Consider the following 111,526-nt stretch of genomic DNA (forward strand, 5'->3'; position numbering starts at 1 on the left):
TTTTTTTTTTTTTTTGGCAGGCTAAAACTTGTACTTTTATTTGAATCTTACATGTTAGACTTGTTTTTGACACAATGATTAGGTTACTTAATTTAGTTTAATAAAATAACATGTTCATAAGTTTTTTCTTTTTCTTTTTCTTTTTCTCCTACAAAATTTGGACCGTAAACTTACACTTCACTTTCATTTTTACAAATTTCCTTCATATACTATGAATAAGGTATTAACTGACAATATAATTATTTTTTGTTTTTGTCATTTTGTTATAAGTCTAAGAAACTAGAGTGTCAAGAAGAAATATTTAAAAAAAAAATTATTAAAATAAAAGAACAAAAAGAGATAGTAAATGTTGATGATGATAAGAAAATTTCAAGAAGAAATATGTTTTATAAAAAAATTTATTAATATAAAAGAATAAGAAGAGATAGTAAATGTTTATAATGATGAAGAAAATTTCAAGAAGAAATATTTGCTTAAAAAATTATTAAAATAAAAGAAGAAGAAATAGTAAATGTTGAAGATGATGATGAAGAAAATTTCAATGAATAAATAATTAAGAGGGTGTTTGGTAAATGTATTTAAATAACGGTTTTCGTTGTTTAAATAACATAATATGTATTTTTACAACACTTTTTCATTTAAATGTATTTCTAAAAAACTTAAACAACGTTACTAGAACAATACTACTAAACGGGTTTAAAGTTTGCAAAATGATGAATATAATGATAATATTAACTTAGATGGAGTTAATTAGGTAAGATGATGAATATGATAAAAAGAAATTATTATTTTGTGTCATTTGTAATGTATTATAACTTTTAATTGAGTTTAATCATTTCATTTTATTTTATTTTATTTTTTGGAGAAAGTAATCAATTTGAATATGTATGCTATAACCACATGCTGTTTGATTTATTTAGTTAGTTTATTATATATTATTATATAAGTGATGAATAAATTAGTCATTAATTGAATATATTCAAAATTTATAATAAATATACCATTTATATTTGTATATCTTTTTTTTATAAGTGATGAATAAATTAGTCATTAATTGAATATATTCAAAATTTATAATAAATATACCATTTATATTTGTATATCTTTTTTTTTTTAATTTTCTTAAGTATTTATAAATTTTATGATATACGATACGAAACAGAAAAATTAAAAATCAATTCACGATACAATTCATGTTTTAACAACTAGGCCTATTGAGCTAAGTTGTGAGCTAACCTAATCATGGATTTGGGACAAAACCAAAAAAAAAAAATCTAAGTGTTGGAGCAAGGATCAAGTATCTTTTACAATTGAGTGAAAATCTCAATCAATTCTCAAGTCTGGTTGTTAATTGAATCAATGAAAATTTTGGCATCTCCTTCAAATTAGACGTACTTGAGACATTGGTTTATGGTTAAGGTGCTGGTAACGTGAGTGGCCTTTGCTTCTACCGGAGCCGGTGAGTGGGCAATGCCCTTTTCAGTTGAAATAGAAAGGATGGTACAGTATCAATGTCCTTGTTATGGCAGCATCAAAGTTGAACTTTGTCCATCCAATCAATTGAGGGGGTGTTGGCTCTTTCGAGATTTTGGAGTTCCATGCTTCCATTTGGTTTGCAAAGAGATTCCCATGCATTGAGGTAGAGGTAATTCTTTTAATTGTGTTAAGTGGTAACCCCCAAAAATAATCTTTGAGTTCAACATCGATTTGTTGACAAGAATGTTTTGCTACTTGGAAGGATGACATCTAGTATGATGGAATGGTTTGTAAGGATGACTTGATTAGTGTGGCCTGGGCATTTTGGTATAAAATTTTTGCTTTCCATCCCGTGATGTGAATTTTGATTTTGTCAATTATGCCAAGGAAATGGGAGTTTTGTCATCCTTGATGTGCAGGCCTTCAAGTTAAAAATTCTTAACCTAATTTTGTTATAGAGTTGTGACATTGTGGATTTAGAGATGGCCGAACCCACTGGGCAGTGGGAACTTAGCCCGACCTGAGTCAGTTGGTGCGGGTATTACCTAACCCATTAGGGTATTCAGGTATTGGGTGCAGGTATCCTTGTTTATCCGAATTTTTTTGAATTGGATACAAGTAGATTGTCTTACATTATTACTTAATGAACTTGTTGATTTTCTTTTGTTGATGGTAAGACCTAGCCGGTTTTGGAACTAGATTAGATAGGAATAAATGACTTTTTAAGTCTTCCATTTTTTGCTTGAGATAACGCACTTAAGTCATCAATGAACATCTATTGTAGTACCTTTGAGTAGGCATTATGAATACAAAATTGAGAGATAAGAGACAACTTGTTCGTTGATTAGGATGGAGTATGAAGGTGTTGTTATGCATTAGCTTATCAAAAGTTTTTTTCCATGTCCAATTAGAGTGCTGGCATGAAAAATCATAGGGACTAAAGCTATTTTTTTGATAAAGCACACTTGCAAAAATGAGAGTTTGGCATTTTATATGGCGGCGGTAACTATTGTGAACAACGTAGACAACAGAGTTTTCTCCTCTCTTTTTTTTCTTCTGTTTTTTTAAAAATTTCTTTTAGCTCCCTCCATTATTTTGAGTCCAATATATAGAGAGTGGGAGTGCTTCTTAGCCAAGACAATCATTTTCTCCTCTCCCTCATTTTTAGTTCTTGATCTTGCTTTTACACTCCATTGATTAACCAAGATCATAGTCTCATAGAACCCATTTATTTACTCCAACTATATATTAATCCCATTGTGAGCAAAGTGTTGAAACTGCATAGCCAGATGCTAGTAAGGTTTATTGAGAAATTCTTCAAGACATTCTTGGAGTACTAGAGGTTTTAGTTTAGAGGAGATTGCTATACAAGGATTTGGGAGTTCTTAATATTGCAACAGGAAGGTGATGAGGCTGTTTTGTAGAGGTTGCATAGGTTCAGGCTAGACAAAGGTTTTATGACTCGTTGACTAAGAATGTTCACCAAACCACATAAACTACACAAACTGCAAAAACCTCACCAAAATTGCCGGTAAAATGGCATAACCGCAAGTAACAATGCACTGCACCGCACCGCACCACACCGCATGGTGCAGTGTAGTTTGCAGTTTTATAATAAAAAAACCGCATAAACCACATCGCACCGCACCCTCTCTATATATTAATATATTTATTTATTTTTAATATTAAATATATTAATAATAGTTTAATAACCCTAGTTTTCCCAAAAAAAAAATTGATAGTCCTAGCAAGTGTTGACTAGAAAAGTCAACCTAAACTAAATGAAAACTAGCTCAATAATTTAAAACTTGGCCCAAAAAAAGGAGAAAAAATAGTTTTAGGTTGGGTAGGAAAAGCCCAAAATTTGAAAAATATACTAATTTCAAACCGCATCTTATACATAGCATCGCACATGTGACCGCAAAAATGAGGTGCAGTATGGTTATGGTTTTGGCTAAACTCTAAACTGCACCACACACCATATTGCACCGCACATGTGACCACAAAAATGAGGTGCGGTGCGGTTATGGTTTTGGCTAAACTCTAAACCGCACCACACTGTGCCGCACCGCACATGAAACTGCAAAAATAAGGTGCGGTGCGGTTATGGTTTTAGCTAAACCGCACCACAAAGTGCGGTGCTAAAAATGGCCCAAAATCGCACCGCGAACACCCTTAAACGTTGACTATGTAATTGTTCATATTATATTGATTTTCGATGGGACTGTGTTTGTTCCCATAACTGGTTTCCCTTTGATTTTCTACTTTGTGATCATTCTCTATGTCTCAATATTTTAACTGCTTACCATATTGTTAATTAGCAAGGCGTCTAAACTAAATTTGTTTAGGATTTTTCAAAAACCTCCATTGATGTCTTAGCCATTTAGTAAGTATCTAATGTGCTTGCTCTATGGAGCAAGACTCTCATAGCCTGAGAAGCCAATAGGTTGTACATGGTCGACTCCTCGTGGCCTATTTGGATGAAGGGGGGAAGGAGGGGGAGTAGAGTAGAGTTAACTAAAAATAAGGTAATTTTGTGTTAAATCTACTCTACTCTACTCTCTCTCCCTCCCCCTCAATCTAAACGGACCATTAAAGTGGGCAAGAGGCACCCCCTTCTAGTCATTTTGCTTGTGTGTGTGTGACGGTGTGTGAGAGATGGAGAGAGAAACGCACAAAAAAAAAAAAAAAAAAAAAAAGATAAAGACATAGTAATAAATTAATAAAAAGGATAACAATTTTCCCGAGGCCATTGGAGGCAAGTTAAAATCCACTTTGTTTTATTTTAATTTTATGGGAAGTTAAAATTCATTTTTTTAAGTAACCATAAAAAGTTTTTAGTGGATATTAACCATATAAATTATTTTTACATATATGATCAAAAAACTATATCCAAATAATTAATGCATAGAAAAGAAGCATTGTAACCGGCCACATACATAAAAAATTAATGCATTTATAATACTAGGGAAGATATAATATTATGCGTATGTAATTTCTTGGGAGAATTTTACATTTTCGTCAAGAGTCTGTAATTAGTAGCGTTGTTTGGTTTTACACTAAAAAAGAAGGTATTTTTCGATGTCTATCTTCTCAATTGGTTTGGAGAAAAAATATCCCACTCAAAATGTATCAAGAAACAAAAATTTCATGCTAAGGGCCTTATAATTCACTGGCATTACCTCATCTCTTTTATGAGCATAATAGGGGCTCATATTTCCCTTTCCTATTGTTGTAATTATCAAATTAAAAAATAAAAATAAATTGATGTTAGAGGTATTACAAATTTTACTACATAAACTTTATAAATTGATGTGTTACGAAGCACATAAAAATTAGTCAAACATGTGTTTATTGTGATGTTAAAATCTCTACTAATCATGTTAATTGCCAAATTTGTTTGTATTTTTTTTTTATAAATTCGATAATTGGAGAAGGAGAAACTGTAACACTTTATTTGTTTTGCAATAAAATGCTTCCACTAGAAATATTCTACATTTGAAACATTTTTAGTTAAACATCTTCAGGTGTTTGGTTTGACATAAAATTTTCTACTCGCAAATTACAAAAAATCGATGCTATCTAGATTCCATTGGTGGCCCATCCATTAGATGAGAAGAGAACTATGATGTTTTTTTGTAAAATCACCGTACACACTTAGTGCAATGGTCACTCCACAAGTATAAGTACTTGTGAGATGTGGGGAGTAATGGTTGGAGTTCAAGTTTCTAGAAAGAAGCTTCACACACATATACACTTAGATTAGGTTAGAGTAGAATTTATATCTTGTATAAAAAAAAATAAATAAATAAACATTTTACCAAAATACTACAAAAGATTTATGGTGAACCAAAAAAAAAAAAAAACATTGCAAATATTTTCAGTGAAATAAATGGAGCATACAATATTTACATTTTTAAAATTTTGGCATTTATATCATATACTATATACTATAAAATAAAAGTTGGGCTTAGAAACTGTGATTGTGCCACGTGGCTGTACTAAATTGCATGAATTTTTTTTAAATTTTAAAAAAATAAATATAATTTTTTTGTACTTATATTTTTTTCCTATAATTTCTAAATTAAAATCTTAATTTGATTACAATCCAAACTCCATCTAATCCTTTTATTGTTATAATTTATAAGTTGATAAAATTTTTTAATTTGATTACAATTCAAACACTTCATCTAATTCTTTTTTTTTTAATTTAAAAAACAAAAAACAGCAACAATCTTCATCTATTCCTTTTTTTAAATTTAAATTTCACACATGACTTTTTTTTTTAGATAATTATTGTTCATACCGATTTACCAAAAATGTTTTTGGATAAAGTTTAAAAAAAAAAAAAAGTTGTAAATAAGGTAATAAGTATTTGAGTTTAAAGTAAACACCTTCTCTTTCTTCTCCAAAAAAAAAAAAAGTATTGATATATAATAAATGTTTGTTCTTCTAAAAAAAAAAAAAAACTTTTTTTTTTTGGTTATAAAAGAAAAGTTTCCATTTTTCCATAAAAAAATGTTTTCTTTTTTCTTTCTATTCATATGACCTTTTTTTATTCCATTTTTTATTGGATTTATGAGATAGCAACAAACAAATTGATTGGAAATCTTAATTCCAATAGGATTTAAATTCTATATCAAATGAAACTCTACTTATATAAATATATATATATATATATATATCTATCTCTGTAAGGACCAAAAGATCTAGCGGCCCAAGCCCCACTTAGAAAAATGAGTTGTACAATTCAACATTTGCCTAAATCAATAAAATTTGTAAAAGAGAGAAACAAACAACAAGAGAGGGCTTTGCCCAATGATGAAAATAAGGAAGAAAGGGCTAAAGTTATAGAATAGATGAGCAAATATCTCCCCACAAGCCTGCCCGAGGAGGTCAATACTATATAGAAAGTTGCACTATTCACTCTCTTCTCTCAATGTTCTTATTGTTTCTTTTTTCTTTCTTTGATACTTGTGTCTGGGATCCCTTTCTTTGAAAACCATCTTTTTCTTATATACTCTCATTTCCTTCACATCCTGACCTTCCATCTTTCCCTCTAAATTTCTCCTCATGACACTTGTCCCTTTAAACATCTGATGAAGGTGGTAGATGAAGTTTTCTTAGCCGTGAATTTTACTGTTTAGGTCACTTTCTCATCAATGCAACTAATAAAGTTGTTGCCCACCATTTAATGCGGAGGCAACAGGCTACTCCCAACTGGAAACTTCCCCAACTCCTTATGATTCTCTTTCCTCTGCCAATCCTTCCCACCTGAAGCTCTTAAAAACCTTTTGCCTCTTCATCTCCCCTCCTTGGGTGAACTCTCTCCTCGGGTGTATGGTGCCTCAAAACCAACACTACAACTCAACAATCCCTTCTTCAGTCTTTGGGCCTCCACAATATCCTTTTTGAAGTGAAGTTTATTCCAATATGTAAATACCTAAATCCCATAACAGGTATGCATTCTTTTTCATTTTGTTTAAGCTATTTTTCTTTAACTTCAAAAAAATTAATAAAAACTTCTCACACACGTTTTAACCCAATTCATAATATTAAACTTTTGTACTCATTTATTCTCTTCTACAATAATTGATTTAGGTTTTAGTTACATACTCACACTTTCATCTCTCAAAGTGATAAAGAAAACAAACAGGATTATTCTTTGTTCTCTTTCTAAATTTATATGAATAAGTTTGATTATATTCTTTATATTGAATGTGAATTGTTGTTTATAGGTTTTTGGTTGTGTTATATTCTTAGGAAAAAAAGAAATAAAATAAAATAAAAGAGTTAATATAAATTTGACAACAAAATTATATAGATAAGCCTAAGAAATGTTTACTAATAATAGTTTTATCAATAACTTTTTATTAACATGATTTAAAAAAAAAAAATTGAATTAAGAGATAATTTATTAACGTGATTTAAACTCTACTAAAACCTTTTTAAGGGATTGGTTTTAAACAAAAAATCAAAGTAATTTTCTAATTGTTAACTACTATGCACTAACTTCTAACTACCAAAACCCACAATTGAAATACTAATCCGTATGGGATACCATTTCCAAAGATTAGTATCTTAGCTATTATATATTATACATTGACTTTTTTTTCCTTTCAAAAGAAGTGTTTTTTTCTCTCCCCACAAAACAAAGGGATTATAACAAGAATTAGCTAGACAGAGGTAAAACTACACCACCTCTTTTCCACAATAAATGATAAATTCAGATAATTTTTCATGCATATACACATGCTACACAAAGGGATTATAACAAGAATTAGCTAGACATGGGTAAGACTACACCACCTCCTTTCTATAATAAATGTTAAATTTAGATCATTTTTCATGCATATACACACACATATCTAGTATGCAACACTCATGATTTGAAATTTAAGTTTAAACTTAAACTTGGTAGGGTGAAACTCACTCAATGTCTTCTTCCATGCTTCCAAGGACAAAAATTAAATTCTCATGTGAGTCTCTCTCTACTTCAAATCTTTAAATGTTTAATAATTTAGATGTTCTTAATCATTGAATTGAGGTTTCACTTAAACATGATTTCAATTATTGTTTTGGATAGTTTTTAACTATTAAATTTAAGGGTTTTCCATTTAAATATATGTGATTAATTGAGTCTTAAAGCTCAATGTATTATTGAAAATAGTTTTATATATACTTTTAGGTACCTTTAGTATCTTCCATTCAATTATATATATATATATATATACACACACACATACACACACGCGCACTAGCCTTTAAGCACACGCGTGGGTGCTTAAAGACTCTTTTATTTTGTTGGGTAAAAGTTAATAATTTGCATCTATTATAATTTAGAAATTTTTTTTTAAAATTTTTTCAAACAAATAAAAATGATAAAATTTAGAAATATATATATATATATATATGCATTTTATGATACCTTATTCTCACGCAACATGCATTCATTATATAATTTAAAAATAAAATATTTATTTATTTTAGGTAAATTAATAATAAAATTATTTACAATCGCGTAGGTATAATGCTAGTTACAAAATTAAAATAAATAAAAAATACCACAAGTAATACATATGTCAGTTAGCTAAGTTGAGGAGCGATACGAGAAGTCACCGCGGGTAACAAAAAACAAATGAGTGAATCCATATTACGAAATGCGGATAACTGAAAAAAAAAGAAATAATGGGTAGCGCTCTCTTTCCTTCTCTCTACTCTCTCTAGGTTTTCATCCCAATACAATACAATATAATACTAGTCCTACAGCAGAGGCACGCACACGGTAACTTCAACTCTGCTCTGCCATTCAACTTCGCCGCCGCCACACTTTCTCGTCCAAAAGGTACAACCCTCTAGTAGCCGCCTCATCTTTTCCCCTTCTTTTTTACTCTTTACGTGCTTATATAATTTGGTCTAGATTACCTTCCTCCATTTAATTTCCCTGAAAACTTGAGGTCCAGAATTTAAGACTAAATTGAAACGTTTCTTCCCCAAAAATAAGATTAAAAAAATATATATATGAAGGTAAAAATAATAGGCTATAGTGAACTAAGACAATGTGATTGAATGGAGGCTTTGGTTTTATTAGTTTTTGACGAAATTATGTAATTCAAATATTTTAATTACGGTTTTTTTGATAAGAAATTAGAGTATTACGTTTTGGACAAAACTTAGGTACAGTACAGTATTATTTTTCGATTATTTCCCAAGGAGAATTAAATGCAATCCAGTTATGTGTGTGAATTTAATTGGAGAACCTAATATATTAACCTAAGGAACTGTACGTGAGTTTTATCCTTACTTTTTGTTCTCCTTTACTATTAATTGGTTTCGTCTTGTGCATCAATTTAAATTGGATTTTTTTTTTTTAATTGTTGGTAGGTGTAGCATAATAAATCAATAATGTAACACGCTACGCCCATCCTTGCTAATCCGGACTTTGGTTGATTGGCCTTGGGTTTGGGGTTTTACGCACTGTACATCCATTTGTGATTTCCAACACACTGTTAGAATTTCTCTTTGATATGCTTTTTTTTTTTTTTTTTGATAAGTAATAAGCTTTATTGATATAAAAAAAAGGATGCCCTAGTACACAGGTAGTGTACAGGGGTCAACAATTAAGAATAAAAATTACAAGAATCAAGAAAAACAAGAAGAGAAGAGAATGATTGGTTTCGCAAAACAGACAACCAATCAAATAAAGTTCTAAAGGAAAAAAAACTTGAGGTCGGGTATGGATCTCTCAACATCTTCAAAACATCTACCATTTCTTTCCTTCCAAAGACACCACATTAAGCAATGGGGAATGATTCTCCATCTACTATTTGATATGCTTGTAATTACTTTAAGTACTATGTGTTCATCATCGTGAACATAGAGTGTATTTTTACTTTATCAATAAAACATCTGTTACTTATAATATATATATATATGTGTGTGTGTGTGTGTGTACACACACACACACACACACCAGTAATAGTGTAGGTGTTGATATCATTCCTAATCCAATTCCTATGTCTTTGATAGGCAACCCTTTGTATAAAGAGAATGAGTGTGAAGTTGTATTGTGTCAAGATATTGATGGGTGAGGGGTTAGTGATATTGGAAATGCAGTGTATTGTATAATAGAGTTGGTGATATTTTATTTATTTTATGTATGGCGATTCTTCTTTTGAAAGATATTTTCCTTGACCTGAAGTGCTCTGTTGGAATCCTTCTATTTTTCCTGTGCTTTTCTGGATTGGGAATTGCAATCCTAATTCCCTTTCTAGTTGAGGTGAAGATAAAATGTCTAGGAAATTATTAGCACGGTCTGGAAAATTTGAGGTTTAGTTGTTTTATGATGTATTGAGAGGGCTTTTCCTTTCATATGGACGATAGCATTGGAAAAGATTTAAACAGTAGAGTAGACAATCTTTGAAAGAAGAACTTGTGCAAAAGTAGTGAGGCGTCAGTTTATCATTTTTTACTACATTGGATGGTGGTAAGATAGTTTTGGTGGTTTGTGTTTTGTCTTTTTGGTGATTCCAAATAACGTGATTTAGTTTTTTGCATGTTGGCAAGGGAATTTGGTAGCTGTAAGAGTAGAAGAATTTGGAATGCTGTTCCCTTGTGGGTAATGTGGACAATCTAGAGAGAGGAGTAGCATAAATTTTGTTGGAATTGGACTTCCTCAGCATTTTTTTTTTAAATTCTTGAATTCATTGTATGATTGGATGACTGCTTGAGGCAGTATACATCCCGTTTCCATTTTTTTTAAAGATCTTTTGAATTTTGACTTGTAGTTTCTTTAAGAATACCTTTTATATTCTCCATGTATTTGATTTCTCTCTCCTTTTTAATAAGGTCATTTTTTTTCTTATAAAAAAGTATTTTTTAAGAAATGAAACCTTTACTATGGAGTGAATATGGAGATTCTAGCCTATTCATACATAGTTATTTCCTACCAGCATTGAAGTGCATGGTGTATACATGTTCCTTGAACAGTTGTGTTTTTTACAAGGACTTCTGCAATGGGTTAAATTTTAACTATAGATAAATTCATCAAGAGGAGAGTTATTTTTGTGGATTATTGTAATATGTGCAAAAATTATAGTGAAATAGTTGATCGTCTTTGCTGTTTGGTGTGAGAGGATTGTAGTCTCTAGCTATTTCCCTATTTGAAGTTTAGTGGGTTATTCCAAGAAAGTTAGTGAGCTGCTTGCTTGTTGGGAAAAAAAAATTTGCTCGTCAAAGAAATTGTGCTATTTAGAATGATACAGTGCATTGACTTATGTGGACTTTTGAAGGGAGTGGAATAGTCTGTTTTCAATGGCATTGATCACCACTTCTCATCGATTAAGTCTTGAATTTCTGAAGTCCCTGTACAATTGAACATCTGCAACAGGCAGTGTCCTTTCCAATTCTTCATCTTCTATTTTCTGAATGCTCCTGATTTTATGAACTTTAGATCGTTATTCATTATTGATACTGTTGTTCATGCTCTGCCTAGTTGAATGTCTCTTTTTTCAACAGCTGTATTTAGGTCTAGGATGAATTTTAGATTATCTATACTTTACATGGCTAGCTGATTGATTCACCAGTGGCTTTAAATTATTTGAGATCTCCTTTGATGATTTCACAGTTTCTTTTACCTCTTTCGATTATTTCATGGTCTAGAACTTGATTGTAATTATTTGAACCACCTTGTTCTGTTACAGTATTTAGAATGGCTGGAGCTTGTTGAAGTTGTGTGGATCAGTAGCTGAAAATAACCTTGACATGGACAATGGGCTGTTTTTTTCTTGGGGTTGCTCTGATTTTCACTTAGAGACGGCCTAAAAGTACTCAAATTTTCAGGACCTGACCTTTAGGTTACCTTTAATATTTGGTTACTGGGCTGAACATACTCCAAACTCTATTAGAGTACTGGAATCTTTTTATCGCAGGAAGATGAACAGATCTAGTCGGAAGAAGAACAGATCTAGTCGGCTAAATGAAAAGCATGATAAAAGTAGTAGGCATTCCCTGTGTGAGTATGATGAAGAAAGTGCTGCTCGGACAAGGCCTTTCAGCTTTGACGAGATTATGCTTAGAAGGGAAAACAAGTTGTTGTCTGAAAATGTGAAAGAGGGAACCTTTGAATCAGGGAACATATTATTAAAGGAAGAAACTGTTGAGAATGTTTCTGATGCTTTTGAATCTGAAAGGGGTTACAAACATAATAATGATTCTTCTCCTGTCATGGAAAAGCATGTATCTGAGAAATTAGTGAAGGCAGGTTCCAGAAAGAAAGAAGAGAATAGTTCTATGAAGGAAGATGCTTTAGTTAAGAGAAAGGACAGAGAAAGTTGTGTGTCAAATACCGAATTGAAGGATAAAGACAACAAAGATATGAGCTATAAGGATAAACTAGGAAGAAACAACCACCAAAAACATGTTAGGAGAAAAAATGATGAGTGGTCAACTGATGATTCTGAAAATGAACCTGAAAAGAAGCACTCTAGAGATTTGGCTGATAGGGATAGACATGCAGAAAGAAGTAGGGAAGACCTTGAAAGAGGAAGCAAGAGAAAATACAGAAATGGAGTTGATGAGACTAATAGAGACCGGAATACTGCAAAGAAACATGACCCAAGGAAACAACATGATTTAGATATTCCAGATAGAAAAGAGAGGAAGGAGTCATCAAAATCACTTTATGAAGAATCAAGGAAAAGGAGACGGTCAAGGAGTAGAGAACGTGAGGACAGAAATAAGAGGTCAATTTCACCATCAACACGTGAAGAGTCAAGGAAAAGGAGATGGTCAAGGAGTAGAGAACGTGAGGACAGAAATAAGAGGTCAATTTCACTATCAACACGTGAAGAGTCAAGGAAAAGGAGACGGTCAAGGAGTAGAGAACGTGAAGACAAAAATAGAAGGTCCATTTCACCATCAACAAGGGCACACAAGCATAATTCTCACCATGGTGGGGAGCACAGAGAGTTGTCCTCACATTCTCTTAGAGATAGGTCCGGACGACAACATTCAGATATTGACAGGAACAGAGTGTCAAGTAATGGCTCGAGTAGCCATTATCGGCGACATAGTGGATACACAAGTGGACTTGGTGGCTATTCACCAAGGAAGAGAAAAACTGAGGCTGCTATTAAGACTCCTTCCCCATATGGTCGTTCACCAGAGAAGAAAAGTGCTGGGTGGGATCTCCCACCAGTTGGAACAGCTGCTGTTGTTTCTGGTTCAGATCCTTCGAATTTTCAGTCATCAAAGCAGGATGTAGCCTCAACTGGAAATGAGATGGTCAATGCTGTTTCTGCTGCTTCCACTACAGTGAAGTCTCTTTCTACGGTGTCTAACTCTTTCTTATCAAAGAAGAATTACTCATTTGACTCTGTTCAACTAACACAAGCTACTCGGCCTATGAGGAGGCTTTATGTAGAAAATATACCAGCTTCTGCCTCGGAGAAAGCTGTAGTGGAATGCTTTAATAAGTTTTTACTGGCTTCTGGTGTTAATCATATCCAAGAACCCCAGCCATGTATCAATTGTATTGTAAGTGTCCATTTTTTGGGGTAATATCACACTTCATTCTTTTCATGCAGGTTGGTATGATTTAAAGAACTTTGAATGCCTTGCCATATTTAATTGCAGATGTATAAAGAGAAGGGCCAGGCGCTTGTAGAATTTCTTACACCTGAGGATGCTTTGGCAGCCCTTTCTTTTGATGGCAGTTCCTTCTCTGGCTCCATTCTCAAAGTCAGACGCCCTAAAGACTTTGTTGAAGTGGCAGTAAGAATGACTATCCTAACCATCTCCTTTTTCATCTTCTTTATTGCCTTATATTGTTTTTAATGTTGCTTTTTTTATTTATTTGTTATTTATATCTTATCTGTTGAATGTTTGAAGTTTATATTCTTTTAGTTTATTATTTTCTTTTAAAAGTAATTGGGAATCTGTTGAATCTTAGAAGCTTGTTAATCATTTCTATTTGCATGTAAGATGTAGGATCTTTGACTTAATATATTGCTTTATGGTTTTGCATGGAAGTGTTTACTTCATTAGTGTGATTTGTCAAATGTTCTGGATAAAGTGTGGTTATTTTGGCCAAAATATGTCTTGTGGCTGGTTATGTGAGCTATATTGGAGTTATCTTATTTGTGAATCTACATTTCCACATCCTCTAATTAAGAGCATGCCAGTTTTTAACTCAATCAAAGTAAGAATGAGGTGTGACCTACTGTTGATGGTTGAAATTTTGAACTTAAATTGGTGCAATGAAAGGCAAGAAAAGCCACTTTAATAGCCAAGTTCATTTCTGATTTTAAAACAGGCATGACCTCAGGATGGCCAAAAGTTTAAAACTGAGCCAAACCCCCAGGTGTTTGGATGTTTGCTGTGGGTTGTTAGGAGGCAATATCTAATCAATCAACCTTGATCTTAACCCAAACTAGCTTGGAGCTTGGTAGAAGGGGCCAAAAGCTAATTGTAAGCCTACAGCCTTGGAAGTGAATACTATGCGTTAGGTTTTTAATCTGGCTTGTCATCCTGAGTCTTTAGTGTGACTGACAATGCTCTCTCAAATAGCTTGGAAAATGGTTGGAATGGGGCTGGATAGGGGCTGAATAGGAATTAATTACAGACATGACTCTTTCATTTTTCAAATAAAAAAACAATTACAGACATGACTCTTTCTTGTTTCTAGCCAAGATTTAGGCTGGAATATTGGGTGGTAAAGAGCCGCTTTTTCCTGCTTGTTACTAATTAAAAGATACATTTATTTAACTTATCATTTGTAAAACAAAGATTTAACTTTCAGAAGCTGAGTGGAAAGCTGTGGAAGTATGTCGGTTATGAAAAATATCTAATAGCAAAGTATTTTTTGTGCATTACATTATGAATATTTGCCATGATGGAAATCAAAGTTTATTCATGAAATAAGTTCTTTAAAAGGAAAATGATTTGGAATCTAGGGCTTGAAAATTTTCATGAGTAGTTTCAATTTTACCCCATATGACATTAATCATCACTTCTATTAGTAGGTTTATTAGATGTACTGCCTTGTTGGAATGGTCTCATTGATGTGGAGCAATTCTACTATTTATTAATTTCCCATATGAATTTGTAACCTTTTCCTTTAAATATATTATATATTATTCATTATGACCCCCATGGGGCATTGACTGGGCCATGCCTAATGAAATGGAGTCACTATGAATCTCCCACTCCCTTTCTCCTTGGGGTTACTTATTATAAAAAAAGAGGGAAAATTGCACTTTTGCCCCTTGAGTATATGGCAAGTGCAATCTCCCCCCATTAATTTAATACGTAAAAATGTCCCCTCTTATCTTTTTGTAATGAGAACTTCACGCCTTATGTTAGTATTTTTCATCAAATTAATGGAATATTATTTATTTATTAATTTTTAAATGAGTATGAACCAACATGTTTGTGACCTTATTACCCTCCAATAACAAACACATCACATGCACAATGATGACCCTTCAAATTGCATATGATATGTTTGCTATTGGAGGGTATTAAGGTCATGAACTTGTAGGTCTAGATACATTCTTAAAAAAAGTATGAATTTTATGTTAATTTGATGGAAAATAGTAATGGGTGTGGGTAAAGTGCTCATTACGAAAAGATATGTGGGGGTGCTTATACCTTATAAACTAAAAAGGGGGACATTGCAACTTCCCTATACTTAAAGGGAGAAAAAGGTGGAATTACTTTCCAAAAATTATGCGTTATTGTTTGCGTGTAGAAGGGTTTTCAACAACTCAACAATGTTCAGTTTGCATACAAAGTAAATAATAGTCTAACCATCTAGTGGTAATGCATTTGCACCACATGTTACATTAAGGCTGTCAATGTTAATTAATAGTGATGAATTGCTTAGGGAAACCATTGACTAGAAATAGTTTTTATCACTGCCTTTTTTTACTATTTTTGTAACTCCATGACCAATTTGCGGTGGTTGGACTTGAGCAGGAATGTGCACTATGTATCTGATTGGAACCATACGCTACTTTGAGGTTCTAGCCTCAAGTGTCAGTAAAATATTTTCTTACAAACAAGCTCAAAATAAGTTTCATTAGATAAAAAACTGTTTAATGCTAATTGTTGTTTATATCATTATGGAATTGTAAGTCCTATACTTACCAAAATTTATCCCCAAAAAAAAGTCCAATACTTACCAAAAAAGAATTCAGTCCTATGAGCTTATTTGTTAGAAAGAGAAAGTTACTTTGACTAAATTTGTTGTGCAAATTCATTTTTGGGCCAGTGGTGTATAAGCTGAAATCCCAGGCCTCACTGCCCTCAACCTCCCTTATAATATAGCCTTTCTTTTGTAACTTCTTTACTGTGGCCTTGGTGTGTCTGGGCAATTAAAGTTCAGGATCAGAATGTCATGTATAGGGTTAGCTTCATTTTCTCTGTATCTTATTCCTTAGGAGACAAAAGGAAAAATTCCAAGAAAGCTTAATTTTGGAACTTTAATGAAACAAAGGTCTCTCCCCATCTCCCTCTCTCCATTCTGAATGAATGTGTAGAAGATGGACACATAGATTACACTAGATGGGCAAGGCCATCCAATGTACATGATGGTACATCAATTGTACGTGAAAATGCTGAAGGCTATTTCAATAGCAATACAATACTGAGTATTGGCCTTTGATGGGGTTGGGGTAATCACTAATCCTTGAAACTATTGAAGGGTCCTGTCATTGTGAATTTCTATGTGATACATCTTTAATTTTGATAGGTTCCTTATTTATGCTTGCACCTTGGAAGCAAATTGCGATTGCTTGTCACACTTAACACCAGGAACTGTTTTGTATCTTCAAGAGTTTTCTATTGCACATCGAATGATCTATTTGTCCCATTACGTGAGTTATTTTCTGACTGCCATGTTGGAATCTCTTAAATAGGGTGTTTATGTTGCGTATGTCGTAATTCACATTCAGGATGGTGATGAAGCTGACTCCTAAATAAGAAGATTTCCAGGTGTAGTGACAAATTTGATGTGCTTGCAGTTTTTTCTTTTCTGGATGGTTGGGGTCATTGATCGAGGCTCTTAGAGTAGTAGATTTTATATGACATGTGATACAACGTTTAACTTATTTGGCGTTCAAATTTTAAGATGCTGTGAGATGTAGTTCTTGTAGGATGTCTGCTCTCATTCTCAGTGGAAGTATCTGCAGTTTGAATTTTCTTATTGCTGTATTTGACCTGGCAATTTTACTTTTTTCTAACACCAGAACTTTTTTTAATAAGTAGATAAGTATTTTATTGTTACAAAATGTTTTTTGAACACCAGTTATTGTTATGCACTAATAAGTTATCATCTTTTTTAACAGTTAGCATATTGCTACATCCCAAGTTATATAAGTTGACCTCCCTCTTGTCTTGTAATTCTCTTTTTTTTTTTTTTTTTTCTTTTTTTTCTTTTTCTTTTTTATATTCCTCTACACATGGCACAAGAAACTTAAAATAAGAAATGATCTCCTTTGTTTGTATAGTTGTGCATATTAATGGGTTGGACTAGTTTTATGATGACACCCTTTTCAGTTTTCATCACATTATGTGTTTAAGATGAAGAGATGGAAAGTGATCGACAGTTTTATGTTTAATGAAGTCTTACACTACCTACATAAGACTGTCTAAATGAACCATTCTGTGTTTAACTTTGTGTAGCTTTGTTTATTATTTATAAATGAATTAATTGCAGGCCTTTCTTTTCTCACAACCCCTGTTTTAATTCTAGGTGGGATTTCTCATGTTTTTGTACTGCTTTCAATTTGAACCAGATCACTTGTCCTTATTAGTTTTATCTTCTGTATTTGTTGTGTGCTTGCATGTGAACAAACTATCTTGACCAAATATCTTTATTTTCCTTATTTGGTTTTTCTTCAATCCTCTCATAAATGCATTGAAGCAACCTTCTTTTATTGACTTTAGCCCTCTATAACCTCTAGCAAGGCCTTTTATAGGGCTGTAAGTCTTCACTTAACAAAGCATATTGTAGCCAATGTGGTTTATATGAGGTGAAGTGCCTCAATATTGTGGATGATGCTTAAACCTAGACCAAGAAATGCGATTCCTTCTTCTGGTAACTTGAGATGCATTGGTGGTCTCTCCAGTCTTATGTTTGTTTTGGACTTTTGGTGTCATTATTTATTCCTTATTCTCACCCTTAACCCATAATCTATTTTCTAACCCAAGTCTAATACTATCTAACCAGAATCTGGGAAGGGATAAAAGATGGATAAAAAAGGAAAAAAAGAGTTTAAAAAGCAGTAAAAGAAAAAAAAGGGGAAAAAAAAAAATTAAAAAGAGATTTCTTAAGTTTGTGATTTTTCAGTTTTAAAAAAAGAAAAAAACCCCACTTGAGTCTCTTCAGATACTCATTTGTACTCCCTCTGTCCTGAAAGCAAAGATATAGTTGGTGCGGGTATGTTTCTCATAGCAGACATATGAAGGTGGCCTTTTATGTTAGAGAAGTCATTCCCATATCTGTAAACTTCAGTGAAGAAGATTCACATCAAAATAATTATATTGCTTATAGACATGTATATGGAGCAAATTGCACTGTTCAGAAAATGTTATGAAAAGGACAGCTTTCCCGTAGTTATGCTCAGACTATGTATTGATTGTGTAGTATATTGACTTGAGTATAGGTATAGAGAAGTAACAGTCATAACTGTATAAGTTAATCTTGGATGTTGTGGGTCATAAATTCATGAACTCACCCTCCATCGCATTATTGTGATGGAGGAAGTGCATTTGACCCTAAGAAACATCAAAAGAGCCCTACATGTCTGTAATACATGAGCATGCCTGGGACATAGTTGCATGCATGCGTTACTGGCAAAAAAATTAAAATTTTGGACATGTTTTAGGCATGTTGGAGACGTTGTAGCAACACGGTCTAGACACAATGGGAGTAAAAAAAAGAAAAAAGAAAAAAGATGACTTTTGACAACTTGCCACAATCAAAGCCATTGATGAAGCTTCAAAAGCCATAATGATTCTCTCTCTCTCTCTCTGGAACAGCCAAATAGTCTTATCTCTTGCTCTTCCTCCCTTGATCTACATTCATCAAAGAATATCTACACACATTGAAGCAGATCGAGGCACATTGACACTACTTTTAGTTCATCAGCCTCACTCTTTGTCTCGACCAATTGGGGCTTTAGTTGTTTGGGTGCTCTCGAAACCTCTCTCTATAAGAAGATAAGAACCTGTTTTCTGAACATTTTTTTTTTCTTTTTTGGTAGAAAGACACGACTTAATAGATTAAATGCAAACCATTCTTTTACAAAAACGCTTGGCATTGTCAAAAGTCAGCAAATTCTCCACCACAATTTTTTTTTTTTGAATGATGTTGTTGATTTTAATTATTATCTTTTTTATTTTATATATATATATATATTGGCTAAAACACTCGGTTATTCTGTTACTCTTAAGGTCAGTAGAGTGCTTAGTTGCATTTTTTAATTATTAACTAAAGAAAATGTAAAACATTCCTAGAATATATACTATATAATAATTACTCCACCATCCCAAATTGTTAGTCCTTTTTTCATTTTGGGACGTCCCAAAATGAAGTCATCTTTGAAAAGTCAATAAATAATTTCCTAACATACCTTTTACGTTATTGAAAAAGTCAATGCCCCTCTTTCACAAAAATTTAAATTAAAGTGGGTGGTTTTGGGAACTTGTACCTTTTTATATAAAAAACAAAGCATTAAATGATATTCCCTTAAAAAGTTGGTTTTTCTAAACATGCCTAACAATATGAGATGGAGGGAGTAATTAATACTGTGTCATGTCTTAATTTTTAAAGAATTACCTTGTTGCTATGTCCTATGTCGTGTTGTGTTTGTGCTTTTTAGGTTCGAACTAAAGCTCGTTGGATTATATGATAATAATTATTGCTTTATTCCCATATTGCTTATTGGTTGGAATATTTCAATGTTCATTTGGTTTTGGATAATGCATTTTGGTGTTTAGCGCATTCATAGTTCAAGTGACAATTGGTCTAAAATATCCACACTTTCAGTTGCCAATAATTAATTTAACCTTGATAACATTTTTGTGGTTTCTATTCTTGTTGGATAAAATCTGAAATACATGGGACAATTAATTCACTCATACTATTGATTCTGTGTTAGGGAGATGGGAGGTCCTAAAATAAAGATTTCAGATTTTAAACTTGGCCTACTGTTACCTTTTACCGTTTCATTTCAAATTTTAGAGTTCATTCATGACATTTTATCATGGAACCCCATGAGATTACCATACTAGTGCCTTTTTTTGTTTATTTTTTATTATTTATTTAATAGTAAATATCCAAAAATTTTGTTGTAGTTTTAGATTCTATGGCTTCCTATTATCTTCTTTTTCTTTTCATTTTTTTTTATATTATTAGCAAGATTTACTGTGATATGATTAAGTTATTCTATGCCATACAAAGATGCTATTATTGGTTCAACTAGCACTTTCTACCACTGCTTTGCAGTTTCTGAGGTATATTGTGGTTACTATCCATGTAGCAGGTTTTCAGACAGTTGCTATTTTCATGCAGACTGGTGATCTGGAGAAATCAGTGGCTGCAGTTGATTCAATAAGTGATATCGTGGAGGATTCACCTAACAAGGTATGTATATGAAGCTTGTAATTTCAATATAACAATGTTTACATTAAGAGTCAACTGTAAAGTTATGCATACATAAGTTACTCTGTATAATTTCAGTGCTTAGTGGTTAATTCACTCTCTTTTAGGGTATCTTTTATTTCATATCCTGGTTGGATGTATCTTTTGGTGTAAACTAGATTCTCATTGGTGAGCTACCCTACTACAAGTGGGCACAAAACAGAATAGGAATTCATTGGAGTCATTCCGTCAAGTGTTATCTGTAGAGTGAATTCCCATAAGCGTATATATTAGTACGAATTACTAGATATCCATACTACTTTACTTCCATTGAATCTTTTAAAACATTGAGCTCAAACTAAATTGAGGATTTTTCTATCATTTTATAACCCTATTGTGGTGAATATTTTCTGGCACATCCGCACGCGTATGCAATGTTGAATTCTATGTATATATGTGATAACTTGATGTATGGGAAGACACCCCTATACATTGTTACCTGCTTTATATCACATAGTCCAGCTTCCATATACCAAGTGGACTAATAGTAAACTTTAGTTTATATGCAATGGAGTTGCAGTACGTAGTTTCATACAGAAGTGATGTAACTTTTAATGTCTTCATTGTATAATAGCAAACTTCCATTTTCCTTCTTGGTTTTACCTTTTTGTGTATTTCTTTTTGTTTTTAATTTACCTATAAAATTTTTTACCATGTTAAATTGTTAACATATTTCCATATATATTCACTTTGAAAAGATTCCTTATTCCTGATTATGTAATGCTTTGAGTTGGATATATATATTCTCTTTGATTATGTATTTCTAGGGTCACATAATTGTTGCAGAATGTTCTTGTGTTTGTTGTAATTGCCCAAGGTGTCATGTATGTTTTACTCGAACAGACTTCTTCCCTGTGATTCAAAGGTTCATGTATTTTCTTTACCTCTCTTTATTCACATATATAATTATACTTTAATGAGGGTCGTCATCAATATCAATAGATGTGGGAAGTGTTTACAGCATTACCAGCTGTCAGAAGTATGCTGAGGTTTTTTGTTGACATGATATAGATATTCTAGAGCTTCAAGAGAGATTGCATATCTGAATCTTTAGGATTTCTCTTTGTATTTTATATAGCTTATTTTTTTTGTTTCATGGTGTTCCCTTATTAACTTTGTGGTTGTGTATGTTATTATCCTCTTTCTATGCTCTGTCTCTGCAGATATTCATTGGTGGAATTTCAAAGTTTATTTCATCAAAAATGGTAATATTTTTCAATTTTATTATTATTATTATTGTTGTTGTTGTTGTTGTTATTATTATTATCCTTTGTAAGTGGATATCTTTAGTGACTAGGCTTTTTATTCTGCTTTCCAGCTTATGGAGATCGTAAGTGTCTTTGGACCTTTGAAGGCCTACCACTTTGAGGTCAACGAAGAGCTCAGCGAGTGCTGTGCTTTTCTTGAGGTAATACAGCAGTCTGTACCTCTATACTTTTGTTGCTAATAAATTCTGTCTAATAAGATGTTAAAGCAGCGATTGCTTTCACAACTTTTTCTTTTTTTCTCATTTTGAATGAGATTTTTATGTCATTGTGGGGTATGGCAGATGTGCTATAGATAATACATTTTTAAACAAGATTCTCATAATCTAAATTTCGATCTTGATGATTGCTTATCTATCTATTTAATACAAAGTCTAGTATTTATTATGATATTGTAACTCTTGTGAGGTACCTGATATTTTCAATAAGCTTGAGAACCTTTCTTCTATTTGTAACATGAACAAGTTACATATATTAAATTACCATCACCCTAGCACCATACAACTTTGTTATAAAAATTGGCTCAATCTCGCCCTTCCATATCTTGAATCCTATCAAATATAGTCTTGCTCCATAAAAATTCTTCCTAATCACAATCAAATCTTTTTTCTCTTCATAAAAATAAAGATTCTCATGATTCAACATTATGTCAATAGAAAATTATTAAAAATCACATCTTTCCAAGTAAAATGATTCAAATCAGCATGTTTATGTAAACCTTCCATTTTTAAAAGAAAACCAGTAAGACTTGCATCGAATACTTGCCAAAAGCCTTTTAGCTCAACTGCCACCTCTTGTTGTTTCCAACAAACACATCCATGTTCAATCCCTCCACTACCAGTTATTGAATCATCAGAGGACTTGCATCGGTTGCTTTATGAAAAAGATTTTGTTCTGATACCACTTGATACAGTGAGGAGAACTTGATATGGTGTAAAAGAAGGGTCTGTGAAGAAATTTCCAGCAATAAAACAAGATTACAGCTAGAGGAAGAAAATGGGATTGAAACACTAAAACATCGATCTCTCAGCTCAAAGAGCCCAAGAAATATTTAAATATGGAATTTTATAAGTTATATAAGAAAATGTGGTCTATAATGACTTAAAAGAGGTTATGAAGTTTCATAGGTTAGATAAGAAAGGCTGTCTATAATGACTCAAAAGAGGTTATTTATAATAGCTTTTAGTAACTCTAGAATCCTAACTCTTCATCTCACATATAACTATTAAATCCTAAGCATCTTCTTCATCAAAAGTCACATATTAGTAACATTTCCTTTTAAAACAGTCAATGTATAATAATTAATTAAACATAACATAGAAAAATAAAAGACAATAAACTAAGGGGCATTTTTTTTTCCCCTTTGGGCTTAAATTCTCTTACATTACACTGTCTGGTTACTATAATAATCACTCCCAAAATAATCATTTTGATCTTATTTGTGTTCTGCCTATGTAACGAGAATACTTCACTTATGTGGTGTTAGACACTGACGTGCATGCTTTTTGGAGACATTTTTAGTTGCATATCCTGCATTCAAGCGTTTTATTTTATTATTATTATTATTTTCTAATCTTTTAAGTTGAGTTGGCTATGGTTTTCACATTGTTGGACACCAATGCCTATATTGACTTAACGTGCTTGGTCTTTACTTTGGTCATTTGTTGGAAAGTCTGATGAAGGAACAATCTAAATTTTATATCATTGTATTTAAGCTTAGTTAGCTCTTATTCAATTGAGTCTATTTTAGTCAAGTCTATAAATATCAATTTTTTTGCAACAGACAAATATTTTGTTGGATTTATCAGGATCACTTAGAAATTTGATGTATGTGTCTAAGTGAAATCTTGAATGTTAGATTCTCTTCAGCTTTCCTTATTTGAGTGAAACTACCTTTTCTTCTGACCTTTTGGGTGTCTTCTAACTTTTGTATACTCTATCAGTATGTAGATCAATCAGTTACTCCCAAAGCTTGTGCTGGTTTGAATGGAATGAAGTTGGGAGGGCGAGTACTTACAGTAGTTCAAGCTATTCCTGATGCATTGTTTCTGGTAATAAACATCACCCTGTTCCTTCTACCAAAAAATTAATTGAGATGCAACACAATCCTAATTATTTTTTGGGTGGGTATGTGGACTATGCAATGGGAGGTAGCCTACTCCCATTTTATTATCTGTTATAACGTTTTTATGGAGATGTACACTGACCTAGAGAATAACATCTGGCAGGAAAATGGTGGGAATTCTATTTGCTATGGGATCCCCGAGCATGCAAAGCCACTTCTCAAACAGCCCACAGAAGTTCTAAAGCTTAAAAATGTGGTAGGGTTTCTGCAGTATGGTTTACTTTTTTTCTACTCTTGGGACGTGGGGGGGGGGGGGGGGGGTTAATTTATTTATTATCATGAATCTTCTAAATATTCTAATAATATTTACTTTGTCAATCTAATCTTCTTTTTTTCCTATGTGAATTAGTTCAATCCTGAGAGTCTGTTATTGCTGCCCGAGCCAGAAGTTGAAGAAGTTCTTGAAGATATACGGTTGGAGTGTACAAGGTCCTGATAAAACTGTTTTCCATTTTTATAAGGCCTGTTTGGTTCCCCCCTCTCCCTCCCCCAGGAAATTTTTTTCCGAGAACTACTTTTCAAAAGCCAATTTTCAGATAACATCTAAATGATGTTGACTTCTGTTTTTTGTTCTCAGTTTATGATAAACAAAGGGTTGAAATTTATTAATTTAAATTAATTTTTTAAATTATTATTATATTATTCTACTAATTTAACAATGTTTCAGAATTTTCTTTACAACCAAACAGGCCCTTACTCTTTTGTGTTTTTAGATAGACTCATATTTACATAAGATAAATCCTGCAGGTTTGGCACTGTGAAATCTGTTAAAGTTGTCAAGCAGAGCAACAGTCACATGAGCACCTCGGGGACATTTGAAGTTATTGACAATGGGGAATCTGATGGGGCTTGGCAAGATTTATCTCATGATGATGAAAAAACAGAAACAGAAACTTCAGGAAAAGATGATGACCATGATACTGGGAAAATTAGTGAGGCAGACTTTCTTGGTGATATCAAAGAACTCAAAGAAGATGAAATAATTTTGAGAAGAACTTGCTTCAATGATGACGGACCTGCCAATGATAATGGAGAGAACAAGTCCTGCCAAATGGGTCTGCTTGATAGTAACGTGGTTGTTGAGGACTATGAGAACATATCAGATGGTGTTCCTGAAGAACTCGCTAACCAGCTGAACAGTCAGAATCAATCGGATTGTCATGATGAAAAGGTTGCTGATATTATTGAAGCGAAGGACATTAGCTTGGAAAACAATTTGATGGTTGAAGATCAGTCAACTTTGGGGGAAGCTGATAATAAGTTACAGGAAGCTTATGTTGGAATGGATGGTATTGTGGCTACTGAATCAGCTGCTGCTGAGAGGGGTGCGAACGAGGAACAGGATTGTGATCTTGGACATGTATTTGAGCTGGGGTGTGTTTTTGTGGAGTATGGAAGAACAGAAGCCTCTTGTGTGGCAGCACATTGTTTGCATGGACGCCTTTTTGATGACCGGATTGTGACAGTGGAGTTTGTTGCTCTTGATCTTTACCGGGTGAGGTTTCCAAAATGAATATGTTTGGACAACTGCAATTGGTGAGACTACTGGGTACAATGTCCTGTCTCTTCAACCAGTGGAAGATGAATCTGACTTCTGGGTCCTCAGCACACATTTGGTATTGATTACTTTATGTGGCAGGGCTCAGTCATTGGTTAATTTCAAAATTTTGGATCCAAATATATATGTTTTAGTTTTTTGCCAATGGTGCACACTGTGTATTGGCGCATGGATGCAGAAATCTTACGAAATTGCTTCATATTGGCTGTGTAGTGAGGAGCTTGGCTTTAGCTAATCACCAAGCACTTCACTGGATACTGCTTGAGCTCTGAGATTATTTGTCTGAATGTCTCTGTTACTGTATACAAAGGATGATGATGGGAAGGGTACGGGCTACTGATCTAAATGGTATTTAGGTGCTGCTTACTCAATGTACTAACTTCATTCCTAGAGCTAATTTTTTTTCCCTTAGATTTGTTTAGCTTGGTTTATGTCCCATGGACAATCTTATGTCAATTTCTTAATGCTCTTGGAAATTTAAAATGGATTCATGCACCGAGTTGAGCCAATGGTCCATTTTGCTTGGTTATAGATTATTTATTTAATTTGTTTTCTAGGTTGCTTCTGGGCAAGTTGAAATTCTCTTCCTCTGATTTACCAATTACCACTTGAGCTGAGAACCAGATGCTGTGGGAGAGATTTGATGGATTGGTCTAGCTTGCTGTTCCTATGTTTAAAATTAAAATTGTATACGCAAAACCTGTGCATTGCCATATACTCTATAGCTCAGATTGAAACCATCCGATCAAATGATGGCGGAAAATCTCTCCATTGATTTGGACCAGAAACCGTCACAGTATCTCATAGCAAATAATTGAGTTTCCCAATTGCAGTGGTTTTACTTCAAATCGGACTTTTAAGTTTTTGTTTATTGCGATACTTGACAACTTCTCGCCACCCTACTTATAATCAATAATTATTGTGGATCATTTAGGGTCTGTTTGGGTATAACTTATTTTTACTAAAAATTGAAGGCACTATAGCAAAATAATTTTTAAATATATGAATAGTGTTGTAAGACTCATTTTTAATAAAAAATTTGTTGAAAAGTGAAGTTTGTAGGTCCTGTGAACAGTGCACGGGACTCACGGGTGTGATGAGAAGGGGCTGAAAAGTCAAATATATATGGTTACTGTTTATGAACAGTAACATGAACAGTGAAATTTGTCCCCTTGAAACGCGTGCAAGGAAAAAAAAAAAAAAAAGAGAGAAAAATGCAAAGCGCAACAAAAGCCGGATCCAAACAGATACTTAGAATCTTAGATAGCATAATGAATATGTATCAATTTCATGATGCATAACCATCTAATTATTTGTTTCACATTGTTAGTGTATGGCTCTTTGGTAGAATGGACAAATGGAAGGATGGACAAGATGCTAATTTTCCTTACTTTATGTTTCATAAGAAGATAGAAAATTGAGAGGATATAAATCATATAATAATTGTTTCTTTCCTTAGTTGGAAAGAAAAATGAGAGGAAAGAAATAGTGATTTGTAGCAATTTATTATTTTATCCTTATTAAATATAGAACAAAATTTTGTTACAAAATTAGTTGTAGTCTAAGACTACAACCTTTCTTAATAAAATAAATATTACTACATATTTTGAAAATCAAACTAATGAATTACATGTTCTTTACACTCTTGATACACATGTCAAATTTTGTGTCAATTAGATATTATTTAATATATGATCTATAAGCTTATATTTAATGCATAATTTTAAATTACAAAAACTTACAATTTAAACAATTTATTGATGATATAGCTATTGATCTTTAATTTTCTAAAAATTTTGCAAGCATGGAGGATATAGGAAAATGAAGATGTAATATAATAGTGGATTTGTCAAAATTCACATCCAATAAAGAAATATTGAGTAAGGTTGTAACCTTAGGTTACAATTAATTTTATAGCTAAATTTTGTCCTTATATATAAGAAACAATTTATTTTATTTTAATTTTTTTTACATTAGTTTTTAAAAGAGGGTTAAAATAATAATTTTTTTTTCTCTTATATTTTGTTCTCACTTTTCTTCTCAATTTGGAGGGATTAAAATTTGTGGGTTAAGAGAGAAAATAGGTCACCCATTTTCCATCTCGTCTTTCCTTTCTTACTAAGAAAGGGGGAAAAATTAATTATGTATCCCGTTTTATCTCATCTCTTTTACATTCTTAAAATCATTCTAAGCAAAGAGCAAGATTGATAGGTGTGATTAAAATCACAAGGGCATGCATGCTGCACTCAAATTAAATAGGCATACACTAACAACAATGTCATCTATTTATCAAGTACAACATGCCATTTTGTTGCCTTCACCAAATGACTTGTCATTTCAAAAGCAAGCTTTGGAATTGATTAGGTATGGGTGGGAGTTTGAATAGGGACCTAGGGATCCTTAAAATGTGATGGTTTCTTGTTAGGACACAATAAATTTTAATGTGAGGAGGGTCAGTGAACACTTCTTTTGAGGATCACTATATTGATCAATCAACTTACATTGTTGATTGAAATTCTAGAAGCTATAGAAAGCCCCTTTCTTATCACTCTATTTTCAAAGAGATCCTAGCAGTTAAACATGGGATTGAAAAATTCTAGTTCCATCTTCTTGAGAAAGGTAGGGCCTGGCTTTGTAAAGTGTCTTCTAGCGGATAAGGATTTGCCAAGGTACTAATGCTCAGGATAAGATTCTGAAAAGTAGAAGCCCTTTTTCCAAAATGTATCATGTACATTGCATGGTCTATACAATTGACTTGGTACACTTTTTTGGGGTGTTTTGAACATCCTCATATTAAATATATATTTAATTGAATTTAGATTCTAAACACTTCATTAAAATCTTGGCATATTATATATAGAGAGAAAAAAAAAATCATATTTTGTTAAATTTTTTGTGCATTATACAGATTATCATATTTTGTCAAATGTGTAGGTGCAATTTTCTTGTCCGGAACTTTGTGGTCAAAACCAATCCTGGGCCGGGCCTCACATGCCAGCTTGGGCAAAGTAGCTAGCAGTAAGTAGCAACCCCTCTGTGAATGTGAAAAAAGAAAAAGAAAAGAAAATAAGAGGCTCTATCTATCTGCCAAACTCGTTTAATTCGTTATCCATTCAAACTTAAGACGACACACAGTGAGAAAGTGAAGCAATGGCAGCATCGGCAGTGTGTTTTGGAAACGCTTCCACTTCCACTCTATGTTTCCGCAGAACAGGAGCACCAGTTTTCAGCCCGACATCTTCTTCACTGAGGACCAAGGTGTCGGTGTCGGAGTTAGGGTTCCTGAGCTCCCAATTGAGCGGAACCAAAATCTCAGACTACAACCTCTCTCACTCTATCACTGCTCCACCTTTCACACCTCCTCTTCAACCTATTGTTGCCCGTAAACTTCTCAACCTCTCAATATTTTCACATGTTTTTTGGAAGGATTAATCACTTGTGTACATATATGTTGTCAACCACGCCGCTGATGAATCATTCATTTTTGTATTCATAGCTAAATTATACATTTTTGTATTCATAGCTAAATTGTACATATATGTTGTCAACCACGCCGCTGATGTTTTATGTAACCCAAATTTCTTGTTTTTTTAGGAATGCATTGCCCACTAATAAAAAATTTCAAGGTTTTATATAATCTCTAGGTTGAATTAGCTTAGAATAGCTAAAGTGGGTATCCAGAGTTCTTCGAGACTACTTTTTTTTTTTTTTTAATTTGAATTTATTGCAATGTGCACGCAATTACGCGCAAACCACGTTGGTGGTCTAGGGAAGTGAAACCTAAAGCAAGTTGCTGTCTAATGTTTATGTGTACTAGGGGAAGGATAATCAAGTTGGAGTGAGCCTTTTCTTCATAAATTATGTGTAGGTACAGAAGTTAACAAAATCTGTATGCTTGAGCATAATAATGTATGGAAAAGCTTATCTTTTTGTGGAATTTAGAAAACCCTTTAGTGACATAAAATCATTGGTTTTCTTTCACTTACTACTTGTGCTAGTACCCTGCTTTGTATACGCAAGGCTTGCTAATAAAAATTGGAGTGAATAAGCCTCAATGAAGCTTGTACTACTAGTTTGACTTGGTTTTGCGATTACTAGTAAGCTTGTACTAGTAATCTTTACTTGTTGGATTGGATTTAGGGGGAGATTTTGAATAAGCCTAGTAAAAGTATGTATGAATTCATGCATAAGCTTATAATTTTATGGCTCAGTGGAATAAATTTGGGGTTGGGTTTGAGCGTTATGCTGAAGCAATTTATGTGAATTGGTGCTGTAATATGTGTTTATGGCTTGCATTGTAACAGTCGCTCACATATTTTATTTGATATATTTTTAAAATGTGAAAGATGTAGTATTTTTTGATAATTTATCCAAAGATGTAGGCGTATGTACTTATATGACTTCCTATGCTTCTAACAGTGATTAGTTTTTACCATTGATGAACATTTTAGTGCCCTTTTTTCAGAACTTATCTCCTAATTTGGTTTATTTTTTCAGGTAGGATCTGTCCCTTCACTGGGAAGAAGGCGAACAGGGCCAATAAAGTTTCCTTCTCAAACCATAAGACAAAGAAGTTGCAGTTTGTGAACCTGCAGTACAAAAGGGTTTGGTGGGAAGCTGGTAAACGTTATGTCAAGCTACGGTTATCAACCAAGGCATTGAAGACCATAGAGAAGAACGGTCTGGATGCTGTTGCTAAGAAGGCGGGAATAGATCTTCGCAAGGAGTAATATGTGGCCCTTATTAATAGACTTGGTCTGTGTTTTCATAAGCTTGTTTAGTTACTTCATTTTTGTAATAATTTTTTAATATAAATTGCATCACTTTTTTGTTGATCTTCTTTTTAAATGAATAGATCTATTCTCACAAGCCTAAAAGTTTTATATGTTTCTTTGTTGCAAGCAATCATGGGACCGTGGATCCATGATTTTATATTGCTTTGAGATCTTTGAATATGATATCATATCATTGGCCATGTGTCCTGGTTTTCCCGTCATTGTTGATGCCAAACCAAGATGGCGCAGAATGGAAATTTTAGAAGCTTTGCAGAATAACAATTGCATTGCACCCTTTAATTTCAGGAGGAATTGTTGTGTTCTGGATGACATTCTTTATGGCTTTCCTCAGTAAATAACAAGAAGACATTGCAGGACGAGCTTTCTCTCTCTTGTTGGAAGAGTTGGTTCCAACTGTTAAAATATTGGAGGTAACGATCATAGGCACGTATCCCCAACTCCCTCAGGAACTGACTGACCCCAGCCCATTTTACAAATTCTTCTTCAATTCTACTACTCCCTTATATGTCATGTTTAATTCTCTATTAACTATTCACCTAATCAGCCGTCAAAATTAAGGGAAATGGTCAAACTCAAGGTTGAGAGATTGCCTTTTAATGTTTGTTGCCAATGACAAAGATCATTGAAAAAAAAATCGCTGCATTCTCTCTGAAGTAGTAATTGGTATCTCTCTACCCGTTAGCAAGGTGAAAGTCATGTACAGCATAAGAGGGAAGGGATTTGAATGGGAGAAGACTGCTTATTGTATAGCCCACTAATAGTTTGATTAAAGATAAGAACAAGTAACTACTAATGCATGTGTTGAAAGGCCAGAACTATTCATAACTACAAGTTCACACTGAAATGAAGTAAGAGAAACAGGGTTAATATTTCATAGAAAAGCAATTAATTACTTCTATTTTAAATGCCATCTCCTTCTCTTGTGGAGTAAGATTGAGGGTGAGACCATGGATTCAAGACCCATAGGTGTGTGCATAACTTTTGTAATCTTTTATTAAAAAAAAAAATTTGAAAAGCAATTGTACTATTACATAAATGACTGAAAATCTCTAGAAAACTTGAATGTATTTGTTACAAATGAATTTGGTCATTAGTTCATGCAGTTTTATCTATGCTTTTAACCTGTAGTTCTTCCCCACTAACAAGGGGCTTCTCTTTGCCCATGAAATTTGGACCTAAAATAAACTTATCATGAATCATAATGGTAGTCAAATTCCTGTTAATTTTCTGTCCGCTAATTAGTATCACCTCCTTGATCTGCACCAGACACAAACAATCAACATATATCAAAATATGACTAACAATAAAAGATTATGTTAAACTAAAAGTTTTTATGTCACTCAACACACCCAAATTAGATCTGTTTGTGAATACTGCCTGAGGATCACAAGCCCCTACTCGCGGCTTTATAAAAAATTGTTAAGCCATACCCCTAGCAATATTGGAGCATGCATAGTGGCGAATTTCTGATGAATCTAGTATACTATCGCTTGTATTCTTAATTAAATACATTAATGGACTACAAGAAATATATATTGGATTGCTACTAATCTTGGCATATTAATTTGAGAATTCAGGTACATGGCATGCAGTGAAGTTTCATAAGAGAAGTATCCTGTGTACAGTTTGTTTTCCATCTTTTTGAGGAATATACATTTTATGGTTGGTGTCTGTAGTATAATCCCATTGAGGTCTGTTGATATCTAGAGTTTTGCAAAGGAAATAAATGGTTAGAATTAATTGACGCTAATACCAAGCTTGCGATCTTTACTGGCATTGACATTAGGTGTATCTCTCATGCACTGACTCAGTAGTCAGTACTGGTATAGCTAAGTCTTGATATACACTTATCAAGTTTGTAAACTATGAGGTTCAACGAATACAGATAAGCAGAAAAGAGCTGCTTTTGGCTTTCCAGTTCTTTAGAAGCGATAATGCCCCCTATCAAATCCAGATTAAATAACACTAGGACTGAAAATTGTGATTACAATCATGAACAGTTTATTATAAGGTACTGGTTTTCACCGTAGACTAACTAAATCACTAAAATCTTAAAGATCTAACTTCTAAGAATACTTGTAATATGTAAATCATTTAGCAAACCGTGGGAAAGTTTTGGTACTTGATATTTGGATTCTTGCTCACAATCATCAAATCTAGATTACAAGAAGAGAGTATTTGATGCAGACTACAACACATAAATAATATATGCAGACTGACATAACCAAAATCTCTTCCAAAATGGTTGAGGCTTCAAGAAAACTTACTTTTAGGAAGCAGGTTTCTGTTGTATAACCACATCATCAGAAGAGTAATAATCAGCAATAAGCCTATACATATATGATGGATAATACCCTCCTCTGCAAAAGAAATTAAGCATAATAAGGCCATTAATGAATACATTTCATACATAGGATGTATCATAGATATTAGAAATAATTTAATAGGATGAGCCTTTTTTTTTAATCATATTTATGAATGGAAAAAGAAGTTAGTTATAGATATATTTGATAATTTCAGAACATGAGTTCTACAGAAAGAAAATTTTCTTTGGTAAGTTAGAAAATAACATTTAGAACAAGAAGGAAATAGGTGTTTGAAATTTTCTCAATATTAGCAGTATGGAAAACAGTCTTACATGTCAGTAATGAAAAGACTAACAAGCTCTGGGGGAACATAATCAAATGCAGGATTGACAACATGAAGTTGAGGAGCACCAGTGCCAATTCTATAATCCATACAATCTGAAAATTCCTCGAAAAGCAATACTTCAGATGGGGATCTCATCTCATTCAGCGAGACTTCTGGGTTGTTTGGATACAATGGACACAACTGTCATAAACAAGGCAGCATTACAGAAATCATAATCAGCAAAGCTTTTTTGTAGAAAACAAAACAATGTACCTTTTGGTATCAATAATTCAAAATATTCCACATCCTATACAAAAATGCTGCATGTGATATTTAGTCCATATCAAAATTTGAATGGGACTTGATACCATATAGTCAGAACAAAAGTTTAAGAAGTTTTGACATAAGTCGACTTGAGCTCTTTAGTGCCAATTGAACACAACACAGCCCAGGTGTTCCTATGAATTCTTGAAACAAGTTGTTGCAACATGATTTGAAATGAAAAGGTAAAAACTGATACTTATATTTAAGGAGGAATTTTATGGATTATGAAAAAATCAGACTATGACTAAAGAAGTAAGATGGAAATTGTAATTTTGTAATACAGAATATTAAGCAATAAGATGTCCGTGTGAGACACATTCTTTCAATAAATGAACAGCGTTTTATCATATCATCGTACCTTGTGAGTACCGGTAACAACAACAAATGGAACGGCATGCTTTCGTGCAGCAAGTGCAACCATATTCAACCCAACAGGTCCGATGACCCCGCCATTGGCCATCACAGCATGAACTCCAACTATTACCTTTTATGACAATTTTTAGTAAAACAATTAAAATGCTTTCCAATAACAGCCATAACGGAATAGAAAAAGCTTCCAGAGTCAATAATTACCATATTCACTCTGGAAATCATGGCAAAAACAGCAGAATCAGTAATCACTGTGGTTTGTAAACCTCTGGCAGCCAACTCTTTTGCAAGAAGATGCCCTTGGTACCTAATCAATGACCAATTTGCAACAAATCATTTCAAAAAGAGTAAAATAAATCGGTCTTAAGCTAAAAAGGGACTAATACAATTGCTTTCTTGTGGTAAAGATAGATAGTGTCTAGTACGAACTTTGGAGCGCCCTCTGCAACAAATAACCCAAATGATCTATTTTTCTCCTTTGCAGCACATAGGAATTCTTTCACTGTTCTTGAACGACCGAAAGTTAATATCACCTCACTGTAATAATCACAAGGCAAAGAATATTTCAATTGAATGAAAAAACTAAAACGCTATAGCCTAAAAACAACAAATACTTGCAACATACATGAAAGATTATCAAATGACTAAACAATTTTAACAAAGAGAGCCATACATGAAAACCAATTAGAGAGACTAAAAATCAAGCAAAGCTCCACTTCAACTAGAAAGATTTCTAGAAATAGAAAAACTACAACTAGCTTTTCAATCTACTCTAGTCAGAAAGCTGAAAGAGGGTATTCTGAAAACAATGAAATATATAGTTTCATTGATGCAGATCATATTGTGATAGATTTGTTGGAGTTTTCTATTTATGGATTGACTAGCTCTCTAAAGAATGAACTTGCCAATGATGATATGGGCACATAAACTTTCCAACCATGGTTGATGCAATTTGAAATTTTAGTGCCACTACATTATCCATATAAAATGCTATCTCCTAAAACTTGGGGATGCATTGTACCACCCAGATTCAAGGGACAGACTTTAAAATGACATGATAGGATATAATTCACGGAATAGAAGAGATCAATCAACAGTCTTAGTGAAGGCTTCCTTCTTAAAGAGGATTCATGAACACCCAACTAGCAAGGTTGCCTAGTTTTGTGCTTTTGTACAAATCCTGTAAACATCCAGACAAAACCTGTTCAGGCATGTAAAAATAGGACAAGCTGCTATCTCATTTGGCCCCTAGAGGGGGCTGGAAATTACTTTTAGCTTATGATTGATGTGCCTCTTTGATATTTTACTTTCCCCCATCATTCCTTCTTGCATATCAATAGCTTCTCTCAAGAGTTTTAGAGAAAAATTATTGGTAGATCGACTCATTGCGGCTATTTATCTAATAAATAAGTACATTGCAGAAATAGTTTTGATGTTAGACATCCATAATATTTTCTGTTCTCGTATAAATAATGTCCAAAGATCTAGGAATAAGGAGATCCATAGCCTAGCCAAGTCTGCTCTGACATCTTATATAAGTTATAGCTCAGTTTTTATTTTATGTGTTGTGCGCGTATTGGGTGAATTAAACCTGTTTACACAAGGTTAAAGAAGAGAGAGAGAAGATAATATGACACAAGGAATTTACGTGGTTCGGCAATATGCCTACGTCCACGGGAGGCGACAGAATAATTTTCACTATAGTTTGGAGATTACAACAATGACTTGTACGCACTCTCACACAAACCCAACCCCAAATACACCCTTGATTCTCTCACAAATGAATAGAGAACACCCTTTTGTATTTAGGCAAAATTGCAAGACCCAACTTCCTAGCTTTGGTGCACACACACAGAAGAAGTTATTTGCTATCTCCCTAGCTCACCCTTGCATACTTTCATTTGCTCCGCACATATTGTATTTATAGCCAAGGTTTAGCCGAAATCTCCACCTCTAGAGCACACTAGAGACTTCTATTGTTAAGGAAGTCAACAATGGTGGCTAAGCAATTCATGAAACATCCAATGCATGAATGTTGTCTTTCTTCAAGCAAGCTTTCATACAATGAATTGTATATCTTTGACTTTGCTAATCAAGTCATACTTTTCGGCTAGCTTGTATCTCCTTGCCTTTTCTAGATAATTCATGAATGCAAGACTTCTATCAACCAAGAAGTCAATAATTTCGGCTATGGAATCTTCTTGCAACTTCTTGCAACTTCTTGATAGTTTGATGCTTAATTGTTAAGCCACCAATCTTGACAATTCAAGCCACATTATTTGACAATTCAAGCCATTCTAACAGAACTCCTATGTCTTTGTAGATGACTACAGAAGGTGCTCAAAATTCTGGAAATAATTAGCTCTAGCTTGCATAGAAGAGCCAGTCTCTATAATTAAAAGTGATGCTTTTGTTTCCTTGAAAAAGAGACATTGGGTTTTTTTTTTTTTTTTTTTTTCTCCTAATAGAAATCCAATCCAATTTTCTTGGTATAGACAAATAGTGTCCCATGAATAGAACCTTTTTAGAGTTGCTATTATACCAAGGATTTTGCTTTGTTAAGCCTTAGTAATATCAAAAGAGAGAAGAAATACGTAATTTTCTCAATGTATGTGGTATTTAAAAATTCAACCCCAAAAAAAAAAATTTCTAAAATTTTGGGTCAGTTATGGATACTCTAGGTTGGTTATATATATTTTCTTTTTCACATTAACATAGCATTTCAATCTATTTCAGTTCATCTCGGTTCACTTTGACATACATTGGTCCATTTGGTCTATTTTAGCCTTTTCGGTCCGCTTCAGTCCAATTTCGGTCCATTTTGAACTAATTGTACTTTAAATTGATTCTTTTTGAGGTCAAATTTTTTTCTTCTTCTTCTTAATTTTTGGATTGAAAAATATGAAATTTTATTCTATTTGGTCAAAACGCTTTAATTTTGAGCTAAAAAATACAAACAAAATAAGTATAAGAAATTAGAGATATGGGCCTCAAAAAGTAATAATAATGATAAACATTCAAAAGATGACTTTAAAATTCTAGTTTCAAACTTTCAATAATAAAAGTATTAAACTTATAAGATAACTTCCTTTCTTTTTTTTCTTTTTTTTTGGAGGAACTATAATAATTTAAAATGTAAAACGTTTCATGGGTTTTATGAAATGAAGAGTGTATTTTTTATATATAATATAATATTATTGGAAATGTTCAAATTAGTGACCGAGGTGTGGGTGTCTATATATATATATATATATATATCACTATGATAATGAGATAATCTAATCTGAAAATTTTCAAAGGTGCTAAAATGAAAACAATATAAACTCTAAGGGTGAAAAGTGCAATTTCGTCTTAGGTTCCTTATCATCTGCTTTTTTATAAGGCGCTTCCCCCGCCAAATATTGTGAAGGACCCAGCTTCATTGGAAGTACCTGTGAGTGCAACTCTTCTAAGCCTCAAAAACCAAAACCATTCAAGCGAGCGTTGGAATTCAATCATAAAGCACCACACTAAGCTCAAAGATGAGCATGCAATCCTCACTACTTATACCCAAATGGCATTTCTCGGTATAGCTCCTGATAATGCCACTTTGCCTCTTGTTCTCAAGGCGTTTGCGAGGTTGAGCGCCGTCGAGAGTGGCAAGAACATACATTCTAGCATTCTGGGTACGAGTTTGATCGGGGATATTCGAGTTGGGACGGCTCTGGTTGACTTCTAGTGTAAATGCGGGTTGATTGAAGAAGCGCGAAAGGTGTTTGATGAAATGCGTGTGAGAGATGTGGTTTCGTGGAATGCATTGATTTCGGGGTATGTGGGGTGTTTTTATCATGAGGAGGCGGTTTTTGGTTTAGGGAGATGGAAAGGGAGGGTTTTAAGGCTAATTTGCGCACTGTGGCGGCATTGCTTTTGGCTTGCGAGGATGGTTTGGAAATTAGACTAGGGAAGGAGATACATGGGTATTGTTTGAGGAATGGATTGTTTGATTTGGATCCCCATGTGGGTACTGCTTTGATTGGGTTTTATTTGAAATTTGATGTGAGAATTTCTCGTCTTGTGTTTGATTTGATGATTGTGAGGAGCATTGGGAGCTGGAATGCAATGATTAATGGTTATGTTGATGTTGGGAATTACTTGGAAGCTTTAAATCTTTTTATGTCAATGCTTGAGAATGGGGTTCATTTTGATTCTGTTTTACAATGTTGGTTGTTATCCAAGCCTGTGCGGAATTTGAGTTCTCCAATTGGGTATGCAAATCCATCAAATGGCTATCAAGTTGAAATATGTTGGTGATTTGTTCATTGTAAATGCATTGCTTAATATGTACAGTGAAAATGGTAGCCTAGCGTCATCCTGTGCATTGTTTGATACCATCCCTACATGTGATCTTGCTTTGTGGAATTCTATGATATCTGCATATATTGACTTTGGCTGTTATGAGGAAGCCCTAAGTTTGTTTATTAGTATGAAAAACGAAGGCATCAAGGAAGATGAAAGAACTATTTCTATCATGCTGTCCACATGTGCCAAGTTTGCTGATGGCTTGAGAAAGGGTAAAAGTTTACATGCTCATCCAATCAAGTGCAGGATGAAGGTGGATGTTTCTCTGGGAAATGCATTGCTAAGCATGTATGCAGAGCTAAATTGTGTTGAAGCTGTACAAAAGGTTTTTGCTGAGTTGAGAAGTTTAAATGTAATATCGTGGAACACTATGATCTTGGCATTGGCTAATAGCAAAATGAGGAGTGAAGCATGGCAACTCTTTGGGGTCATGCAAAAGTCAGAATTCAAACCCAACACATACACAATAATATCTATTCTTGCCACTTGTGAAGATGAAACTTGTCTTAATGTTGGGCGATCAATTCATGGCTTTGTGGTAAAACATGGTATTGAAGTAAACTTATCTTTGAACACCATACTTACAGATATGTACATGAACTGCGGTGATGAAGCATCAGCTAGGACTTTATTTGAGTCCTGTACAAATAGAGATTTGATCTCATGGAATTCTATTATTGCCAACTATATCAATGACAACCAAGTCCATGAAGCTTTGTTATTATTTAATCGCATGATTTCTGAAGTGGAGCCAAACCCTGTGATGATTATAAATGTTCTCTCATTGTGTACAGACCTTGCAAATCTTCCTCAAGGCCAATGCTTGCATGCTTATGTAATTAGAAGGCATTCCTATCTCGGTTTCAATCTGTCTCTTGCAAACGCTTTTATAACAATGTATGCAAGATGCGGTAGCATGCAAAATGCTAAAAAGATCTTTGACACTTTGCCTAGGAGAAATATTATCTCGTGGAATACCATGATTACTGGCTATCGTGTGCACGGTCGGGGATATGATGCTATACTTGCCTTCTTACAAATGTTAGAAGAAGGTTACCAACCAAATGGAGTAACTTTTTTATCTGTTATGTCTGCCTGCAGCCATTCAGGTTTGCTAGAGAAGGGATTGAAGCTTTTTCAATCCATGATTCAGGATTTTAATATAACACCTGAGCTTGCTCACTATGGTTGTGTGGTTGATCTGCTTGGTCGTGGAGGACGTTTAGATGAAGCTAGAGAGTCTATCAAATCAATGCCGATCAAACCAGATGCATCAGTTTGGAGAGCTTTGCTCAGTGCCTGTCGAGTTAATTACAACACAAAGCTAGCTGAAAACATTTTTGAAAAACTTGTTGAATTAGAACCTATGAATCCAGGGAATTATGTATTGCTATCTAACATCTATGCTGCGGCAGGACATTGGTTGGAAGTTAGACAAATAAGAACATGGCTCAAAGAGAAGGGTTTAAATAAGCCTCCCGGAATTAGTTGGATTGTTGTTAGAAGTCAGGTCCACTATTTTACTGCTGGAGACATGTCACACCTTCAATCAGACAAAATTTATGCAAATTTAAATTCTTTGTTGTCCACAATCAAAGAAAATGGATATGTTCCTGATCTTAGTTGGATTTCACATGATGAAGGTGAATATGGTTGAAAGCTGGAGGCAGTTCAGCCATAGTGAGAAGCTTGGTTTTGCATTTGGACTGATCAGTTTGAGGGTTCTGCCCCATATTATGATTACTAACACCTCAAGACTTTTTTTTGATTGCCACAAATTGAGTGAATGTGGAGTATGATTTTAGCTATGAAGATACCGTATCTTATAAGATAGCCTTTTCTTTCCAGACCATTTCCTTTTTAATCCAGATTGTTTTTTTAATTCTCTTTTCTTTTAATTTATTTGCAACTAATCTTTCTTTGACCAGCCAGTCAACAAAGTTGTTATCCTCTAGAAAGCTTAAACATAAATAATGATTTTTTTTTTAATAAAAATAAAACCGGGTGAACATTCAAGAGTCATTTTCCGAAACACCAGGCCAAATTTTGTCCAAAACAACGGTCCACACGCAAAAAACAATGTCCGCTTTTCACACTACCCTCTCGACGCGAAACACTCTAAAAGGAATGAAACACTCTAGGCACTATGATTTTGGCTTGTGATCTGATCTCATTCCACTGAGAAGTGTTTGACAAACCAAGAATGCTACAGTAGTTATAGATGAGACCACAACTTTTGTCATAATTTATCTATGTAAAGAATTGTGAGTGGTGGATTTGTGGACTCATATGGATCTACCACTTTTATTTCACTACTCATAACTCGCCACGAGAGCAAATTGTTACAAAAGTTGTGGCAAAAATTGTAATCTTAGCATTTTTCTTGCGATTGACTAATGATCTTGAGTGATCGTAATACATATACAACTATACAAGTCCTCAACCCGTTAAGCAGGTCACTAAATTTGATTAAATGTCACAAACCTGATTAGTTGTAGGGCTGAATTATATGTCATTCATCATTAACTCATTGTTGGGTTTCTTTGTTCTTTGTTGGACTTGGAACTGGAGTGTGACAAGGGATAGAAAGAGCGAAGACCTTATGCACTACTACTAATCAGGTTTGTGACAAATTACGTAAAGGAAAAGTGGTTAGAAGAAGTTTCTTGATAAGATTGTCACATTTTAAAAGACAAAAAAAAGATATGTATATTTAAAACATGAAAGTAGATGGAAGAGTATTGTTGACCATGGTCTTACAGTGCAAATTACGTAAAGGAAAAGTGATTAGTAGATGTTCTTGATAAGATTGATACATTTTAAAAGACAAAAAGAAGATATGTATATTTAGAACATGAAAGTAGATGGAAGAGTATTGTTGCCCTTCAACGTGGTTTGGCCGGAAGGATAAAGAAATGGGGGGTAGAAAATGATGAGGAGTGAATCACAAACAAATAGAGAACACCCTTTTGTATTTAGGCAAAATTGCAAGACCCAACTTCCTAGCTCTGGTGCACACACACAGAAGAAGTTATTTGCTATCTCCCTAGCTCACCCTTGCATGCTATCATTTGCTCCACACATATTGTATTTATAGCCAAGGTTTAGCCGAAATCTCCACCTCTAGAGCACACTAGAGACTTCTATTGTTAAGGAAGTCAACAATGGTGGCTAAGCAATTTATGAAACATCCAATGCATGAATGTTGTCTTTCTTCAAGCAAGCTTTCATACAATGAATTGTATATCTTTGACTTTGCTAATCAAGTCATACTTTTCGGCTAGCTTGTATCTCCTTGCCTTTTCTAGATAATTCATGAATGCAAGACTTCTATCAACCAAGAAGTCAATAATTTCGGCTATGGAATCTTCTTGCAACTTCTTGCAACTTCTTGATAGTTTGATGCTTAATTGTTAAGCCACCAATCTTGACAATTCAAGCCACATTATTTGACAATTCAAGCCATTCTAACAGAACTCCTATGTCTTTGTAGATGACTACAGAAGGTGCTCAAAATTCTGGAAATAATTAGCTCTAGCTTGCATAGAAGAGCCAGTCTCTATAATTAAAAGTGATGCTTTTGTTTCCTTGAAAAAGAGACATTGGGTTTTTTTTTTTTTTTTTTTTTCTCCTAATAGAAATCCAATCCAATTTTCTTGGTATAGACAAATAGTGTCCCATGAATAGAACCTTTTTATAGTTGCTATTATACCAAGGATTTTGCTTTGTTAAGCCTTAGTAATATCAAAAGAGAGAAGAAATACGTAATTTTCTCAATGTATGTGGTATTTAAAAATTCAACCCCAAAAAAAAAAAAAAATCTAAAATTTTGGGTCAGTTATGGATACTCTAGGTTGGTTATATATATTTTCTTTTTCACATTAACATAGCATTTCAATCTATTTCAGGTCATCTCGGTTCACTTTGACATACATTGGTCCATTTGGTCTATTTTAGTCTTTTCGGTCCGCTTCAGTCCAATTTCGGTCCATTTTGAACTAATTGTACTTTAAATTGATTCTTTTTGAGGTCAAATTTTTTTCTTCTTCTTTTTAATTTTTGGATTGAAAAATATGAAATTTTATTCTATTTGGGCAAAACGCTTTAATTTTGAGGTAAAAAATACAAACAAAATAAGTATTAGAAATTAGAGATATGGGGCTTAAAAAGTAATAATAATGATAAACATTCACAATATGACTTTAAAATTCTAGTTTCAAACTTTCAATAATAAAAGTATTAAACTTATATGATAACTTCCTTTCTTTTTTTTCTTTTTTTTTGGAGGAACTATAATTGTGGGGGGTAAAGACTGAGAGCCACTTAACGGGCCTGGAGTACCGGGTTAAGAAGTATCGTACTTCCGAAGAGATATAGTTGGGTAGGAACGGCCCATTTGAAGGCAAGAAGCCCAGAAGTAGAGGGGGAATACTGTCCGGAGAGACCACCACGTGTCCGAAGACGTCTCACTCCTTGGCCACAAATAGTCTTGATCAAACAAACGTGAGGAAGATCCACACAATCTTCCCAGCGATCCCAATGATAATGATAAGTTCTAGGTAGGTCTGGGGATGATCAGAACAATAAGATACCTAAAGGAAAAGCTGCCACCACCGTATTTAATGCGCTGCAACAGCTTTTCTGGCCGCATTTATGTGGAGAAGACCCCTGAACAGTGCAATCTTAGCTACCGCCACTCACTAAGAACTGAAGCAGACACCTGACATGACGTGCACTTGAGTGGATACGCAGATGAAGAACAGGTGGACGGTGGAGATGATGGGAGAGAATGCTATATAAAGAAGAAGGGTCCCTAACAAAAGGGGGAGAAAAGAGAGAGGGAGAGAAAAGTTTGATTATAGCTCTGAATGTTGTAATCACTGTTCACTCAATAAAACACATCTTCGGACATTCATTCATGGAGTTGTTTGAGCGTTATTTCATGTTATCCTCACCGCAAGTAATCTAGCCCACCACTGTTTACTTCATAATCAGCCCAGCTCTTTTGCCCACTTTCTACAAATTCATTATTCTAGGTTTGTTGGGCCTTTAACCCATATCCTTTGGGCCTGGGCTACAAAAACTGACCCTACAATAATAATTTAAAATATAAAACGTTTCATGGGTTTTATGAAATGAAGAGTGTATTTTTTATATATAATATAATATTATTGGAAATGTTCAAATTAGTGACCGAGGTGTGGGTGTCTATATATATATATATATATATCACTATGATAATGAGATAATCTAATCTGAAAATTTTCAAAGGTGCCAAAATGAAAACAATATAAACTCTAAGGGTGAAAAGTGCAATTTCGTCTTAGGTTCCTTATCATCTGCTTTTTTATAAGGCGCTTCCCCCGCCAAATATTGTGAAGGACCCAGCTTCAATGGAAGTACCTGTGAGTGCAACTCTTCTAAGCCTCAAAAACCAAAACCATTCAAGCGAACGTTGGAATTCAATCATAAAGCACCACACTAAGCTCAAAGATGACCATGCAATCCTCACTACTTATACCCAAATGGCATTTCTCCGTATAGCTCCTGATAATGCCACTTTGCCTCTTGTTCTCAAGGCGTGTGCGAGGTTGAGCGCCGTCGAGAGTGGCAAGAACATACATTCTAGCATTCTGGGTACGAGTTTGATCGGGGATATTCGAGTTGGGACGGCTCTGGTTGACTTCTATTGTAAATGCGGGTTGATTGAAGAAGCGCGAAAGGTGTTGATGAAATGCGTGTGAGAGATGTGGTTTCGTGGAATGCATTGATTTCGGGGTATGTGGGGTGTTTTTATCATGAGGAGGCGGTTTTTTGGTTTAGGGAGATGGAAAGGGAGGGTTTTAAGGCTAATTTGCACACTGTGGCGGCGTTGCTTTTGGCTTGCGGGGATGGTTTGGAAATTAGACTAGGGAAGGAGATACATGGGTATTGTTTGGGGAATGGATTGTTTGATTTGGATCCCCATGTGGGTACTGCTTTGATTGGGTTTTATTTGAAATTTGATGTGAGAATTTCTCGTCTTGTGTTTGATTTGATGATTGTGAGGAGCATAGGGAGCTGGAATGCAATGATTAATGGTTATGTTGATGTTGGGAATTACTTGGAAGCTTTAAATCTTTTTATGTCAATGCTTGAGAATGGGGTTCATTTTGATTCTGTTTTACAATGTTGGTTGTTATCCAAGCCTGTGCGGAATTTGAGTCTCTCCAATTGGGTATGCAAATCCATCAAATGGCTATCAAGTTGAAATATGTTGGTGATTTGTTCATTGTAAATGCATTACTTAATATGTACAGTGAAAATGGTAGCCTAGCGTCATCCTGTGTGTTGTTTGATACCATCCGTACATGTGATGTTGCTTTGTGGAATTCTATGATATCTGCATATATTGACTTTGGCTGTTACGAGGAAGCCCTAAGTTTGTTTATTAGTATGAAAAACAAAGGCCTCAAGGAAGATGAAAGAACTATTTCTATCATGCTGTTCACATGTGCCAAGTTTGCTGATGGCTTGAGAAAGGGTAAAAGTTTACATGCTCATGCAATCAAATGCAGGATGAAGATGGATGTTTCTCTGGGAAATGCATTGCTAAGCATGTATGCAGAACTAAATTGTGTTGAAGCTGTACAAAAGGTTTTTGCTGGTTGAGAAGTTTAAATGTAATATCGTGGAACACTATGATCTTGGCATTGGCTCATAGCAAAATGAGGAGTGAAGCATGGCAACTCTTTGGGGTCATGTGAAAGTCAGAATTCAAACCCAACTCATACACAATAATATCTATTCTTGCCACTTGTGAAGATGAAACTTGTCTTAATGTTGGGCGATCAATTCATGGCTTTGTGGTAAAACATGGTATTGAAGTAAACTTATCTTTGAACACCATACTTACAGATATGTACATGAACTGCGGTGATGAAGCATCAGCTAGGACTTTATTTGAGTCCTGTACAAATAGAGATTTGATCTCATGGAATTCTATTATTGCTAACTATATCAATGACAACCAAGTCCATGAAGCTTTGTTATTATTTAATCGCATGATTTCTGAAGTGGAGCCAAACCCTGTGACGATTATAAGTGTTCTCTCATTGTGTACAGACCTTGCAAATCTTCCTCAAGGCCAATGCTTGCATGCTTATGTAATTAGAAGGCATTCCTATCTCGGTTTCAATCTGTCTCTTGCAAACGCTTTTATAACAACTAGTCGAAGACCCGCGCGTTGCGCGTGATAATTATTTTTATGGTGGTTTTATTATTATTATTTTTACAATTTAAACTAATCTAATAATGAGTAATGCATTTCGTAATTATATTTTTATTTATTATAGGAACAATCATATATGTAACATAGGAACAATCTAAAACACCAAAAAAATGTAAACTAAAAAAAAATTAATAAAACTTAACAATGATTAATTGAACCAATATTAGGATAATATTTTGTTTTTGATAATCTATTAAGGTTATTTTCTTTGTAGAAATTATAATTTCGGCTACTCAAAACATATTATCAAATAAACAATTATTGTATATATACAAATTTTAACTTTTGCAATTTGTCACATATCCAATTATTTTCGTTTGGCTAACCTTTGCTTTTCTTTAAATGAATGGCATTATAGAGTACTTCTAATACAACTATTAAAAGTACTTTGTCCACCACAAAGGATTAGAAAATAAACAAAAATTAGTAAAGTCTCATAGTTTAACATCCTAATTGAGAACTATAAAAAATCGTACTATGTAACAAAATAAATACCAAATTATTCAAATCATGCTATGTAATAGAATAATATTATATTTTTATACGCTATATTTAATTCTTTAGATCGCAATAGGATAACATTTAACAATAAAAGAGAATAAAAAATAAAATAAACAACAACAACAATTTAAAAAACAAAACTAAATTGCATTAACCCAAAATAGAGTTTTAAAGAATATAAAAAATTATCAACCTAAAGTAGAGATGCAATAAAAAATAAAAAAAATCCACCAAAAAATTTAGAGAGAGAGAGAGAGAGAGAGAGAGAGAGAGTACCTTTTTTTTTGTGAGGAAAAACTACGCATAGAATAGAAGAGATAGTGACAAATTTATAGTAAGAGGGTGTGAATAAGAAGAGGCAAAAATAAAGGAAGATGAAGGGAAAAAGGAAGAATGATATTAATGTAGAGGGTAGTGGGGAGATGAAAAGGTAAGGGAGGGAGAAAGATTGAAGAAGTAGTGGGGAGATGAAATGGTAAGGAAGAGAGAAAGGTTGGAGAAATGTGAATATTAAAAAAAAATGTTAAAAACAATTATAGGAAAATTGGAAAAAAAAAAAAAAAAAAAACCTAAAGCTTGAAAGGTTTCAACGTTTTTTTATTTATTTATTTATTTAATTTTATTTTTTCCTTTAAGCTGAAAAAGCTCACACAAAATCCTGAAGCTGAATTGAAAAGGTTTTGGGTTAGACTTGATAATGGAACTAAATAAATAAGAGGTGTGCTAGATTAATTATACAGATTTATTATATGGTGATAGTGGAAGTAAATAAATAAGTAGTGGGTTAGATTTATTATAGAGTGACAGTGGAAGTAAATAAATAAACAGTGGATTGTATTTATAAGACTGAAAATTGTAAAAAAAATTTTAAAATTGTAGGAAAAATTATATATATTTTTTAAAAATGACGTGGCAGCTGATGTGGCGCAACATGAAAGCAGCAACATTAAACACTACGCTTCAGCTTTTAGTAATATATAGATGTATGCAAGATGCGGTAGCATGCAAAATGCTAAAAAGATCTTTGACACTTTGCCTAGGAGAAATATTATCTCGTGGAATACCATGATTACTGGCTATCGTGTGCATGGTCGGGGATATGATGCTATACTTGCCTTCTTACAAATGTTAGAAGAAGGTTACCAACCAAATGGAGTAACTTTTTTATCTGTTATGTCTGCCTGCAGCCATTCAGGTTTGCTAGAGAAGGGATTGGAGCTTTTTCAATCCATGATTCAGGATTTTAATATAACACCTGAGCTTGCTCACTATGGTTGTGTGGTTGATCTGCTTGGTCGTGGAGGACGTTTAGATGAAGCTAGAGAGTTTATCAAATCAATGCCGATCAAACCAGATGCATCAGTTTGGAGAGCTTTGCTCAGCGCCTGTCGAGTTAATTACAACACAAAGCTAGCTGAAAACATTTTTGAAAAACTTGCTGAATTAGAACCTATGAATCCAGGGAATTATGTATTGCTATCTAACATCTATGCTGCGGCAGGACATTGGTTGGAAGTTAGACAAATAAGAACATATATGGCTTAAAGAGAAGGGTTTAAATAAGCCTCCAGGAATTAGTTGGATTGTTGTTAGAAGTCAGGTCCACTATTTTACTGCTGGAGACATGTCACACCTTCAATCAGACAAAATTTATGCAAATTTAAATTCTTTGTTGTCCACAATCAAAGAAAATGGATATGTTCCTGATCTTTGTTGGATTTCACATGATGAAGGTGAATATGGTTGAAAGCTGGAGGCAGTTCAGCTATAGTGAGAAGCTTGGTTTTGCATTTGGACTGATCAGTTTGAGGGTTCTGCCCCATATTATGATTAATTACTAACACCTCAAGACTTTTTTTTGATTGCCACGAATTGAGTGAATGTAGAGTTTGATACTGTTGGGAACTTAGAACATAGAACACTTTCATTTGTTAAGGGTCCCTGATCATGCAAGGAATATCATTGGAACTTGATATTCAATGAACAAGTTTCTGATAAAGGAATCTGATATCTACTGAGAAGCTGTTAAGTAAAAGGTAATCTTGCAAGACTTTTAAGTTCTTATGAGCTTGGATTGATGTTTGAGCGTCAACTTGGGACGTGGAGGAGTGACTAGCCAGAGTCCCTGACTAGATACTATATGAACACTGGTAGTGGTAGACATATGGAATTGTATAGTTGTGTATTTATGATGGTAGTGTATGAAAATCTTGCCTTGATTTTTTTTTTTTTTTTTTTTTTTTCTGATTCGCACATATATTTTCTGTAATCTTTATGTAACCTCTTTTCTTTGAAATTTGTCTATCCACGGACTAATAAAAGACTTAAATGTTACATCAAAACGACCTCATTGGTTCCAACTCTCAAATATTCATTCGTTTTACATATATAATTGTCTAGTAATAACAGCCACATAAGTATCAATTACCTTTATACATTGGATATTAATATTAACTAGCAAATGTTCAGCGCGAGGCACGTGTAGTATTTTGAAAATTTTAATAAAAAATTATTTAAGCTATGTTATAATATTTTGGGAATTAATTTCTACTATATTACACATTAGTGAATATAGAAGAATGTAAATTGTTAAAGACTAAAATATTTTGCAATATGAATGTATTTCTTAAGTGAAATGAAACACATGCACAAAGAAGAGGGAATGAGATTCTAACAAAAAAATTTTAAGTATTAATTGCATATGTTGTATTATGTTTTTCTCCTTTTGGTTTGATTTTATTTCTATTGTTGTTAAAGTAACTAAACTCGAGCAAGAATACCATAATCCTAATCAATTGTTTCTCGTACAAATTTTAGAAAAAATAACTATAAAAATCATTCTACATAATTAATAAGTGGAAATAAATGCATTTAGTTCATTAAACCCTTTCTAAAAACAAAACACCGATTTAGGCAATTACAATTTTGATTAAAATTAAAGCTAGTGTAGCTTTTAACAATCTTAAATAACTTAATATAATTTTCATTGGATATTTATTTTAACATATTCACTGTTAAATTACATTATCCAAAATTTGAAGACAATTAGAGATAAATAGATAGATATATCATCTTTAACATGCTTAAATTTCAAGTTTTTAGAATTATGCATAAAAGTTGAATTTATAGATTGAATAGTAAATAACATCTTATTGATATGAAATTTGGTATGTGAATTAACAAAACAGAAAACATGTAACCTGACAAAATAAAACCACCTAATCAATTTGATTGGAATTATGTTTTGAAAATTATATATAAGCTTGCCTCTTTATGTTCTTTATACTTGCAAAAACTTAAGATTATAATAGATCAATGGTTTTTTTTTTTTTTTGCAAAATAATTAAATATTAAGTTTTTTAATTTTAAATTAAAAAAGAAGAGTTGATTGATTTGGTAGTAAATAACATTTGATCAATATAAAATTTGGCATGTGTGTTAAGCATAATAAAGTGTGCAATCCAACAGTATTTTTTTTTTTATACAGATAATACGATTTTGAATATATTTATATATATATATATATAGAGAGAGAGAGAGAGAGAGAGAGAGAGTAATTAATAACATAAATGCTAAACTTTGATGAGGTTGAGGCCAAAAAAAAAAAAAAAAGGTAAAATACTATTTTGGTTCCTAAACTTTATCAAAAGTTTGTTTTTTTGTACCTAAACTTTAAAAAATTCTTTTTCATCCCTAAACTTTGTAAAGAGTTTTTTCAATAGTTTAGAGACAAAAAAATGGATGAAAATAGAACTTTTTTTTTTTTCAATAGTTTAGAGATGAAAACCAAACTTTTGGTAAAGTTTGAAGACATAAATAAAATATCTTCAATAGTTTAAGGGAAAAAAAATAAACTTCTTAAAATTTAGGGATGAAAAACAAACTTTTAATAAAGTTTAGAGACCAAAATAATATTTTACTCTAAAAAGAATCACATAAAAAATGTTACATTACAGAATCTCAAACCTTTTAAACTAAATTTCTTGCTTTTTTTTTCTCAAAAAAAAAAAAAAAAAACAGAAATTCTTGCTTTTATATGTGCAAAATTGCAAACAAACAAAAAAAATAAAAAACCTCAACTTAATAAAAACGCGTCAACACAAAGACAATAAGAAATAAGCTTCACTGACTACTAAATTACAACAGAAACATCGCCCTTACAATCCAAAACAGTAGACTCCTAGTCCTAAGCAAGTTACTTATGAATTACTACTAGTCAACATTATTTGCTTGACTAAAGTCTTGCAATGCTGGGATATTTGACCATAGATTGCATGCATAACCTGTAAGAAACTTGAAATTTACACCATTTACCTTCTTTGTTGACAACGGTAATTGAAATATTTTGCAAGGACAAAATACTCAGTATGATAAAAGATTCCTACTGCTATAAAGAAGCCAAGTGCATAACCAATTCCCACTCCTTCCCACGAGAGCCATGTTTCCTTACTTTCAACTCTTGGTGGTTTTGTTGGTGACGTGTCTTCTGGACATGGCACCCGAATTTGCATTCCACACAACCCACTATTGTTGGCATAAAAGTTTGGATCATTCATTATATCCATTTGGTTACCCACCGGAATCTTACCTATGAGCTTGTTGTTATTGACATCCAAAATAGTCAATTGTTGTAACTTTGATAATGATTGTGGAATTGAGCCCGATAAATTGTTGTGTGATAAGCCCAAACTCTCTAGATTTTTTAAATCTCCAAGACTTTTGGGTATACTCCCATAAAGGTTGTTAAATGAGACGTTGAGAAGCTTTAGAGCCTTCAAACTTCCCAATGAAGCTGGAATTTCACCAGAAAGTTGATTACTTGACAAGTCTAACAAAGAATAGAGCTTGAGGTTTTTGAATGATAGACCTTGTTTTGACTTCTTCCAATTTAAAATCAAATCCTGAATCTTTAAATCACCCAATCCAAAAGAAATAACAAACGAAAGTACATGGGGTATTTCGATCATACTAGTAAGCTTTCCAAAATTTAGAGGGATTTCTCCAACAAGATGGTTGCTTGAGAGATCAAGAATTTGGAGGCTAGGAAGATTGGAAATACAATCAGGGACTGAACCTTGGATGGAGTTGTTTCGTAAATTTAGGATTTTAAGGGTGGAAATTTGGCAAATAAAATCTGGTAGTTTACCGGTGATTTTGTTGTCATGTATGTCTAGGAATTGAAGTGAGATCATACTTGTAAGGCTTCTAGACAAGCTACCAGAAAACTTATTTTTGCCTAATACAAGAACACCAGTATTTATAAGAGAGTCAGTTTGAACTTCACCTGAGAATTCGTTAGAAGACAAATCAATGATTTCAGGGCATTTGTGCCAAAAAGCTAGAAAAAAGTTGCCAGAAAATCTGTTGTTTGACAAGTCCAATACAGTGAGGTAATCCATGTTGTTGATGGATTCAGGAACCTTTCCTGAAAAATTGTTTCCATCCAACATGAGATCCATGATTGAAGTCGCATTACCAAAGTTGTTTGGCAGTTCTCCATAAAAATTGTTCGGAGACAGAGTAAGAATCCTTAAGTTTGGATTGTCAAAGAGACCAGGTGGGAGAGAACCTGTGAAATTGTTATTTGATAGAATGATACATGGCACTTTCATTTTAACAAGCCATTGTGGGAGCATTCCTTCTAACTTGTTGTCACTCAAGTCCAAAAAGTCGTCTTAAGCATAGAAATCCAGAGTGGAATTCTTCTTGCAAGACCACAAGACTTCATAGACAAGTCGATTAACGTAGACTTTGAACAATCTTTGCTTTAGTATTCCAAATGAGATTATTTCCTCCAAGGAAAAGACTCACCAACCTCGTTATATTGAACAACCAGAATGGAATTTCCCCAATGAACAAGTTGTTTTCCAAGTCAAGTACTTCCAACTTCGGCAATTTCCATATGGATGACAGGATTGTGCCTGTGAGCACATTGTTTCTAAATATCAAAATGATCATGTTAGATAGATTGCCAATATCGATAGGAATTTCCATGGACAATGAATTGGAACTCAAGTCCAATGTTTCCAATCTCTTCAAGTTCAAAATTGAAGATGGAATTTTACCAAAGAAATTGTTGTGTTGAAGAGACAATCCCTGCAACTCTGTTTTGTTCCCTATCTCGTTAGGGATATTTCCACTGAATGAATTATAACTTACATCAAGATTTTGGAGATACCTCAAGTTAAAAATTTGAGAGGGAATGGAGCCGCTGAAGTCATTGCAACTCAAATCAAGATTAATTAATTTGGTCAGATTGGCAATGCCGTCGCCAGGCAATTCCCCCTGTATTCCACATAGGGACAAATCAAGTTTCTCCAAGCTTCTAATGTGAAAGAGTGGTGTCAAGATGGTGGAAGCCAAAACTGCGGGCTCAAGACTCACGTTGTCCCCCAGATTTAGAGCAATCACATTCCTTGAACCAAATTGATAATCACAATATACCCTGTACCAGTCACAACAATCTGGACTAGAATTCCATGATTCAAACAAAAGAAGCACGTCTTCTTTGGCTGATGGAAAAGAAGAAGTAGCATTGATGAGAGAGACTTTAAAGTGGAGAAGGGCTTCTTTTTGATGTTGAGGACAAGAGAAAGAAGTGGTGAAGACAATGAGAAGTACAAGTAGTAGTAGCGGTAGGCTGAGTTTTGCCATTCTTTTTTTTTCGACAATTGAGTTTTGCCATTCCTGTGTTTCTTTCTTCTGGACTTGGAATTGGATGCTCATAAATGATTAGCTTGGCCAGGAGCGGGCTATATAGCTTAGCTGTGCCTGTGGGATAAAAATGGTACCGGTAATTAAGGCCTAAGTCAAGTCAACAGCTAGGCTGGAAGCGAAAATTATATGTTGTACCCGGCATATATGCCGGGTCTCTCACACATAGGCGGGCCCCACAGTGTGTGGGACCCGCCAGTCAGTGAGTGACCCGGCATATATGCCGGGTACACCATATACCTGCTCGGCTGGAAGGCACTATAATTTTGGCTTGTGATGTGATCTCTTTCCACTGAGAAGCGTGTTTAACAAACCAAAAATACTATACCAAATATTAGAATCACAACTTATTCATGAAAAGAGTTGTAAATAGTGAATTTTTAGACTTATATGGATTCACTATTTTTATTTCACCACTCATGACTTGCCCACATAATACTGATAATCATGGCCTAAGTCAAGTCAAGTTAAAAATTAGGCTAAAAGGCACTATGATTTTGGTTTGTGATGTGATCTCTTTCCACTGAGAAGCATGTTTGACAAACAAAAAATATTATACCAATTATGAATGTAAAAAATATTATACCAATTATGAATGTTAGGACCATAATTTTTACCACAATTTATTCACGTGGAGAGTTATCAGTGGTAAATTTGTGAACTCATATAAACTCACCACTTTTATTTCACCACTCATAACTTGCCACATGGACAAGTTGTAACAAAAGTTATAGCAAAAGTTGTAATCCTAGCATTTTCCTCGCGATTGACTAATGATCTCAAGTGCTCTTGACACGTATACTACTATACAAGTCCCCAACCCATTAAGCAAGTCACTGCATTTGATTAAAAGTAGCAAACCTGATTAGTTGTNGGGGGGGGGGAATTATAATCAAAATAGTATTATTAACATAAAAAAAATTTAAAAAAAAAAAAAAGAAAAAGAAATAGGGTAACCTAGATTTGAAGATTAAACAGGCCATATGTATTATTTGAAAAGTGTACTATTGATTTTTGTAAGTTTTCTTAATCAAATACATTTCTAATGTATAGAACTGTCATGCTTCTAATGTATTATTGAAAACTTTCATTCGGCTTTATTAGGATTTAGGAACACATCAACACGCAAGCAGGTCTTCTGTCTTAATAGGCAAAACAAAATTTTCATTTCAACTGATTATATAATAAATATGATTTAGTACTATTATGTTGAAAATTAAGTAACACTACATATTCTGTAATCTTACACTTGAGCATTCATTTGACAGCCTCTTCTTGTTGTTTGAACTAAACTTTCAGCCCTTTTAATATAAAAGGAAATGTAGCACTTGCAGTTAAATCTTCAACATTGAACTGAATTTTGTACCTGTAAAGGATTAATTAGCTATCTCTAAAAGGGTTAATACCAACATCCCTCTTCAAGCTGTGGCGGGGGCCATCCTCCGGTTAATTCAGCTCGCAAAGTCTCTCAATTAGGAAAACATCATGATTGAAAGTGATTCAAAATTGAGTATTGAAACCATTCAGAAGATAGTTGCAGAAACTCCTTAGAGAATTTCAAGCAACATAGCATAAGCCTTAGCCCTCTCTGTTTCTTTCTCTTCTTATTCTTTTAATTGGGGACTTATAGAGAGGTAAACAGATCTCCTCATGTTTTAGCAGGCTGGTCTGTTAAAGAATAGGTCATGGGGCTGTTTTGATTTAGTTGCTGGGCCTCAAGCCTTTCTTGATATGTATTTTGAGGATCTTAATTTGATCTGTTCCTAGTAAGCTTTTGTTGCTTGCTTCAATAAAATCTTTCATGATTATCAAAAAAGATTATTTCAATTATTGTGAAGCAAATTCATGTCACCAAGTTATTGATATTATGAAGATAGATTACTAAGTTTGAGGGTAGTGTTAATGAACACGTTAAGGAATTGCCTTATGTTAGATTTTTGACTAGCTTTATAAGATACGAAATCAATTGAGCTAACTTTTTGAGTTTCATTTATTACTTCAGCATTATTTTTATCCACTTTCACTAATTCATGCTAAATTTTTATTCATTTTTATTAACTAGACTCCACAATAACTCATCTTTAAAACGCAATTTACTGTACCCGTTAACATTTTTCCATATTATAAAATATTAACATCACTACTTTTGAGAGAGGGAAGAAAAAAAGTGTCCAATTTCTGTGTGTTTGGTAAAATGCCACTATTTGTATGAAAAGGACCACTTCTAAGAATTGAATCTGTACATTTAAGCTCGACTGCCTGACATTTTCCCCCCTAATTATAAATCCACCAAACATCTCTCTCTCTCTCTCTGCTTCCATTCTTTAATTTTTTTTCACAACTTTCTTGGCTATATTTTTGTCTCACATTTGTGATTTGTCCATATTTCGTCTTAAGCATATTGCATACATAAGAATTTGGTATCTTTTTTCATGGCTACTTGGAAGTGCTCATATCTTATGAGCTTTGTTGCATGCTTTTCCTTATAATAACAGGCACGCTAATAACTACTCTTTTCATTGTAAACAGTGTGGGCAATTATATTGGTTGTCAGCTCTGAATAACATTAGCAAGATGTGTCATTTTGTTTTGAGGGACAAGAATATTCATGGAATCAACATTTGCTTTTTTCTTCTTGAAGATGACATCTTAATATATATGATCAAATCAATGCCGATCAAACCAGATGCATCAGTTTGGAGAGCTTTGCTCAGTGCTTGTCGAGTTAATTACAATACAAAACTAGCTGAAAACATTTTTGAAAAAGTTGTTGAATTAGAACCTATGAATCCAGGGAATTATGTTTTGCTATCTAACATCTATGCTGCGGCAGGACATTGGTTGGAAGTGAGACAAATAAGAACATGGATCAAAGAGATGGGTTTAAATAAGCCTCCAGGAATTAGTTGGATTGTTGTTAGAAGTCAGGTACACTATTTTACTGCTGGAGACATGTCACACCTTCAATCAGACAAAATTTATGCAAATTTAAATTCTTTGTTGTCCACAATCAAAGAAAATGGATATGTTCCTGATCTTAGTTGGATTTCACATGATGAAGGTGAATATGGTTGAAAGCTGGAGGCAGTTCAGCCATAGTGAGAAGCTTGGTTTTGCATTTGGACTGATCAGTTTGACGGTTCTGCCCCATATTATGATTACTAACACCTCAAGACTTTTTTTTGATTGCCACAAATTGAGTGAATGTGGAGTATGATTTTAGCTATGAAGATACCATATCTTATAAGATAGCCTTTTCTTTCCAGACCATTTCCTTTTTAATCCAGATTGTTTTTTTATTCTCTTTTCTTTTAATTTATTTGCAACTAATCTTTCTTTGACCAGCCAGTCAACAAAGTTGTTATCCTCTAGAAAGCTTAAACATAAATAATGATTTTTTTTTTAATAAAAATAAAACCGGGTGAACATTCAAGAGTCATTTTCCGAAACACCAGGCCAAATTTTGTCCAAAACAACGGTCCACACGCAAAAAACAATTCCGCTTTTCACACTACCCTCTCGACGCGAAACACTCTAAAAGGAATGAAACACTCTAGGCACTATGATTTTGGCTTGTGATGTGATCTCATTCCACTGAGAAGTGTTTGACAAACCAAGAATGCTACAGTAGTTATAGATGAGACCACAACTTTTGTCATAATTTATCTATGTAAAGAATTGTGAGGGGTGGATTTGTGGACTCATATGGATCTACAACTTTTATTTCATTACTCATAACTCGCCACGAGAGGAAATTGTTACAAAAGTTGTGGCAAAAATTGTAATCCTAACATTTTTCTTGCAATTGACTAATGATCTTGAGTGATCGTAATACATATACAACTATACAAGTCCTCAACCCGTTAAGCAGGTCACTAAATTTGATTAAATGTCACAAACCTGATTAGTTGTAGGGCTGAATTATATGTCATTCATCATTAACTCATTGTTGGGTTTCTTTGTTCTTTGTTGGACTTGGAACTGGAGTGTGACAAGGGATAGAAAGAGCGAAGACCTTATGCACTACTACTAATCAGGTTTGTGACAAATTACATAAAGGAAAAGTGGTTAGAAGAAGTTTCTTGATAAGATTGTCACATTTTAAAAGACAAAAAAAAGATATGTATATTTAAAACATGAAAGTAGATGGAAGAGTATTGTTGACCATGGTCTTACAGTGCAAATTACGTAAAGGAAAAGTGATTAGTAGATGTTCTTGATAAGATTGATACATTTTAAAAGACAAAAAGAAGATATGTATATTTAGAACATGAAAGTAGATGGAAGAGTATTGTTGCCCTTCAACGTGGTTTGGCCGGAAGGATAAAGAAATGGGGGGTAGAAAATGATGAGGAGTACACTATTTTACTGCTGGAGACATGTCACACCTTCAATCAGACAAAATTTATGCAAATTTAAATTCTTTGTTGTCCACAATCAAAGAAAATGGATATGTTCCTGATCTTAGTTGGATTTCACATGATGAAGGTGAATATGGTTGAAAGCTGGAGGCAGTTCAGCCATAGTGAGAAGCTTGGTTTTGCATTTGGACTGATCAGTTTGAGGGTTCTGCCCCATATTATGATTACTAACACCTCAAGACTTTTTTTTGATTGCCACAAATTGAGTGAATGTGGAGTATGATTTTAGCTATGAAGATACCATATCTTATAAGATAGCCTTTTCTTTCCAGACCATTTCCTTTTTAATCCAGATTGTTTTTTTATTCTCTTTTCTTTTAATTTATTTGCAACTAATCTTTCTTTGACCAGCCAGTCAACAAAGTTGTTATCCTCTAGAAAGCTTAAACATAAATAATGATTTTTTTTTTAATAAAAATAAAACCGGGTGAACATTCAAGAGTCATTTTCCGAAACACCAGGCCAAATTTTGTCCAAAACAACGGTCCACACGCAAAAAACAATGTCCGCTTTTCACACTACCCTCTCGACGCGAAACACTCTAAAAGGAATGAAACACTCTAGGCACTATGATTTTGGCTTGTGATCTGATCTCATTCCACTGAGAAGTGTTTGACAAACCAAGAATGCTACAGTAGTTATAGATGAGACCACAACTTTTGTCATAATTTATCTATGTAAAGAATTGTGAGGGGTGGATTTGTGGACTCATATGGATCTACAACTTTTATTTCATTACTCATAACTCGCCACGAGAGGAAATTGTTACAAAAGTTGTGGCAAAAATTGTAATCCTAACATTTTTCTTGCAATTGACTAATGATCTTGAGTGATCGTAATACATATACAACTATACAAGTCCTCAACCCGTTAAGCAGGTCACTAAATTTGATTAAATGTCACAAACCTGATTAGTTGTAGGGCTGAATTATATGTCATTCATCATTAACTCATTGTTGGGTTTCTTTGTTCTTTGTTGGACTTGGAACTGGAGTGTGACAAGGGATAGAAAGAGCGAAGACCTTATGCACTACTACTAATCAGGTTTGTGACAAATTACGTAAAGGAAAAGTGGTTAGAAGAAGTTTCTTGATAAGATTGTCACATTTTAAAAGACAAAAAAAAGATATGTATATTTAAAACATGAAAGTAGATGGAAGAGTATTGTTGACCATGGTCTTACAGTGCAAATTACGTAAAGGAAAAGTGATTAGTAGATGTTCTTGATAAGATTGATACATTTTAAAAGACAAAAAGAAGATATGTATATTTAGAACATGAAAGTAGATGGAAGAGTATTGTTGCCCTTCAACGTGGTTTGGCCGGAAGGATAAAGAAATGGGGGGTAGAAAATGATGAGGAGTGAAAAAGAAAAATAGAAAAATATTAGTTTTTTCTTATGTGCGTTTGGTTAGGGGTGAAAAATGCAAAAATGAAAAACTATCTTTTTTGGGTAAAAAGAAAAATGAGATGATAAAAAATAATGTTTGTTTAAATTTACTCTCATACCTTTACTATATATTTAAAAAAATAATTTTTTTATTAGGGAAAAAAAAACTAAACTTAATGTTGAAAAAAAAAAATTAATGTTGAGGGAGGATAGGGACAAATAAGTAAATTATCATCTATGCCACTCTTTTTCTCCAATTTGGGAAAAAACAAAACACCCCAAATGGTGAATCCAGGTATTTTGTTTTTAATCCCTTTATTTCCCCTCTCCCAATGGAAAAATATACAATGTGACGGGTATATGAGTCCTCTCTCTCTCTCACAGCTAGTCGGTTTCACTTATCTGTGAGAGAGAGTACTCATATATCCATAATATGGTATACTTTCTCCTCTCCAACGAAAAAAGGGCACTATTCAACTAAACAGGCCTTAGGGAAATCATTTCACAGATGGATGTGGGTTTGATTTAATTTAAGTGGGTCTAATAGGTTTTAAATTGTAATGGGTCTGCTGGGTTGATGGAACTTCCCTAATGGGCTTTAAAATCCCAGTTTTTTGGATGTATGATGTATCTCCTCAGTCCTCATGGAGACACGACTACATTCCTTCCTTCCTTCCTAGCCTAGTCTCCTCCTTAAGATCGTTAGTTAAGTCCTATATCTTCCTTCTTGTTTTCCTTTATAACCTTTTGCAAAAGAAAAATACAAGTACACATCACTCTGTTGCATGCACACGTTTTTACATGCATTTAAAATACACTAAAATCTTGGAAATCGACTTCAAGTCACAGTTTTAGTGTATTGCAAGTGTGTAATGGTGTGTGTTTAATAACATTACTCTTTTGCAAAGAGTAGTTTTAAGATCACAAATTATTTCACAATTTTTTTGCTACAATTGTGATGTGGTAGACTGTGAGTGATTAATCATCGCTTACACATAAGCCTACTATTTTTTCTTCATCAGTCTCACTTTGCCACATCATAGTTGTGGCAAAAAGTTGTGAAAAATTTTGTGATCCTAGACTTTTTCTTTTGCAAATACTAGTCGCGTGTGGCTTTCTTTTCTTTTTCTTTTTCTTTTTTTTTGGAAGTATAATCAAAATAATTATAACTCGCATAAAAAATAAAAGAAATAGGGTAGCCTAGATTTGTATATTAAACAGGCCGTATGTATTCATAGAAAAGTGTACTATTGATTTTTGTAAGTTTTCTTAATCAAATACACTCTAATGTATAGAACTGTCATGCTTCTAATGTATTATTGAAAACTTTCATTCGGCTTTATTAGGATTTAGGAACACATCAACACACAATCAGGTCTTTTGTCTCAATAGGCAAAACAAAATTTTCATTTCAATTGATTATATAATGAATATGATTTAGTACAATTATGTTGAAAATTAAGTAACACTATATATTCTGTAATCTTACACTTAGGCATTCATTTTGGCAATCTCTGCTTGTTGTTTGAACTAAACTTTCAGCCTTTTTAATATAAAAGGAAATGTAGCACTTGCAGTTAAATATTCAACATTGAACTGAATTTTGAACATGTAAATATAAATCATTTATGTTGGTTTAAATATGTTGTATATGTCATCCTGGAAGTCTTATATATTTATCAAGGTAAGAATTGGAAAATCAAACCTGCATTATTGCATATGCAATATCCACACCATAAGTCATTTGTAGGTTTCATCTTCAAGTATGTTTGAAAACATTACAAATGGGAAAAAAGTTCATAGTAAACTCTATGAAGATTGAACATCATAAATGTTTTGAATGATATACTAAACCAATGGCTTAGTAGTTAGTAGAGCAATGGCATCCACACTACCGGTACTGCATTGAATAAAACCAATCACTTGAACAGTAAAGATGTGTTCAATTGACTAACACAACGCTTTTTTGTTTTTAATGACCTAACACAAAAGCTTAAGGAAAAATCAATGAGTAGGTAAACTTTACCGAATCATGTGGTTAATTAATGAGTGTATATGTTTGTATTGGGAAATTACTGGCTGGTTTGGAACCACAAGGTCCGCAAGCTAACCTTGTAGTCCCACCTAGGGCTGTCCAACTTACTCGCCCACCCACCCTACCTGCTTGAACTCGACTCGGAACCTCCCGATCCAACGAATTCGGCAGTTGGACATTAAAAACCCAATGCTAGAGGTTGGTTTCGGATCTCCTCTTTCTAAAACCCATGAAACCCAACCTGCCCGAAGACCATCAACTCCAACCATTTTTTCTAGATTTTCGACCACATTTTCAACTATTCCAGTGATTTTTGGCATGATATACACCGGATCTGGTTGAATCGGTGATTTCTCCACATGATTTGGCGGAAATCTCGTCGGATCCAATGAGTTCTCACCAAATCTTGGGTGGAACTGGCAGGATCTCGCCGGATCTAACGAGATCTCATCGCATTTCGGCAGATTTCAATGATTTTCAATTTTACCCGAAAACAACCACCACTTACCAGCAACATAAACCAACAAAATCGTTGCTATACACAAGTCAGTTGCAAGTTGGAAAACCACCCACTTGATCTTGAACAGGTCAATTATGGTTTGGGTACAAACCCGATCTGGCCAACCCGTGGACAGCCCTAATCCCACCCAAAAGAAACACACCAAGTCATTAAAAAGATTTGACATAAGCATTAAGCGCCACATCATATTTAAAAAATAAAAAAATTTCTAAATCCCCTTGCGCGGCAAACTCAATACTTTCAAATCTCAATCCGGGGAAATACAAACTACAAAGACCGTTATGACATTATCTCATCCTCCTCTTTCTCCCACTCTCTCTCTCTCTCATGTTTTCATTTTTTTCCTCTCCTCAAATCTTCAAGACATGAAGTAGCATACGCTTACCGCCATACATTGTTCTCCTTTGTACATGCTGGTACTGCCAAAATTATTCTCTGCTCATTGAAATTCTCCTTAGAAATAGAATCTTTATAAATCTTTCAGTCTTTCAGGTACTGAAAGAGTTGTGAAGATTGTTCTGGAGATGTCACTAAGCAAAGGGTTGGCTCAAAAGTAGACAACCTCCATTCTTTGCTGCTGGATGTGAATGCCACCCATATGTTTGCCAAAATTACTGAATTAGGTAATGAGTTTCATGTATTTGATGTTGATATTTCACTAAAATTGTAAATAGAAGTTCAAATTGACGGGGTTAATACATACGATTGATATCTTGAAAGATTGCCTGTAAGATGTTTGTGAAAATGCTTACTTTCTTGACGTTTTTCAGTTGGCTTATTCTCTTGCTTTTGGTGGATGGGTGTCATGTGGTGCTCATTTGTTGTGGTATTGTTTTAACTGTGTGGTGGTCTTGGGGAAGGGGGTTTAGAAGGGGGAAAATGAAAAATTTTATACTAAGCTTTGGCTAGAATGCGGCCGAGGTGAGAACATGTTTGCTTGTGCACCATGTGTTTGATAACTTTGTATCTCAGATGTTTAAACAATGCTACTTAAAATGGAATATAAATGTTTGCATGGTGTAAATTAAGGTTTATTGGGTTTAAACTTTACTGTGTTACCTTGGTTTAGAATTTTTGTTACCTATGTACCAGTTGCTATTTGGTTGAGTTTCTTATAGATGGCTTTTATTTTTTAGACAACGTATGCTGAACTTTGTATATCATTCTCAATTTTGATGGGAAGTTAATATATAGATATTTACTTATAAGAATTGATAAGGTTCTCTTCATCTTCAATTTTGCTGGAATTTATAAGTTTTGTATCTAAGATATCTACCATCTTTTTTTGATAAGTAATAAAGCTCTATTCAATTTTTCTGTGTTGTTGCAGGTTTCAATATCCTTTACCAAATATATAGAGATGGTCTTTCTCTCATACTAACTGAGTTGGTTCTTTGGCTTATTAAATGCTTTGCACCTATAATTGACGTGGTGCAATTTCTCGACGTAGAACCTTGAAATAGGATATTGGTGCTCATATGACTTAAGTAAACACTGTAAGAATAATATAAAATTGTTGAGTATTTGCTTCTACAATAATTAATTGCTCTTGCTTAATGTGAGATGTGTAAAATAGAAACTGATATGTAATTAGTTGCTATTATCTCTTTTTAAATTTATGTGGTGTAAGATTTTGTTACATGCTTTTAATGTTGATTATTTGGGATTTATTGAAATGGATTTGGAATAGAGATAAATTAAGGTGGCCTAGCAATACAACTCAACTTATATATCTTTTGTGCTTGATTTGTACACAACAGGATGGGAGATGGATAGATAGCTTCATTTGCAAATGGAGAGATTCTTGATGGGCAATTTACACATGGTAGGGGTGAGATTAGATGGATGTACAGTCCCATGCCAACAAGATGCATTACAACACTATACAAAGAATTTAGAGTCTTTAGAGTTCATGGTGGTTGAACCGTTGAATAATGTATACAGCCCTCGCATAAGTGAACTAAGGAGATAGTCTTCGGCTTAGTGGAAGATGGCCTTTGTAAAATATATTAAAGGGGAGGGATTTGTAACCACAAGTTTTATGAATAACAATAATAAATTCTATTTTTGTATGTTTATTTCCAATGACTTGACATTAGAGTAAAAGATTGTACATAAATTATTTATTGTTTATCTTCATGCCTTATTTTAGCAATTTTTTGTTTGAATAAAGGGCACAATTGTAGAGCTTGAGATGTTTTTACCTCTTTAAGTTTATAAGCTTTGCAATAAGCATGAGTTTGTTTATGATTATCTTTTGCTTTTTATGCACTTGAAATATATCCCAACCCTACATGTATTTACCATCCATCTGTTGCTCATGTAGATCTTACCAAACCATTGTAATATTAATCATAATTAGTGATACAAAGTTTGTCAAGTTGAAATTAAATTGGCAATAAATTTTAGAGAATTGCTACGTTCACAATATTTTCACAATACTTTCACAACAAATTATACTTATTAAGTTGTTATTAGTTCTAATTTGAATTCACAACTTAAATTACTTTTTTGCCAACTTGTAACATCCGATAACAACCAATCACTTAGAATTTGTTATGAAAATATTGTGAAAATGTAACATTCTTCTAAACTTTAACCATCTTGATTAGTGAAGAATTATTCTCACAAACGCAACAATGAGCTATTACAAGAAGCTGAGCTTAACAAATACCAAATATGGTTCCTTCAACAAAATTGAATAAGACAACTAAAACAAAGGCACAAGAAAAGCTCAATAGATTTTTTTTATTTTATACCAAGAACTAGCAACATCCACTCTGAATTTTAACATTGATTGACATAATTCAAATACTTTAAAAAAAAAAAAAAAAAAATCATCCTCTCTAATATTACAAAACCATAAGTCCACAACATCAACAACTGCAACATCATTTTTATATTAGCATTAGGCAAACAATTTATAAACAAAACAAAATGCTAAAGAGGCTATGGAAGCAGAGTGAGAGATTGAGAGAAATCAAAAAGTGGAAAAATGATTAATTTTCTCATTAAGCAATTGAAGATTACAAGGCTCTACCTTTTCTACACAAGAACAGAGTATCTGGAAAGCCGAAACAAACAAACAAACAAAAAATGTTAACTCACTAATCAACGACCTACCAACCATATAAGAACACCTGTTACCTACTTCACAAATTAACTAAACCAATAAGTATAGATATATTTACTTAGTGACCAATTATGGTGTGTGTATATATATATATATATATATCACTATGATAGTCTAAACTGAAAATTTTCAAGGGTACCAAAATGAAAACAATACAATTTAAGGGTGAAAAGTGCAATTTCGTCCTAGTTTCCTTATCATCTGCTTTTTCATAAGTCGCTTTCCCGCCAAATATTGTGAAGGACCCAGCTTCGATGGAAGTACCTGTGAGTGCAACTCTTCTATGCCTCAAAAACCAAAACCATTCAAGGGAACGTTGGAATTCAATCATAAAGCACCACACTAAGCTCAAAGATGACCATGCAATCCTCACTACGTATACTCAAATGGCATCTCTCGGTATAGCTCCTGATAATGCCACTTTGCCTCTTGTTCTCAAGGCGTGTGCGAGGTTGAGCGCCGTCGAGAGTGGCAAGAACATACATTCTAGCATTCTGGGTACGAGTTTGATCAGGGATATTCGAGTTGGGACGGCTCTGGTTGACTTCTATTGTAAATGCGGGTTGATTGACGAAGCGCGAAAGGTGTTTGATGAAATGCGTGTGAGAGATGTGGTTTCGTGGAATGCATTGATTTCGGGGTATGTGGGGTGTTTTTATCATGAGGAGGCGGTTTTTTTGTTTAGGGAGATGGAAAGGGAGGGTTTTAAGGCTAATTCGCGCACTGTGGTGGCGTTGCTTTTGGCTTGTGAGGATGGTTTGGAAATTAGACTAGGGAAGGAGATACATGGGTATTGTTTGAGGAATGGATTGTTTGATTTGGATCCCCATGTGGGTACTGCTTTGATTGGGTTTTATTTGAAATTTGATGTGAGAATTTCTCGTCTTGTGTTTGATTTGATGATTGTGAGGAGCATAGTGAGCTGGAATGCAATGATTAATGGTTATGTTGATGTTGGGAATTACTTGGAAGCTTTAAATCTTTTTCTGTCAATGCTTGAGAATGGGGTTCATTTTGATTCTGTTACAATGTTGGTTGTTATCCAAGCCTGTGCGGAATTTGAGTCTCTCCAATTGGGTATGCAAATCCATCAAATGGCTATCAAGTTGAACTATGTTGGTGATTTGTTCATTGTAAATGCATTGCTTAATATTTACAGTGAAAATGGTAGCCTAGCGTCATCCTGTGCGTTGTTTGATACCATCCCTAAATGTGATGTTGCTTTGTGGAATTCTATGATATCTGCATATATTGATTTTGGCTGTTATGAGGAAGCCCTAAGTTTGTTTATTAGTATGAAAAACAAAGGCCTTAAGGAAGATGAAAGAACTATTTCTATCATGCTGTCCACATGTGCCAAGTTTGCTGATGGCTTGAGAAAGGGTAAAAGTTTACATGCTCATGCAATCAAGTGCAGGATGAAGATGGATGTTTCTCAGGGAAATGCATTGCTAAGCATGTATGCAGAGCTAAATTGTGTTGAAGCTGTACAAAAGGTTTTTGCTGAGTTGAGAAGTTTAAATGTAATATCGTGGAACACTATGATCTTGGCATTGGCTCATAGCAAAATGAGGAGTGAAGCATGGCAACTGTTTGGGGTCATGCGAAAGTCAGAATTCAAACCCAACTCATACACAATAATATCTATTCTTGCCACTTGTGAAGATGAAACTTGTCTTAATGTTGGGCAATCAATTCATGGCTTTGTGGTAAAACATGGTATTGAAGTAAACTTATCTTTGAACACCATACTTACAGATATGTACATGAACTGCGGTGATGAAGCATCAGCTAGGACTTTATTTGAGTCCTGTACAAATAGAGATTTGATCTCATGGAATTCTATTATTGCCAACTATATCAATGACAACCAAGTCCATGAAGCTTTGTTACTATTTAATCGCATGATTTCTGAAGTGGAGCCAAACCCTGTGACAATTATAAATGTTCTCTCATCGTGTACAGACCTTGCAAATCTTCCTCAAGGCCAATGCTTGCATGCTTATGTAATTAGAAGGCATTCCTATCTCGGTTTCAATCTGTCTCTTGCAAACGCTTTTATAACAATGTATGCAAGATGCGGTAGTATGCAAAATGCTAAAAAGATCTTTGACGCTTTGCCTAGGAGAAATATTATCTCGTGGAATGCTATGATTACTGGCTATCGTGTGCACGGTCGGGGATATGATGCTATACTTGCCTTCTTACAAATGTTAGAAGAAGGTTACCAACCAAATGGAGTAACTTTTTTATCTGTTATGTCTGCCTGCAGCCATTCAGGTTTGCTAGAGAAGGGATTGGAGCTTTTTCAATCCATGATTCAGGATTTTAATATAACACCTGAGCTTGCTCACTATGGTTGTGTGGTTGATCTGCTTGGTCGTGGAGGACGTTTAGATGAAGCTAGAGAGTTTATCAAATCAATGCCGATCGAACCAGATGCCTCAGTTTGGAGAGCTTTGCTCAGTGCTTGTCGAGTTAATAACAACACTAAGCTAGCTGAAAACATTTTTGAAAAACTTGTTGAATTAGAACCTATGAATCCAGGGAATTATGTTTTGCTATCTAACATCTATGCTGCGGCTGGACATTGGTTGGAAGTGAGACAAATAAGAACATGGCTCAAAGAGAAGGGTTTAATTAAGCCTCCAGGAATTAGTTGGATTGTTGTTAGAAGTCAGGTACACTATTTTACTGCTGGAGACATGTCACACCTTCAATCAGACAAAATTTATGCAAATTTAAATTCTTTGTTGTCCACAATCAAAGAAAATGGATATGTTCCTGATCTTAGTTGGATTTCACATGATGATGGTGAATATGGTTGAAAGCTGGAGGCAGTTCAGCCATAGTGAGAAGCTTGGTTTTGCATTTGGACTGATCAGTTTGAGCGTTCTGCCCCATATTATGATCACTAAGACCTCAAGGCTTTTGTTGATTGCCACAAATTGAGTGAATTTGGAGTTTGATACTGTTGGGAACTTAGAACATAGAACACTTTCATTTGTTAAGGGTCCCTGCTCATGCAAGGAATATCACTGGAACTTGATATTCAATGAACAAGTTTCTGATACAGGAAATCTGATATCTACTGAGAAGCTGTTAAGTAAAAGGTAATCTTGCAAGACTTTTAAGTTCTTACGAGCTTGGATTGATGTTGAGCGTCAACTTGGGACGTGGACGAGTGACTAGCCAGAGTCCCTGACTTGATACTATATGGACACTGGTAGACATATGGAACTGTATAGTTGTGTATTTATGATGGTAGTGTATGAAAATCTTGCCTTGTTTAAAAAAAAAAAAAAAAAAAAAATAAACGTGTATATAAAAGACATTACTTTATGTAACCTCTTTTCTTTGAAATTTGTTTATCCACGGACTAATAAAAGACTTAAATGTTACATCAAAACGACCTCATTGGTTCCAACTCTCAAATATTCATTCGTTTTACATATATAATTGTCTAGTAATAACTGCCACATAAGTATCAATTACCTGTATACATTGGATATTAATATTAACTAGCGAATGTTCAGCGCGATGCAGGTGTAGTATTTTGAAAATTTTAATGAAAAATTATTTAAGTTATGTTATAATATTTTGGGAATTAATTTCTATTATATTACACATTAGTGAATATAGAAAAATGTAAATTGTTAAAGACTAAAATATTTTGCAATATGAATTTATTTCTTAAGTGAAACGAAACACATGCACAAAGGAGAGAGAATGAGATTCAAACAAATTTTTTTTAAGTATTAATTGCATGTGTGGTATTATGTATTTCTCCTTTTGGTTTGATTTTATTTCTATTGTTGTTAAAGTAACTAAACTTGAGCAAGAATCAATGGCGGCTCTAGGATTTTCTTTTAGGGGGTTCAATAGTGTCTTGAGCTAGGATTTTGTTGTGGAGAGTAAAAAATAAAATGAATTTTTTTTTTTTTTTTGTATATACAATTGTCATGTTACATACAATAATCTAACATAGTATTCTCAATAGTATACAATACAACTATATTGTAAAATAGTCTAAAAAATTATTAATAGTTTAAAGATCAGTAAGAAAACAACGATAGAATGCATGTAAATAAATAACTAATCATAATATTTGTCAAATTAATGTTAATTTATTATAATCATATGTAATATCAATTAATTAAAAATATGTGATAAAGAAAAATAGTAACACACTTAAAAGTAGGTCTAAGAGTAAACGTTAAACTAAGAAAAATAAATAGTAACTTATATAAGATTTTGCTTTTGAAGTGTATGGATTTTTAACCACACATGTGGTCATTTTCTTGGAATTAGAGCAAGCACTAAAAAACTTTTTGGAATCGAAAAAATGTAGAACACTTATCAAACTACTTGATTAGATAGCAAGAAAATATAGAAGGGGGAAAGAGAGAATGAGAAAAGAATCATAGATATAAATACAGATCAATTGGTTATATAAGTGGTGTAATTTTTTGTTAATGAAGAAGAAAAGTGTAAGAAAAAACAATTTCATTCTACCATTGTGGGGGATAAAAGGATCAAGCCCAAATTAACGGGCCGAACACCCACGAGAGAACTGTTTCACATCCGAAGAGAAGGATGAGTAGAATGCAAGGTCCAGATTGGAGCGGAATCCTCTGGGCAGAGGGTCATTGCTTTCCGAGGAGGATGTCTCCAGTCCGAGGAGGACATCTTCTGTCCGAGAAGGAAGTTTTACCCTGGTATGATAGCGGAGACTAATTGAGCCGGAGAAAGGCCTGGTTGATCGTCCGAGGAGCCCACCTGATCAAGATAAGCTCAAAGCACACTCAAAAACGATAAGGATGAAGAAATATCTGAGGGAAAGGCTGCTGCCACCGTATTCAATGCATTGCAACAGCTTTTCTGGCCGCATTTATGTGGAGAAGACACCTGAACAGTGTTTCATGACCTACCGCCACTCACACAGAGATGAAAAGCAGCTGCCTGACGTGACAGGTACTTGAGCACGTCCACGGATGGGGAGCACATGGACGGTAGGGATGAGAGTGAGAGTGGTTATATAATAGAGGGTGAGGGTATGAAACGGGGCATGAAATGTGGGCGAAACTGATCAAGAAATAAGAAAAGAAGTGATAATCTTTTGCGGAAAAACTCCCTTGTCCACTCTAGTTCTTCAACCCATACTCTACAAATTAATTGTCTTTGGGTTTACGTAGAGAAACGAGACCCTACATACTTAATTTAATAACATTTTATTAAATATATTTTTAAAGAATTTTGCTGATGAATTATGTATTCTGTTTGCATTTTTCATGCTTGCAAAATATAAAGTTTATGACAGAATATATAATTCAATATGGAAATTTTTAAAATATTAAATTATATAAAATTAACTTGTTCAATAAATAAAAATAATGTATAATATTAACAAAGGTTATATTTTGTGTAGTTTGATCTAATTGTCTATTTATCTATATTAAAGTATTCATACCAAGCTATTTGGATTATTAAACTAAGAGTAATGCTTGTTACGTGTAGTATAACTTTCTGTACACTTCTTTAAAAGTTATGATGATTTTTGAGTAAAATTTGTGGTGTGAATTTGTGTTAAAAACTCTTTTCATCTTTCTTGTGTGCGTGTGTGTTTGTTTCTCAAAAAAAAAAAAAAAGTAATGTTAGAAACATAATATTTTCACAACAAATTTTAAGCAGCATAACTCTAAGTAAAAAAATAATACCACTGTTAAGGAAATCGATAACAAATTGTCATCTAGTGAAAAATATTATGGAGTTTCAACTTTATTGATGGAAATTAAAGAAAAGGCAAATGATGAATGATGAAAAGGATAAATATTTAAATTTGGAAAGAGTGCAGCGCTGTTAGCTCCACAATCTACTTAACTAAAAACAATGATTTCTATACAACAAAAAAATCCTAAGTCCAGCTAGATCCCATGTCATTTGAGATCTAAAGGCATTATCCAAATCCTCTTTTTGAAGTTAAAAACAGGAAGTTTCATTAGATGCCTCCGCATCTGGCCATACAATTTGGAAGTAAAAGTACTAGCCTTGATCCATTTAGATAGCTCGATTCTGACAACACTCTGGCTCAAGACCATTAAATCTATCAAGTTTTTTTTTTTTTAATAGATAGGTAATTCATACTACTAATCTCGTAACTCGAACTATCTTCTTTCTTAAATTCTCAAATACTTTGTACGTGAAGAGGAGCTATAAAATCTCAAGTTTGAGTCTAGAAATTAGACTCTGTTACAAAAAAAATTATGAAGAAAGGACCATACAATCATATATATACAAAATAGGATATTGGTTTCTTTTACATCTAAAAAAACAATAAAGAGTTAAATTAATAATGAGTTCCTGCAAATATTATTAATTTACACCCTTAACTGTTTAATGAGTCAATTTCATAATAAATCAGTTTCATCTTTGCATCTCCATCTCCATTTAAAACTGCTTATGGTATTATAGTAGTTGTAGGGTCTCGTTTCTCTACGTAAACCCAAAGACAATTAATTTGTAGAGTATGGGTTGAAGAACTAGAGTGGACAAGGGAGTTTTTCCGCAAAAGATTATCACTTCTTTTCTTATTTCTTGATCAGCTTCGCCCACCTTTCATGCCCCGTTTCATACCCTCACCCTCTATTATATAACCACTCTCACTCTCATCCCTACCGTCCACGTGCTCCCCATCCGTGGACGTGCTCAAGTACCTGTCACGTCAGGCAGCTGCTTTTCATCTCTGTGTGAGTGGCGGTAGGTCATGAGCTATCATACCAGGGTAAAACTTCCTTCTCGGACAGAAGATGTCCTCCTCGGACTGGAGACATCCTCCTCGGAAAGCAATGACCCTCTGCCCAGAGGATTCCGCTCCAATCTGGACCTTGCATTCTACTCATCCTTCTCTTCGGATGTGAAACAGTTCTCTCGTGGGTGTTCGGCCCGTTAATTTGGGCTTGATCCTTTTATCCCCCACAGTAGTATTTGACAAATGTGGCATATTTCATGCACATTTATTAACCATTTTTATTCATATCACTGTTAGAATTTTAATGAATACAATAATCCAGAATAAAATTGTCTTCATTTTAAAAGTTGAACAAATTAATTAATGCAATCACTAATTGAAGGATCGAATCAAACTTTACAGCATAATAAGATGACTAATTAAAAATTAGTTTTTTTTTTTTTTTTTTTTGCTAAAATGCAAAATTGATCTTCTGATTTTCACCTTTTATCATTTTAGTCTTTTAAGTTTCATTTTTGTCACTTTGGTACTCTAAATTTCAAATTTTGTCAATTCAGTCCTTTGTTAAGACTCTGTTAACTGCTACCAACTACTAACCAAAACAACGCCATTTTGGATTTTTTTTTAATTTAAAAAAGAAAAAATGAAAACGATAATTACCAAAAAAAAAAACAAAACAAAACAAAACAAAAAACAAAAAACTTAGGGGAAAGTGGTCGTTCTCTGAGAAGTGAGAAAGCAAAATAAACACACAAAATTAATCAAATTTAATCAAAACCCATTTCATAATTTGCCTAGAAGACCATAAAAATGTAATCTTTAATAATACATTGATTGTGATCTCTGACTTCATGGGCTTACTTGCACCCAACAAAATCAAAGAAAAGAAAGTGAAGAGAATGAGAAACCCAAGCACAAAAGCAAGTAGAAGCAACGACAAAGACAGGGGCGGCACTAGTCTATATTCAGGGGGTTCATTTAGGGTTCAAATGAACCCCCTGACTTCAATATATATATATATATATATGTAATATTTTTTTTCTTTGTTAGTTTAATACTTTAATTTATTTTTAAAAATATTTTTGCACATTCTGAATTAAATTTTGCACATCTTTATTACAAGTATTTCAAACTCTAAGAATAAAAAAGTAAGTGTTTGTCAATTGTGTCACTCTTTTTTATAAATTTATATTATGTGTGTGAGTGTGTCTAATATTAATTATGTGCATTACTTTTTATTATAGTGTTATTTGTGTAAATTATGATGTGTGTAGATGTTTGTGTGTACAATATAAATATAATATAAATTTATATAATTTAATAATTAGGAAATAGAAATGGTTTGTTACATGTGTGTGTATTGCTATCATGTTATAATAACTTTTTGTTATAAAGTTAATAAAATTGAAGAAAAAAAATTGTAAAGTTAGTGTTTGTCCAAGTATTTGATTGGTTAAGTAAACACGTAGTGTATAATTTTATGTATGAATAAGTGTTGTTATGTGCATCAATAATTAATACAAAACTAATGAGTTTAGTTTTGTCATTTAGTTTAACATATTTTCATAAAAAAATAAATAAAATAACAAATAGATAATAACAATTGCATAAAAATAAAAATGTTAGATAAACTTAACAAAATAAAATAGTTATAGGCTCATAGCTACCCACATTGGCAATAGATACTCATAATGAACTATTATATAATAATTAAAAATTTGAGAATTTGTAGAAGAAAATTGTAAAACTTCATGTATTAATTTTTTTTTGTCAATAACTCGATATATTCAAGTTCTTTTTTTATTAAAATTTTTTAATGACCCCTCTAAATAAAATTCCTGGAGTCGCCACTAGACAAAGAAGACCTTTACACGCTCTTCATCTTCAAAAAGTCCTTCTTCTTCAATCACATCACACTAGTCCTTCCATGGCTTCTAACCTCTTCTCCCTCTCCCTATCTCAATCTCTCACTCTCTCTTTCCCCATCTTTCTTTCTTGGTTTCTCCCTCAGTCCTTGAATTTTTTCTTAGAGAAATTGGTTTCATGATTTGAGGCTAGGTATCGTATCAGTGGGTGAGGGTGGGGTTTTTTGTATTGTTTTACAATTGGCAACCCTTAAGTTTTTTTTTTTTTTTTTTTTTTTTTATAAATTTTGCAACGAGGAAAAGTCGCCTCCTTGACTCCCTAGGCACACCAAAGAATAAAATTCAATGGTAAGAAATTAATTTTTTTTAATTTATTGTCTAAAAATATCATTTTAATTTGAGGTAATTGAAGCTCTTAGCTTTCTAGTATCCACCCAATTTATAGAATCCTTTGTAACATTAATACTAACCTATACATTTTTGCCATAAATATCCTAATTTGAAACCAAAACTATTATTTCTCCGCCAACAAAAAAAAAAAAAAAAAAAAAAAAAAAAAAAAAAGAGAAAAAAAACCCAAAACAATATTCATATCAACATTCCAAATATTCAATGTTGAAATCCATTAATTTTGGATAGTACAATGGATATCATAAACTAATCTCAAGTTAAGGTTTGGGAGTTTAAAATAGACATTACAAATGATCCAATAATTTAGAGTGAATAATTATAGATTATAAACCCTAATATGTTTATATATTTTTCTTGCAAATACAAAAGGCAGGAAAGGGGATAGAAGTATAGAACCCCAACCTCTTTGAATGATTCAAAATAATTTGAAAAGATCATAAATAATTCAATGGCTTCTTGGATAGATTTAAGAATAAGTTGCCTTAATTAAAAGACATAAAAAATTATATTACCAAAAATCAGACAAAATATGAATCATGGTGGATCTGTACAAACTTCTATAGCAGATCACAATATCAAATCCGATATACAGATTAACCAAACCGGCAGGGCTCAAATAAAAAATAAAAATAAAAACCAGAATCCCGCTTAAGGAAAACCCAACAATATATGTACAACCAAAAAGCAATAAGCAACACTCTCAAAAATATGGAGTTGCTTTACTCCATAGCTAATCTCTATAATAACCTTTATATTTGATTTCTTCAACAAAGCATCTCCTTTTTGAGTTCCATCTTATTGCCTGCTTTGCTTAGAACACCAGACAAATCTATGCTTTTCATAACCAAATCCTCCACACTTTCTTCCTTGGCGGATGGCAATGATAACCCTTTTGAAATTTGACCAATTGATGCTAAATTCATGAGCTCAGATTCATCTAGACCTTTTGCCGGGCCAAGACTACATCTTTCAGTCCCATACTTTGCCAAAGCATCTTTGAATTTCTTGATCTGTAATACAATAAATTTAGACTTAGAATTTGGTTACAAATAACCATTTTAAAGTTATGAGAATTTAAGAAATACTAAAAAGTGTGAAAAACTTACAGTAGCGTTGGTGCAGCTGAAACTACATAGACGACCCTCTGCACCCCTATAGAACCTAAAGAATGGTAGGACATGAACTCGGAGACTGTGACACATAGCTTTGAGCTCATCATGGTTAACTTTAAGAATAATTGCATTTGGGTTCAATTCAGCAAGCTGACAAATCTGACAAAGAAGAATCCAACTTCAAAGTTTAATAATCAAAATAGAGTAATATAAATTTGTGATGGGCTTGTTAAATAAAAAAGTATGTGATAAATTTCTTAACTTGAATACAATTCAGAAATCAAATATACCTTAGGATGCAGAGTTTTGCAACCTCCACAACCAGGTGAATAGAAGTCAACTATGACCAATCTATCACCAGCATTAAGCAAGGAATCCACAAGTTCATTAGCCGAATGAATCTCCACCATGTTGGGTTTAAGAGTCTTCTCCCACCATCTCAAACTTCGGCTTACACAGATTGATGCTTGTGCCTGAAGTCATATATTGAAAATTAGTCCCAAAATGGAATAAAGACCAAAACTTTCACCAAAATATAAAGCAGAAAAGGCAAAGCTTTGACATACATGAGGAGAGAAATTGCTTGGTGATTTAAGATTCCAATCTCTTAAACCCTTTTGATCTGAAACAGCAAGGGGTTTTCCCATAAACTCAACACCTAGCATAGGTAAAGATCTTGATTTCGAGTCCCTAGGTTGTACGGAGACAAGAGAGGGACAAAACCCTCTGGATTTTGAGCCAACAATAGTCCCATTCAAACAGTATACACAACTCTTCATTGAACAAGCCATCATAGCAGTGTTAAATCCAANGGTCATTAAGAAATTAAAAAAAAAAAAAAAAGAGTCCAAAATGGTGTCGTTTTACTTAGTACACGAAATGGAGGATTGAATTGACAATGTAAGGACACAATTTGAGTCCCTAGCCCAAATTGTAAATGAACGTCGGCTCAAAAAACCCAATACAATGAATTTGTAGAGAGTGAGTTGGGAAAATGGGCTTTAATGAATTAGTCAACAAATAAAGTGAATTCAAATGACAAGAAAAATGTAAATAAACTAGTTTAATATAGGAAAAACTGTCCTCGGCATAGTCCGAGGAGATCGATTCTTATTTATTGATTCTCCAGTTTTATTACAAGTTCAGTCATTAGTTGCTACAGTGTTTCTTGCTCTATCTTTTGATCCCTCTTTCCTCAAGGGTCTCTTATATTATATATCTCCCTTTGAATGTCTTGGTCCTCCACTTGTCGATCATCCAAGCCACTATTTGAGTGATTGTCCTATCGGACAACCTTACAGGCCTTCTATGAGTTGGGGCGACCAAGACAACATTGTTCAAGATTCTTCTCCTCATAAATGTAACCAGAGAGTTAGTTGTAGAGCATTCAGTGCGGTGGTAGCAGCTTTTACTTAGATATTTCTTGGCTCTCATTTGTTCTGTATGTTTGCAGTGCATATCTTTATCAATAGAACTTCTTGGAACGTCATTTTAGACGACAAAACACACTTTCTAACTCCTTCTTCGTTTAGTTGAGAAGATATTCCCCCTCGGCCTATCTCTCCCAACCTTTACAGTCATAGCTTGCTCGTGAAATTCAAAATCTTACTTCTTCCTCATTATTGATCTATTCTTGGGCCATTGTGCCTCCTTGGACAAGGCCCAATATATATTTGGGCCTGCATCCCCATAGACAAAATTTGAAACTTAGAACTCTGAAATGATAAAATTGAATTTTAGAAAATTGAAATGACAAAATAAAAAAATTAGAGGGTCAGTTTTGAATTATTAGCCTCTTTTTTTTTTAATTAAAGAATAAAAAATAGTTCAATCAATTTAATCTTTCCACTTTCACACCCCTATAATTTAACTGAGACGGGAGATTTGAATTGACTCATTAAAATTGAGAACATGCTATGCTACTTTAGTTATAACTTATAAGGTTCTTGATATTAACTTTGACGACTTCATGGACTAAATAATCTAAAAATTGGGTCAATTAAGCCATCATAGCAGTGTTAAATCCAAGGCCTTTTTGGGGGCTTATAGAATGAAACAAAGAAAACCCACTTCACAGTTCACCTTTTGGACCAAACAGCAACTTTTTTGAATCAAAAGTGGTTGGGATACAGAAAGTTCAAGGCAAGAAAAAGCCACAGGAAACTCTCAAAACAGAAAAAACAACAAAGACCCACTTCGAATTTCAAGCAATAGTGCAAGATTTGAGAAGAAAATGTTCTCCTTTTGACCAATATTAGTAGTCTTGAAGAGAGAGAGAGAGAGAGAGAGAGAGAGGTTTGGTTGTTCTTTGAAATTCAAAGCTCAAAAGTTGAAGAAGAGGGAAGTGGGTTTATAAAGAAAAAGAGAGAAATAGGGATCTTTTTGATTTTTGGAATTCACCTTATCCAATTTGTTACAATAATAATTTAATAAATTTTGTGTTTTTTTTTTTTTTCGATAAGTTTTTTTTTTTCACTGAATTTGAGCAGTGTCTGACGTGTATGTTGACTGTTTTGAGTTTGTTTTATCTAAGAATGTGATTGCGTCGTCGGCAATGTTTTCTTGATTGTTTTATATTAATATTAATATTATCGAGATATGTTTGGAACAACCCATGTTGTCCCATTAAACGGCTAAGCCGCGTGGCTGACTGTGTTTTGCATCTCCGAGGTGTGGATAAGGCCCCAATTTCTTCGCTAAAATACAACCTTTACTGGAATAGTAATAAATTTTCTTTTTCTTGTTTTGATTACGTGTTGCCAGACCACCGAAAAGAGTTAAGGAAAGATTTTTTTTTTTTTTGATAGGAAGTTAAGGAAAGATTTTTGTGTATACTAGTGCGCAATAATCACTGTATAATGGAGATATGTGGCTGCACAACACGTGTTGAAGGGCCTACTTAATCATGATTCATACGTATGGCATTATCATTGGCTACGACTCCCCTACAAAAAAATTAAAGTAACCACATATTTTAAAATTTTAATAGTCCGAAGACTTTTTATATATATATATATATATATATTTAATATGCATATCAGATTTTGTGTAAATTGAATTTTATTTACTATTTCATCTATAAACTTATATTTTGTATGTAATTTTAAATTATAAAAAATTTAAATTTAAATATTTGATAGATGACATAATTATTAATTTTTGATATTTTAAAAATTTTACAAGTATAGAGGATTAAATAATAAATATATCAAAATTTGCATCTGATAGCAAAATATTGACTAGAATTGTACCCATTGGCTACAACTTGACTTGATGAAACATATTCTTGTTCTTATTTTCACTAGCTATTTCCAGTTTTCCCCACTATTTAAATTTAAATATTTAGTCAGGGCTCAACATTAAGGATCCGTTTGGTTGGGAGGATGAAATAGTGAGAGGATAAAAAATAGAGGGAAGATGGAAAAGAGGGAGGATAGAAAAATTTTTAGTTTTCCTTATTTGTGTTTGGTTGAAAGGGATGGAAAACTTTTTGGTTTGGTTGAAAATAAGGTTTATATAAATTTATCATCATATCCCTCTTAAATAAAACAAAAAGTTATACATTATACTTTTTTAAAAAAAATTGTGTATAGATGAAAGTGGACATTTCAAAAAATAGCATAAGAAATCATCCAAAAGAGTTTTCTTAAAAATAATAATAAAATCTTCTCAAAAAAAATTAAAATTAAAAAAAAAAAAAAAAAGGAAAAGAAGAAGAACCCACCATGTCCTGACAAAAAAAAAAAAAAAAACAACAACAACAAAACAAAAAGCCAGCTTTACCCAAAAAAGAAAACCAGAAACATTAAAAGGGGTGGGAGCAATTTTGTCCAAATATTTTTCCTACTTTTCACTCTAATTTTCTCTCTAATTTGGAGAGATTGTATTTTAAAAGGGGAGAAGAGAAAACTTGTGGGCCCCACCACTTTTTTCTCCCCCTTCCCCTCTTAACCAAATACCTGTCCCACTCATTTTCTCTCCTAGGCTATTTTTCACTTTTTTTTTTTCATCCTTCCTAAAATCCACCCAACCAAACATATCCTAAGATTCTATAAAAATAATTAATCCTAAAAAGTTTGTGATTTTTACTTAGTTATATTTGAAAAAAATTTAGGTGCTTTGAGAGCAATAGTCCTTTTTCTTACATGAAAAATGGGCTCCACGCATGAGTCCTACTTACCCCTCATATAAAATGAGGGAGTAAAATGAGGGAGTATTACTTTAGGAGCATTTAAGAATTACCCATAATATTTGACATCATAGTGTAACTCAATTTTGAATGCAAGAGACAGTGCAGTGATTTCTGTGTGCTGTAGCTATAAAACGGTGGTCCCGACAATGCAGTGATATCTGTGCGCCACGCAAGTGTGGTGGGCAAGGAAATCCCATAACTATTAAAATATGATTTTTGTGTGCTACACAATTGTGGTGGAAAAGGGGGGAAAAAAACCACAACTAGCAAGGGAAAGTTGAATAAAATATGAATATTTTAAAACAAATGATTTTCTCTTTATTTTCTTTTATAAATAAATATGAAATTTGATATTATAATAATTATTAATAGATATTTATTATAATCTTATTTCTGTATAAGTACTCTAAAATATGAAATTTGATCATTATGATAGTTTTTAATAAGTTTATTATAATTTTATTTTATATGAAACTATTAAATATATAATTATAGTAATTATTAATAGATTTTTATTATGGTTGTGTTTTACATGAAAGTATCTATTCTACTAAAAATATAATATGTTAAGATTATGAGTGTTTAAATATAAATACTTTTTTTTTTTTTGCATACAAATATAGAATAAAATTTAAATTCAATCGAAAGATGTAACTTATGTGAGCAGAAAGACCTTAATTAAATAAATTTGTAACTTAGAGGACTGAAATGAACGAAAGCAAAGTTAAAGCACTGAAATAAAATTTTAAAAAAACTTAAACTGTCAATTTTGCATTTTATCTTATATAAATATTTTGATTTTATAAAATTGTGAAGCCTCCAAAATATATGTGATAATATATCATGAAGTCAACTAAAGTCACACACATTTAGTTATATATATATATATTGGTTTTTTTTTTTTTAAGAAGATATGTTGGATTTTTTTTTTTTTTTGGGAGAAACAAACACACACACATACAACTATACAAGAGAGAGGAAAATAAATTCTAATGCAAAAACATACTACAACTTCACTCAAAAGCCATGGTAATTTTTAAGAGATGATGAGACAAGTTATACTACACACAACACACTATCTTAAATAATGTTGGACAATTACTTATTCTTTCTAAGAAGATATTTTTGTTTGTTTTTTTATGAAAAGATACGTTGGTTTTGTTAAAAGCCAAAAACTTTTTATGAACTAGGTGAGAAAATTAAAGGCCTTTTATGGTAAGTTTGATCATTCTATATATATATATATATATTTTTTTTTTTAAAGAGTTTTAATCTATGGCGTCTGTTTTTTATAATAGTTTTTTAATATTAGACCAAAACACCAATCGGTTTTTGATGCAGGCGAGAACTGAACTCCAAATTTCTCATTTAACTATAAAAAAATTTACCAAATTAAACTAACTGAAACAAACCATTTCTATATGTTTTGGTTAGTTAATAGCTTAGAACTTTGTTTAATACTTTTTTCTCGGTCCATTATTCAAGCTGTTGTGGTGGTTACCGTAGCCTTTTATGGAGTATTTTATTGAGTTCATTATTCGTGCTGGTGGGACAAAAAGAAAAAGCACTAATTATGTCTTGCACCTTAGATCTCATATTATAAAGTATATAGTTCTTTATTTAATTTATTTATGATTCAAGAGGTTCAATCATAAAACAACACGGCAACCACAGCTAACTGAGCCCAGAGAACACAATGCCAAGGGAACCATAAGGAGAGGATAGCTGAGAGAGTATGCAATAAGGGACAAGGATTTGCATCGACTTTCTTAACTACTAACCGACCCCCTTGGCCAAAAAAGACAAGAAAAAATAATAATAAAATTTAAAACCAAATAGAACTCCACCAAGTGGGTTCTTGGGATATAAAAAATGGCAATGTAAGGACTTTTATTTTTAGTATGAGGTGAAATTTTACTACCATAATTTAAATGTATATGAGATATTGATCTTATTTTAGCATAATTTAAATATATGTATGGAACTCTTTCCTAGGAACTTGAATTCTAACCTTTAAAACTTATATTTGTAAAATGTCTATCATATATAAGGATGTAGTATATATGAGATAGAGATCTTATTTTAACTTGAATCTCAGCCCTTGTACCCCTCCTTTAAAATCTTGTACTTGTAGAATGTCCATCACACGCAAAGATGCCCAATGGTATAAGCACTTCCAAATAGCAAAAAATTTTAAGTAATTATGAATTTATCAAGAAAAAACGCAAAACTAAAAGATTCAGCACTATTCAAGTGTAAAATGAGCTAATTTGCATAGGAATTTAAAAAGAAAAGATTTGGCTTGAATGCAATGTCTTGTGTACTAGACCTGATAAGATGCTACCATAAAATTGTCACGTGTTTGCATCTTATCAGGTCCAGATGCACTAGACACAAGCCTTTTCCTAAAAGAAAATGAAGGTCTTACCCTTAATTTTAAAGAAGTCTAAATTAAAAGAAAAGCTTTTATAAATAAGTAATAAAAATGGGTGGCGGATTTTTTTAAGTCCAAATCTTTTGTCTCATCAATTGTGCTTTACTTCATACTCTACAAATAAAACTTGGACAACTAGCCTCTCTAATTTTAATGAGATATCTCATTTAATAAAAAAAATTAGCTATCTAAATTTTATTGATGAAGTATAAAGTGAAGCACAATTAATAAGACAGAAAATTTAGACTCACGAATTTAGACTCACTTTTTTACATTCTTTTAACCATTTCGATTAATTTATTCCATTCTAAAAAACAAATCGCAAATAAGGTGCTCCGTGCTTAGTGCCGGATTAGGGTTCATTTAATGAAAAAAATCTTGAACGAATCTCAGCATCGCACAAATACATGATAGAATTGCCGACTAAATTAATAAAGTGGCCCCCACAAAGCATACTAAATTTTATCATATTTAATATTGCACGGTGTCATGGGCCTGGATCTAAATCTATAAATTTCTTTTTATTTTTCCCCTCAGGCTTCTTAGAAGAAGAATATATAAATTAGATAAAATTTAGTTACAAAATTGATAATATTACTAAATATTTTTTTATTAGATATAAATTTTGACAAATTCACAATTGGATTAAATGTTCTTCTTATATCCAGTATGCTTGCAAAATTTTTAAAAAATTAAAAATTAATAACTATGTTATCAATAAATTATTTAAATTGTAAGTTTTTGTAGTTTAAAATTATACATAAAATATAATTGTAGGGACTAGGTTTGAGCACTTCTACTGTTGAGTAAGTAGACTCAAGCCCAGCTAGCCCAATACAATGAATTTGTAGAGAGCGAGTTCAAGAACTAGGCCCTAGTGAGGGATACAATGACTCACCATGGATGCATAGGGATTGACATCACGAATTTGGATTAAAATGTGCAATGATGCTCCTCGACTCTTCTCCGGGGAGCTTGAAGTTCTTTTATTTCTTTAGTGAACGGTTACAAAGATTTCTACGATAGTATAGAATGCTACAATGTTCTTTATTTCTACTGGCCTTTCTCCTTCTTTTTGTCCTTCTTTCAAGAGGGATTCATTACATTATATACCTCATTTCAGTTGATCTTAGCCCTACATTTGTTGATCAAGCAGGTTACTACTTGAGTGCTTGTCCCATCAGCCGTCTTCCTATTCTTTCTGTGGGCTGCGGCAGCCAAGATTGCACTGTTCAGGGGTCATTTCCTCATTAATGCGGCCAAAACGTTAGTTGTGGGCATTTAATGTGGGGGTGACAGTTCGTCTTAGACTTGCTCCTCCACCATGCCTCCATGGCCGACACATTGTACTTGTTCCTTCTTTTTAGACGCTCGGGAAGGTTGCTTTTGGTGGGCCCTTACTTCCTCCTCCCATGGTCTCGGTTGGCCGAGGACATGGCCGTCCTCGGCAAGCTCCTGGGCAATTTGGACTTTCACACTCCGTCCTTGGGCGTTTCTTCATCCTCGGCGTGGGCCTTGGGCTTGGTACGAAATGGGCCGGGGTTGTTAGATTCTCTAACCCTACAATAGCCCCTCAAAATCCTGCGGTCCGGGTCCTTGGGCGGAGAGGAGGATTTTGACATCCTCAGGCCGTCGTGATGGCTTGTCACATCTTATCCCTTGTTAGTGCCAGTCTTTTCGCCTGTCTAAGGCACGTTCCTGGCGCTTTGGTATACGGAGCGCGCCCTCATTTAATTTTGGCGGCTCTGTGCTTCCCACGTTCAACGGCGTGATGCCAATCCAATGACTGGGCTTTCCCAGCTTTATGGGCCGGGAAACTTGCACGGTTATCTTTAATTAGGGGTATAAATACCCATTTGATTCGACCAGCCTCCTTACTTTTGCACTTAAGAGTTCTTGCGCACGTTCATTGAATTTGGTCAGATCTCCAACTACACTCACACCTTTTTCAGCACAAAAAGCCTATCCGAGGAGCCTTTCCTCATTTCTGTAAGTCTTCTTTTCTCTTTCTAGTTCAAACTTTCTCTTTGAGCCCTTTCTTTCCTTCGTCCTTTCTTGAGTTTCTTAGCCATTGCTAGGGATGGGTAGATTTAAGAAGTTAGTTGAATCTGAAGAGGCGATGGAAAAATTCATCGCCGATTATAGGATACCTAGTAACGTGGGCTTGAGGTACTGTGCGGAAGGGGAATGGCACATTCGGAGGGAGGAGGGTGAGGTTGTGATTCCCATAATCGCCTTTCTTGAGGGCGGTATGAGAATCCCCATGAGGCCAGTAACGAGAGGTTACCTTAGGTACTTTAGGTTAACCCCCATACAATGCGCCACCAATGTGTTCAGAATCCTGGGTTGTGTGGACGCCTTAAATGAGAAGATGGGGCTGAGGTTAACCCATCACGATGTGAATTGGTGCTACAACCTCCAAAGACTGAAGGGTAAGTCTTATTATATGAAGACGAGGGATGACAGGGTCTGGCTTATCCAGTGCCTTCCTGAGTCCAGCAAGGGGTTGAACAAAAACTTTCTCATCGTGTCTGGGGAGTGGCATGGTGGGCTTCACTGCCCGACAGATGAGGGAGAGCCAGGTAGGGTACTTTGAGTGGGAGAGGGTCTAGTCTTTCGGGTTGCAGGCCTGCTTTGTTTGGTTGCTGACAAGAGTATGCTTTCTTTTCTGCAGATCCGCACGCCTTTGAGTATCATTTTAACCTGGTCAACAAGGAGGACTTGTAAAAAGGTCTTCAGGGCGAAGATCTTTATGAACGAGGCTGACGACCAAGTTAGAGCCGCCCACAAGATCCTCGGGTACGAGCCGCTCTAGAAGTCATTCTCTGCTCCGAAGCACGTGATCAGAGCTAAAGATCCTCGGCTTCGCCAAATCACTATGGTGGAGCACGGGTTCTCGTTCTCCGAAGGGTCTCTTGTTTCAGAAGATATTCCGTTGGCAGGTACTTCTACATTCGGCCAAACTGCGAAGGCCGAGGAAGAGGAGCTAAGAGAAGAGGAAGAGGTTGCTGACTTGGGTCCATCCGAGGACGAATTTAGTGCTTTCGACCAAGTCCACCTGGTCGAGGATCCTTCTGGCGACTTGGGCAATCCTAATCTGACTAAGGCGGACCGCCTCTCTATTACTTCTCCCCTGGTCGAGATGGGCTTTAAGATGTAACCATAGACCAGCCTGCTCGACCTACTTGAGGGTCAGCCGGGGAGGGAGAAGTCGGGAAAGCCTCAATCCAAGCTTCCTCCTGCACCGTCCAAGTCTCAGTCTGTCCAAACTAGGTCGTCTTCTGCCCAGTCTAAGCGTTTTCCTTCTCCACCTCAGCCGAGCTTGCCACCAAGGCCCGAGCCTACTGATCCCAAGCGTAAGAAGGATCCTAAGGGCAAAGGGCCCATGGGAGCTGAGAGGACTCGCTCTTCCCCCGAACCCTCTTAAGCAGCAGAAAACTGGGCACCAGGGCCAAGGAAGAGAGGTGGCTGTGCAGTCCGAGGCCCAGGCATGGCTCCCTGCTCCATGGGGAGCCTTTGATGGATAATGCCTCCCTCAGGGACTTCAGAGGGGGTGAAGGCGCATATGTGGCTGATGCGCTTGAGAGGTCCCTGCTACTCCCCGTCGATATGGCTCACTTGGGGGACCTAAGGAGGCAGGAGGTCATCCTCAGCATGAAGAGGTACTTAGGCATGGTAAGCCATTCGACGCTTAAGACTTCGTTGATTTTTGCTCTTTGGTTCCCAACTTATCGCCTACTTGTTTCGATTTGCAGGCTGTCCAAGCCACTTACAGGCTGGAGGAGGAGGCCAATAACTAGAGTAAGGCCTTGGACCAGGAACGCAACAGGCGCCTAGAAGCCACGCAGACCCTTAAGAACTCCGAGTTTGACCTGAAGAAGGCAAGAGATGATCTAAATGAGGAGATGAAAGAGAGAGATAGCGTGGTGTCAGGCCTAGCTAGCACTCATAAACAGGCCACCGACCAGACGAGGCGCCTTTAAGATGCTGAGGGCTAACTGAAGATTGCCAAGGAGCACATCGCCGACCTAAAGCAGAAGTTGGCTGAGGCAGTGGGGGTAAAGGATGTTGCCGAGCATGCTAGGGATAAGGCTCAGAGAGCCAAAGCAGAGGCCGAGTTTGCGAGGGTAGAGGCCGAGAGCTCTAAAAAGTAAGCGAAAGATGAGGCCTTTGCTAAAGGAGTGGCTAAGACCGAGGCTGCCCTCAACCAAGCGGGGGTCGAGGCCTCGTCTGAGCTCAGGAGGGCCGAGATAGTGTATTACCCTTCCGCTATTCGAGAGGTTGCCTCTACCACTTCTGTAGCTGATGCTGTCCTTGAAGCGGCAGATGGGGACCAGGCTGATGCTGCCAAGGATCCCCCTTCTACTGATAGGCCTGCTGAGGAGGCTGAGCGTCAGAGGGTGCCAGAGGAAGGGGAAACCAATAACCTGGAAGCGCCCCCAGATGTGGTGAAGCCCCATGTTGGTCCTCAAGTCCCTTCTGCCAACCTCTAGGCTCTTCTTGCTGAGGGGGACCTTCCCCAAGTTGTCCTTCTAGCCAAGGAGACAGCTCTTATGGTGGTGCCTCTACAGGCTGTTCCCCTAGGTCAAGGCTCTGCGAACCCCCAGGACACCTCTGAACAGCCTCCCAAGGGGGGAATAAAGCTTAAGTCGAAGAAATAGGCTGTCTTAGCTAGCTTTTGCCTTCTTTTTTCTGCTTTTGTTGTTGTTGCTGTTGTTTTTTTTTTTTTTTAAAGCACTGTATTGCTACTTTTAAATTGAATGCATGAATCACCTCTTTTTTACTTTATGTGTTAATTGTTATTGTGATGAGTTTTACCACTGATATAACCTGGGCTTTAATTATTAGCTTCACAATTTCAGAAGCTCATCATGCTTTTGATTCTGAATTGGCAGCCAAAAAATGTAAAAGCAATAGTGACAGTTTCCACTTAGACTTATTCTTGCTGAATTGAATACTCAAGGAAACCGTTAGTCGCTGACCATGCTAGGGGGTTAAGTTCAATGTGCTTCGGAATGCCTCAAGTGATGCGCATGGGCTTATGTTTATTCACGCCTTTACCGAGGGTAGCTAGTTTCGCCAAAGGTTTGAGTCCGAGGACCATGCAAGACCTTGGTTCCGTCTAACCCTTAGGTTCATCTGTAAGTGACTAGTTTCCCCATAGGTTTGAGTTTGTGAAACATGCAAGACCTTGGTTCTGTCTAACATTTAGATTCCCCTATAAGTAGCTAGTTTCCCCATAGATTTGAGTCCATGGACCATGCAAGACCTTGGTTCAGTCTAGTACTCAGATTTGTCTTGAAGTGGTTAGTTTCCCCATAGGTGTGAGTCTGAAGATCATGCAAGACCCTGATTTAGTCTAGTACCCAGGTTTTCCTCAAAGTGGTTCAGTCTAGTTCTTTAAGTGGCCGCCAAAATATAATATATATATATATATATAATCATAATAGACCTGAAATTCGAATCACAAGAAAATTGATGCTTTTATTAATAATAATACATTATCAGGTTATTTACATTCCACGATCGAGGTACAGGTTTTTCGTCTAAGTCTTCTAAGTAGTATGCACCTATCCCCGCTACCAGGGTAATTCGATATGGCCCTTCCCAGTTGGGCCCCAGCTTTCCCTAGGAAGGGTTCTTGGTAGCCCCCATAACTTTCCTCAACACTAGGTCCCTCGGTGCTAGTGGTCTTAGCTTCACATTGGCATCATATCCCTGCTTGAGCTTTTAGTGGTAATAGGCCAGCTGGATAATTGCCCCTTCTCTCCGTTCGTCAACCAGATCTAGGCTCATCCCCAGTAGTTCATCATTACTGCATAGAGTGAAAGAGCTCGTCCTCAGTGTCGGAAAGTTTACTTCCAGAGGGATGACAGTCTCAGCCGCATAAGTCATGGCAAAAGGTGTCTCCCCCGTTGATTGCCGTGGCGTAGTCCGGTATGTCCAGAGAACGTGGGGCAGCTCCTCTACCCATCTTCCCTTAGCGTCATCCAATCTCTTCTTAAACCCATTGACGATGACCTTGTTGACAGCCTTGGCCTGTCCATTTTCCTGAGGATAAGCTGGAGTTGAGTACCTGTTTATGATTCCAAATTCACAACAGTACCTCCTGAAGGCTTTGCTGTCGAACTGGAGTCCGTTATCCGAAATTAGGGTATGAAGGATCCCGAATCGCATAACAATGTTTCTCCAAAGGAACTTCTTGGCGTCCACATCTCTGATGTTGGCCAACAGCTCAGCTTCAACCCATTTAGTGAAGTAATCTGTGGCAACCAACAGATATCTCTTATTTCCTGGTGCCTTGGGGAAAGGGCCTCCAATATCCAAGCCTTACTGGGCGAACAACCATGGGCTGGACAAAGGGTTGAGGACCCCTCCAGGCTGATGAATATTTGAGGCGAACCTTTGGCATTGGTCACACTTCTTAACATACTCCAAGGCCTCCTTCTGCATCTCCAGCCACTAGTATCCTTATGTGACGACTCGATGAGACAGGGATCTTTCTCCTGTGTGGCTCCCGCAGATCCCCTCGTGCAGCTTTTCGAGCAATACCTCTGATGCCTCGGGGTGAATACACAGTATGTATGGTCCAGAGTAAAAGCGATTGTACAACTTGTGGTCCTCGGACAACCAGAACCGAGAAGCATTCCTTCATATTTTCTCAGCCTCTGACCTATCCTGAGGCCAGATGTCATCTTTGAGGAACCTCACCAGGGGGTCCATCCAGTTGGAACCCATCCCAACTTGGTGGATGCGGACCGTGCCCTTTGCCACCTCATTTGCTCTTTCCAGATGCTCCATAAGAATGATCCGAGGCAGATCCCCTGCCGGGGAGGTGGCAAGTGTGGCCAATGAATCGGCGTGAGTGTTTCCACTCCTGGAGATATGTGACAAGCTGAAAAGATCGAAATTCGATCGCAAGCGCTTGACCTGGCTTAGGTACTCCTGCATTCTCGAATTTCTAGCTTCCAGTTCTCCTTTCACCTAGCCTACCACCAATCTCGAATCCGAGAACATCTCCACTGCTTTTCCTCCCATGTTCTGCACCATGACCATCCCTTGTAACAGTGCTTCATACTCGGCTTCATTGTTTGTGGCCGAGAACCCGAGCCTCAGGAATTTTTCTATGACAGACTCCTTGGGGGATACTAAAACTAGCCCCACTCCAGACCCCCTCTGATTTGCCGCGCCATCAACGTATACCCTCCAACATGGTGGCCCCGAGACGGAGATTGCTCCAACTGATTTTTCTTCCTTGCTTATCTTCTCGGATGGCGTCTCTACAAGTGGTACAGCGAATTCGGCCATCAAATCAGCCAGGACCTGGCATTTTATGAAGGTCCAAGGCATGTATTTGATGTCAAAAGCCCCTAGAATTTTGTTCCACTTGGCAATCCTCCCTGTGTAATCAGCTGTCCAAAGTACGGACTTCAAGGGTAATCAGGTCAGGACAACCATTGTGTGAGCCTGAAAATAGTGAGGGAGCTTTCGTGTAGCATGGACCATAACTAGTATGACTTTCTCTAGGGGTAAGTACTTGACCTCAGTTTCGTGTAGTGACTTGCTAACGTAATAGACTGGTTTTTGAACACCATTGTCGTCCCGAATCAGAACCAAGCTCACAGCGTGAAGCGCCACAACAATGTATGCGTATAGGACCTCGTCGGCCTTGGGGTTGGACATGATGGGTGGCCGGGATAGGTACTCCTTGAGTCGTTGGAAGGCCATGATACAATCCTCAGACCACTTGAATCCCTTCCACTTGTTGATTAGGAGATAGAAGGGCTTGCACCTGTCAGCCGACCTGGAAATAAATCGATTTAGGGCCGTGATCATTCTAGTAAGCTTTTGGACTTCCTTGGGGGTTTTGCGGAGGCTTCAGATTATGAATAGCCTTGATTTGGTCAGGATCAACTTCGATTCCCCTGTGGGTAATCATGTATCCTAAAAACTTGCCAGATCCCACGCCAAACGAGCACTTAGAAGAATTTAGGCTTAGCTTGTGCTTCCTCAAGATGTCAAAGGTGCGGTCGAGGTCTCCTAAATGTTCGAACACTACTTTACTTTTTACCACCATATCATTAACGTAGACTTCAATGCTCTTGCCCAGCATTAGCTCGAACATTCTCGTCATCATCCTTTGATAGGTGGACCTTGCGTTCTTCAGCCCGAACGACATTACCTTGTAGTGGTAGTTCCCAACGGGCGTCACAAAGGCTGTCTTCTCCTGATTTTTCGAGGCTAGTGGTATTTGATGATAGCCTTGAAAGGCGTCTAGGAAGCTTATCCCAGGATGGCCCGTGGTTGCATCTACTAGTTGGTTTATTCGAGGCATAGGGAACGGGTTTTTTGGACATGCCCTATTCAGGTCGATGAAGTCCACACAGACCCTCAACTTTTCGCTTTTCTTCTTGACCACCATAGTGTTGGCCAACCATTTGGGGTAAAAGACCTCTTTGATAGCCCCTACGCGCTTAAACTTATTCACCTCTTCCCTAATCGCATTAGCGTGCTCTTTCGATGGGCGTCGGGGTGGTTGTTTCTTAGGAATTATGGACGAATTAACGTTGAGATGGTGACAGATGAAAGACGGATCAATCCTTGGGGCATCACAGGCATCCAATGGAAACACCTCTATATTGCTTTTGAGGAACTCAATTAGCTCCTCCTGCTCCTTGAGAGGCAGCCAAGCCCCGACCCGAAAGAACTTCTTCGGGTCGTCGCCAATTACCACTTTCCCTAGATCCTCACATTTTGCTTCCTTGACGGCTGCATTCAGCCATGGTCGAGGACTGTGCGTCAAGCCGATGTGATATGACGGCCACCATGCACTACCTCGCTGTGAGCTGGCAACCACAGATCTCTAGGACCTGATCCCTTGATAGGAATTTCACCTTCTGGTGCAGGGAGGAGGCAACAGCCCCCAAGGTGTAGAGCTAGGGCCTTCCTACGATGGCTGTGTAGGGGGAGTAGGTATCTACTACTATAAAGTTCACCTCCACCACTTCTGGGCCGGTCTAGATGGTCAGCCTACTCATGCTCTTTGGGATAACGAGCTTCCCATCGAAGCTCGTCAAGGGAGAGCTATAAGGCGTTAAGTCCTCCGGCTTCAACCCCAACCCCTTATAGAGGTCTAGGTACATGACCTCGGCGGTACTGCCACCATCCACTATCACTCTTTTCACATTGTAGTCTCTGATTCTGAGAGTGATCACTAGAGCATCATCGTGGGGTTGGGTGGTTCCCATTTTGTCTTTCTCTAAAAAGCTCAAGGTTGGGTGAAAGTTCCTTCTGGCCTTCTTTGGCTCCAGCTGGGACTCCTCGACGAGGATTTGGGCCACAGACAACACTAGCGAAGGGCACGTGCCTATTCTTCCTAGCGCGGCTAAGATCACATTGATCGTCCCTGCAGGCGCCCTTAGGGCGTTATCTCTCCTCGGCTCCTGATTAGTCTGGCCTTGATGGTCACCGGGGTGATGCAGAAGGTGCTTAAGCTTTCCTTCTCGAACTAGCTGGTCCAGATAGCTCTAGAGATTTCTGCAGTCCCCTATAGTATGTCTATGGTCCCTGTGGTACTGGCAGTAAAGGTTCTGATTGCGCGTCGTGGATTCTCCCACCATCTTATTCGGCCACCTAAAGTGTGGCTCACTCTCGATTTTCGCCAACACCTTGTGTACTGGCTCTCAGAATACGGCATGGACCGCTTGCATGTCGACTGCTCCAAATTGCCCTGCGAAGTCCCTCATCGAACGGGCGTTGTTGTATCGATCCGACCTGAAATCCCTCATCTCCTAGGGGATGGTCTTCTCCTACCCTCTGCCTTGCAGCTGGTCTTCTTTCACTCGCTTGTACTTGTCGATCCGATCCATCAGTTGGCACACACTAGTGGCAGGCTTGCCTGTCAGGGACTTCCTTAGGCCTTGCCCAGTTAGGAGACCATTTTTGAAGGTGCTGATGGCGACATCGTCAAAATTGCCCTCCACTTCATTGTACACCTCCCAATATCGGCCCGAGTAGGCTTTTAAGGTCTCTCCATCATGCATGGACAGAGACAGTAGTGCGTTTAAGGCCCGCGGGGTTATGCTGTTCGTAACGAAGCGAAAGCCAAAGGCCTAGGTCAATTGTCTATACGAATTTATGGAATCCGTCTTCAAGCCATTGAACCACCTCATCGCCATTGGACCCAAGCTAGAGGGGAAAACCTTGCACATCAACGCTTCGTTCTTAGAATGAACAGACATCCTCTGGTTGAACTGGCTCACATGCTCCACAGGATCCATTTTGCCGTTGTAAATGGAAAAGGTCGGCTGCTTGAACCGCCGAGGAAGGATGGCCCCCTCTATGTGGCGCGTGAAAGGTGACTTGGATAGTTGATCCAGGGCCTTGCTTATGGCGTCGTATCCTAAGCCCCTAGGAGATGGGCTCTTACGTTTACGCTCTTGGTAGTACTCTTCCTCATGAGAGAAGGTCTCACTCAGAGGAGTTCTCGACCTTTGCCTATAGTCCTCGTCCCTTTCATCGTCAGAAGGCAGGTCGGGGCTAGGTCGAGGTCGCCTTCGTTATGCATGGCGTAGACTCCTCTTTAAGTCATCTATCTCCCGCTGCATGGCCTGCTCATCGTTCTGCCCCTGGGTCACGCAGCTCTTAACCTCCTTTGGCTGGGTGGCCCAGTTGTTGTTTTGTCCCTAGGGCATATGTCTGTCCCCACGCGAGTAGCTCCTGCTAGTTTGAATGGTGTGCACACTTCCCTCTCGAAATCTTCCATTCTCTTCATTTCGATCGCGCTCAGGGTTGGCGAAGTTACCCTGACGCTGGGGTTTGACCGGTTCAGGTTGATGGGAGCCTACTTGATGAGGGCCTAATCCTGCCATGCTTGGTCGTTGCCCTTACTAACACACAAGTTCTCCCCATAGACGGCGTCAATTATAGGGACTGGGTTTAAGTATTTTTACTGTTGAGTGAGTGGACTCAAGCCCAGTTAGCCCAATACAATGAATTTGTAGAGAGCGAGTTCAAGAATTTAGCCCTAGTGAGGGATACAATGACTCAGCATGGATGCATAGGGATTGACATCATGAACTTAGATTAAAATGTGCAATGATGCTCCTCGGTTCTCCTCCGGGGAGCTTGAAGTTCTTTTATTTCTTTAGTGAACAGTTACAAAGATTTTTGCGATGTTATAGAATGCTACAGTGTTCTATATTTCTATTGGCCTTTCTCCATCTTTTCGTCCCTCTTTTAAGAGGGATTCCTTACATTATATACCCCCTTTCAGTAGATATTAGCCCTACATTTGTCAATCAAGCAGGTCACTACTTGAGTGCTTATCCCATCAGCCGACTTCCCATTCTTTTTGTGGGCTGCGGCAGTCAAGGCTGCACTGTTCAGGGTTAATTTCCTCATTAATGCGACCAGAACGTTAGTTGTGGGCATTTAATGTGGAGGTGACAGATTGTCTTAGACTTGCTCTTCCACCATGCCTCAATGGCCAACACGTTGTACTTGTTCCTCTCTTTAGACGCTCAAGAAGGTTGCTTTTGGTGGGCCCTTACTTCCTCCTCCCACGGTCTCGGTTGGTCGAGGACATGGTCGTCCTCGGCAAGCTCCTGGGCAATTTGAACTTTCACACTCCGACCTCGGGCGTTTCTTCATCCTCAGCGTCGACCTTGGGCTCGGTACGAAGTGGGCCGGGGTTGCTAGATTCTCTGACCCCACAATAATCTTATAAATCATATAGTAAATAATATCAAATTGGTACAAAAATTGACATGTGTATTTAAATCATAAAGAACATGCAATCTAATAGTTAAATTTTTTAAATATTTAGTAATGTTAATGATATTGAATAAGGTTACAACTAATTTTATAACCAAACTTTATCATTTTCTTTTTCTTTCTATTTTTTTTTTAATTTTAAATAGTAAAGTAAGGGTGTTCTGAAAACTACAAAATTGGTCCAGTACTAATAAAAGTTGAATTAAAAATAGAAATAGAAATATATATATATATATATATGTATATATGTATATTTTGTATAATATCAAGTTAAACCAATTTTAGTTAATAGTTAAAAATGTCAAATAATAAAAAGGTAAATCAACAAGTTTCAAAACATTTTTTCCCTTTAATTTCTTTCGACAAGCCAAACTAATGCAATGCTGTACACTACAATGTCTCATAATTGGAAAGCTATTTGCCATGTGCCTTAATTCTTAAAAATTGATATTTTACTCTACATAGATCAATATGTCAAGCATTTCGGATGTAAAAATTATGCCCAAGGTTTGGCGCTTTATGTATCTTTAGATATATGGCCCATTGGTTTAGATTTTGGAGCAGCAGTTTAAATAGAATTTTGGGTGCAAATAAAATTAAAGAAGCAAGGAAAAATACTGAAAAGGCAACTCTTCCACATGAGAAGGTTGACGGTAAAATATTTAAGACAGACAAAATTATGATCAAAGTAGAAGGCACTAATATTTGCTCCTACAAATATTCAAATAATTGTATTAATGTAACAGATGTTCTCAATGTGTTTTGGGGGGGAAAAAAAAAAGAAAAAGAAAAGAAAAAAAGGGCCTCTTAAATAACCAATTGAGATGCCCAAAGCACATAAAAGAAATCTTAGTATGTAGTGAAGGAATTGACAACTTGAGTAGGCTTTTCCATGTAGGGGATTACTCCGTTTGACTCAGCCCAAATGGGTAGCTTTTGTTTGAAGGAAAGTTATTCACTTGAGTTGTGCCTAAATTCAACACAGAATCTCTGACAAATTTTCATCAATATTTAACATCTTTTTATTGGAGGTGAATTTTGAGAATTTCATCATTAGATTACATATTCTTCTTATATTTTTCTTGCTTGCAAAATTTCTAAAAACTTAAAGATCATTAACTATGCCATCAATAAATTGTTTAAATTGCTAATTTTTGTAGTTTAAAATTATGTATAAAATTATAAATTATAAATTATATAATATAATATCTAATTGACACAATTTGACATGTGTATTAAGAGTATAAAGAACATGCAATTCAACGGTTGAATTTTCAAAATATATAGTAATATTTATTTTATTGAGTAAAGGTGCTTAATCTATAACCAATTTTGTAATTAAATTTTGTCATTTCACTAAATAATGTCAACGGCTCATGCCAAGTATTATGATTATTCCAATGAATTATAGGAGAAAAAAAAGGGGTGAATTACAACTGTTGCAAAACTCGAAGGTGACATTCCATTAGGACTTCCTGCAATGTTAGCACTTGTTATCACGATGAAAATGACTGAGAGAGAGAAACTTTAGAGTGAGAAGCAAATTTTGCTGCTGTCTCCAGTTCCTGCGTCGTCAACAGCCTGGTTGAGGGGCAAAATTTTGTATTTGCAGAAGTCTCAATGGCTTCTAAGTCTGTTGATCTTAAGGAAAAGTGGGCTTTAGTAGCCTCTATGGTTCTGTCAATAAATACTGATCTTGACAGGTAATCCTTCATACGGCATATGAATTCCAAATGACCCCTTGCCTAAACCAAAAATAGATAGGCATAGATAAATCCCTATTTGAAAAGATGGATGTTAAAGATCTATTACAAACCAAACTATATGTGTCAACATCACATGTTTTACTTTTACCTGTTCATTTGACTCACCACTGGCTATGTTTACATTAATTGGAAACACCATGTGTTTATATCTAAAATCAATGATGAAGTAGATACTGATTTGAGAATGGATGTATCAAAAGAAAGGACAAAATATATATAATTGGAGAAGTCATTAACATACCAGTCGATATTCAGGAACTCTTGCAGGAAGTTTCAGGTAATCCATGTTCCGGACCTCATAGTCCCATAAAAAAGATGTGTGGTGGATCCACCGGTTTTTAGTAATTGACTGAGCATTCCCACCAAATTTGCGGTCACCAAATACATAATCTGAAACCAGATGAGAAAAAAGGGTATTAATTTACAGCTTTACTTATTCCTCCATTAGAATCTCAGGTCACATATAAAACCAAAAAGGAGAATATGTGGTATGTGTCAAATAGTTACAAAAAGGTAAACAAACAAGCATTCAGAGAGATGTGAGGGATGCAATTATAGTTAAAGAAATTGCTATCCATAACAAAGTTGTCACATTTTGACCACGGAATAGTTGTTAAAACAAAAACTCAGGAAAAAAGTATGGTAGTTAAAATCAACACTTTACATGCACAGAAAGGTTCATTCCTTCATTTAAGGTTTTTTTTTCCCCAAGTTCTATCATTAAAGTTAGAAGCATGGAATTGTGCTTTTGGACTGGCGATGATAACACTTATCGAGTGTGGCCATGCATCTAATCCTTAAATTGCTGGACCTTGGGAACTGATGGACTGTCTCATTTCAAATCTATTATGTAAACTAACAAACGGTTTAACAACAGCAAATAGGAACTTCTGTTTACAAAATGTGTGCCACACCAGTAGGGTACAATTTCATGATTGAGATTTTTTTTTTTTTAATATTCATGTCCCATTTCCACATTTGTGCTGCCCATTAATATGTCCATTTTAACAAATACAGGAAGTATTAACACTGAAACATTGTTTTTACACAGTAAACCAGTGCAAAACCATTTTAACCAACTGTTCAGATTTCAAACACATAACCAAGTGCCACCACAGCAGGTGGATGAGCGGTGGGTACGATCTTTTACCTCACCCATTGCCAAGTTCAAATTCCCACTACACTCATGTTGCAGTGGAGTGGTACCTACTATGGGGTGCGTGGCCAGACCCTTCTCAGGGATGCCTTCCTAGGGACGTGAGGAGGGGGTGCCATCCCCCCACCCCCACCCATTTTTCTTGAATCAAAAAAAGAAAAGAAAAAGTAACCATATTCATTGTGAGACTCTGAATTTGAGTCCCAGTTAAGGCAAGTTTATGTTTGGTCCTGAAAGTAGGAAATTATCTTAAATATAATTTGAAATATTCACACATGCTCGTGCACACACATCCCACACATACCCACCTTAAAGCATAGATATAGAGTTTATTCATTATACTGGTCCCTTTTGATATGGGATTGGGATCCTCATACACCAAACAATATCTATAATAGGGATGAATTCTTATGTAAATACTAAATAGTCAGCAAGAGAATACTACATTTGATAGCTGACACTATACCATGCCCCCAAAATGGATCAAGCCAGGCCCTCTGTGAATAACCAGTTGTCCAATAAGTGCCATAGAAAAGAGAAAGCAGTTCCATTTCATGGAAATAAGATAAATGAAAATGCAGTTCAAAATGGTACATCCCAATAAGATCATCAGAAGAAAAGAAGAATCAAATCGGAATATCCGCTTGTAATATCATAAACCAGAAGCTCTCTATTAGTGAAAATAGTATCAATAAGTCAAGGGTTAAACACAGTTACCATTTTCACGAAGGTGGAAATCCCCAATTCCTTGGAAAACTTTGTTGTACAATGCTCCACTCCAAGACATAATAGGCTGAGGATATGGTTGTACGCCAGCAACAGCATCTTTGTTGCATATGAAAGTGACAAATATTGTGCCAGGATCAACAAGGACAGTACCTCCCCCGGTAAATCTTCTCACAACCGGAATCTGATCACATAACACAGATTCAATTTCGAGAAGTTCTGCAGGCTTCCTAAACAGATTATTCATATAATCCTTATGAGTTGCTCATGTCCAACACAAAAATATAGAACCACAAGCCAAGGGAAAGAACAAGTCTGCAAAGCTTTAGGATTGCAGACATACTTTAACCAAGAAATGCTCTCTCATACATTATCAAATTAGGAAAGTGACAGCTATAACAAGTGATATAACTCAGAGGTTAATCCAATTTAGTGCACCCTGATCAAGCAACAACATTCATTTTTGAGAAATTTATTTCTTTATGGCCAGTTGTTAAAAGCTCAAATCCCATACTCTCCACTCAACTAAGCCTTAATCCCCACTAAATCAGGGTCAGCTTCATGATATATTTTTTCATGATTCTAATGTCATATACCCACAAACTCCATCTCCCTGTTTTTCATATCCTTAATATTTCTACCCACGTTATAGAAGTCAATATGTCAACTTGCAAAATAATGTGTTAAGGTAGATTGTTAACCCAATTTTAGAACTTTATAAAGCACAAGGAAAAAAAAACTAACATATGTTTTGGACACCATCATTCAACTGGATAAAAAATGGCAAGGGGGGATGACTACCATGCCAACCCTACCTAGGCATTAACATAGTAGCTCTCTAACTGCTAAAGAACCCAATTGATAGGGGGCCCTAGACTCTTCCTAGGTTGATTGAGCCATAGTTTTTTTCTTCTTCTAAGAAATGGGTAGGAGGTGGAGACCAAAGTGGCTTCCCTACCTCAGCGTGACTATAGTAACATCCTACTAACTAGGATTGGACCTTATGAGACATAGATGTTATTCGGCACTCGTGGGCATTGAGCCAAGAGCGTGGAGATTTTTTCCCCAAGCACTTCCCATTGCAGGATTTGACCCTAGGACCTCCACCACCCAAACCACTTGGGAGTAAACCCAACAACCACTAGCCCACAACCCTCACTAGTGACTAAGCCATAGCTTGACCTCAAACCCAACCAGGATCCAATGCTTTCAAGCAGTGGTAATCAATAGTTCATTGAATTTCTAGAAAAACCTAAGTCCATCCGATTATTTCAATACTAGAAATCCATGCAATAAATTTTTATTCATAACTTTTACATGTGATTTCCTCAACTTCATACATTCACAAAACAGTTATTCAAAACATGTCAAATGCCACAAGCTTAAGCTAATACAAGATTCAACCCAATTACCAAACTTTAACAAAACACTAATATGAAGAAAAAGAAAAAAAAGAGTTGATAAAACAAAGTTTAAGGAAATACCCAGAAACGCCCATGACAATAGCAGGTTGATTGGTAGCATCGTTAATGATGCACCAATTGTGGGACGATGTCCGAAGCAAACGCTCCTCTAGATGTAATTGCTGCAGAATTGGCACCCCTTTCAGCCTAACCAGATTCATCATTGGAACCCCAATTTTACCTGGATTTCCCATTTTGCCACCCTTCTCTCTCGGACTTTTTTCTTACAACCTCCAACCACCAAAACCACACCAGCATCCACCACAGCCTCTCCGGTCTCAACCCCAGCCAGGAACACCGACCACTCCGACTCAAGAGCTCCCTTGAAGTTCGGTTTTTGAGATGAAAACGGAGAGCAGATGGGTTTCAAGCTTGGGCTTTTGGGTTCGGTCATAGAGAGAAGGGTAGAGCTTGGATTGAGCGAGAACCAGAGAGATAGTACAAAGTTAAACCCAGTCAGTAAAAGAGAGTTTGGCACCCAATCAGATCATGCCACGATTTTTTTTCAATCTTATTTAACTGAAATGGTAAACTACACATGTTTTCTGGGTCAAAAAATTTGTGTCTTATTTTAAAAAAGAAAAAAGGAAAAAAAATCTTTATCCATCAAAACTAATTAGTACTTTAATCTGATAATAAAAATAATTATGATTAAATAAATTAACATCATAAGTTGAGATTCTTAGTATCTATAAAAAAGAAAAAAAAACGAACTTTTTAATTTTATATAGATAAATATTATGTCAATAACATTTTTAACTTTTGTAATAAATTTTAAGTGGTAATTTGTTACTAGTAATGAAGAGTAGGTAAAAAAGTAAATTAAGTAGTAGATTCAAATTAGAACTAATAACAATTTACTACTTAAAATTTGTTATAAAAATGTGTGAAATGTTCACTTTTCTTAGTTTCAGACATGTTTTTAATTCCAACAAGCTATCTTGCAATTAAAATGGTCATTCAAGTTAGTGAGGATACAACTTTGTAGGTACATTGTCCTTGGACACTTTCATATTAACTTATTCTTTGAATGTATGTTTAAGGAATCAAATTGCATGTTTAAATTGTATGGAGTTTTATTAATATCTTAATTTGATTTTTATTAACAATAAATTAATTGTTATTGTTTTCTTTATATTATGTAGAAAATAACAAACTTTTTCCAAAAAAATACATATACATACAAACACCCAATTTGTTTTCAGTTTTAAAAGAATGTTATAAAAATATATTGCCAAACACATTTTTTTTTTTGCATTATGAGCACTCAAAACACGTGTTCTCGTGTTTTCAGTACGCTTTTTAGATCACAGTTTCACTTTTAAAAAAAAAAAAAAAAAAAAACCAAAGCCATAGTACTCTTACCAAACGGGCTCTTAATTATTATATTAGATTTGTATGACAATTAAATTAGTATATAGTTGTTTATTATTATTTTTTTATTAATATCAATATAGAATGTAGCTTGATTGATCTTCCCTTCAATTTTGTATTTTAAACTTGCTCCTTCAATTGAAATCTTGGCTTTGTCATTGTCATTTTGTAACCCACTTCCATGTAACGCGTATGTTACATGGGAGTAAATCCCATTAACAGGGCCAAATTGGCAAGCCGGGTCATGCCCACTAAATTTTTTCAAGATATTCTATATAAGCTTTTCTTTAATAAATTGTAAAATGCCCAATTTTTCTTTCTTCTACAATAACTTTAGTTTCAATTATTTAAATTTTGTTTGTAACATAAAGCTCTAAATAAAATGTTGTAGTATTGTAAAAAGAAAAAAGATAATGTTTCTCAATAATCGACATTTCATCTATGCCACCTTTTGTTTTTTAAAAGAACAAATAAATGCCCATTACAAATGGGAGAAGTGTAACTTTTTTATTTAAAAAAAGAAAAGAAAAAGAAAAGAAGAATAAGTGAAAATATTTTCATCAAGCCACCAAATGTGGTTGGACCCCAAATATATAAAATGTAGCAAAATTATTTATTGGATTTGGTTAATGGGAGAGGAGTAATTTCTAAAACCGATTACATGAATTAGTATTATTAATAAGAAGGTGGCTAAAAAAGAAAAGGAGGGAGGGAATTGTGGCTCTTTAAACTTTTTTTTTTTGAAGATGTGGCTCTTTAAACTTGGAAAGGGGATTTTAAACTAATATAAGGGTATTTGTTTATTAGAGGGGGATACCTCTAATAAAAAAAATAGCTGTGAGAGACCGCCCCTCAAAAAAGAGAGAAGGTATTGGTACCTCTCTTTTGTGATTCTGTGAAGTCGCCACTTATTTTATATGAAAAATAAGAAAACTATATAAAAGTTACAAGACTTTGTTTCCTAGTTACAATCTATCAAAAATAGAAAAGACAAGACACTATCTACAAACCTAGGATCTAGACTTGGGGGCTAGATTACAGGATGGGAAGGTATTAGACACTCATCCTGCCTAAACAAAATTCGGTCTTCTAGACTCTAAATAATCAACTAAGTACCCATTAAACATACAATTATGATTTTGAATGCAACATGTGTTTGAATAACAGATCTAAAATAAAGTTAGGAAATAGATTTTATGGATCCATTCTTTTTAAAACATGAGGTTTTGGAAAAATATTATAGATCTGTTTTTTAGATTAGAGGGAAAAAATAGATTAAAGAAAACATTTTAGATCTGTTTTATTAGTAAAGGAAAATAATAGGTTTGAGAGAAAATTCCAAATCTGTTTTTATGAAAAGAAACAGGAGATTTTTAGAGAAAAATTTGAGAGAAAACTCTAGATCTGGTTTTTTATGAAAAGAAAACAAAAATTTTGTAGAGAAAATTCTAGATCTGTTTTTTATTAGAAAGAAAACAAGAGATTTGAAAAAAAGAACTATAGATTCATAAAGAAAACTTCAAAAACCTATCTTAGATCTATTTAATACATGAATCATGTGATTATCATATGAACAAGTTAATCATGAACATATAAAGGAATGGCATTTTTTTTTGGGCTGGGAATAAAGGAATGACATGAACAAACTTAAACAACCATGCAAAATAAACAAATAAACCATCATGATATAAAAAGAAATAAATTCATAAACTAACTACTTACTTGCATGAATGATTAAAATAAGGGGGAATTACTTTAGAAATCAAAGAGAATGGATCTCTCTGGGATCTAAAGAATTGTCACTTAACAAAAAAAGAAAATCTTAAAGTAAAACTTTTAGAGTTTCTTTAATGTTAAGGGGAAGGGGGTGCTGAATTTTGAGTTTTCTCCTCTATTTATAGAGGTGTATTTGCTTAAAAAATAAGCTAAGGTTGCTTTAAAAGTCAGCAGACACGAGTTGGTCAAATTTTATCCAAAAATAAATTGGACTTGATGAGTTTTGACTTGAAAAAAAACGTATCTGGGCTCATTCTGCTGTTTGTGCCAATTAGCACTATTGAAGTACCGAAAGTGCCAATTGGTACTTTCAACAATTTCATCTAAATTTCATTTTTTACACGTTATGGACTCCTTTTGGGATTTTAAACATTATCAGATTATTTCCTTTATTCCAATGCAACCAATCTTATTTAAAAAAAAAAAAAAACAAAAAAAAAAACCACCAATCACGATTCACAATAACTCATTTAATTAATTTTAATTGTTAACCAATAAAAATTAATTTCAATTAATCATGTTTGATCGGTTCCACCCAAATGAATGCATGCAGACTATTAAAACTTGATCTTGTGATATCTTTCAACCCAACTGTCTGATGTGGAAATAAAATCACTTGTTTATAATTCTTTCAAATCAATATCTTCCTTCAAAAGTCCTAAAAAAAAGTACAATGATCTAATAAATTATAACCATTAGATCATGCATTCTTATACATTCATTTACAATTAATTGCATTTTTACAAGTAGACTTAACAAATAAATGCCCCATTACAAATGGGGGAAGTGTAACTTTTAAAAAGACAAAACTTATGTACAATACTTTATGTGTTGTTTCTTGAGTTCCTATCTTTAGATTCTGCATTGTGGCAACTTAACTAAAAAATACACTCCCATCCCATGAGAAAAAAACTACATGGTAGAATTTTAGGATGGGAACTTAAAGAATGGTATCTAAATACTGTGTCTAAGTCTTGCCTTTAAAAAAAAAAATGAAGAATTAGTGCAAATTTTTTTCATCTAGCCCTGAAATGTGGGTTGGGCCCCAAATATATAAATGCTGTAGAATTATTTATTAGATTTGGTTAGTGGAAGAGCAGTAATTTCTAAAATCAACTACATGAATTAGTATTACTAGTATGTAACCCCTAAATTATAATGGTACTATTGATGTTAGTTTAAGTTATTAAATATATAAGACATTAGTTTGACTAGGATATCTGGAGGTACTAAAATGATTTTCCCTTTCAATTTTAATGATATTGGTTATGCCAAATTTCTCATTACATTGTTGTTATATATATAATTTTGAAAATCACTATTGGATACTCCATATACAATATCAATTCATTATTATTGTCTATGAAATTCTACTAAATATAACACCAAATAAAAGAATAAATTGGTTCAATAATATCTCATAAATTAAATGAGGATAGGTGCATGAGGTCGTCTAGCTCAATTACAGTTTGTTAAGTTCAAGATTTTCACATACAAAATATATAAATAGAAACAATATAAAAAAAAAAAAAATACACTCAATAGTTCAAGAAAAAAAAAATCTAAACAATTTAATTTGTATGAAAAGCTAACAAAGACAAAATCTAATTTTAATTCTAATAAAATTTTCTCTAAACTTTGGTTTATATATATGTGTGTGTGTGTGTGTGTGTAGTAAAAAAAAAATTTAATTTTTAATCAGTTCCCAAATGCACACTAGATAGGACACATGATGCAAAATTAAATTCTAATTGATATCCAATTTTTACACTAAATCAACTCACTTGGCACAAAAGAAATAAATTCATAAACTAACTACTTACTTGCATGACCACCAATCACGATTCACAATAACTCATTTAATTAATTTTAATTGTTAACCAATAAAAATTAATTTCAATTAATCATGTTTGATCGGTTCCACCCAAATGAATGCATGCAGACTATTAAAACTTGATCTTGTGATATCTTTCAACACAACTGTCTGATGTGGAAATAAAATCACTTGTTTATAATTCTTTCAAATCAATATCTTCCTTCAAAAGTCCTAAAAAAAAGTACAATGATCTAATAAATTATAACCATTAGATCATGCATTCTTATACATTCATTTACAATTAATTGCATTTTTACAAGTAGACTTAACAAATAAATGCCCCATTACAAATGGGGGAAGTGTAACTTTTAAAAAGACAAAACTTATGTACAATACTTTATGTGTTGTTCCTTGAGTTCCTATCTTTAGATTCTGCATTGTGGCAACTTAACTAAAAAATACACTCCCATCCCATGAGAAAAAAACCACATGATAGAATTTTAAGATGGGAACTTAAAGAATGGTATCTAAATACTGTGTCTAAGTCTTGCCTTTAAAAAAAAAAAAATGAAGAATTAGTGCAAATTTTTTTCATCTAGCCCTCAAATGTGGGTTGGGCCCCAAATATATAAATGCTGTAGAATTATTTATTAGATTTGGTTAGTGGAAGAGCAGTAATTTCTAAAATCAACTACATGAATTAGTATTACTAGTATGTAACCCCTAAATTATAATGGTACTATTGATGTTAGTTTAAGTTATTAAATATATAAGACATTAGTTTGACTAGGATATCTGGAGGTACTAAAATGATTTTCCCTTTCAATTTTAATGATATTGGTTATGCCAAATTTCTCATTACATTGTTGTTATATATATAATTTTGAAAATCACTATTGGATACTCCATATACAATATCAATTCATTATCACTGTCTATGAAATTCTACTAAATATAACACCAAATAAAAGAATAAATTGGTTCAATAATATCTCATAAATTAAATGAGGATAGGTGCATGAGGCCGTTTAGCTCAATTACAGTTTGTTAAGTTCAAGATTTTCACATACAAAATATATAAATAGAAACAATATAAAAAAAAAATACACTCAATAGTTCAAGAAAAAAAAAATCTAAACAATTTAATTTGTATGAAAAGCTAACAAAGACAAAATCTAATTTTAATTCTAATAAAATTTTCTCTAAACTTTGGTTTATATATATGTGTGTGTGTGTGTGTGTGTAGTAAAAAAAAAATTAATTTTTAATCAGTTCCCAAATGCACACTAGATAGGACACATGATGCAAAATTAAATTCTAATTGATATCCAATTTTTACACTAAATCAACTCACTTGGCACAAAAGAAATAAATTCATAAACTAACTACTTACTTGCATGAATGATTAAAACAAGGGGGAATTAGTATTACTTAAGAAATAAGAGAGAATGAATCTCTTTGAGATCTAAAGAATTGTCACTTAACAAAAAGAGAAAATCTTAAAGTAAAACTTCCAGAGTTTCTTTAACATTAAGGGGAATAGGGGTGTGGAATTTTGAGTTTTCTCCTCTATTTATAGAGGTGTATCTGCTTAAAAAATAAGCTAAGTTTGCTTTAAAAGTCAGCAGACACGAGTCGGATAAAATTTTATCCCAAAAAAAAAAAAAAAATCAGACGTGATGAGTTTTGACTTGAACAAAATGAATACGGGCTCATTCTGTTGTTTGTGCCAACCAGCGCTATTGAAGTGCCGATTAGTACTTTCAACAATTTTGTCCAATTTTCATTTTTTACATGTTTTGGACTCCTATTGGGAGTTTTAACATTATTAGATCAATTCTTTTATTCCAATGCAACCATCTTATTTTAATAAAAATAAACCAGCAATCACAATAACTCATTTAATTAATTTTAATTGTTAACTAATAAAATTAATTTCAATTAATCATATGTGATTAGTTCCACCTAAATGAATGCATGTAGACCGTTAAAACTTGATTATGTAATATTTTTCAATCCAACCATCTAATGTGGAAATAAAATCACTTGTTTATAATTCCTTCAAATCAATATCTTCTTTCAAAAGTTCTTAAAAAAAGTACAATGATCTAATAAATTATAACCATTAGATCATGTATTCTTATACATTCATTTACAATTAATTGCATTTTTACATGTAGACATAACAAATAAATGGCCCATTACAAATGGGAGAAGTGTAACTTTATTAAAAAAAAAAAAGGAACAAAACTTATGTACAATAACTTAGGTGTTGTTCCTTGGATTCCTCTATTTAGATTCTACATTGTGGCAACTTAACTAAAAAATACTCTTCCATCTTATAAGAAAAAAAAACCACATGGTAGAATCTTAAGATGAGAACTTAAAAAACAACATCTAAATACTATACCTAAGTATTGCTTTTATAAAAAACAAGAAAAAAAAAAAAAAAAAAAAAGAAGAAGAAGAATAAGTGCAAATTTTTTCATCAAGCCCTCAAATGTGGGTAGGACCCCAAATTAATTATTTATAATTTTCGGTTAGTGGGAGAGCAGTAATTTCTAAAACCAATTACATGAATTAGTATTACCAGTATGTAACTTGTGCTTACGCACACGAATGAAAAATTATAATAAGTAACATTGATGTTGTAGGGGCCTTTTTTTGTTATGTTGGGCTGGGCTATCTCCTGCGATAATAGGCCTAAGTATTCTAAGTAAGGGAAGTTGAGATTAGTCCAACTGCAATTCAATTTGGGCTGGTTTGTGCACAAACTATGCCTTGTATGCCAGGTAGAGCTGTTTCAGATGAGTTATAACAAGCAGATATAATAATAATAACAAAATAGAGTACTCTGGCTATTTAATAGAAAATGTCCAAATAATCCCTATTCATGAAACATAATCACAGAATAATAATGACTTTTTACAAAGACAGTAAAGGGGAACAAATGGTAATATGGGTAATCAAAAAAGACAGAAATCAAGTCAAATCTGGTTCGCAGTAGCAAAACCAAAGAGGGAAGAACGCCTCCTCTCAACGCAGTTAATCTCCTAGGGAAAATTCTACCGTGGAGATTAATGGCTTTGAGGGAAACGGACCTGAATGGTTAGTCCCTAAAGAAATCCTTTTACTTTCGGACAGAGAGCAGGGTTTTGAGAGAGAGAGAGGGAAAATTGACCTACTGGTGCATGCCTGTCGATCTAACTTTCTCTGTTTTTCCTTTCTTCTTCTTTTCTTTTAGTTTTTCCTCTTATCTTTTCTTTCTTTTCTTTTACCCTTGTTTTCTATTTTTTATGATTCTTCAGAGGCAATCTCACTCCCTTTTTTGGGCATGGCAAGGGTCTCCTTATATAGTGCCTACGTGACCAGATTTTACTATTTAGCCCTTAATCACCTTTGCCTGGTTGGGTGTACTTGCCGACCACCACTAGTCTGTCTGTATGCCATTTCCCTTTCCAGACAAAGGAGAGCTTTTATTTATTAGTCTGCTATGGCATCCTTTCCTGCCACGGTGTAGATGTTCTCTCTCTCTATCACCCATGGCATACACCTAGCGGTTCCCACTTGATCTTGCTTCTTCTAGATGGTATGTCATCCCAGTATGACGTACCTCCCAAAGAGCTTAGGCAGGAATCGCAGAATATGTTTTTTCCCCTCTCCCCATCACCAAGCCATATCCTCTTACATCTGACCCATGACCTCACCACATCCCATATTGCTGGGTACAAGCTGTTGGTGCCTGGGCCTTGCGCGTGCCTCCCTTTCATGTATGTCCAAAATCTGCCTGCTGCTCATGTGTTTGTCACAGACTGGAGGCTTGCTTGCACAGTCTGCCGCCCCTCTTTGGCTTTTTATGTGGGTTGTTTTATGATTCTCTGCTCCCTTGAGGGCTAGGCTTTATTTGATACGGGCTTTACATTTCTTTCAGCCTATTCCTTGATTGCCATCATGTCTTGCATATTACTTTGTCATTCCTACTGTAATGACTTGATCCTGCTGGGCCTCTTCAGGCCTGCCATTTATTCTTTCCCAGTGGCTTAGCATGACTATGAGTTTTCTTATTTATGGCTCCTGTGTCCCTTTTGTTTTTCTCTTGGCATCCTCGGCCCATTTGCTTGTCTTAGGCTTCCTCGGCCCTTTTTCTAACTCTGTGTTCCTATGAGCTTTTACTAACTTCATTGGGCTTCCCTGTCCAATTACCTCATACTCATCTTTGGAGTTTGTGGGCCTGCCATCAATCCCTACTCTCTTTGCTTGCATTGCTTTGGGCCTGCCGCGGACCATTCTCACTTTTATACATCATACACTACCCATGAGTTTGCTTTTGCTATTTCTCTCTTTTCGGACTCCTTTAAGCCCATTTGCTTCCTCAAGACCCATTTATTTATTTTTATGAATCTGTGATCCATTATTTCTGCCACTTGGGCTTAACGGTTCTTTTTCCAACTTTTTGTCAACTTCCTTTTCAGTCTGTGTTGCTGGGCCTTTTTCTTCTTATTTGGGCTTTCCAAAATGACCATCAACAAATGTTAGCTTAGGTTATTAAAATATATAAGACATTAGTTCAACTAGGAAATTTGGAGGTACTAAAATGATTTTCCCTTACAATTAAATGATATTGGTATGCCAAGTTTCTCATTACATTTTTGTTATGTATATAATTTTGAAAATCACTATTGGACGCTACATATACAATATTAATTCACTATCATTGTCCGTGAAATTCTACTAAATACAACACAAAATAAAGAATAAATCGGTTCAATAGATCTCCAAATTGAATGGGAACATGTGCATGGAATCGTTTAGCTCAATTACAATTTGTTATGTTCAAGATTTTCACCAACAAAAAATAAGTAGAAACAGTATTAAAAAAAAAAAAAAAAAAAACACTCATTAGTTCAGAAAAAAATAGCAAAAATCTAAACAATTTAATTTGTACGAAAAGCTAACAAAGGCTAATCTAATTTTAATTCTAATTAAATTTTCTCTAAACTTTGGTTTTAATTATATATATATATATATATTACCTAGGTTTATTTATATTGGACTCCTCATTTTAACACTGAATTAACTCACTTGGCATAGAAATTAAAAAAAAAAAAATTAGATTAGACGGGACGCATGATGCAAAATTAAATTTTAACTGAAATCCAATTTTTACACTAAATTAACTCATTTGGCACAAAAATTTAAAAGTTTAGATTAGATGAGATATTGTAAGGGCCTTTTTTTTTTGTTGTGCGTTGGGTTGTGCTACCTCTTGCAGTAGTGGGCCCGAGTATTCTGAGTAAGGAGAGTTGAGACCAGTCCAACTGCAACTTAACTTGGGCCGACTTGTGCACAAACTATGCCTCGTCTGCCAAGAGTGTGTTTATGGCAGGAAGAGCTGTTTCAAATGAGTCATGGCAGACAGATATAATAACAACAAAATAAAGCGCTCTGGCTCTTTAATAGAAATTGACCAAATAATCCTTATTAATGAGTTATAATCACAATAAAAACAATGACTTTTACAGGGAAAAGCAAAAGAACAAGTGGTAATATATAGGTTAAACAGAAAAGAAAGAAATAAGTTAAGTCTGATCCGCAGGAGTAAGACCAAAGAGGGAAGAACGCCTCCTCTCAACGCAGCTAATCTCCCAGGGAAAAATCCTGCCATGAAAATTAATTGCTTTGAGGGAAGTGGACCTGAATGGTTGGTGCCCAAAGGAGAAATCCTTTTTATTTTTTCCGACAGAGAGCTGGATTTAGTGAGGGAGAGAGGGAATTAACCTATTGGTGCATGCCTGCTGGTCTCACTATCTATTCTATTCCTTTCTTTCTTAATTTTTTACTTTGAACTTTTCTTTCTTTCTTTCCTTTATTTCTCCTACTTGTTTTTTTCTTAAAGATTCTTGTTACTCCCATTATGATTTTTTCCTCCCTCTTCAGTACACGGCAAGGATCTCCTTTTATAGTGCCTACCATGACCAGATTTTACTGTTTTAGCCCTTAACTGCCTTTTTCTGGTCTGGGTGTACTGGTCGACCACCACTGGACCGTATGCATGCCCTCCCCCTTACCAGACAAAGAAGGGTATTTTGTTTGTTTATCTGCCGTGGCACCCTTTTCTGCCACGGTTTGGGTTCTCTCTCACTCTTTGCTCTCATGGCATGCACCTAGTGGTTCCAGCTCAGCTTGCCTTTTTCGGGTGGTGTGTCATCCCAGCAGGACACTTCCCCCAAAAGAGCTTCAGCAAGAACCTCAAAAATAGGTTTTTTCCCTCTCCCCACCGCCAGACCATGCCTTCTTACCTCTGACCCATGACCTCACCATGTCCTGTATTGGCTGGGTACAGGCTGATGGTGCCTGGGCCTTGCGCATGCCTTCCTTCCACATGTGTCCAAAATCTACCTGCTGCTCATTCGTCTGCCGTGATCTAGAGGCTTTTCTGCACAGTCTGCCGCCCGTTTTGACCCTTTTATGTAAGCTGCTTTTTTGATTTCCCACTCCCCTTAGGGAGCTGGGTTTTATTTGATACTAGGCTTACATTTCTTTTGGCCCATATCTTGATTGCCCTTATTTCCTGCCATATCACTCTATTATTCTTGCTATAATGACTCAATCCTACTAGACCTCTTTAGACCTGCCATTTATTCTTTCCCTAGTGGCTTAACATGGCCATGGGTTTTCTTACTTATGGGCTCCTGTGTCCCTTTGGTTTATCCTTGAGCATCCTCGGTCCATTTGCTTGTCTTGGGTTTCTTCGGCCCTTTTCCTAACTTTGTGTTCCCATGGGCTTTTACTAATTTCATTAGGCTTCCCCGGCCCAATTACCTCATACTCATCTTTAGGGTTTGTAGGCCTGCTATCAATCCTCTACTCTCTTTGCTTGCATTGCTTTGAGTCTGCCGCGACCCATTCTTACTTTTCTACATCATACACTGCCCATGGGTTTGTTACTTGCGATTTCTCTCTTTCCGGTCTTTTTTGAGCCCATTTGTTTCCTCAATGCCCATTTATTTATTTTATGGACCTGTGACCCATTATTCCTGCCGCTTAGACTTAATGGTTATTGTTTTCTATTTTTTGCCAACTCCTTTTTGGTCTATGTTGCTGGGCTCTTTTCCTTCTCTATGACTGCTCAAAAATGGCCCTCCTCAACAAACATATGACACAAAATTAAACTTTAATTGAAATCTAATTTAATTTTCTCTCATTTTACCTCTCTCTATATATATATAATATATATAGAGAGAGAGAGAGAGAGAGAGGGAGAGAGAGAGAGAGATTAAAAGGAAGGAGGGTGACTAAAAAAGAAAAGGAAGCAGGGAATTATGGCTCTTTAAAGTTTAAACATGTAAATGGGATGTTTGACTAATATAAGGGTAGTTGTTTATTGAGGGGGTACTCTTTGCTTCTCTCATATATGCTATCTTTTCATTAATATTTTTTGATAATAGTCTTTTCATATTAATAATTTAGAATAATTTAGACATCATATATCCTAATATTCTAATATCACTTGTTTATAATTCTTTCAAATCAATATTTTCATTTAAAAGTTATTGTTACTTTTTTTTCTCGCCCTAGTTTCTCTCTGAGACTCTAAAGCGTAGAATCCTCCTTATCTTCCCCGGAATGATAAAAACTCCCCTATGTTAACCTTTCATAGTAGTAGGGTTTCCTTTAACCTCCGTCCTCTATACGTGTGGTCTAATCTCTTCTCCCTTTACCCTCTCAATACTGCGAAATCCCCATGGAAGAAATCCTGTATCACTAGAGAAAGCTATCATTGACAGACGAGGAGGATGTAAAACTTAGTTTGTCAAGATCCAAAAATCTATGAAGCAAGGAGTGTGTACTGGCTGCCAAGTTTCTTACAAAAAGAGCTCTCAACGTGGAAGAAATAGGTCGCACTTTCAAACCCCTAAGGAGAGCCAAAAAGGATTTCAAAGTGCGCAAAGCGAGAGATCATATTCTCTTATTCGTCTTTGAACTTGAAGCAGATGCCGAACGGGTTCTTGCCAATGAATCATTGACTTTTGATAAACACACTGTCCTTCTACAGAGGTTTGATGGCTCTACACCATCGAGATACATGAGGTTCACGAAACTGAAATTTTAGGTGCAAATATACGGTTTGCCTATGCGTATGCTGGATCCTGAGATGGCAATCGAACTAGGAGAAACTCTCGGTCAAGTAACACCATGTGAGAATCCTAATGAGTTGGTGGGGGTGATTTTTTACGTGTTCAAGTGGAGATCGATGTTCAAAGCTCTCTGTTCGAGGTTGAAGAGTCGCACTGGACGATAATGAAGAAATCTGGATTTCATTCAAGTATGAAAAATTACCCAATTTTGTTATAGGTGAGATTCTGATTTCACATGACGGGAAGGATTGCGACATCTGGTTAGCAAGGAAAGACACGGAAAAACTATGCCTCATGAATATGGACCATGGTTGAGAGCGATGCCTTTCAATCCGGGGAAAACTCTTTCACCGTGGTCTCTGGTATGGGTGACGGATTGGAGGGAGCAACAAAGTCATCCAATAAGCCAACTAAAACAGCGGTCAGATCATCGGAAATGAACATGACAAGCCTGATCCCGGCGAGAAGGAAGGGGCTGATCGGATGCAACACCCAGACATGGAAACTAGTGAAACAAAGGCGTTGCTCATGCAAAATCCCAGAAAATTAGCACCCATTAAATAAGGTAATTGATCCTAAGTCAATATTATCTTCTTGCCACATTAATTTCATTGATTTTGATGTGTAGATACAGGAAATAGAGGTTGCTATGGGAAAATTTGACAACGGTGAAAAACACTGTGGCACCCAACTTAAATGAT

At 34.9% G+C, this 111,526-nt stretch overlaps 8 protein-coding genes, 1 long non-coding RNA gene and 2 pseudogenes across 10 annotated transcripts; 6 read left to right on the plus strand and 5 right to left on the minus strand.

Annotated features, from left to right (window-relative positions):
• The first annotated feature begins 8,637 nt into the window (after positions 1-8,637).
• On the plus strand, positions 8,638-26,191 carry LOC136066708 (uncharacterized). The gene is made up of 10 exons (XM_065771431.1): positions 8,638-8,821; positions 11,679-13,512; positions 13,612-13,749; positions 20,555-20,626; positions 21,847-21,888; positions 22,002-22,091; positions 23,892-23,999; positions 24,177-24,269; positions 24,423-24,502; positions 24,821-26,191. The coding sequence occupies exons 2-10, from the start codon at positions 11,911-11,913 to the stop codon at positions 25,584-25,586; spliced, it is 2,991 nt and encodes a 996-aa protein (XP_065627503.1). The 5' UTR covers positions 8,638-8,821; positions 11,679-11,910; the 3' UTR covers positions 25,587-26,191.
• A 2,475-nt stretch (positions 26,192-28,666) lies between these two features.
• On the plus strand, positions 28,667-30,500 carry LOC136066709 (large ribosomal subunit protein bL28c-like). Its single transcript, XM_065771432.1, has 2 exons — positions 28,667-29,013; positions 30,129-30,500. The coding sequence occupies exons 1-2, from the start codon at positions 28,782-28,784 to the stop codon at positions 30,359-30,361; spliced, it is 465 nt and encodes a 154-aa protein (XP_065627504.1). The 5' UTR covers positions 28,667-28,781; the 3' UTR covers positions 30,362-30,500.
• An 896-nt stretch (positions 30,501-31,396) lies between these two features.
• Positions 31,397-37,403, minus strand: LOC136066720 (uncharacterized). The gene is made up of 7 exons (XM_065771471.1): positions 37,257-37,403; positions 34,181-34,341; positions 33,956-34,058; positions 33,741-33,866; positions 33,066-33,259; positions 32,695-32,787; positions 31,397-31,684 (listed from the first exon to the last, which is right to left on the minus strand). The coding sequence occupies exons 1-6, from the start codon at positions 37,401-37,403 to the stop codon at positions 32,697-32,699; spliced, it is 822 nt and encodes a 273-aa protein (XP_065627543.1). The 3' UTR covers positions 31,397-31,684; positions 32,695-32,696.
• On the plus strand, positions 37,043-39,952 carry LOC112003908 (pentatricopeptide repeat-containing protein At4g39530-like; annotated as a pseudogene).
• Positions 39,953-43,482: 3,530 nt separating this feature from the next.
• LOC112003907 (putative pentatricopeptide repeat-containing protein At3g23330) lies at positions 43,483-47,607 on the plus strand (annotated as a pseudogene).
• Positions 47,608-50,170: 2,563 nt separating this feature from the next.
• LOC112003909 (receptor-like protein 46) lies at positions 50,171-51,472 on the minus strand. Its single transcript, XM_024036133.1, has one exon. It carries the CDS (start codon positions 51,470-51,472, stop codon positions 50,171-50,173), a length of 1,302 nt encoding a protein of 433 aa, XP_023891901.1.
• A 127-nt stretch (positions 51,473-51,599) lies between these two features.
• LOC112003910 (receptor-like protein 46) lies at positions 51,600-52,514 on the minus strand. The gene has a single exon (XM_024036134.1). The coding sequence runs from the start codon at positions 52,512-52,514 to the stop codon at positions 51,600-51,602; it is 915 nt and encodes a 304-aa protein (XP_023891902.1).
• Positions 52,515-60,971: 8,457 nt separating this feature from the next.
• LOC136066730 (uncharacterized) lies at positions 60,972-63,073 on the plus strand. Of its 2 annotated transcripts, XR_010628216.1 has the most exons (4): positions 60,972-61,356; positions 61,433-61,563; positions 62,271-62,436; positions 62,701-63,073. It is a non-coding gene; the product is annotated as an uncharacterized LOC136066730 (long non-coding RNA). The 2 variants fall into 2 exon arrangements; XR_010628215.1 differs by lacking the exon at positions 62,271-62,436 and having other exon boundaries at positions 60,982-61,356.
• A 1,056-nt stretch (positions 63,074-64,129) lies between these two features.
• LOC112003921 (pentatricopeptide repeat-containing protein At2g13600-like) lies at positions 64,130-67,353 on the plus strand. Its single transcript, XM_024036145.2, has one exon. The coding sequence runs from the start codon at positions 64,328-64,330 to the stop codon at positions 66,899-66,901; it is 2,574 nt and encodes an 857-aa protein (XP_023891913.1). The 5' UTR covers positions 64,130-64,327; the 3' UTR covers positions 66,902-67,353.
• Positions 67,354-73,562: 6,209 nt separating this feature from the next.
• LOC112019043 (thioredoxin-like 1-2, chloroplastic) lies at positions 73,563-75,017 on the minus strand. The gene is made up of 4 exons (XM_024051577.2): positions 74,776-75,017; positions 74,500-74,682; positions 74,204-74,368; positions 73,563-74,107 (listed from the first exon to the last, which is right to left on the minus strand). The coding sequence occupies exons 1-4, from the start codon at positions 75,001-75,003 to the stop codon at positions 73,862-73,864; spliced, it is 822 nt and encodes a 273-aa protein (XP_023907345.1). The 5' UTR covers positions 75,004-75,017; the 3' UTR covers positions 73,563-73,861.
• An 18,923-nt stretch (positions 75,018-93,940) lies between these two features.
• Positions 93,941-98,166, minus strand: LOC112019040 (uncharacterized). The gene is made up of 4 exons (XM_024051574.2): positions 97,743-98,166; positions 96,250-96,488; positions 94,618-94,766; positions 93,941-94,355 (listed from the first exon to the last, which is right to left on the minus strand). Exons 1-4 carry the CDS (start codon positions 97,913-97,915, stop codon positions 94,107-94,109), a joined length of 810 nt encoding a protein of 269 aa, XP_023907342.1. The 5' UTR covers positions 97,916-98,166; the 3' UTR covers positions 93,941-94,106.
• Between the last annotated feature and the right edge of the window lie 13,360 nt (positions 98,167-111,526).

The sequence above is a fragment of the Quercus suber genome, unplaced genomic scaffold (genome assembly GCF_002906115.3).
Source record: "Quercus suber isolate HL8 unplaced genomic scaffold, Cork oak 2.0 scaffold_44, whole genome shotgun sequence".
Lineage (NCBI taxonomy): Eukaryota > Viridiplantae > Streptophyta > Magnoliopsida > Fagales > Fagaceae > Quercus > Quercus suber.

Excerpts from the sequence above, each read along its gene's own strand:
- LOC136066708 (XM_065771431.1), top strand. The coding sequence starts at position 11,911 with ATGAACAGATCTAGTCGGAAGAAGAACAGATCTAGTCGGCTAAATGAA. Across the intron at positions 21,889-22,001 it reads AGTTTATTTCATCAAAAATG|CTTATGGAGATCGTAAGTGT; the intron begins GTAATATTTTTC and ends TCTGCTTTCCAG. Across the intron at positions 22,092-23,891 it reads AGTGCTGTGCTTTTCTTGAG|TATGTAGATCAATCAGTTAC; the intron begins GTAATACAGCAG and ends ATACTCTATCAG.
- LOC136066709 (XM_065771432.1), top strand. The coding sequence starts at position 28,782 with ATGGCAGCATCGGCAGTGTGTTTTGGAAACGCTTCCACTTCCACTCTA. Across the intron at positions 29,014-30,128 it reads TCTTCAACCTATTGTTGCCC|GTAGGATCTGTCCCTTCACT; the intron begins GTAAACTTCTCA and ends TTATTTTTTCAG.
- LOC136066720 (XM_065771471.1), bottom strand. The coding sequence starts at position 37,403 with ATGTATGTTCTTGCCACTCTCGACGGCGCTCAACCTCGCAAACGCCTT. Across the intron at positions 33,867-33,955 it reads TGATTTCCAGAGTGAATATG|GTAATAGTTGGAGTTCATGC; the intron begins GTAATTATTGAC and ends TTGTCATAAAAG. Across the intron at positions 33,260-33,740 it reads TTGTTACCGGTACTCACAAG|TTGTGTCCATTGTATCCAAA; the intron begins GTACGATGATAT and ends TGTTTATGACAG.
- LOC112003909 (XM_024036133.1), bottom strand. The coding sequence starts at position 51,472 with ATGAAAGTGCCATGTATCATTCTATCAAATAACAATTTCACAGGTTCT.
- LOC112003910 (XM_024036134.1), bottom strand. The coding sequence starts at position 52,514 with ATGGCAAAACTCAGCCTACCGCTACTACTACTTGTACTTCTCATTGTC.
- LOC112003921 (XM_024036145.2), top strand. The coding sequence starts at position 64,328 with ATGGAAGTACCTGTGAGTGCAACTCTTCTATGCCTCAAAAACCAAAAC.
- LOC112019043 (XM_024051577.2), bottom strand. The coding sequence starts at position 75,003 with ATGATGGCTTGTTCAATGAAGAGTTGTGTATACTGTTTGAATGGGACT. Across the intron at positions 74,683-74,775 it reads CAAGCAATTTCTCTCCTCAT|GCACAAGCATCAATCTGTGT; the intron begins GTATGTCAAAGC and ends ATATGACTTCAG. Across the intron at positions 74,369-74,499 it reads GCAAAACTCTGCATCCTAAG|ATTTGTCAGCTTGCTGAATT; the intron begins GTATATTTGATT and ends CTTCTTTGTCAG.
- LOC112019040 (XM_024051574.2), bottom strand. The coding sequence starts at position 97,915 with ATGGGAAATCCAGGTAAAATTGGGGTTCCAATGATGAATCTGGTTAGG. Across the intron at positions 96,489-97,742 it reads ATTGTCATGGGCGTTTCTGG|GAAGCCTGCAGAACTTCTCG; the intron begins GTATTTCCTTAA and ends TAATCTGTTTAG. Across the intron at positions 94,356-94,617 it reads GAGTTCCTGAATATCGACTG|GCAAGGGGTCATTTGGAATT; the intron begins GTATGTTAATGA and ends TTTTTGGTTTAG.